The sequence below is a fragment of the Hydractinia symbiolongicarpus genome, chromosome 1 (assembly GCF_029227915.1).
Source record: "Hydractinia symbiolongicarpus strain clone_291-10 chromosome 1, HSymV2.1, whole genome shotgun sequence".
Lineage (NCBI taxonomy): Eukaryota > Metazoa > Cnidaria > Hydrozoa > Anthoathecata > Hydractiniidae > Hydractinia > Hydractinia symbiolongicarpus.
This window is the reverse complement of record NC_079875.1, coordinates 27130850-27275028: the sequence shown is the minus strand read 5'-3', so window position 1 is coordinate 27275028 and position 144179 is coordinate 27130850. Positions and strand designations below refer to the sequence as shown.

At 35.5% G+C, this 144179-nt stretch overlaps 10 protein-coding genes and 3 long non-coding RNA genes across 18 annotated transcripts; 7 read left to right on the top strand and 6 right to left on the bottom strand.

Annotated features, from left to right (window-relative positions):
• The first annotated feature begins 40615 nt into the window (after positions 1 to 40615).
• Positions 40616 to 41503, top strand: LOC130625792 (uncharacterized). The gene is made up of 2 exons (XM_057440938.1): positions 40616 to 40760; positions 40995 to 41503. Exons 1-2 carry the CDS (start codon positions 40616 to 40618, stop codon positions 41501 to 41503), a joined length of 654 nt encoding a protein of 217 aa, XP_057296921.1.
• A 562-nt stretch (positions 41504 to 42065) lies between these two features.
• On the bottom strand, positions 42066 to 43186 carry LOC130625697 (uncharacterized). Its single transcript, XM_057440832.1, has one exon. The coding sequence runs from the start codon at positions 43146 to 43148 to the stop codon at positions 42066 to 42068; it is 1083 nt and encodes a 360-aa protein (XP_057296815.1). The 5' UTR covers positions 43149 to 43186.
• A 13775-nt stretch (positions 43187 to 56961) lies between these two features.
• LOC130625598 (uncharacterized) lies at positions 56962 to 63481 on the top strand. Its single transcript, XM_057440728.1, has 9 exons — positions 56962 to 57248; positions 57353 to 57405; positions 57567 to 57707; positions 57852 to 58004; positions 58159 to 58269; positions 58724 to 58813; positions 59284 to 59355; positions 60177 to 60989; positions 63090 to 63481. The coding sequence occupies exons 1-9, from the start codon at positions 56962 to 56964 to the stop codon at positions 63215 to 63217; spliced, it is 1848 nt and encodes a 615-aa protein (XP_057296711.1). The 3' UTR covers positions 63218 to 63481.
• An 11024-nt stretch (positions 63482 to 74505) lies between these two features.
• LOC130648736 (uncharacterized) lies at positions 74506 to 75420 on the bottom strand. Of its 2 annotated transcripts, none has more exons than XM_057454819.1 (2): positions 75186 to 75420; positions 74506 to 74953 (listed from the first exon to the last, which is right to left on the bottom strand). In XM_057454819.1, exons 1-2 carry the CDS (start codon positions 75316 to 75318, stop codon positions 74688 to 74690), a joined length of 399 nt encoding a protein of 132 aa, XP_057310802.1. In that variant the 5' UTR covers positions 75319 to 75420; the 3' UTR covers positions 74506 to 74687. The 2 variants fall into 2 exon arrangements, with proteins under 2 accessions (XP_057310802.1, XP_057310809.1); XM_057454826.1 differs by having other exon boundaries at positions 74506 to 74950.
• A 1224-nt stretch (positions 75421 to 76644) lies between these two features.
• LOC130648759 (uncharacterized) lies at positions 76645 to 80070 on the bottom strand. 2 transcript variants are annotated; one of them, XM_057454850.1, is made up of 5 exons: positions 79674 to 80070; positions 77912 to 78026; positions 77650 to 77684; positions 77402 to 77494; positions 76645 to 77075 (listed from the first exon to the last, which is right to left on the bottom strand). In XM_057454850.1, exons 2-5 carry the CDS (start codon positions 77969 to 77971, stop codon positions 76928 to 76930), a joined length of 336 nt encoding a protein of 111 aa, XP_057310833.1. In that variant the 5' UTR covers positions 77972 to 78026; positions 79674 to 80070; the 3' UTR covers positions 76645 to 76927. The 2 variants fall into 2 exon arrangements, with proteins under 2 accessions (XP_057310833.1, XP_057310841.1); XM_057454858.1 differs by lacking the exon at positions 79674 to 80070 and having other exon boundaries at positions 77912 to 78581.
• A 7921-nt stretch (positions 80071 to 87991) lies between these two features.
• Positions 87992 to 90257, top strand: LOC130648721 (uncharacterized). 2 transcript variants are annotated; one of them, XM_057454807.1, is made up of 6 exons: positions 87992 to 88498; positions 88681 to 88830; positions 89029 to 89212; positions 89288 to 89485; positions 89661 to 89687; positions 89873 to 90257. In XM_057454807.1, exons 3-6 carry the CDS (start codon positions 89185 to 89187, stop codon positions 90175 to 90177), a joined length of 558 nt encoding a protein of 185 aa, XP_057310790.1. In that variant the 5' UTR covers positions 87992 to 88498; positions 88681 to 88830; positions 89029 to 89184; the 3' UTR covers positions 90178 to 90257. The 2 variants fall into 2 exon arrangements, with proteins under 2 accessions (XP_057310790.1, XP_057310782.1); XM_057454799.1 differs by having other exon boundaries at positions 87992 to 88830.
• Positions 90258 to 90400: 143 nt separating this feature from the next.
• On the top strand, positions 90401 to 91653 carry LOC130648708 (uncharacterized). 2 transcript variants are annotated; one of them, XM_057454787.1, is made up of 4 exons: positions 90401 to 90752; positions 90930 to 90981; positions 91078 to 91395; positions 91495 to 91653. In XM_057454787.1, the coding sequence occupies exons 1-4, from the start codon at positions 90677 to 90679 to the stop codon at positions 91634 to 91636; spliced, it is 588 nt and encodes a 195-aa protein (XP_057310770.1). In that variant the 5' UTR covers positions 90401 to 90676; the 3' UTR covers positions 91637 to 91653. The 2 variants fall into 2 exon arrangements, with proteins under 2 accessions (XP_057310770.1, XP_057310762.1); XM_057454779.1 differs by having other exon boundaries at positions 90413 to 90981.
• Positions 91654 to 93021: 1368 nt separating this feature from the next.
• On the bottom strand, positions 93022 to 96621 carry LOC130648685 (uncharacterized). Of its 2 annotated transcripts, XM_057454753.1 has the most exons (10): positions 96377 to 96621; positions 96182 to 96284; positions 95748 to 96078; positions 95513 to 95630; positions 95340 to 95431; positions 94813 to 95152; positions 94499 to 94678; positions 94254 to 94400; positions 94046 to 94107; positions 93022 to 93967 (listed from the first exon to the last, which is right to left on the bottom strand). In XM_057454753.1, the coding sequence occupies exons 2-10, from the start codon at positions 96205 to 96207 to the stop codon at positions 93053 to 93055; spliced, it is 2211 nt and encodes a 736-aa protein (XP_057310736.1). In that variant the 5' UTR covers positions 96208 to 96284; positions 96377 to 96621; the 3' UTR covers positions 93022 to 93052. The 2 variants fall into 2 exon arrangements, with proteins under 2 accessions (XP_057310736.1, XP_057310731.1); XM_057454748.1 differs by having other exon boundaries at positions 96182 to 96621.
• A 253-nt stretch (positions 96622 to 96874) lies between these two features.
• LOC130648699 (uncharacterized) lies at positions 96875 to 99675 on the bottom strand. Its single transcript, XM_057454766.1, has 5 exons — positions 99507 to 99675; positions 98103 to 98279; positions 97881 to 97988; positions 97431 to 97799; positions 96875 to 97222 (listed from the first exon to the last, which is right to left on the bottom strand). Exons 1-5 carry the CDS (start codon positions 99556 to 99558, stop codon positions 97101 to 97103), a joined length of 828 nt encoding a protein of 275 aa, XP_057310749.1. The 5' UTR covers positions 99559 to 99675; the 3' UTR covers positions 96875 to 97100.
• A 12034-nt stretch (positions 99676 to 111709) lies between these two features.
• Positions 111710 to 114177, top strand: LOC130648752 (uncharacterized). The gene is made up of 2 exons (XM_057454837.1): positions 111710 to 111876; positions 111947 to 114177. Exons 1-2 carry the CDS (start codon positions 111762 to 111764, stop codon positions 112198 to 112200), a joined length of 369 nt encoding a protein of 122 aa, XP_057310820.1. The 5' UTR covers positions 111710 to 111761; the 3' UTR covers positions 112201 to 114177.
• Positions 114178 to 129646: 15469 nt separating this feature from the next.
• Positions 129647 to 132351, bottom strand: LOC130639095 (uncharacterized). The gene is made up of 5 exons (XR_008982368.1): positions 132133 to 132351; positions 131993 to 132046; positions 131837 to 131919; positions 130016 to 130062; positions 129647 to 129876 (listed from the first exon to the last, which is right to left on the bottom strand). It is a non-coding gene; the product is annotated as an uncharacterized LOC130639095 (long non-coding RNA).
• A 4821-nt stretch (positions 132352 to 137172) lies between these two features.
• LOC130638988 (uncharacterized) lies at positions 137173 to 138861 on the top strand. Its single transcript, XR_008982365.1, has 4 exons — positions 137173 to 138047; positions 138129 to 138193; positions 138360 to 138453; positions 138635 to 138861. It is a non-coding gene; the product is annotated as an uncharacterized LOC130638988 (long non-coding RNA).
• A 1954-nt stretch (positions 138862 to 140815) lies between these two features.
• On the top strand, positions 140816 to 143000 carry LOC130648678 (uncharacterized). The gene is made up of 2 exons (XR_008982956.1): positions 140816 to 142425; positions 142666 to 143000. It is a non-coding gene; the product is annotated as an uncharacterized LOC130648678 (long non-coding RNA).
• The last annotated feature ends 1179 nt before the right edge of the window (positions 143001 to 144179 follow it).

The window sequence follows — 144179 nt, the reverse complement described above, 5'->3', positions numbered from 1 at the left end:
GCAACATATTTTTATCCACTTTGTTGCGACAGGTCAATTTAAGAAGGGGCGATCCGTGGATTTTTCCACGGGCTAACAACAGAATAATGCACATGTCAAAACAGTTCTCATTATTCTGTATATCCTCTTTCATGAGTTCTTTTCTGTTTTTTTACAAAATAATCTTTCTGCCATTGATTAACGAAGGATGCAGCGCCTCTTTGAACGTTTCTTTGACTCTTTTTTGCAGTTTCAGCAAAAGATTTTGACAACGTTTGCCAGCCATTTCAAAGCGATTAACGTATATTTATAAAGAAATTTTAAAGAAATAGCAAGATAACTAAAAAAATATTTTTGGGAATGATAAGCTACAAAGTATGTAATAATTAATTTGTGTGCGAATGTGCAATTAACCAATTTTTGAATACATGCGTAAAAATTTCAATTCTAGTTTAGTTCCCAAAAGGTATAGCTAACTGGTGATTTAAATGCTTTAAACTGCTCTAAGCCAAGAATTATACTGAAACGCTTTGCCAACGAAGCTACTCTTGTGTAAGCAAGAGACAGGACTCGAACCTGCAGTCTATCCAGATAACCTTTTTAGCTAGGTAGCAGTTTACTATTCGATTTTTTTTTCTTACTATTCTCATATTGCAATATTTAATCCCTTATCATAAAAATCAATTTGTTAGCTATTCCTTTACTATTGAGTAGTAACATAGTATATTATAGCTTAGTCGTTACCCAGCCGTCGTTGAGGTCGGACGTGTGCTCCGAGTTAACCTGTCATGGGGTGATTCAAAATCCGAAATACGTGGTATCTTTTCAACTTGTTTCATATTATCCACACAAACATTATGGCTAATAAACAAATTATCGCTTCAAAAAATGAATAAAGATGAAGTAATAGCTTTCGGTCTAAAAGATTCAAAAAAATTTGTTAATAAAATATCTGGAATTTTCGATGACTTACACACCTTGATGACTTCCACTAAGCTTGAATTTGAATTAGCTATTTCACACAGTGTTAATGACAGATTTGCTGAAAAAATCGTAGATTTGGAAAGACAGTGTTGGTTAAACGAACAGTACAGTCACAGAGAGTGCCTATATATTACATGTATAAATGATTTTGTACAAGATCGCAACATTGAGTCCAAGGTATGCGAAATTCTCCAAAATTCCTCCTAAATTCCTATAATGATTGGCACTGTATTGAATGTCGCAAAGAATCACTGAGACCGTTTTTCTCGCAATTAAATTCCTTTTCACCAGAAATTTGTGATCAGTCCTATGACGTGGGAGGAGCCAACTGTATCATGAAATTAAAGAATTTGACCATCAACCTTTTAAACTGTGACACAGATAAGCCTGTCAAGAATTTTTTAGATATAACTTCCTCTTTCTCCTTGCTTCCTCACATCACCTTTTCTTCTAGGATAACTAACTCCTCCAGTACTCTTATAGATAATATATTCTCTGACACCATGACTGGTATTATCTATACTACTACGACCACTTGCCTCAATTCGTTATAAAACAGTATATTCTCCTTCTAATGTTAAGACTAGTGTCAGAGATTGAAAAAAATTTTGATCAGCAAAATTTTATTCTTGATATTTTTGATACAAACTGGGAACAAACTCTTGAAAAAAATTCTGGCAATGTAGACCTCCCCTTCGACAAATTCTTTAACAGGGTTGAGGGCCTTCTGGATCAGTATGCACCTATAAAAGCACTAAGCGTCAACATAAACGTGATTGAAATCCTTGGATCACTTAGTCTATTCAACAACGCGATCGTCTTTATAAATCCTCTATAAAGGCTAAAAATCCTTTCAATAAACGTTATAAGCAGCATAAAAACTTAATTGTAACTTTGTGCAAGCAGAGCAAGAAAATACTTTATGCAAGCTATTTCAGTGATAACCTTGGCAATAAATTACAAGGTGTGGCAAGGCATCAATTCTATCATATCTACTAAAAAGTCTAAATCTTTTTTTCCTACCTGTCTCAATCTTCATAATACTAATGTCACTGATCCTTCTGTAATCTCCAATTCCTTCGATGATTATTTTTCTTTTATTGCTGATACCATACAATCTAAAATTTCTTTTTCTTCAAAAGCCCTTCTCTCATTTTCTTCAAAACATAAATTTTAATTCGTTTTTCTCTCACCAACTGGACACTGATGAATTAGCCTCATGTATTGCCTCGTTAAATTGCCATAAAGAATCTGGTCCTTTTGGTATTCCTAGTCAATTATTGGCTCTTCTCAAATTTAAATTTGCCAAGTCACTCTCAATTCTGATCAATCTTTCTTTCTCTTCTGGTGTATTTCCATCCCAATTAAAAATTGCCAATGTTTTTTCTGTATTTAAAAACGGATTCAAACTTGACTGTACAAATTACACACCGATCTCTTTGCTATCTAATTTGATAAAGTTTTTCAAAAACTGATCTACAAACGATCTACAACATGATATTTTGTACTCTCAACAGTTTGGATTTAGGCAAAAACACTCCACAGCATACGTTCTTAAGAACATATGCCAAAATAAGAATTTGCACGGATCTTTTAAACCAATATTTTCATTTAATATCAAAATCAGGTAAATATGTAATGCAATACAATTCGGGTAACTACTTTTGTAATTAGTAATTTTGGTGGTGGTGGTGGTGTTGCTTAACATTGTTTTATGTATATGATTAAAATCATGGCAGTTTATACAATGCAAAACACATTTTTTTTTATACTCCTACGATACATTCGAAAACGCACATCTAATTGGGTAAATGTCGGAACTATGTTCTCGCCTATTTCACCCAATCAGACTTATTAGTAAAAAAATAATTTTTTACAGCACCCTTGCAGGCTAATGTTATGAAAACACTTTCGGAACATACCAAGGTGATTTTTCTTACTTGACATAAGCATCTTCAAACGCGGTTCAAATTCTCTTTTTCTATGTTCCAGGATGTGTCTGTATATCAGAATGACACATACTTCGGTATTGTCATGGAGAAGCATGGTGACATCAGCCTCAGCTATAATTCCTTTATGTTGGAAGCTACTCGCCCGGATGAACCCAATTAACCTTTTCTTTCTAGGTGAGTACATAGCAACGACTTTACTAATATTTGGAAGAAAGCAGTCGAAATTATCTACTTCATTTGTTTGATCAGCAGATAAATTGGAAGCTAATGGCGCACGGAAAAGAGAAAAGTATTTAAAGTTATCGCATTTTTTTGGTCCTAAATGTTGTACTTGTGACTTTTATTTATATTTATACAAGAAAACCTGCCAATATGCCGGCAGATAATCTAGTCGACGAATTAATGGAACACATTAAGAAGGTTAGTCAAAGTGACAATATTGTTTTTAAATTCCCTTCCAATATTTTTTGTGACGTTAGGGATGCTGCTTGTGGTCGCTTGACAATATTTAATGGGAGCAGGGGTGGTGAACCCGCTAGATAGTTTATATATCAGTGGAAGGAAGCGCAGGACAGGGAATGGCTTAGGCCACATGTCCGAGAAGAATACAAGAAGGAAATTGACAGTGGAAATCGACTAACGTATCAAGAGGGAAAAAGAGATAAGTTGGTGCCAGTATTCATACCGCCGGACCAGATATCAGCGCAGGCTGGCACAGTCTTATGTCGACGTGCAAAAAAGTGACATTATTCCCAAAATAAATAGGACAATAAATCGGCATAGGGTTTCGTCCCTAATCGGAGCCCTCGGTCTTCCTCAACATGAACAAGAGCTGACCTTCGAACATCTAGGTCATAGTGGTGACATCAATCGCATTATTTACCAGGCACCGCCAGCAGAGAAGCAGTTAGTTAGTACTGGAAGATACTTAGCGATGATTGACAAACAAAAAATTGCAAATCAACAATCGGACTTGCATGGTTCTAAAATTAATACTGGAGACACGAAGAAGCCAAATGTCGAAGTGCGAGTTAAAACCTTGAGAGTAAGCACTGATAAAAATTGTACTAAACATGTAAAAGTACCAGATGCTCTAATTTAAAACTCAGAATGACGAAAAGGTTTAGGTGCATGAATAACTATACATTGCAAAGAAAAGGTAATTTGATTTCAAAGTACACAGTCGTCATGGTCATTTGTTTTTATTGATAATAAGCCATATAACTATTTCGGAATCTTGAGTGGACGTGTTACCATCACAGTGTCCAGAGAGTTGTAGCCTAAAATTTTGGAGGCATATAATATGAGTAATTCAGACCAATACTTATACAACACCTAAATATTATCTTTATAGATCGCAGTATTTCGTTAAAAGATGATGTTAATGGTTCAGATGACGAGGATGAAGATTTCGACATTATTGGCGATCATAGTGTTAAGGAAAGCACTGATGAAAGTTTTGAAGAAGAAAAAGAAAAAACGGTGAAAACGCCAGAGAGGCAACACATTCCACAAAAACCCTGCGTTAAACGTCAAAAGTTTGGAAGTACATTAAATTACCCAAAATATTGCTAGGAATGTTTCTCGAGTATTATGGGTTGTGGCGGTTTTAACATTGGTCTTTATGCCGGTCGATTTAATCCTTTACCCACCGCAAAAAACGGTTATTAAGGGTCTGTAATGGAGACTTAGGGCGTAATTGAAAGAAATTGCCCTCATTGTGTGGTTAGAGTTTGTTAAATTTATTACTAGAACGAACATTTAACGTAAAAGGAGTGAAGGTATACTTTTATGTTTAGTATTCTTAAGGCGTAACTCTACCTTTCCTATTTTGTACTTTAGGTAGGTGTGTGACTAAGCCGTACTCTCCGCTTGTTTGCGCACTTTAAGCGTGTATATCGTTATATCTTTGTTTAGTGTCTGGACAATGGCTTACAGTTACGCATTGCATCGGAGAGGTACTTCTGAAGTCATTTGTGTATTAATTTATTTACTTTTGCATATCTTCGGCCTATTAAATTAGGTTCCTATGGTGAGTAACTCTTGTTCCGCTAACTTAGATTCTTATAGCAATAAAAGGTTTTTTATTGTCCTTCTCTTATCCAAATGTATCAAAACGAAAACGAAAAAAACTACCCGCACCCGAAATAAATGTGATTACAGAAATTGAACAACCGGTTCCTGCTGAAGTTAACGTTTGTCGAAAAAGAAATACCAACGATGTAGAAAGAAAAAATGACTCTGGAATAGAGGAAAATGAAAGTAATAAAGAGGTGGAAAGTGTGGTAAGACATAATTCGAGTGATGGACGTATTACAGGAAATTTCTGTCTACTAATGTTTTTAACCTATCTAAAAGAGTATTTTCGGAGGCCGAAATTTCAGTTTTATTAAGAGGGCTTAAATTTTCATCCACTCCAAAGGAACTTGATAGAGCTCAATTAAAACAATGCATTCGGTATTTTCGGGAGAAAGAGGGTGAAGAAATTTCTAAATGCTTTAGGGTACCTTCTAAGTTTCATCCCAAAAACGTTGATAGTGCTATTGAGATCTATCTAAGTGTTCTTGAGGAGAAGTTAATGTCTATAAAAGCTGAGAAATCAAATTATAGTAATATTTCAATAGCAGAACAAGAAGCGCTTAGAAATCTGCGTTCTGACATGTCTATCGTTATCAAACCAGCTCATAAAGGATCTGGGGTAGTCGTGTGGGATAGGGAAGATTATCTTAAGGAGGCGGTGAGTCAATTATCCAATGAGAACGTGTACGAAAAGTTTAGCCAAGATCCTTTTTATTTTGTTCTTCGCTTTTATTTTGACTGGGGTAATAAGTGGAGTCGTCACTCTCCAAAGACAAGACTACAAAAAAAAGTAAGAATAGTCAAACACCCCCTTGCTGATATAAACCTAAGTTGTGGTCCTAACTGCAATTTACCTAACCTCTTCAAGGAAAAGGATGTAAGGGACCACTGCTCTGTCGTTGAAATGAAACCACTTACCATGCACTTGGTTGTAAGCAACAGTAGTGTAATGGCGATTGTTCAAATTTCCAGAGTGGTTAATTGCAGCCCTTAAGTTGTAGTGCTTGCGACAAGAGACTTTACTGTCTACAGTGATAGGTATAGAAACGGTGCCCGGGTAAGATGTGACATGAGAACAAACCTTCGACACAAGACCTATAGGCAAATCACTTTAATTGCAGAAACAAATTTGAACTGCACTCTGCGAGCTCTTTTTCAACTATTGCATTTTGGTAACTATTGCAGTAGTGACAGAAGAACGAGTTAACACCTGACAATTCTTCGCTCTCCAAAAAGTTATCTACTGAAGATTGTAAAGTTAATGTCAAAGGCAGTTGAAGAAATGGACTTACTTGCTCAGAGGTGCTAATATTATTGCAAGCGCTGCAAGTAGTACAGACTTTCACACGAGTGTTAAATAATCTATAAAAAAGGAAAGGCTAAAGACAACTCTGGTACGAGATACTCAAGAATCTCTAGGATGAAGAAGGGTTCACTGGAATCTTGGAGGAGGAAAATTTGCGTAGAATACTTACAAAACTTTTACCTATCGCCATATTGGAGTCATTTGCAGAGATAACGTAAAAACATTGCAAGATGGAATTGATGTAACATGTGTTAAGCTTTCGCGGGATCACAAAAAACCCTGATAGAATTGCTTGGAACTTTTTGTTAAACAAGGTTCAAAATAAAACAAATACACAGAAAATATGAAATAGAAAGAAAAACACAACGCCTAAATTTGAAATGAATAATAACTAAATAAATAACAAACATATACCAACTATTCTTTACAGGGCTTGACGGGATGAACATTGTGAGTGTATAACTTTCTTGAACTTCTTTAACTGACGCAAATTTATTTGAAATTTGATAAAACAAAACTTTGTAACTTTTGTATTTGAAATTTGATTTAAACTTGTTACTGTCTTTTTGAGCGGGAATAAATAAGGAAACGTGAAAAAACTACATATATAAATTCTATCAATGAAAATAGCACACTTGAGACACGAACATAAAACACAAGTTAATTACGCTATACACCATAAAAGAACAATAAAACATGCACATAACAAACATATTGAACACGAAACGAACGTATAGTATCATATAACACGAAATCAACACAAATCCATTGTTAACTGTACATTGCCCCCAGACAAATGAAAATTTTTGATTGATAATTGATATCGATAATCAATATTTTGAGATTTGTCTTAATGAATATAATTTAACATCGGCTTTTGCTTTCAACGCAGCTTCATGCAATTCAGTTTGCACTTGATTAGTCGATTCGCTTGAGTTTCGATATCTAACAACAGCAGTTTTTATACGACCATCGTTCCCAAATTCAACATCAACTACTAAACCATACATATATTGTCCTGACAAATTTTCTGCTTTTAGGAATAGGACAATGTCGCCAATTTTGATATTAAGATCATTTCGAAACCATTTTGGTTGTTTCATTAGTTTAGGTACATAGGTTATTAACCAATATTCGAACCATGCATTGAATATCCTACGGTTTTGATCAATAAATTTCCAAGGCTTAACAGTTGAGGCAATAGGACCAACTGGTGACCTGTCATTGTTGCGGCCGAGGCGTAAACGATTAGGTGTTATTAGATCAGCATTTTCAAAATCAGCTGTGACATCTACAATAGCTAATGGGAGATCATTAATACAATTTGCTATTTCTGTACCCAGAGTCTCCCACTGTAGTATAAAAAGTCTCTCATTTGAATTTGATTTTAATATAGATTCTTTAACTTGTTTAATTTTTCTTTCTACTTTACCATGCATAGTGTCCCCCAACAGGGCATGTCTCGAATTTAATTCCCATTTTTTTTTAATTCCACCCTTTAAATCCATAAACGTGATTTTCATGTTTTTCCATCCACTCACTAATTGGCTTCCTTCGTCTGGTAAAAGGATTTTTAGATATCCAACCTTACATGAAAACCGAATAAACGCTTGGATTAAACCTGAGGTGCTGTAATCTTCCATGACTTTTATGTTTATGGCTGATGTTGTGGTACAACAAAACACTAAGTACAAAATTTTTACATTGTTCTCTTGTTGTGTGGGGAATATGACAAGAATGGGCCAGCTAGATCGACTTGACACACGTAAAATGCGGGAGCGATATTGAGATTGTGATTGGAGATCGGTCCCATAGCAACTTCGATAGTACGTTTAAATAGATATCGACATCTTTGACAATTTTTTCTGATAACTTTTACTTGTCCTCTACCTTCGATTATATGCACTTGCTTTATGACTTATCGATGAACGGTTTCGATACCGGAATGCTTAGCAACAGGGTGGTACCAATGAACCTCATTGATTACCGTATTTCCTCTAAAGAACGCCGCCCTCCAAAGAACGCCGCACTTCTATATGAAAATTTGTAATAAACGCCGCCCTCTAAAGAACGCCGCCCTCCAAAGAACGCCGCACCTTAGATGCGGCGTTTATTAGAAAAAAAACCATTTTAATAGGGAAAGTAAAAAAAGTTGGTATTTATTTGAATTTGATCTGTTTTCTTTCACAAAATTCTTCTACATCTAATGACAAATACGAATATTTAGTTTTACGCTTTAACAGTTCACCGTGAATAATTTTAGCATAACTTTTGCTAGATGTAAAACAAATGAACTTTGCAGGTACACTCAAACCAATCTCTCGTTTTCGTTTCCCAGTAACTGTCGCATTTACATGATTATCTCCAATTTCAATAAAAAACGATATCAGCTTTGACAACTCTATTGGCAAATGTCCCACTAAGGTTCCGTTGCCGTCCATGAGTTTGTACGTTCCAATTGCATTCTTGTCCAGTTCTTGAGCCTCTACTCTCTTGTCTTCTTTGCAAACCAAAGATTCTCCTATAATGGGTGTCCATATATTTTTATAAACATGATGTCCGCGAATATTTGTAGAGAATTTAATGATGAAATACATTTCAAATGTTTTAGGAATCACTCGAGCCATGTTCTTCTCAAATCTCTGACTTCCACGTGTAGCTATCATATATTTCGTATGAGCGTGCAATCAACGATTGATAAAAATAGAACTTTTTCTTATAGAGAAAAAATTCTATTCAAAATCATTTTCCGCACTTTTGATCTCGTCGAAAATAACACTCCCTTGGATTGTTAATAGTGTTTAAAGAAAAAGTTGACACCAGTAAACAATACTACAAGATAATTGCTCCCAATCTGTATATATCAACCTTACACACTTTTATGTTTGTAAGTGAAAGTTCATTAGAAAAATGTCGCACAACGAGGAGAAGCAGTTAATATCCCATAAAGGGGAAAAAAGAAGAAGCTTTACCTTTGAATTTAAGACAACAGTTGTTGATCATGCAATTAGTACATCAAATCGCGAAGCAGGAAGAAAGTACGGTGTCGATGAAAAAAGAGTAAGAGAATGGAGAGCTAATGTGGAGAAGTTGAAACAAGGAGCAGCGAAAAGATTCAAACTAGAAGGAGGAGGTTGCAAAATCAAGAATCTTGATTTAGAAGAAGATCTGCTCGAATGGATACATGATAGGAGAGCTAATTCTTTGCGTGTTTCGAGAAAACTGATAATGAGAAAAGCAAAAGCAATGCACGATGAAAAAGCTGGAGAGGACACTGTTGCAAAAAATAGTTTCCAGGCTAGTCGAGGTTGGTTGGAAAATTTCATGAAACGAAATTGTCTTTCATTACGTCGTAGAACGACAACAGTTCAAAAGGATCCAGCGTATCTTGTGGACAGGTTGGTGCAGTATGTAGTACATGTCCGCCGAATGTCAAAGAAATACCAATTCAACGCCGGTTCGATTCTTGCAATGGACGAGACTGCTGTTTGGGCGGATATGACAGCACCTACAACGGTGTCACAGCGTGGCGAACGAGAAATTATGCTTAAATCGACTGGTCATGAAAATGTCAGAATTTCTGTATGCTTGACAGCAAAGGCAGACGGAAGTAAATTTAAACCATTTATTGTTTTTGGTGGTGCAAAACGCGAATGCAAAGAACTAAATACTGAATTCAAAAATAAATGCGTAGTTGTGTCCTCAAAAAATGCATTGATGAACGAGGAACTCAACTTACACTATGTGCAAACAGTTTTAGGAAAGTTTTCCTTTAATCGACGCTTGTTAGCTTGGGATTCATTTGAATGCCACATGATGGATTCCGTGAAACAAGAATTGTCAAAAGGCAGAATTGAGAATGTCATAATTCCCGGTGACTGCACTAAATATATACAGGCACCAGATGTCTCATGGAATAAACCATTTAAGAGTCGGATGATCGATCTTTATAACGAATGGATGGTTGAAGGTGTTCAACAGTTCACAAAAGGAGGAAACCAGAAACCTCCATCGCGACGAAAGCTAGTGCAATGGGTTTTAGACGCATGGAATGGCTTGAGCACGGAAATGATTATCAAATCTTTCAAGTCGTGTGGTTTAAATTTAGCTCTTGATGGATCAGAGGATGGACAAATCCATTGTTTTAAAGAAGGATCGTCCTGTTCATCTGGTGCTACCTTAATGAAAAAAGCAACTGAGGCATTGGAAGAAGACCAATCTTCTGACAACCCATTTGAAATTTACGATTGTGATGTAAATGAAAGCTATGAGTCCTTTCATGTTATCGACGAAGACTCGGACGGAGATAGCGACATTGACATTGACATTGTTTAATAGACTTTTCATAGTTTAATTCTTTTGTTATCTATATTTAATCTTAAAGAAAATACTTAACGTCAACTTCTGCTTTTTGTCTCACTCATGGTTTTGTAATAAACGCCGCCCTCCAAAGAACGCCGCACCTAAAAATTGCATTTTGTAAAGAACGCCGCGGCGTTCTTTAGAGGAAATACGGTATATATAAGCAATAGGTGAATACTTATCAACAATTGGTGCAAAAAATGTGGAACTTGTCAAATGTAACATAACATCTGTCATAGTGGACTTCTGATCTGGTAGAATACGTTTTATATAATACAGTATATTGTTGTTTTCTTTTGATATTTTAGCATAAGCATCTTTTTTTGTGAATTTCTTAACTTCAGCAGTTGCTTTTTTCCAAAAGTACTCTCTGGCAGTCTTCAAGTCATCACTAGGCAAGATAATTGCTTCCACTTCAGAGATGCACTTATTTGATTTTGTAATAAAACATTTATTTTTACAGTTACTGATAAATCTGTAAACAAGTCCAAGTAATCGGATAACTTGACTGAATCTATGTTTCAATGGATCGATAACGTAATTTGACAATTCGTACCTGGATATTACCTCGTCAGATATTTTTCTTAACCTGTGAAAACAAGTATATCTGGCGATTCTTCATGGTGTGCAATTTCTTTTATTGTTTCGGATAAATTTGTATGCAGGAAATTTTGATACGTCTGACTTCATCCACTCGAATCCTTCTATCCATGTAGATCCTGGACTGACATCTAAGATAGTAGCGCCTCGTCTAGTTCCAACATCGGCTATCATATCTTCACTTTTGACATACATCCAATCCTCACGTTTGCTAAATCTGTTGAATCTGTTGAATATCAATTATTCGACTTCTCATCCATGTTTTGAGAGGTTTTTTCTCAATTGTTATCCAAAACAAAGCAATTTGACTGTCGGTTAGTTTGACTGATCCAATATGGAATTTTCCAAGAGATCTTTTCACAACAAAGACTGTGTGTGCATTTAAGTTAGCAGAATTTATTCGGCTGACGATTGAGTTGTTCCTTCTGAAATTATTTTCAAGCGTGCAAAAATAAGTTGACATGAAAACGAACCATCCTTTTTTAGGTAACGAGCATAAATAGCAGAACACGCAATTGACTGGCTAGCATCTGCAGTATCGATTGTATTCACGTCTAAATTTACGGCATCATACGGTACTATTGCTCTGTCGAACCGAATTGTATTTATTCCTTTCATCATTTCAAAATGTAAAGTCCAGAGCGGTCTTAACTCATCAGGTTTGGCGTCATCCCAATCCAGTTTTCGTTGTTATAATGTGTGCAGATCCAGTTTTAAGGAAGCAGTTAGTGGTATCAATTTTCCTGTTAAATCAAAAATTTCTGCCACCTTACCGACACAGATTCTCCGCGTTAACTTTTCTGGAATGGCTGTCGCATATTCTGGTTTTCTTCCTCGAGATTTTTTGGTGAAATTGAGTTGTATATCCAACCTGATTTGATCATTTTCAGGGTACCACTTCATTCCGATATACTCTCTCCATCTTCGCTCAATTTATCTGCTGGTTTTTGGTTTGAGAACCTAAAACCTTTTAACATAAAACCTCCACGACTAAGTACTGTTGTCAATTCATCTGCTCAGAGACAATCGTCAACATAGAAATTGTTATGAATCATTTCACATATTTCAGGGTATTCACATTCAGAGAGCTTGGCTGATCTCTTAATCCCTTTTCCACCTGATTTCCGCTGGACTTGACACCGTATATAAGGGTTTTAATTACTTTTTCAACTGGTAGCTTCGTGATATCCAATTCAGATTGCCAAATGTAACGTTGCAGACACCACTCTTGCTCTATTAACTTGACGGTGTTGTACATTTTCTGTACATCTGTATAGAAAGCGATTGGATGACTAAACCAACGAATGACAATTTCCAGCAATTTATTCATGTTATTAGTACCTATAGCAAGTATGTCATTTAAACTTGTTCCACTGTCAGTGGGTTGTGACGCGTCAAACACAAGTCGACATGGTGTTGTAAACAATTTTCCCCATACCGCACGCCAGGGAATGAAGTTTTAGAGTTGATGGTGTTTTAATGACTGTTGTTGTGTCGGTGTAAGGTTGTGCACAAACTCCACAAATCCAAGTGATTGCATTTTCTTTTCTGAATTGATAACATCTTCCTTATCTTTAACAGATTTGTTAAGCTTTCTGAGTTGAGTGTAGTAATCTTTCAATGCTTTTTTCTTGTTTGGAGCAAGTTTCACTGCAGGATTATGAATGAATGGTAGTCTGGCTATTGTGAGGTTACTTGACTCATCTCCTGAAACCGACCGATCTATTAATTCCTGTTCCACTTCTTCCTTTAAGCTTAGAATTTCAATTTTCTCCCCATTTTTGCATTTCTGACATGATCTACAATCAATCAACACGTCTATATTTGATTTCTGAACCAACTTCTTCTACCTGATCGAATATTTTCTTTTTTCCGGACGATGTAGGTGTCGGGACTTTCATGATTTTCTACTGAGAGCTGGTGTACAAATTGATGACTGTCTTTCAGAATTCCTATATCTGGGTTGACTTGATAGCCCATTTTATATTGACTATACTGCTGGCTAGGGTACGATTGTTGGATCGATTATGATTATGAAATTTGTCTATTTCTGTAAACACAGAATGTGGTCCTCCTACTACTCCTCTGCCACCGAATGCATTCAAAAAGGAGATCGATAAACTGTCAAACCTGAAGGCAACTGAAATACTATTTCGGGATAATATCGCAGGTACTTGATTCCAATCATAAAGTCGGTTTGACCTCCTACGGACTCTGGTAACTGTGGTAGATTTTCTATCTGCCTCCATGATTGCGATAATGGTTTTGAATGCCGTCTGACACTTTCCCTCTCAGAGGATACAAGGGAAAGTCACTTGTGATACGGTCTATGCAAACTCCTGTCATGACTGCTTGTCTTCCATCATGTAGTGGTAACGTTACGCTGTAGATGGCATGTGGTGATTCAGTTTTTAAATTGCCCACTCCTCCAAGTGTAACTGGACCAGCTCTTTCTTGAGTGTCATTTATTCTTTTAGTTGCTTCATGTCTGCATACGAAATCTCCACATCCATTATCAAAGAATATGGTGTACGTCTCATTTTGTATCTTGATTGTTTGGAGTATGTAGACGCATGTTCAGTGATATCTTCAGAGTTGGATTTCGCATTACCTTTCAGTGATACGTAAGCTGATTGGGTATGAAATGACAGCTTGATGTTCTTTGCGAATTCAGGCAAAGGTACTTTTTGTTTAAGGATGCATCTGTCTTTGTACTTCTGAAGAGCATCTTGATTCGTTTCACAGTGGTCTTGACATACCAAAACGTGTTTCTTTACCGTGTGTTTGTCGTGGTGAGAATGAGGACATACGAAATTGCGTTGACACTTTCCTTGTGAATGTTTACCTGTTGACTGTAATGCTTCTGGAAAAAGACATTGAATACATAAACCTTTAGCCTTAATAGTGTTGAATATCTCTGAGGGAGTCATTTCAGCAAACCTTTGACATGAAAAGTACTGAATAATTTTAGTACCATTTGGACCATTGGTTGCAATATGAGTACTAGAAGATTCATTACAGATGTGACATATGGGGGCTTTATCGCTTTGCCTATCATTTATATGGTAACTTTTGTACTTATCTCTCGAATCATTGCGATAATTTTTTTTTATCTTTTTTGTACTCAGGAGCCTGATGCCTAGTAACCAAAGCCTTCTCTTGTTGTATCCTTAATTTCTTCTCAAGAAATAAAATCAATCTCTCCCACTTTTCAGGTTTTTGTAAACTTTCCTCATAGATAGAAGAAAACCACCTAGTAACTCTCGCATCTCCCATAATATGGTAAATCATATTCAAACCATCACCAAAATAAAGCCTATTTTGAATATTATGAACTTTGGACAGAGAAAGAATATCCTGGAGTAATGTAATAAGTTTTGATAAACCGTATTGCAACGTATTGTGATTTTTAATTTCCATAGCGGACCAAATTTCTTAACATCTTCGAGTTTCTTTTGAAGAATTGTTTTGGAATCACCATATGCTCCTTTTAATCCAATCCAAATTTCCTCAATATTTTCAAGACCTTTCACTAAAGACAGCGCAGGTTCGTCAAGATGATTATTTTTAAGTAAGTCTGGTAACAATTTTGAAGGTGTTGTTTTTTAATAAAGCTCCTTAAACATGGATTGAAATGAATAAATATCAAGCTTCGATTCATAACCTCTGAATTTCTCCAATTTTATAATAAGATTTGACGAACTAAACAATTTCTCTTTGGATAACTTCCTGGTTTGAATTTCAGTTTTAAGATTTTCGACATATTCCTTCTTTTGAAAATTTAATTTTTCATTAGCTTCCATTATCGTTTGCAAAACACTTTCCTTATCTGGATATTTAGACGGGAGAGTGTCCAACAAATACTGGATTTTCTTTGCTAATTTTTCACATTGACAAAGTTTAAGTTGTAAATTTGATTCCTATTTAACTATTTCATCGTTTGTGTCTTTGTTGACTTGAAAATCTTTTGAAAGTTCATTTATTATGCGAAAAAATTTCATTGATGACAAAACCAGTAGTTTCAATTTTTTGTTTCGTAATTTCAAAATGATGTTTTTCGTTTGAAATTTTTTTATTGGTAAAATCCGCTTTCTCTTTTGCTCTAATTGATTTTCTCACATCTTTGGCAAACTTTATATAAGTTTTGATGTTAGCAAAAGACATTTCGACGTTTTTGGCAAATTCTGCTTTGAATTTAGTTTTACCAATATTTAATTTGATTTGATTAGAAAGCGAACGCAAATTTGACCTTTTAATCTCGATTTTTTTAACACAAACATCAATATCTGAAATAACAGCGGCAAATGAGTCGATTTCATTCTCATCAACAAAATCGTTTATGTCGGCAAGTAAAGCATTAATTTTGACAATTTTATCGTTTGCCAAATCTAAATCATCAACACTGATGTTTTGGAGTAAATTTGAAAGTTCGTTTATTGATTCGTCACGCACTTATGCGATTTCCTTTTGGGTTTTTTTGCCCGTATTGTGCAAAAGTTTATAATCAATTCTGGATTGGACTCTTTTACTCATGAATTTTTTGAAGTAAGGTTCCAAGTTTTGTAGGTTTGGGTTATAGTTGTTTGAATGTTAAGTTTTCGGGGGATCACAAAAAACCCTGATAGAATTGTTTGGAACTTTTTGTTAAACAAGGTTCAAACTAAAACAAATACACAGAAAATATGAAATACAAAGAAAAACACAACGCCTAAATTTGAAATGAATAATAACTTAAATAAATAACAAACATATACCAACTATTCTTTACAGGGCTTGACAGGATGAACATTGTGGGTGTATAACTTTCTTGAACTTCTTTAACTGACGCAAATTTATTTGAAATTTGATAAAACAAAACTTTGTAACTTTTGTATTTGAAATTTGATTTTAACTTGTTACTTTGTCCTTTTGAGCGGGAATGAATAAAAAAACGTGAAAAAAGTACATATATAAATTCTATCAATGAAAATAGCACACTTGAGAGACGAACATAAAACACAAGTTAATTACGCAATACATTATAAAAGAACAATAAAACATGCACATAACAAACATATTGGACACGAAACGAACGTATAGTATCATTTAACACGAAATCAACACAACTCCAGTGTTAACTGTACAACATGTGATGCCCAAATTTAGCAAGCTGCTGTTGCTGACTAGTGATTCTTGTGCAGGCAAGGTTGTGGAGCTCTTTGTTACGCCCTGGTGCTTCTTGTCCTTAAAGCTCGTGGTTGAAGTTGCTTGTGACTTGGATGATTTCTTTGAAAGAGTTGCTATCAATTGAGCGGTATGCTGTGGATCCCTACCAGGATGAATCCAAGACATAGAATCTCGAGATAGCAAGAGATTTCAGAGTGGTACGAAGCCGAGGCGATGGAGGCAGATTCTAACTGTTTCGGAACAAAAACCCCTAGTTCCTACTTCAACAGCAAAGAAATGCACAGACCAATTGTTTAATCTCAAGACGGAACATATTGATGAGTATTTATCAACTTTAACTCCATGCCTCCATGTTCTCTTCGCATGGGCAAGTTAATTCAAGGATAATTAGAGTTTTGGTCATGGCAGAAGTTACAAGTACGTCCGGACGAAGTTAAGTTACAGCAAGATTAGGTGGTACTAATAAAGTTGAGTCTAAGTCTGAAAATAATCTCCAACCAGAGGCCAGGTGAAGGATTCCTTGAATCTTTTAACGCTTTTAGGTGGGAAGACGTTTACCAGCTGGAACAAAGGATATTTTATGACATCTAGATGGCTGTAACTAACACACGTAGAACAGTAACTACATTGTGAAAGGGCTAATTTACAATCGCCTAAAATGTGGGAAACATTACTAGAGGGTTTTTTTACAAGGAGTGCAACATTTGTCCTTTTGAATTCCCCACTTGACAAGATTTGTAGGAGAAGGTAGCGTGTCATAGGTTGCGCCGATGAAAAACGAAGATAAACTTTGCGGCAGACAGTAGGAAGAAAGATCGTATTTAATAAACGATCACCACTTAGTCCTGTTACTTTGGACATGAAGCTGAACGGCTCGAGCATAATAGGTGTCTTCCTCATTGTCCTGCACAACATCTGATACAGGTTTGGGTAAGAATGGGTACCAATTAGTGGGACACTTTTATGGCTTACCAGTCCCAAGCCTGCTCTTCCAAACTGGTGGAAACCATGCATTTTCTTGAACTCGAGTTGACTCTGAGACTCACAGGAGAAGATGACCACTGATCTTAGCAGACTTTAGTACAGAGGATAGGCTTTTTAAAGGTAGAGGGCATGGCGATGAAGCGGAATATAAACTATGTTAGAAATAGAGTGATGGAGTGTCAGGCACTTTCTTATGAAGAAAGAAAACTTTTGTTCTAGTGAAACAACATGAGATATCGGAACTTCGTAAACTAAAAAAGCCCATCGTATTCGGGGAATTAGAAGATAATGCAAAAGCCACACTTTGCGAATGCCCCTATAGAAAGAGTTATCTATGAGTTTAACTTGCTCTACAGATGTGATGAGAATGATTTGCTCTAGAGATTGCCAGAGTAGGTGTTAATAAGCCTTATCCAAGACTCTGAAACACCATAGTGGCGTAGGGCCATGCAAATGAGTTTATGTGGTAGAGTGGGATACGCATTCGCCACATCAAGCCATATTGCAGATAGTGGATGTTTCTAGACTTGGCGTTTCTCAGAGCAGCCCAGGCCAGAGACATATCCTCCCAGCAACCAGGGACTTTTTCCATACATCCTTTTTGAATGGATTTGTTGATAAAGTGGTTTTTCTTAATGATGTGGTTTTCTAGGCGCTTTGACATAAGACTGAAAAAAAGTTTTCCTTCCACACTGAGGAGAGCTATTGGCCGAAAGTCCTTAATGGATGATGGAGACGGAGGCTTGTTTTTAGGGATATAAACTTCTGAAACGACCCTCCACTGAACAGGAATGAAGGAATTGGAAAACTTTGAAAAGAAAGGAATCAATTTGAGGACAATTCTTGTAAACAGTTTAATGTATTTGATTCAATCCGAGTGACGATGCATTCCAACGAGTTTGAAGGATGGTTTGAAAGTCCTTGAAATTAAACTTTGAGGAATCAAATGCAGACGTGACGTTGGGAGCATTAGGCAAACCAGGAAGAGCCGAAAACGGTATCTGATATAAGGGATCAATCAACACAGCTTTGTCTAGGGATCTAGGGATTCTTAAGGAACATTAAGCTTAATAGAGCACTTGGGATCCAGCAGATCTTTACCAGTTTGATAAGGATTCTTACCAAATGCACGGTTTGCATTGCGGATCTTCCATCGCTTTTTTTGTTCCGTTCTCCTCCACGTAATGTTGTTAACTTTAATTCAACATTGCCTAGCGAGGTTTATAAATGTTCCCTCTGCAAAAGTCCGACACGTTTTTGAAGAAAAGAACTTTTCTCTTTTACCAACGAGATGCACTGTAATGCACGTCTGTTTAAACCAGATGGGACATGTGTGGGTTGAGCCTTAAATCCAAAGAGAAGGGAAGTATGATGGTAAATTGTGGATTCTAGAATTTCCATTCTCTCTGACAGAAGGTCAGAACCTAAAAGGTTGTGGAAAACAGCATTGTTGAGAGCGCTCCAAGCTTTAGTTGTGGAAAACAGCATTGTTGAGAGCGCTCCAAGCTTTAGTGTAAGCGGATTTTGGCCATGAAATTTGTGGTTTTCTCTCTATTTTTTTAAGCTTATCAATATCTGCTGGTTGTTGAGAAAGAGCACTGTTGATTTTATTCAGGTTAGCTTTCAGCAGCTTAGACTTTTCAGTGGAACCGGCAGCAAGAACATCTTGCAAAACCATTTATTTGGCAGCTGAGGTAGGTTACAATCGCTAGGAAAATGAATTCCCTACTTCAATTTAGGCGGTTCAACAAAAAGATGCTAACATGTTTTAAAGAAAAGTATATAAGCTGAGCGATTGTTTATTTGTACTGCTTTTATCTAAGCGACAGCTTGATTGTCACACCTGAGCCAGGTGTTACTTTTACCCTAATAAGAGACCAGTAACGACTCGCCTTTAGAGTGACGGAATGTTGTTGAAACACACATATGGTAGGATAAGACGGCACTTTAAGATGTGGTGCGTCTTGGGAAGGCACATAACCAACTTGTTTTAAACAACAAATAGTTTAATGATTAATATCAGAGCGATTGGATGATAAGGATGCTACCACAATTGGAAATTTTTGTTTTAACTATTGCATCTTGGAGTGATGAATACTGGGGAGAAAACAGTGTGTTGTCAACTAAAAGTTGCATAATTAATTGTGATATTGATGCAAACGTTAAGAATATAACAAGAGTTACATATGTTGCTGTGGTTAATGGTATAGACAGAAGACTATCCACGAAGGATAAAGATCTGATAAGCTCATCAATAACAAGAGGGTGCCGATAAGCCGCAAACGCCCGCATATATAAGGGCAAGCTCGGGCGACTTTTCGAATTAAATTGGCCGTTTTCGTCCGAAACCGCCCGCACATTCCTGAACCCGCCCGCATTCGCCCGAACTCGCCCGAAGCATTCCTAAAATGCACTTCCTTGTAAAAGACCATGCAGGCAACAGTTGGAAGAAGGTGCCTGAAGAAAAAGAAGTTAGCTAATAAAGTTTAAGTTATTTATCAAGAGATCTTATCACAAACAGTTCTTTTAAGAACTTCGCCACCGCATAGTAAGTTTATTTTAATTTCATAGTCTTTTTGAGTCATTTGTGGTGATTCTTTGAGTGTTTTTGTGGTGAATCTTTGAGTGTTTTTTTGGGTCATCCGTATTTTGTTGTTTTTGTAACTAGCATCTAAAGCTAGCAAACTTTTAAGTTAACACACCTTTATCCACACACACAACTTTAGCTAGTTATGTATAGGTAGCTAGCTATAGTTATAGTTTCTTAAACATTTTTGTGTTTTTTAGCTCATAGGCGAATGTGTCAGGATTAAATCGTTCAAGAGTTAATAAATCCTTCATTGAAGGATTTATTAATGCGAGAACAGGAAGATGCTGTGAAAAATAAACGACCCAAGATAGGTCTTTTGGAAGATATGCCGTTGTGTAGTGGTGAATTAACAGTGAGGAACGACACAGAAGTTATGGATGTAAAATTAAAGAAACGCATTAGTGAATTGGAGACTTACAATAATTTACTTTTAAAAAGAATGGAAAATTAGGAATTAGAAATAACAGAATTAAAACATATAATCATGTTGAAGGAGAAGGAAATTTCTGAAATTTCTAACCATCTGCTTAAAGTAAAAAAAAACAATTTCTGCATTCCAGGTTTCCTCTATCATAAGATCTTTGTTGGATAATGCAGATAATATATCTCCATTACACATGGGATTCATAAGCAGTTTTGTGAAGAACATGGATCAAAAGAAAAAACGATTTTCCAAAGCTGAACACGACTTTTGGATTGACTGTTATAACAACTTGTCACACAGCCAGTTTAACCATTTGTCAGAAATTTTGAATGGCTTATGGAAATCTACTGTACAAAATGGTTGTTGTGGCAGAGGCGTTTCTTCAATATCACGAAAGAAATGCAATTAGTGTTGCCTTCCAACGTAATCCACATGTTGCACCGAAATCGTTTAAAAGATATGTTGACGACAGCCATGCCAGGTTTGAAAATCTTGAAGAAGCCAAATCGTTTCAAAACATTTTGAACGAACAAAATGACAAAATAAAATACACGATGGAAATTCAAGACCTGACAAAATCACTACAGTTCTTAGACCTAAACATTCAAAATTGTGATGGATGCTACAAATTCAGATCCACAGAAAAAACGCATTACCAATGTACAGGTGAAACCGCACTCTGGGCACGACCCTAAAATCTTGAAGGGTATCTTTATAGGCTTTCTTAACAGAGCCTATACCATCTGCAAAGGACAACATCTGGAAGAGGAAATTCAATTTCTAATTAAGTGTTTTACGGAAAATGGGTATAATGAAGTAGAACTAACAAAAATCGAAAGTTCTTATTGACAAAAACGAAACGAAAAGCAAGACAACAGAGACGGACAGCAGCAACAAGATTTAAGGATAGTATTATTGCCCTGGGTACCAGGATTGAGTCCAAAATTACGTAAGTCATTTCGCAAAGCTGGCTATAAAACTGCTAATCTTCTGACAATATTGACATCAAAAAACAAATGCTAACTACCACCACTAAGTCAACCAGGTGTACACATTATCCCATGCAAATGCGGCAAAAAATATGTCGGGGAGACGAAGTTGAGAATCGCTACCCGCTTCAAACAACACAAAGACACCATCATTAAAGAAAAGTGGAGCGCATCAGGGGTTTCATTTCACTCTAGTCCTTGTAATGCTGGTTATGATTGGGACAATGCAAAAATGCTTAAACAAGAATTTAATAAATTTGATTGTAAGTTACGCGAAGCATTGGAAATACAGTTCCAGGACACCTCACCGTGTAGTAACATGGCCTTAATCTAGACGATGGTCAGTATGTGACGACGAAATTCTGAAAGCCAATGTTCGCGTACCTTAAACGGAAGTCGTTACAGTGACGTCGATTTGATGTCAATGTAATGACAACCGTTAAAAAATTTTGTATAGTCTGATGAAGACCTCCAATACGGAGGTCGAAATATTACCATAAAAATATATATGCTGAACGACCATGTATAATTGCTCTTTTATTTTTAATAAATTGGACTCCACGTTTTGCACATATTGCTCAGTAGTTGCAAACTCTTTTTGTATCTGTGTGTGTTCTCTGTTGTTTATTTGTCCGCTCTTTCAAAGTCCAGTCTTCCGCACATCACTTTGCACATATGAATCCTGGTACTTTGTGAGTAAATCGCGGTTGAACGTCGTGTGTAGGTTGCAAAATCGGTGATGCGCCCATATACTTCAAACGCTTTTTTCCTAAAAAAAAAATGTGTTTATGTTGGTATTAACGGGTTGTGCCGGGGTTTAAAATGGTAATAAGGCAACCTACTTGGACAAAGACGGGCTCTAAAATGACTTGGCAAATCTACAGTTTCTTCGAGAAGCATCCCCTTTCTTCTTAATTTGGGGGTTGCTGGAAAATCAATGTCCCAGAAACCGTCCAGTGTTGCGGAATTTTTAATTTTAACGACCTTGTCTGGTGAAGGTGTACATATCAATATCGATCCTTGGCTCGTCTGAGAACAATTTTCGATTTTATTATAAACAAAAACTGCTAAGTCTAATTGACGGGTATGAACAATAGCAACACACAAGCATTTTAACAAAGATAAAATTATTTACAAAATATGCTACAAATCAAAGTTATTCTCCCTCTTCTTTTCCTGTGCAGTTAGCTTGGTGTTTTTTTAACAGCCCTGGTCGATGGCATTTTTTGCCACACCGGCACACGTGCTTTCTCTCTTTCAGGTGGGTGTACCTAACGTGCTCATCCCTTCGGTATTTCGCCACAAATCGCTTATCACAAATTGTGCAAGCAAATTTGTGGCGATTTTTTGTGGGTGAGGGATGTACTGCAGACATATGTAGTTTTAACTTGTTTTTTTCGAAGAATACTCGGCTGCATATTTTGCAAGTTCGATCTTGTACTTTTTTAAATTTCCTTTTTTTACATATAAGCTTCTTGCCTCTTTCGCAATATCCCGCCACTTCGCTTTTCCGCTCCCAGCTTTCTTCTCCATCGCTTTTTCATCCTCGTCCTCATCGTCTTTGATCACCATTGTTTCCTGCAGAAAAAAAATATCACGTCAGAAACACCTCGTTGCCAATTTAATTTCCTAATCTACCCTAGTATAGCAACCTCGATTCCAGGAATTTTTACAAAATAATTATCGCTTACCGGAACCACATCCTCGCTGCTTTCGCTCCACGTCTCCTCGTCACTTCTATTTCCTTCACAGTTACTACTTGTTGCTACCTCAGCCATATTTCTAAGTATAGATTCGATATCATATTTCTTAAAGGATTGATAAAAACACAAAATTCCTAGCTATCGTGGAGAAAATGTAAAAAAATATACACAAAATAGGAGTTTTTAACTTACTTCCGTCTTCTGTTTTCCTTTTCCTCTTTCTTACTCAACGTCAACCACCAACTAATAGTTTTCCTTCACCCACATGTTCTTCTTGTCCATGTTTTCCCAAATGTATTAAAGGATTAAAAGCGAACTGAGGCGAGGTGTAAAAGTCAGTATTCCTTTACTGTAGTGGAATAGAGAGTTGGAGTTTAATGTAGGAGAGCACCATCACCTGTTTAATATATATATATATTTTTATCAAACATCATTAGTGTGTAAACTGCTTTTCTTTTTACATTTGCATATACGATATTTATAGAGGCGACTGGGTACGAGTTTAAATACCATGATGAAACATGAAAAGATAGAACACGTGTCTCGGATGTGGATTTTTGCGGATTTTTAAGTTAAGTTAAGAAAATCTCTCGTTTGAAAATGGGCTTTGCGCTAGCAACTTGTTGAAAAATAATTTCTTTTGAAAGGAAAAGTTCGGCCTACTACAATTTTATGTGTCCGGTAGCTTTTTTTTAGTGTCTGTTTTTTTTTGTTTTTTTTCGGGCATTCTTTGGGTCTATGCGGGTTTTTTCGGGCGAACATTTTAAATTTTTTTAAAACGCCGAACTCGCCCGAAAACGCCCGCACTTTTTACGGCGTATGCGGCTTATCGGCACCCTCGTTCAATAACAACCTAAATACTCCTTGTTTTAACGTCATGTACTTTCTGGATAGTATCGTTTGAAGTTTTAGCTAGCGCGTGAGCTTTTTGGGGCGCTTCAGAATCTTACACACTGGTGAATAGTTGACCCTTGAAGTTTTTTCATAATGGCTGCCGCGGAAGACGGACGTGAAAATGGCGCGTGGTTCAAATACTGTTACTTATTTTTGTTAAATAATCAATGTAGTTGTTTTTGAAATTGATATTAAAAGTTAAAATGGGTGATATTAAAGATATCAAAGATATCACAATTTTGATGGAAAGAACGAAAGATATTCAAGACGTTAAGAGTACAGTACTCGAAATAAACAAAAGCCTGAAACAAGTTGAGTTGAACTTTAACTCTGAAAAAGAAAGAATAGACGACAAACTTATTGAATTAGAAACAAGTCAAAGTTTTCTCAGCAAAGAATATGAGAAAAATAAAGTAATCACGAACACGATAACTACAAAAAATGTCAGCCTTGAAAAAGAAAACAAACTCTTGAAATCGCAATTCAGCGAGCTTAAAAATGAGTTGGAGCAAGTGAAAGCTACATCAAATAAATCAGCTCAATACCATAGAAGTAGTGTAAACGTCAAAATATCGGGGATACCTTATCAAGTTGGAGAAGATGATACCTCTGAACCAAGAAGATAATTTACAAAGAGGTGGCAAGCCACCGCAATGATGAACTGAACCTGTTAGGTCTTTGGAAATAAGCTAGAGGTTGTAGTCCTCTAGAGAAAATGCCTCTAAAAGTACAATTCTCCCATGTTACAAGGAATTAATTAAAAAAAAATCTAAAAAAACAAAAAGGACAAAACACATTTGAAAAGATGAACAGAACTTTAACAAAGGGCAGGTAGGTTTCGACCCATATTTCTGAACCTAAGTACCCTACCCTGGATGTCTAGCCGGGTCACCTCGAAGAGGTCCGCGGACGGTCATCAGCAGAAACTAGACATCGCGATCTTCCTAAAGTAAACTTTGACCATTTTCTGTTCAACTGTGCTATTCTTTGTTTTTAACTCAGGTAATGAGTGGAGTCGTTACTCTCCAAAGACAAGATCATGTGTGATCAAACCCTCCTGCTAATGCTTTTTTTTTAGCTGGGGTAATAAGTGGAGTCGTCACTCTCCAAAGACAAGACCTAGTATGATCAAACCCCCTTCCTAACTTAATTTTTATTTGATTTTGTTTTATTTTTGACTGGGGTAATAAGTGGAGTATTCACTCTCCAAAGACAAGACTGAGTGTAGTCAAGCCCCCTTTGCTGACTCATTCTGGTTAAAATATCTTAATAATACCTCAGTTCTTCTAAAAAGAAAACATATGACTCGTGACTGTTAATAAGGCGGTCATCACAGAAAATTACTGCTCTATCGTTGCAATGTATCCACCTGTGAACCATTTGATCGAAGGCTATGGTTGTGTAGTGCCCATTATTTAAGTTGCCGCAATGGTTGATAATAGCCCTTAATTGAAAATTTTTACGAAATTTCACTTCTCCATCTACGGTAAAAGGTATGGATACCAGGGTAAGCATTAATACGAGAGGCAATTTTTGACAAAAGGTCGTTGGCACTGGCAAAATGTTTTAGTTGTAAAATGAGATGGGAACCGCACGACACTACCTCTTTTTCAACTAGAGCAGTTTGATGAGCGTTGCAAACATGGCAGAAGTAGGCATTGGTGTCTGACAACTCCTCGCTTTCGAAGAAATTATCTAAGGAAGATTGTAACGCAGGGTGCAGAGAAAGTTGGATGCATGGTGCTATAACTTCTGAGGAGCTGGTAATATGACATGAATTGCAAGTAGTCGATGTCTTGATGCCAATACTAAAAAGACTTCCAAGAAATGGAAAGTCTAATGACAGACCAGGTAGGAGATATTCAACAACCTCGAGGACGTCGTGCTGAGAAAAGACTTTAAATGCACTTCCCTTTGCAGCTGAGATATGATGTTTCATAGTACGCAAAAAATGGGAGGGATCAACTAGACTTCTAGAAACAGCCAAACGTTGAAGAACACCTACAAATGCTTCGCCTAACTTTGATGTTGTTTTGCTGACAGAAATGGCTTCTTTAACTTTTGGAAGGTTATAAAAACATTGTAAGATTGAGTTTGCATAACATGTGTTTCCCAAGTTTTTTAGACCGCTATTCCTAAAATCAGGGTAAGATTGGCAATGCGACTGTTGTTTTGGAAGACCTTGTAGCAAGTTTTTCGGGTTTTTTGATTTTGCAAGATTTTGTGTGACTTGTGGAAGATTTCTCAGGGGTTTTTGAATTCTTACATTCCATATTTGTAACAGAAGAAACTTCAGGCATGATTGGGGCCTTTTCAGGCTCAACCCAAGTGGTAGAATTTCGAGACATCCAGATGTAAAAAGAAGCACTCATGAATGTTAAAGTTAGGGATTTTAATAGGGAACGTAAAGGCTTGTTAGGGAAGCCAAGGCGACGAAAACAGGTCCTTACTGATTCTGAACAGAAACCCCTTGCACCCACAAGACGTTGTTGTTAAACTCGCCAAAGCCGCGAATTTTAGCCTCTTCGACAAATCACAAATTGATGTTTGCCACCGCGTCGGGTTTTTGAAGTACTCGCCTATTATTGTTCGGTTTAAAAACAAAGTCGACCGCATGAGATTTTTTGGACAAACAAGAAATCTCCTGAAATTAAACGGAGACAACAGTGAGCCATTACGATTTAGAAATGATAATCAGGAAGTTGCAGACACCAGAAAAGTTCAAACCTACACTCCCTACATCCAATTGCAAGATTACTTGACAAAAAACAATGCAGACTTTAAGTACATATATCCAGGCTACGTCGTAAATGGTCAAATGCGCGCCAAAAAAGATGAAAAGGGTAAATTTATTATGATCCGATCAAAATCTGACATTGAAAAGATTGAGTAAGTCTCGCTATTATGTTTGTTTTATAGTCTGTTTTTTATTTTATTTTTACATGAATTGGTATATATATGTTCTAAACTAGTCTAATGGCTGACAAACAAGTTCTAAATTTGAAATGTCCTAAATGTCGGAAAATAGTCCCTAAGAACTCATCTTACTTAAACTGCATATGAAAATAATTTACAAAGAGGTGGCAAGCCACCGCAATGATGAACTGAACATGTTAGGTCTTTGGAAATAAGCTAGAGGTTGTACTCCTCTAGAGAAAATGCCTCTAAAAGCACAATTCTCCCTTTTTACAAGGAATTAATTAAAAAAAAATCTAAAAAAATAAAAAGGACAAAACACATTTGAAAAGATGAACAGAACTTTAACAAAGGGCAGGTAGGTTTCGACCATATTTCTGAACCTAAGTACCCTGGATGTCTAGCCGGGTCACCTCGAAGAGGTCCGCGGACGGTCATCAGCAGAAACTAGACATCGCGATCTTCCTAAAGTAAACTTTGACCATTTTCTGTTCAACTGTGCTATTCTTTGTTTTTAACTCAGGTAATGAGTGGAGTCGTTACTCTCCAAAGACAAGATCATGTGTGATCAAACCCTCCTGCTAATGCTTTTTTTTTAGCTGGGGTAATAAGTGGAGTCGTCACTCTCCAAAGACAAGACCTAGTATGATCAAACCCCCTTCCTAACTTAATTTTTATTTGATTTTGTTTTATTTTTGACTGGGGTAATAAGTGGAGTATTCACTCTCCAAAGACAAGACTGAGTGTAGTCAAGCCCCCTTTGCTGACTCATTCTGGTTAAAATATCTTAATAATACCTCAGTTCTTCTAAAAAGAAAACATATGACTCGTGACTGTTAATAAGGCGGTCATCACAGAAAATTACTGCTCTATCGTTGCAATGTATCCACCTGTGAACCATTTGATCGAAGGCTATGGTTGTGTAGTGCCCATTATTTAAGTTGCCGCAATGGTTGATAATAGCCCTTAATTGAAAATTTTTACGAAATTTCACTTCTCCATCTACGGTAAAAGGTATGGATACCAGGGTAAGCATTAATACGAGAGGCAATTTTTGACAAAAGGTCGTTGGCACTGGCAAAATGTTTTAGTTGTAAAATGAGATGGGAACCGCACGACACTACCTCTTTTTCAACTAGAGCAGTTTGATGAGCGTTGCAAACATGGCAGAAGTAGGCATTGGTGTCTGACAACTCCTCGCTTTCGAAGAAATTATCTAAGGAAGATTGTAACGCAGGGTGCAGAGAAAGTTGGATGCATGGTGCTATAACTTCTGAGGAGCTGGTAATATGACATGAATTGCAAGTAGTCGATGTCTTGATGCCAATACTAAAAAGACTTCCAAGAAATGGAAAGTCTAATGACAGACCAGGTAGGAGATATTCAACAACCTCGAGGACGTCGTGCTGAGAAAAGACTTTAAATGCACTTCCCTTTGCAGCTGAGATATGATGTTTCATAGTACGCAAAAAATGGGAGGGATCAACTAGACTTCTAGAAACAGCCAAACGTTGAAGAACACCTACAAATGCTTCGCCTAACTTTGATGTTGTTTTGCTGACAGAAATGGCTTCTTTAACTTTTGGAAGGTTATAAAAACATTGTAAGATTGAGTTTGCATAACATGTGTTTCCCAAGTTTTTTAGACCGCTATTCCTAAAATCAGGGTAAGATTGGCAATGCGACTGTTGTTTTGGAAGACCTTGTAGCAAGTTTTTCGGGTTTTTTGATTTTGCAAGATTTTGTGTGACTTGTGGAAGATTTCTCAGGGGTTTTTGAATTCTTACATTCCATATTTGTAACAGAAGAAACTTCAGGCATGATTGGGGCCTTTTCAGGCTCAACCCAAGTGGTAGAATTTCGAGACATCCAGATGTAAAAAGAAGCACTCATGAATGTTAAAGTTAGGGATTTTAATAGGGAACGTAAAGGCTTGTTAGGGAAGCCAAGGCGACGAAAACAGGTCCTTACTGATTCTGAACAGAAACCCCTTGCACCCACAAGACGTTGTTGTTAAACTCGCCAAAGCCGCGAATTTTAGCCTCTTCGACAAATCACAAATTGATGTTTGCCACCGCGTCGGGTTTTTGAAGTACTCGCCTATTATTGTTCGGTTTAAAAACAAAGTCGACCGCATGAGATTTTTTGGACAAACAAGAAATCTCCTGAAATTAAACGGAGACAACAGTGAGCCATTACGATTTAGAAATGATAATCAGGAAGTTGCAGACACCAGAAAAGTTCAAACCTACACTCCCTACATCCAATTGCAAGATTACTTGACAAAAAACAATGCAGACTTTAAGTACATATATCCAGGCTACGTCGTAAATGGTCAAATGCGCGCCAAAAAAGATGAAAAGGGTAAATTTATTATGATCCGATCAAAATCTGACATTGAAAAGATTGAGTAAGTCTCGCTATTATGTTTGTTTTATAGTCTGTTTTTTATTTTATTTTTACATGAATTGGTATATATATGTTCTAAACTAGTCTAATGGCTGACAAACAAGTTCTAAATTTGAAATGTCCTAAATGTCGGAAAATAGTCCCTAAGAACTCATCTTACTTAAACTGCATATGAAAATAATTTACAAAGAGGTGGCAAGCCACCGCAATGATGAACTGAACATGTTAGGTCTTTGGAAATAAGCTAGAGGTTGTACTCCTCTAGAGAAAATGCCTCTAAAAGCACAATTCTCCCTTTTTACAAGGAATTAATTAAAAAAAAATCTAAAAAAATAAAAAGGACAAAACACATTTGAAAAGATGAACAGAACTTTAACAAAGGGCAGGTAGGTTTCGACCATATTTCTGAACCTAAGTACCCTGGATGTCTAGCCGGGTCACCTCGAAGAGGTCCGCGGACGGTCATCAGCAGAAACTAGACATCGCGATCTTCCTAAAGTAAACTTTGACCATTTTCTGTTCAACTGTGCTATTCTTTGTTTTTAACTCAGGTAATGAGTGGAGTCGTTACTCTCCAAAGACAAGATCATGTGTGATCAAACCCTCCTGCTAATGCTTTTTTTTTAGCTGGGGTAATAAGTGGAGTCGTCACTCTCCAAAGACAAGACCTAGTATGATCAAACCCCCTTCCTAACTTAATTTTTATTTGATTTTGTTTTATTTTTGACTGGGGTAATAAGTGGAGTATTCACTCTCCAAAGACAAGACTGAGTGTAGTCAAGCCCCCTTTGCTGACTCATTCTGGTTAAAATATCTTAATAATACCTCAGTTCTTCTAAAAAGAAAACATATGACTCGTGACTGTTAATAAGGCGGTCATCACAGAAAATTACTGCTCTATCGTTGCAATGTATCCACCTGTGAACCATTTGATCGAAGGCTATGGTTGTGTAGTGCCCATTATTTAAGTTGCCGCAATGGTTGATAATAGCCCTTAATTGAAAATTTTTACGAAATTTCACTTCTCCATCTACGGTAAAAGGTATGGATACCAGGGTAAGCATTAATACGAGAGGCAATTTTTGACAAAAGGTCGTTGGCACTGGCAAAATGTTTTAGTTGTAAAATGAGATGGGAACCGCACGACACTACCTCTTTTTCAACTAGAGCAGTTTGATGAGCGTTGCAAACATGGCAGAAGTAGGCATTGGTGTCTGACAACTCCTCGCTTTCGAAGAAATTATCTAAGGAAGATTGTAACGCAGGGTGCAGAGAAAGTTGGATGCATGGTGCTATAACTTCTGAGGAGCTGGTAATATGACATGAATTGCAAGTAGTCGATGTCTTGATGCCAATACTAAAAAGACTTCCAAGAAATGGAAAGTCTAATGACAGACCAGGTAGGAGATATTCAACAACCTCGAGGACGTCGTGCTGAGAAAAGACTTTAAATGCACTTCCCTTTGCAGCTGAGATATGATGTTTCATAGTACGCAAAAAATGGGAGGGATCAACTAGACTTCTAGAAACAGCCAAACGTTGAAGAACACCTACAAATGCTTCGCCTAACTTTGATGTTGTTTTGCTGACAGAAATGGCTTCTTTAACTTTTGGAAGGTTATAAAAACATTGTAAGATTGAGTTTGCATAACATGTGTTTCCCAAGTTTTTTAGACCGCTATTCCTAAAATCAGGGTAAGATTGGCAATGCGACTGTTGTTTTGGAAGACCTTGTAGCAAGTTTTTCGGGTTTTTTGATTTTGCAAGATTTTGTGTGACTTGTGGAAGATTTCTCAGGGGTTTTTGAATTCTTACATTCCATATTTGTAACAGAAGAAACTTCAGGCATGATTGGGGCCTTTTCAGGCTCAACCCAAGTGGTAGAATTTCGAGACATCCAGATGTAAAAAGAAGCACTCATGAATGTTAAAGTTAGGGATTTTAATAGGGAACGTAAAGGCTTGTTAGGGAAGCCAAGGCGACGAAAACAGGTCCTTACTGATTCTGAACAGAAACCCCTTGCACCCACAAGACGTTGTTGTTAAACTCGCCAAAGCCGCGAATTTTAGCCTCTTCGACAAATCACAAATTGATGTTTGCCACCGCGTCGGGTTTTTGAAGTACTCGCCTATTATTGTTCGGTTTAAAAACAAAGTCGACCGCATGAGATTTTTTGGACAAACAAGAAATCTCCTGAAATTAAACGGAGACAACAGTGAGCCATTACGATTTAGAAATGATAATCAGGAAGTTGCAGACACCAGAAAAGTTCAAACCTACACTCCCTACATCCAATTGCAAGATTACTTGACAAAAAACAATGCAGACTTTAAGTACATATATCCAGGCTACGTCGTAAATGGTCAAATGCGCGCCAAAAAAGATGAAAAGGGTAAATTTATTATGATCCGATCAAAATCTGACATTGAAAAGATTGAGTAAGTCTCGCTATTATGTTTGTTTTATAGTCTGTTTTTTATTTTATTTTTACATGAATTGGTATATATATGTTCTAAACTAGTCTAATGGCTGACAAACAAGTTCTAAATTTGAAATGTCCTAAATGTCGGAAAATAGTCCCTAAGAACTCATCTTACTTAAACTGCATATGAAAATAATTTACAAAGAGGTGGCAAGCCACCGCAATGATGAACTGAACATGTTAGGTCTTTGGAAATAAGCTAGAGGTTGTACTCCTCTAGAGAAAATGCCTCTAAAAGCACAATTCTCCCTTTTTACAAGGAATTAATTAAAAAAAAATCTAAAAAAATAAAAAGGACAAAACACATTTGAAAAGATGAACAGAACTTTAACAAAGGGCAGGTAGGTTTCGACCATATTTCTGAACCTAAGTACCCTGGATGTCTAGCCGGGTCACCTCGAAGAGGTCCGCGGACGGTCATCAGCAGAAACTAGACATCGCGATCTTCCTAAAGTAAACTTTGACCATTTTCTGTTCAACTGTGCTATTCTTTGTTTTTAACTCAGGTAATGAGTGGAGTCGTTACTCTCCAAAGACAAGATCATGTGTGATCAAACCCTCCTGCTAATGCTTTTTTTTTAGCTGGGGTAATAAGTGGAGTCGTCACTCTCCAAAGACAAGACCTAGTATGATCAAACCCCCTTCCTAACTTAATTTTTATTTGATTTTGTTTTATTTTTGACTGGGGTAATAAGTGGAGTATTCACTCTCCAAAGACAAGACTGAGTGTAGTCAAGCCCCCTTTGCTGACTCATTCTGGTTAAAATATCTTAATAATACCTCAGTTCTTCTAAAAAGAAAACATATGACTCGTGACTGTTAATAAGGCGGTCATCACAGAAAATTACTGCTCTATCGTTGCAATGTATCCACCTGTGAACCATTTGATCGAAGGCTATGGTTGTGTAGTGCCCATTATTTAAGTTGCCGCAATGGTTGATAATAGCCCTTAATTGAAAATTTTTACGAAATTTCACTTCTCCATCTACGGTAAAAGGTATGGATACCAGGGTAAGCATTAATACGAGAGGCAATTTTTGACAAAAGGTCGTTGGCACTGGCAAAATGTTTTAGTTGTAAAATGAGATGGGAACCGCACGACACTACCTCTTTTTCAACTAGAGCAGTTTGATGAGCGTTGCAAACATGGCAGAAGTAGGCATTGGTGTCTGACAACTCCTCGCTTTCGAAGAAATTATCTAAGGAAGATTGTAACGCAGGGTGCAGAGAAAGTTGGATGCATGGTGCTATAACTTCTGAGGAGCTGGTAATATGACATGAATTGCAAGTAGTCGATGTCTTGATGCCAATACTAAAAAGACTTCCAAGAAATGGAAAGTCTAATGACAGACCAGGTAGGAGATATTCAACAACCTCGAGGACGTCGTGCTGAGAAAAGACTTTAAATGCACTTCCCTTTGCAGCTGAGATATGATGTTTCATAGTACGCAAAAAATGGGAGGGATCAACTAGACTTCTAGAAACAGCCAAACGTTGAAGAACACCTACAAATGCTTCGCCTAACTTTGATGTTGTTTTGCTGACAGAAATGGCTTCTTTAACTTTTGGAAGGTTATAAAAACATTGTAAGATTGAGTTTGCATAACATGTGTTTCCCAAGTTTTTTAGACCGCTATTCCTAAAATCAGGGTAAGATTGGCAATGCGACTGTTGTTTTGGAAGACCTTGTAGCAAGTTTTTCGGGTTTTTTGATTTTGCAAGATTTTGTGTGACTTGTGGAAGATTTCTCAGGGGTTTTTGAATTCTTACATTCCATATTTGTAACAGAAGAAACTTCAGGCATGATTGGGGCCTTTTCAGGCTCAACCCAAGTGGTAGAATTTCGAGACATCCAGATGTAAAAAGAAGCACTCATGAATGTTAAAGTTAGGGATTTTAATAGGGAACGTAAAGGCTTGTTAGGGAAGCCAAGGCGACGAAAACAGGTCCTTACTGATTCTGAACAGAAACCCCTTGCACCCACAAGACGTTGTTGTTAAACTCGCCAAAGCCGCGAATTTTAGCCTCTTCGACAAATCACAAATTGATGTTTGCCACCGCGTCGGGTTTTTGAAGTACTCGCCTATTATTGTTCGGTTTAAAAACAAAGTCGACCGCATGAGATTTTTTGGACAAACAAGAAATCTCCTGAAATTAAACGGAGACAACAGTGAGCCATTACGATTTAGAAATGATAATCAGGAAGTTGCAGACACCAGAAAAGTTCAAACCTACACTCCCTACATCCAATTGCAAGATTACTTGACAAAAAACAATGCAGACTTTAAGTACATATATCCAGGCTACGTCGTAAATGGTCAAATGCGCGCCAAAAAAGATGAAAAGGGTAAATTTATTATGATCCGATCAAAATCTGACATTGAAAAGATTGAGTAAGTCTCGCTATTATGTTTGTTTTATAGTCTGTTTTTTATTTTATTTTTACATGAATTGGTATATATATGTTCTAAACTAGTCTAATGGCTGACAAACAAGTTCTAAATTTGAAATGTCCTAAATGTCGGAAAATAGTCCCTAAGAACTCATCTTACTTAAACTGCATATGAAAATAATTTACAAAGAGGTGGCAAGCCACCGCAATGATGAACTGAACATGTTAGGTCTTTGGAAATAAGCTAGAGGTTGTACTCCTCTAGAGAAAATGCCTCTAAAAGCACAATTCTCCCTTTTTACAAGGAATTAATTAAAAAAAAATCTAAAAAAATAAAAAGGACAAAACACATTTGAAAAGATGAACAGAACTTTAACAAAGGGCAGGTAGGTTTCGACCATATTTCTGAACCTAAGTACCCTGGATGTCTAGCCGGGTCACCTCGAAGAGGTCCGCGGACGGTCATCAGCAGAAACTAGACATCGCTATCTTCCTAAAGTAAACTTTGACCATTTTCTGTTCAACTGTGCTATTCTTTGTTTTTAACTCAGGTAATAAGTGGAGTCGTTACTCTCCGAAGACAAGATCATGTGTGATCAAACCCTCTGCTAATGCTTTTTTTTTAGCTGGGGTAATAAGTGGAGTCGTCACTCTCCAAAGACAAGACCTAGTATGATCAAACCCCCTTGCTAACTTAATTTTTATTTGATTTTGTTTTATTTTTGACTGGGGTAATAAGTGGAGTATTCACTCTCCAAAGACAAGACTGAGTGTAGTCAAGCCCCCTTGCTGACTCATTCCGGTTAAAATATTCTTATCTCAGCTCTTCTAAAAAGAAAACATATGACTCGTGACTGTTAATAAGGCCGTCATCACAGAAAATTACTGCTCTATCGTTGCAATGTATCCACCTGTGTACCATTTGGTCGAAGGCTATGGTTGTGTTGTAGTAACCAATTTCATTTGCGTTGCTCTAATATTTTTCTTAAATCTTTTAAAACTGACTGCTGATGTTATAAATCAATTTACCTGCGAATTTTGTAAGCACTATAAATGTGGAAAGTGTGATAATCCAGTATTTGATTACCAAAATGCGTTGTGTTGCTATGGCGAAAACTGTGACATTTGGTTCTATTTAAAATGCACAAACATAACACTCCATACCTACAAAGAACTCCAATCTGGCAAAAATTCTGATTTATGGTTTTGTACGAATTGTAATATTCTCCTTTTTTCAAATTTTTCTGATCAAGACTTCCTAAAAACTACCATCACCTCCTTTTCAGAACACATAGAGAAACGATCATTGAAATTGAATAAAATTTCAAATTCATGCTCTGTAGCAGAAAAATAGCTCTTAATAAAACCCAAAAGGCTCTAACATGCAATCGGTGCAATTGTTATATTCATCGTAAATGTTCGGGTATTCGATAAAATGACCTAAATATTTTACTGAAAAACTCTTTTTCTAACTGGCGATGCCCATCTTGTTATAGCGATACTTTTCTATTTCAAAATGTACTAACTGATGATTTACTTAAAAATACAACTTTTAATTCAGAGTATAAATGCTTATGCCAAACTAGGGATATCCCATTAAATAGAAATAATGTATTTAAGTATGGTGGTGCCGTATATGAAAATTAAAAGTACGGCCCAGATTTTGATAATCCTATACAAAATTCACTAAATCATAATGATAATTTTGACTATTTCTCCACACATGATTTCTACAAATTAAATCATAATAAAACTGAAAATTCAAAAAAAACTTCTTATTTCACACAAACATTGAATCTATCAATCTTCTAACTGACCTAGACTTCTCTTTTGATATTATTGCACTTTCTGAAAGTACACAATTTTAGACCAGGCGTAATTGAAGGCTACCATGATTATATTGGACAAACCGGACATTCAATAAAAGGAGGTGTTGGTATATATATCACAAACACATATAAGTTCGTAGAGCGTAAAAAATTAGACACCTCCGCGTTTCAATCCAAAATAACACCTCTGAATTAATTACAATATAAATTGGAGTACCACAAGGCAGTGTGCTAGGGCCAGTGCTCTTCTTAATTTATCTAAATGACATTGTGAAAGTCTCTGACATCGTCACTATGTTCTTGCTGGCAGATGACAGATGATGGTATTTTTTACTCAAATAAGAAAAGAATAGAATTAGAACGAATTTGGAATATAGAATTGAACAAGCTATCAGATTGACTTACAGCTAATAAACTTAGCCTAAATGTAGGAAAATCTAATGTCATAATATTTAGACCAAGGAATGCAAAGAAGAACCTGGACTCTAACCTGAAAACAAACGATATGCAAATGAAAGAAAGTGACTGCGTTAAACATCTTGGTATCTTAATAGACAACAAAATTATATTAACCCAACAGATATGCATAATAAATCAGAAGTTGAATAGAGGCAACTCTCTGCTTGCAAAACTCAGACACTTTGTTCAACACCAGTTACTTAAAAGCTTATACTATGCTCATTTCCATTCATTTTTAAATTATGGTATCCTAGTATGGAGCACTACTGCACAAGGTAACCTTCAGGATTTAAGCAAAACACAAGATAAGCAGTCAGAATAATGAACTTCTGCAATAAAACTACTATAACAGCTCCTTTATACAAGAAAAGCATCAGGGAAATTGATCTGGAGAATCTCTAACAGTTGCATAGCTGATGTCACAAAAAAAATGTTTTTCAAACATGGTGTCCTAATTAACGAAAGAGATAAGGAAAAAATTATCAATCCCCATAGAAACACAGAGGTAGTCAAAAGCTTTATAACATATAAAGGAGTAATCAATTGGAATCGTGGCATTCCAAGTACAATAAAAAAGGGAAATTCTCTTGAAACTTTTAAGAAATCTTACAACATCTTCTTACAACGATTTAAAATCAATTAAAACCAGAAACCAAATATCACTGTAATCACTCATTTTAACTACTCTGTATTCCTAACATGTTTCTACATTCTAAAACACTACTACAGACTTTTACTAGAATCAGTTTTTGACCCGTGTCATTACACGACCGTTTTCGCTGCGCCATGCATGAAAAAAACAAAGAACAAATTGGTATGGAGCTTGTTTAATCTTTCAAGATTTACTCAGTATCAACAGCCTAAATATGTTGTCTTCTTGGAACTATATATTTCTACTTTATTATATCCTATAGAATTGGTCATACGTTTTTATAGTGAAAGTTAGATTTCTATAGTTGTTAAATATACAAAAGATAGTTTATTACATAAATTTAATATATATATTATATAGTATTTGTACCATGGTTAACGGCTGAAAAATCAAGTACTTTCTAACAAGCGAAAATATTTAATCTAAGGAGAATTTGACCGTATTTGCTTGATTACGCAAATACAAACAATCGTGTAGCAAAACTGTATACTAACCTAAGTGTTCCTCTTGAAAATTTGTAGTGAGTCTGGTTCGCATAAGATGCTTCGAAATATGTAAAGACGAACAAGTTTAACAGGGCTACGAATAATCTATTATTTCCCTTTTTCTAAATAAAGCTGTGAAAAGTTATTGACCCTGGCTGGCAGATAAATGGTATCGCTCAACTAAAGTTACGTAAATTGTTGACTAAGTATAAATTCGTATATATACAGTGTAGTGTACTTGGTTTGTTGTAGAAAACAGAAAAAAATTTGTGACTGAACCTGTTCAACGTATCTCTATGGGCAGTGTATTTTTACACCCATTATAGAGAAGAAGCCAGATTATTTTGCGAGCTTAAGTTTCACTTTAGGAATAGATAACATTGTAGAGTTTTGACATGTATTGATGGACTGTCTGTTATTGACAAGTCCCTGTACACCAGTCCCCAAAAACTTTGCATCCTGCAACACCTAATTCCAAGAATTCAATGGCCACTTTCCATCTCAACTGCTGCCCGCCTTGAACAAAAAGTCTCACGTTTTAGACAATGGTTAAATTTGCAACACTTCATTACCAACATAAGCTTATATGCCGAATCATCCCCATGTCCTTTACCCATAAAGAGTCTCACTTCCATATTAAAATCTGCAAAAATCAGCGGTTACCTACTATTGCGCCATTCGAAAGATCCCATTCTGTCTGCACTTAATCCCACTGTAAAGGCTGGTACCTGGTGAGCGAACGAGGCAGTGGACACGGTTGTAAGTGAATTAAATTACAAAGCGATGATGGAAAGGCCGGAATTGGAAATACAAAGAGAGACGTTATACCACCTAAAGACACCTATGGGTATAGGAAATTGGTTTCTAAAACATCAAAGGAAATTGAAGAAGAAAGTTACCTTTCCAGAGCATTGCAGCTTCAAGTCCAAGGCCAGTGGGGGAGAACTGTGTTAAATTCGATCTTTCCTGGGAAGAAATACTAGCTACCACACCAAACCTTTTATCTTTCTATCTCCAGTCAACATATGATGTGTTACCATCCCCAAACAATCTAAAACGTTGGATAATAATTACTGAATCATCTTGTTTTTTGTGCCACCAAGAAATCTGCACCTCTGCTCACATTATGGGTGCATGTAAAATAGCTCTAGTTCAGGGAAGATACACGTTTAGGCACGATTCGGTGCACACTTTAAACAATTTCTGTCAGCACTTCCACTTACCATCTCTAGGAAATGTAATTCTACGACTTTTGTTAAAGCAGGTGCTTATGTTAGTCCCAAATCAAAGACAAAGGTTACAGGTATATTGCATCTCACCAACGATTGGATAGTTGTTGCCAACACTAGTCCAAACTTTGTTTTTCCAGGCCACCTTGCTGTGTCACAACTGATATATTTATATTTTTAAATAAGCTTAAACGAGTTATAATTATCGAAATCACTTGCCCTTGCGAGGAAAATGCAAACTATTGGCACTCCACCAAAGCCACTAAATATTCCTGCTTGGTTAACGTAATTCTGTCCAGTGGTTGGCAAGTTGATATCTTTACTGTAGAAGTAGGGGCAAGAGGTTATAGCTCGAAAAAAACCACGGCGTGTCTGAAAAGGCTGGGTTTTTCCAACAAAATGGCATATTCCACCGCAAAAAACCTTGGTAAAATCAGTATGACAGCTTCTTTCTGTGCATGGATTGCTCGGGGGTCAAGAGACTGGTCTTAAGACTCCTTAATTAAGGCACCCAGAACGAGAAAGACTTTTCCACCCAAGTCTGTTGCATCTCGTGAAAGTAATCCAGCTCCAGTAAAAGGAATGCCCAAGGGTCGTTTATCAGGTCCACGCACTCCGGTCTCTCTAAAAATTAACCATAATAAAACTAGTGCCAAAACAAAGACAATTTTTATAAATGCAGGTTTTGTCAACAATCAACAAAGGCAATACGTGCTATGCCAATGTTATTTTGCAAGCACTAAGTACTATTCCATCCCTATGGTCCCAGAGTGCTTCGGAGTCATCCCGTTTGTCACCAATTATGAGGGCGATTGCTCTTTACATGACCATGTGAAATCGTTCTTTGACCCCCGTTGATCCTTCAAACTTTCTCAAGGCCCTAGAACGTAAGATACACTCTTCTGTAAATACAACTTTCCAATACAATTCTCAGCAAGACATGGCAGAGATGTTACTTCTGTCTTTGATGAATTGAAAGGGTTCTTGGTAATTGCGTTTCAGAACATCTCGACAGAAGTATCGGTGTCAATTAGCTGTAACACTGTCTCTGTTCTTCAGTTACTGTTGAAAATCAGGACATCGCAACACTTTCACTTTCTTCCAGCGTACAATTGTCAGTTGGTATATTTTTAGCTTCTGAAAATCTGGAGAATGAAAAGATATGGTTTTGCCCACAATGTTCCCTGCACCAAGAGAGCACTAGGGAAACAAGGATTACGAGGAATAGCGAAATTTTAACCTTGCACCTGAAAAGGTTTGCAAGAGATGGAGAACATCTGGTTAAGGACAATAAATTTGTTGAAAGTTTTTCCTCTTCTAATCCTTATCTCAAAAACGCTTCAGGAATTTGTTTGATGCATTATGAGCAATGGAGTTTACCTGTGTTAGACCTTGGAGGAAAGAATACGGAAGGAGAAACAACTTCATTTCTCTGTATGCTTTAAATGTATTGTTGTTAAAAACTTCAACAATATCTTTGAAAAAAAAACGTTTGACCAAGTCCGGTTCAGACTTACTTGCGGCTGCGCTGCGCTGTGTTGCGGCTGCGTCACTCTTGCGCACCGTGTGAACACTAGTGGATTAAGTGACGCAAGAGCGCCGCAAGAGTGCCACAAGCGCAAGAATATCAAAAATTTTTGATATTTTTTGCGGTTGCGTCGCGCTTGCGGCACTATTGCCAAGAAAACTTAAAACTTTTTCAAACAAATTAAGTGAAGGAAGAAGTGAACAGAGAGTGGTGGAATCAAAAATGTCGACTGAAAGTGAAGAAAGACTCGCAGAAGCAGTAAGAAAATATCCTGCTTTGTATGACAAGCAAGATAAAAATTTCAGAGATAAAAACAAAAAAAGATTAGCTTGGGCAGATGTGGCAAAAGAACTTAACATACAGAATGGTAAGATCCAAATATATGTTGAGATCATTGAACAAAAACAAGTTGTATTTTACAACGTTTTCGTTAATTATCCTAAGTTCTTTTTAAGTTTAAAACGATGGCTATGATACAAAATTTTTAAAAGTCTTGAGGGACATAAATGGTTGACAGAGGACTTTGATCTATCTTTTCGCCCATTTTATATCAAGAATATAACCAAACCATAGACAAATATTTTTTATGATTTTATTTTAGTTACCGAAGTCGAAAAAGCTTTTCGAAACTTCAGAAGCAAGTATGGGAAAGCGAAAAAGAAGTGGAACTCTTTAAACAAAAGTGGAGCCGGTGCAAAAGAAGCGAGACGTCCTCCTCTTCTCGAAGTGCTAGGGTGGTTGGAACCATATATCGTGGAAAGAGGCACATCATCCAATTGGAGCACCAGTGAATCTGTGGCACAAGAAGAAGATGACGACAGGGAATTATTCGAAGGAGAACAGTTTGACCAGGAAGAAGAAGATGGAGATATAGAGGAAGATGGAGGAAATGACGGTGACAACGAGTCAGTGATATCGGAACCAGTAACAAACCCACCACCTCTTCTGTCCAACAAAAGTAAACAAAACGTTTCGGATGTCACGGGAAGACAAAAATTCCAAAAGGGCGCAACTAAAAGGAAGGCAGAGTTGGAGACAAACTTAGTTCAAGTAACACCGACGCCAAAGATGACGATCAGCTTTATGGTGATTTACTCGCCACAAAACTGAGAAAACTAAAGAAAATAAGTAAGATCAAGGCTAAACATGAGATAGACAACATTATGTTTAGATTCGAGCTTGAAGACGAGGAGGATCGAAAGGCCCAAGCACAAGAAAATTCTTTACAAAGGATGCAACAACAGCAATTATTAAACCATCAAGAGGTTTTGAGAAGCCCCCCACCAACTCCCTTTACCCCCATTGAGGCGTCAAGCCCTGTCTACCAGCCTCTTAATAATCAAAGAAATTTACCCAGTATCGATTCATTTCGAAAAAACTTTCAACTACAAAACGGTACCTATGTCAACATGCTAGAAAATGATTCACAAGATCCGATGGCAAATGGTCATATGTTCAGGCGAATGAGAGGAGATATGGGTAACTGAGAAGAACTATATATTTTTATATTTCTTATTAGGCATAAAATTTTGTATAAAGTTAGGTTGTATCATTATAAGCTACGTATATTATGTAAATGTATCTTCGACTCCTTGGAACATGCTTTTTTTTAAACTTGACTTAAGCTCAGCAAAAATGTTTACTCTTTGTTTTGTGTTACTTTCCCTCTGCTTCATACATGCTCCCATTGCCAAGGTAGTGAGCCTTCCATAGAGTTAACATATGACTTTAAATTATCTCTAACATTAACAGCAGTATTCGATGGCCGAGATCCTCTAATGGGTGGGATATCAATTAATAAGCTACTATTCCCATCAGCGACCAACCTTCTCCATTCCCCTTCCTTGATCTCTCCCTTATCGTCCCAACTGTCAACAAAACCAGATGGACAATAAGCGGCACTGTTAGTTCGACGGAGGAAATTGTGCAAACATATTGTGACTTTAACTATCGTTTCTGCATTGTTGACATTTGTTTGCAGGGGATTCATAAAAACTCTCCATCTGGCAGCAAGAATACCGAATGCATTCTCGATTACTCGTCGTGCTCTAGACAATCTGTAGTTAAAATTTAACTGGTTCTCTCTTATACCCTGTCCAGGATAAGGCTTTATAAGCCACTGTTGAAGCGGGAAAGCATCATCGCCAACTAAATAATAAGGCATTAGACCAAAAGTAGGGGAATTCTCGATATTTTCTGGTTCAGGAAGGTTCTTTTCTTTTTTGAAAAACGATTTCCCAATTGCTGATCTACGGAAAACACCGCTATCATTGTTTGAACCATAATCTCCGATATCAACAAATGAAAATACGTAGCGAGCATCACATATTGCCATCAAGATGATACTAAAAAACCCTTTATAATTGTAATATAGGGATCCGCTATTTATTGGTGCTTTCATTCTGATATGTTTTCCATCTATGGCACCAATGCAATGTGGTAGATCCCACATGTCATTAAAGTCCTGAGCAATTTTCTTCCATTCATCCAAAGCTTTTGGAGGGCGCAAATATTGTTCTTTAAGACAATTCCAAATAGCTGAACATGTTTCGTTTACAATACTGCTTATAGTTGATTTTGCTATACGGAATGAAAAGCTTAATGACTGCTGACTTCCTCCATAGGCAAGATAATGTAATATAAGACAAAGTCTTTCTGATGCTGAGATAGCTTTACGAAATTTCGTGTCTTTTTTGGAGATTTCTGATCCGATAACATTCAACAGGTACTGGAAAGATTCCGGGGACATTCTCATAAACCTACAAGAGAGAAAGAGAAAGAGAGGAAAGTAGATTTTAGATTACTTACTTAGTTTCTTTTTTCAAAATTAAAGATACTGAAACTGGTTTTACTATCACTGCTAGTAATGGCAGTAATAATTGGTAAGTTATACGAGATATAAACTTTTTCCTTTTGTTTTTGTTTACGAAAGTGTCGAGCATGTGCTTCTTCGCTAATTACGTTAACATAAGAACAAAAGAAATTTTACCGATTTCAATATGGCTTATCAAGAGAGCGCTCTACAGCTTCGCCAGATGGGCGAATTACTCGAAATCAAAGATTTATATAGTTTAGTAAATCGTTTAGTTGTGAGCGCATGTAACATAGAACTGACGACATATTTTATAAAGTACCTAGTTTTACTTATAATTCTTAATAAAAACGGCTGTTTCCATAGCCAATACCATACACTATTATGGAAGATCATAAAGTTTATGTACAAAAATTGTGTCGTGTTTGTGGTATTAAAATAAAGACAGATAAGAAATATGGGTATCCAAAGTTATGCTCAGACTTTGTTGAAACTTTGAAGGAGTGTTATAAAATCAACGTAAGAGAAGAGGATAGTGATATATACCCCAAAAAATTATGTAGCAGTTGCGGTCGAAGAATTCGAAGGTTAATGGTAAAACCTGAGGTAAAACCGAAAGTTGAAAATGCTGCAGTTTTTTGCCACATAACGAAGATTCACTATGTGTTTGTGCTAAAAAGGAGTCCACTGAAAAAAACGATTTTCATATTACAAAATTGGACAAATTGATGATGGCAAAAGGATTCACAGTCCTGAATGTTGAAAATAAAAAACGAGTTTTTATATTTCCAGAACAATTAGAATCAGGAACAGTCTAGGAACGTGTAATAGAAAATTCAGTGCTGAGAAAGTTTGGATACCCTATAACATTATGCAATGACAATTTAGAAACCTTTGTGTCCTTATGGCAAAATACCACCAATTGCTACGGAATTGGAGACTTTTCAGATGTTCTGGATAGACGCCTTGAGTTTTGGGAGCTGTTTAACAACTATTCAGATGGCTTACCATTTCCTAAGGTTGAAACCCATACAATGGTCAGGTCATCTAATACATACAAAAGAAATACAGATTTGTGAAAATTGCTCTCTTGTCAGAAAGAAGCTGCACACAATTCGTAGCAGACAACCAATTAATGATAAAAATCAAACATTGAAAAGTAACATAAGGTATCTATCTCGTGATGATTTAGAAGATAGGTACAGTTTGATCGTAACTGTTTTTCGAAATTGCAACTTGAAACTGAAATACGATGATTCTACGGAATTCTTTACAACCATTGCAAGTGCTACCTTCGCCTTTAAACTATAGTTGACAGCAGTGAAGAAAAAAGTTTTTTATTGTTTTTCAATTTTCAACAGTAGACAAAGTTCTTACAAACAACGCCACAATATATCCACTGAAGGATCCTATACGTAAATTACTTAACACTATGACTACAACAATAGTACAGGAAATTTGGAATGCCAGAAATAAATTTAAGTACGAGCATCATAATCCATCCCCAGTAGATATAATAACTAACATAAATGCCAATCTTAAAAACATCATTAAAATAATATATCGCAACCGTAAAAATAATAATAAAATAACTGATTTTATAAACAACTTCACTATAAAAAACGTCATATGTGCTGTAGATACCAATAACACCTTAACTTTCAATATCTAATTACTATATCCTAGGACATCTGTCCTATAAAATAATTTCATAAACGATCCTTAAATATTAAGAACACAACATAAGTTATAGAATAAATCCTCAACATCTCTTATAAATAAACATTCCCTTATTACATGAATACTTAATTTCTTTAACACTTCATCTATTAGGACACCCGTCCCCGACACTTACCAAACCCACCCATCATAATTGGATATCCCTGAGAATGTCCAAAATGAAAGCAGCATGTACGCGCACTGTTGTATAGGCGGCTCTGCACTAGAGAAACGCTTGTAGGGACAAATTTTTAGCTTGTTTATGTTGCACTCGATTACCCCTATTGGTTTCCCGGTCATTTGCTCATAAAGTTTATACCGTATGGGCGCAGTTGAGGCATAAATTGCTAATTTTAGTATATATTCTTTCCTTATATTTATACTTTTCTACAACATTTAACTTATCTAAAACATGGTGAAATGGTTCTGCTCGTCATCCCTTTGCTATAATAACTTTCGAACACAAAATTCAAATGGAGAAAAGCTTATATTTTACAGATTGCCAAGGACCAAGGATTTACATATGGAGTACCAAAAAATTATTAAAACTGCTGGAGTTAATTGGAAAAACGGACACATATGTTGTGAACATTGGAGTGCTGGTTATAAAATTAATGAAACTCTTCCTGATGTTACAGTACCCCAGTCACAAATTCCTATAGCAAAAGAAAGACTTGAAAAAACCCAAAGTGTAGCAAATAAAATGAAAGTTAAGGAGCTAAAAAAAAATTTGAATTCATCCAAACACTTCGTACACCATCTAGCGTAAAGAGAAAACCTCCTGCTAAAAGAATATATTCTACGCCAGTACATAAACAACGAGAACCCTCAAAGGGACAGTTATCTGCTAAATCAATATCTAAATAAAATAAAGAATCTTACCCATGAAAATAAATTACTAAAAATTAAAAACCACTACCTGCAATCATTTGTTAATAAACGAAATAAAATAATTCTTGAAAAAACAAAAGTATACCTTCAAAAGTATATATTTTCCTATGACAACTTACAACAGAAATCTAGCAATATAGAATATTTATCTGGTTTGCCCGTTGAAAAATTTGACTTGCTATTTCAAATTGTTTCACCATACTTACACATTATAATATACCCTGACTGTAAAGGAACTGGGGAAAGATCATTAAACAAAGCAACCGAACTTTTATGTGTTTTAACAATTTGTCGTCATTCTCTTCATCTTGGCGTTATGGCTTATATGGCAGGTGTTGGTAAAAGCACAATGTATAGGATATTTGTTGGATGGCTTGTTTTTTTTAGAAACAATTTTCAGTCAGTTGGACTTAAAACCAGATGATGGATTTTTATTAAAGAAAATGCCAGATATTTTTGTTCGAACAGGACATGGGCTGACCGACTTAGTTATTGATTGTAGTGGCCTTTTTTTCAGTGACATATATCCTGGTTCAATTAGTGACAGCGCTATAACTAAAGAAACTGCTGTTCTTGAATGGGTGCGACCTGAACATGAACTTATGTCAGATAGAGGTTTTTCCGTACAAGATCATTGTTCCATAAAAGGTTTTTTTAAATCGACCTGCCCAAAAAGATACAGATCAATTTTCACCTGCTGATGTTGCTGCAAATTTTGATATTGCATCTACTAGAATTCATGTGGAGAGTTTACAAAGAATGGACTTACGTTCATCAACTTGGCAAGTTCTATGTCACATTGTGAATTTGACAATGCTACCTATTGGTCCAAAGAAATCAAATGTTTAAACCTAATTAATTTAACTTATGGTTCAGTGTTTACAAACCTATATACAAAACCTCATAGCAATGTCGTTCGAACGGTTTTTTAACCTTTTTTATTTCCAAAACCATATCCGATTTCATTTGTAGCACATCTCCTTTAAACCTGGAGTTTTCTGGATCAGCTGGAGTGATTTTAGCATCAGTTACATTGTTTGAGGTTCCAACTACATTGTTTGAGGTTCCAACTCTGGCTGAGGTTAACTTTATTTTTCGTAACGGCATCATAGGTATAGAGCCATTTCTGCAGTTGCTCAGTGCAAGATAGAGCAAAATTTTTTTCCTTTGTTTCGTGAAAGTTTTTTAAATAGAGAAGCAAGGCCAATGTATGGCAACATAAGCCACTTACACCAACAGGACATTCAAAGTAGGCTTTAACTGGAATATTACTACTAAATAGAATAACTGTAGGTCTTGTTAATTCACCATATGATTTTTTAACAAGAGCTCTAACAAATACATTATTATCACCTGCAACATGTGTTTTTACTAAAACTATTTTCCTGCTAGTCAACATAGCATAAGCTTTCTGTTGCTGACCTAAACTACCTTCTCTTTTTCTAGAACTATATTCTTTAAATATCGATGCTGTAACTATTGGATACAATTCCTCTTTAGGACACCAGGGAGCTGAAATGGGAGGGATAAGATTGGGATCTAATGTTGTACCAAAACTAAAATTTCTTTCTCGTTTGACTCTGAATTTTTCCGCAAGTGATGGGTATAATTTGAATCGATTAACACGCATATTAAGCTCTTGTATTGTTCCTCCTGTGGACAGGCCACGTTCCATAAGCCATTGTACACAATCTTTCTTTTCCATTATTGCAAAAACAATACGTAAAAGTGTTAAACAGCAAATAACTATAATATAATAACTTGGAAGTGTGTACAAACGCTAGCTAAATGTTTACACTTTGCGGGAGTTCTGAAAATTTGTCCCTACAAGCCACTTCGCTCGGGCCCAGACCTGCGCGGTATGAAACTCCGTAATGTGAATTTTTATTGCTGGGATTACTTGTGGGACTGTACAAAAACTGGTAAGAGGTTAACAAGCGAGTGAAAATAAGTATGAACTACGAACTGTGAAAGTGTTAAAATGTTGATGAAATTTGACGGAAAAGCAGTATGTACTAAAGTACATATGTGGTGGCCACCCACCGTCAGAGTACATACCGCTTACCGCTAGGGCGTACACTACTCTGCACCCAGAGCGAGGGTGTACACCGCCTAGCGTAAATCACCCGGTTGAGACACATAACAACATGCGGGAAATCGGAATGGTCTTTGCTGTATGTCTTTGAAAGACTGGTTAAGTGTTTTTAATGCGATACGTGTATACGAGTTTCATTTTTATGACTGCACTGAGGTGTCATAAATGATGGTAGAGGTGGCGCATAAGTTTCAAATTTTATTTCATATAAAATTTCCATACGATTTAATATCGGATACTGCCTCAAAATGTCACCCCGAGTGCCGCTCTGCCTCTTTCGACTTATTCTCGCAAGTGAAGCAGGCGAAAGTTATTTTTAAAATTTTATCTAAAGTTATCTCAGCAATCATTCTGACTACCACAATGGAAGATAATGGAAACGTTTTATTGGAAATTTCTTCGGAGAATAGTGGTGATTTAGACCACAAAGTCGGGGAGAAACGTTCGAACCTTGCTTTAAACAACAACGGTTTGAAGCTTTATCTGATGAGAGGATGAATGAATACGAACTGCCTATTAAACTATCAGAGTATGCTAACAAATACATTTCGTTCCAGACCGGAACTAAAAGACAGTGTGCTGGATTAAAATCAAGTTCCCACATATATCAACCGAAAAAATTGGATATATTCTGCAAAGAATTGTTAGAAGAAAGCAGAAAACGTATTGAGTTAAATTTGGATGAGGGATTACTGCGAATCCAACAAAAAATATGCCTTTGAGCCGTATTTGGTATGCAATTGAATTATCACTTGGTGCCTCCAGGGAAAACCATAAGGAGATTTCCTGGAAGGATCTATCTCAATCAGTTGAGCAAACTGTACTGTTATAGGGACAAGCTTTTAATACTGTTTCATATCACCACAGATTAAATGTGTTGTCGGCTATCATGTCAGACAAAAAGAAAGCGAAAGTCACGTTAAAAGACGAGTCGCAAATTTTGGAAATTCCAACAGAAGACAAAAGAAGTTTATGGTTTGGCAAGAAAGTCCTCACCATCGACTTCCACAACAAACTGTTTTAAACGGCCCTTTTGAGGGGAGCCCTCATTGGACAAAAAACAATGGGTGCGTTTCAAGCCAGCCCCACGCCACAACCAACAACAAACCAGTGACTTCAAGCAGACAAGTTTTCCGAGACTTAGGAGGTAAGAAATCAAAATTTGAGGAAACCTTCACCAGATTGACTCCATTGAGAGCAGTAAACCTGAAATTTCTAGAAATAATTCCTTTAAGGAATCTGCAACTCGTTCATCCCTCAGTGAGGCATTTGTTTCCCAAAAACAAAAGGCTGAACCTCGAAAATATCGACACAATGGTTCCAGGAGCCTTCAGAGAGTAGTTTCTCTTCACCCCCAACACAAAATAATCACTCCCGTATTGCAAATTCTTCAAATTCAAGACCACGTGAAAATGTCCAACCTCCAGCTAGAAACAAAGGCAACCCTTGCTATGCAAACTCCATTCTCCAAGCATTTACTCTCCTCCCAAAACTCAGTTGCCATCAGAGTTTTTTTTTGTCGCCACTGGAGAAATCTTTTATCATGAATATGTCCCTTTTAGGTCGCTCGCGTTCGGCAATTGGCCAATCTAACTTTTTGCGGTCCTTGTAAAATAAAATACACGCTCTAGGTAGGACAGAATTTTACTAGAATAACCAACAAGATGTCCCTGAAATTTTACAAGTCAAAAATGAACTTTTTCAAAAGTGGGTAAGTACAGAATCGTGTCTGAAGGTATATCTTCCCCGGGAAAAAGCAGTTTTACAAGCACCAAGAATGTGAGCAGAAGTGCAACATAGGAAACAAGATTGTGGATTAATGAAAGGAATTGATGAATCAAGCTTTTAAAATTGCAAATGATAAAATCGTCAGAAATAACAAATAAAAACAGTAAAGTAAATACAAAAGTAAATATATGACAAAAAGGTTAGAGTTCACAACATAAATAGTGGTGTTAAGTTCTTCTACGTAACCTGCACAATCAGGCAGCAAGAAGCTCAAATATTGATGCTATTGTGTCGGTATTCACTATGCGAAATGGATCAAAAGTAAAAAGACTGCACTGTAAACTGCTAAAGAAATGCAACGACTTTTGTCCAACGCCGATGAAAAACACTATCAAACCAAAACGACAAACCACCGCCGAACCAAAAGATTTAGAAGATCAAATCAAGTGATGAAGAAGTCATTGCAATTGCCTGTTACGACCTTATTGCAGGCACCTCAAAACTTGATAATCACGAAGTCAAGAAATATCCAAAAAAAATTTGTAATTGATGAAGAGTTTAGCCATTTATCCTGCTGGGGGAAGTGAAAAGTTCCTGAGTAATAATTTTTTTGTATCTAACAGGTTAAAATTATCCCTTGAAATGAGAGAGTCTATTGTCAAAAAAATGCAGAGTTGATCATAGAAAATTTTTGTACTAGTAATCACATGAATATGAGTGCAGTTACATTTTAATTCACGAGTTATCAGTTAAAAAAAGAAAATTTAATTGAGTCCTAGGACAATAATTCAAGCACGTTGCTAACTTTTACTTGGTTTCTTCTATTCTGACCTTGATGGGAAGTTACTGTCTGAATGGGAATTTCCAATTAGAGCTTGAAATGTTTTGCATTTTCGAATTATGAATTAATAATAATCCATTAAAAATTTAGCTGCAAACTTGATTTTTAATTTACACTTTTTATCATTTTTGCTCTCGGCTCCATGCAATTCATATGGTTATTCATCTTATATTAGTACATTAGTTATTGTACTTGGGACTCCTCGTCAATACTAATCTTCATAAATACTGCTTAATATAGAAGTAAAGTCCACCTCCAGAGCATAAATTCCTGAATTTTTGTCTTCAACTATATGGATCATCAAAAATCCTTATTTAATTTGTTTGCGGGTGGGTTCGATTGCACGCATAATCAATAGGTGTAAAAATTTTAATAAGAGTCATCAGTCAAGGATGAGAATGTCTAAGAGGAGAGAATAAACCACCCTTACTGAGATGAGGTGGACCCATAATTGAGCATGAAAGTCATGCATTTTATCGGTAAAGAGCAAGGTGACAGATAAATCAAGGTATGCGGAGATACATAGAAGATAAGATTTCAGTTATAATTGCAAAAAGGAGCCAAGAGAACCACTTTTTTGGAAGTCTTTGATGGTCATGGTGGGAAAAAAGCCGCAGTATATGCTGGAGACAATCTTTTTACAAACATCAGAAGCCAAGATGGGTTGTACGATACAGATCCCCAAAAGGTCAAGATGGCTATCAAGGATTTCTTCATGAACATGTCCAAAAGGTCAAGACGGCTATCAAGGATTTCTTTATGAACATGTCCAAAAGGTCAAGATAGCTATCAAGGATTTCTTCATGAACATGTCATAAACACAATATTCATGCATGGAATTTTGAAAGTGTAAGAGATTTATTGCAAATCCAGAAAACTAACATCGACATCATTGTTAGGCGCAATTCAAAATATTTAAAATGATAAATTTTCTTCAGCGGCCATCTTAAAATGTTTCTATGTAGTTTGTAACAAGGGTGATAAAGTAAACTGAGCTTTTACAGTACTCAGAGTTTCATGTATTCACTATACAATCCTCAGCTGTAAAATAAATTCAACTGATCTAAATTCCTATAAGTATAACAAAATAAATTGAGGTTGTAAAACGTGCAATAAAATCAGTAATTTACAATTCAGTCTTTTGACTTATAATTGGCCAATAGATATTTGTTCATATGGCGGCATTTTGAAACGATCTCCGACCTTTTGTGCAAAAGCTCTCTTCAATCGTGAGAAAAGACGACATCGGTTTATACCGTGATGACGGATTATTAGTATTAAGAAACTCAAGAGGTAGATCAACAGACACCAAACGTAAAAAAATAATCGAAACCTTCAAAACGATCGGATTCGACATCGAGATTCAAACTAACCTAAAAAGAGTAGACTTCCTCGACGTTACACTTGATTTAGATTCAGAAACTTTCAAACCCTACAAAAAGCCAAACGATCAGCTCCAATACGTCCACATTTTATCTAACCATCCAAAAAATATTTTGAAACAACTACCAATATCAATCAACGATAGGCTTGTCAAAAATTCGTCAAACGAACAAGTTTTTGACCAAGCCAAACCGGAATACGAAGAAGCCCTCCGAAAAAGCGGATACAAAAACCTGAACTTGTCCTTCAATAAAAAGGAACCCAATCGGATTGGCAGAAATAGGAAACGAAACGTGATATGGTTTAACCCACTCTTTAATAAAAATGTTGTTAACGACGTCGGGAGATCCTTTCTGAAACTAATTAAGAAGCACTTTACAAAAGAAAACAACCTTCAAAAAGTTTTCAATAAGAATAACGTTAAAGTCAGCTACAGTTGTACAGAAAACGTGAAGTCCATCATTAATTCACATAATAAAAAAGTTTCTTCAAAACAAATAATCGATACACCAATATGCAATTGCAGAGTTAAAAGAACGTGCCCTCTACAAGGAAATTGCAGAGTTCAGTCTGTCATCTACAAATGCGAAGTCACCGCTCAAAACCAACCAAAAAAGGCCTACATCGGGTTAACTGAGAAAGAGTTCAAAGAACGCTACGGTGGGCACAAATTATCTTTCAACAACGAAAATACATGAACAGTACCACGCTGTCCACTTACATCTGGCAGTTAAAGGACCAAAATATCACGCCGGAGTTAAACTGGTCGATCGTAAAACGTGTGAGAAGTTACTCGAACAAAACCAAATCGTGTCCACTTTGTCTGCAAGAGAAATTGGAAATCCTTAGTTACGAAAATAAAGACGAACTTTTAAACAAAAGGTCGGAGATCGTTTCAAAATGCCGCCATATGAACAAATATCTATTGGCCAATTATAAGTCAAAAGACTGATAATGACATTTTTTTTTTTTTTTATTGTAAATTACTGATTTTATTGCACGTTTTACAACCTCAATTAATTTTGTTATACTTATAGGAATTTAGATCAGTTGAATTTATTTTACAGCTGAGGATTGTATAGTGAATACATGAAACTCTGAGTACTGTAAAAGCTCAGTTTACTTTATCACCCTTGTTATATGGCTCCTGTGATTTAATGTTATAGTCGAGCACTGTTTTGAGGATAGCATTACGCATCTGTATTGAATATGTAGTTTGTATAACTTCGTATAAATTTATTAAAAATTACGCTTATTATTATTATTATTATTATTATTCTTAAAATACCATTGCAAAACATTTTGCTTTAGACAAACCGTGCACTGATCCATTCGTGGGAGAGCGACCTCTCTTGGGAAAGATGCTCCTAGTAATTGTGGACGCATATTTGAAACGGTTAGATGTTGTTCCAATGCCTTCTATTCGATCTGCACTGACCATCGCAACGTTGCGCCATGTGTTTCCTACCCATGGTCCGGCATTTATTAGTAAAGGATTCAAGGAATTTCTTTGAATGAATGGAACCAGACAGATTTTGTCAGCACCATATCATCCCGCAACAAATGGATTGTTAGAACGAGTTGTTTAAACCTTTAAGTCTCACATGCTAAAGCCAATATCCAGAACGCCAGAAAACGTCACCTCAATCTATCAATGGTGGGCATCGATCTGACTAAGGCCTTTGACACGGTCTCCGTGCCTCCATACGAAGAGCTCTCCTAAAACATAGCGTAGACGACCAGACCATCCAGTACGTTATCCACTCGTACTCTGGCGCCACAACCACCATCTCGTGCAGTCCCAACTCGGTTGAGAATATTACCATCTCCTGAGGAGTGAAACAGGGCGATCCATTATCTCCAATTATATTCAACTGGTATTAGAAGAGCTCTTGGATTCATTTCCTAATTACATTGGCGCCTTTTTAACAACGGAAACTAAGATCAACAACCTGGCCTTCGACGACGACCTCATCCTCCTATCTGAGCCCAAGATTGGCATGGACGTTCTGCTCGACGTAACGACCCAATTTTTTTAGCTAAGAAGTATGCATATCAATACACGGAAACGTTTTTCACTCAGTACGACAACGTCGAAGAAAGACAGAAATACCGCCGTGATTCGAGAACTATCCTTCTTCATCAATGGCGAAGCGGTCGTTTCAACTCATTATGATACCACGTTTAAGTACCTCGGCGTTCATTTTAACCCGAATGGCAAGATAAAGCCGAACACCCAGCATCTTGTTGCTCTGCCTTAAAGGCTCAAGAAATCACCTCTCAAACCTTATCAAAAGTTGGAACTTCTTCGAAGCAATCTAGTACCCAAATTCCAACACCAGCTGATTCTTGGTCGAGTTACCAAAGGTTTACTAACCTCCTTTGTCTTCACATTCGAACTGGGGTGAAGGACCTTTTGGGACTCCCTATGGATACACCTACCTCATACTTCTATGCTAAAACGAAAGAAGGTGGCCTAGGACTAACTTCATGCGAACTGCAGATACCAACGACCTTGCTGAGACATGTAACGAAGTTAGCAAACTCAAACGCCCACGCAATCCAGGATCTCCTGACACTGGAATCGACAGATGCCTTGAAGCGTAAATTACTATATTAGGTGAACGTACCATCGAAAGCGCTTTAAAGAAAAATCTTTCGTTTAAAGATAGGCTGTACGCCTCTATAGATGGCAAGCCATTATGTGAAATGCAAAACAACCATGAAGGCCAACTGTGGCAAAGAGGTATCACATCAATCATCTCAGGGAAATCGTATCGCGAATTTATTCAGCTTCGCATTGGGAGATTGCCGACGCTCGAAAACTGCAATAGGGGACGCGATGTCGATAAGAAATGCAGACATTGCCAGAGAGTGGGGGAAACGCTATCCCACGTCATCCAACACTGTGGGTTCACTCACTTTTCCCGAATACAAAGACACGATAGTATCGTACACCTATATCGCCTTAAAGCAAAAACATAACGTCCTCGTGGAACATGTGTTCGATTAAAATGTTACACGGCTTAAGCCTGACCTGGTTGTTATCAAAACAGACCAGATAGTAGTCATCGATGTGTCCATAGTGACAGAGAACATGCGCTTTCAGCACGCTTCTGGATCTTCGCTGAACGATGCATATGCGCAAAAGGTACAATAATACGATAGACCTAACCTTAGAAGAGCGCTGTCTGATCGTTTCGGGATCGAAAATATATTGTTTGGAGCCACCATCATCTCGTTACGAGGACTCTGGTGTTCACGAAACAATGCGTGCCTGTTGTCGATTGGCGGATCAAAGAAGGACATAAACACGATGGTGGTGAGATCGATGGAGCGCTCAATTAAGATATGAAAATTTTTCATGCGTTCAACACTATGAACATGGGCAATAAGGGGCATAATATAAGGTAGACCTCAGTGGTCACTTGTCCCACCAAGCGAGGCGAAGAATGCGGTGCCGTTTTATACGTCTATGCACCAGCGTGCAAGGCGAGGCCTTTAGACTTGGTCTCCAACACGCATGTATAAAATCCGATGGAGAAGGTTCGCGATAGATATACTGTAAATAAAAATGGTTACATAACATAAACAAATGACGCGCATGAATGGATTAACGAGATTCCCACTGTCCGTATCTACTATCTAGCGAAACCACAGCCAAGGGAACGGGCTTGGCAAAATCAGCGGGGAAAGAAGACCCTGTTCCAAATAAAACAAATACAGAGACTACTGGAATTGGCTGGTTCCTCAAATGCAGCGATCCAGGCTCTACTAGCGCTCGAATCTACCAACACCTTAAAACTCAAGTGAGTGAAAATTCTTGACGAGTCTACACCCGAAGATGCGCTGAGGAAGAACCCCCGCTTCAGCGACCAGCTATATGCAACAATTGATGGCAAGCCGTTATGTGAGTTGAAACATAATCCCAACGGTCAATTATGGCAAAAAGGCATTCGTCGATTATTTCTGGTCGTTCCTACATCGAACTTATCAAGCTACGCATTGGACGGCTTCCTACACTCGAGAATTGTAATCGTGGGCGTGAGGTGAACAAGAAGTGCACACTATCGAAGGGTGGGGGAAACCCTTTCCCACGTGGTACAACATTGCAGCTTTACGCACTTTCCAGGAATACAAAGACACGACTCCATTGTCGACTTCGTAAAGGATATTGCCATCAAGAAACAAGCACCAAGTACTCGTTGAACCAGTTTTCACCATTGCTGGAATCAGATTAAAACCTGACCTCGTGGTTGTGCGTCTGGATAGCGTCATCGTCACAGAAGTGTCCATTGTGACTGAGCTAATGCGCTTTTAGCACGCTAAGGGTAGCACTCTAAGAGATGCTTATAATCAAAAAGTCGCATACTACGATCGACCTGGCTTACGAACTGCGTTGAGAGAGAAATACGGAACACGAACCGTCACGTTTGTTGCGATTATTGTGTCAGTGAGAGGCATCTGGTGCTCTGAAAATAACAACACTCTGTTCTCCGCGATATCGATACAATTGTGGCAAGAAGCATGGAGAAGACCGTAAAGATCTGGAAGTTCTTCATGCGAACAACGAAATGAAGGGGTATAATTTATGGTAGACCCCTAGAGGGTCACTAATGGCTCGAAATGGCCATTTGCCCTGCTATAAAGCGAAGATTCGACCTATTGTTTTATATGTCTATGCCCTTGGCAGGGGCGTAGCCAGCGTCAGTCAGGCTCTGCGATCGACTGACCTACTTTTTTCATCCCAACACGTCGTTTTTTTCACCGCCCCCGCCAACACATGGATGGGCGCACCGATTATGCATCGGCACAAATCTTTTCCCGGGCGGCGCACACAAGCTTCGCGCCTTCGCACGTCGTTTTTGCAGGATTTAGCAGTATCCACTTTGTTTTGCAGGCTGAGGTGTTGAATCTCTACTTTGTTTCGCAGATAGTTTTTTCGCAGAATTACATGCGAAATTTATGCCTATGTAAAGTTATGTGTCTTCCATTTATGGTCATTTTGGACGCATCCTATTGGCTAATAACTTTCGCAGATAGGGTAAAAATTCGCTCCTTATCAAGGTCAGTGAAGTTGCGAAGGTGAAGAAATCATGATGGTGTTATCAAACGTGAAGTCGTATTTAGCTTCAGGAAATTTGAACGACCTTCAAAAAGTTTCAAGTTCTTTGAGAACTACGCTGGATAATAAACTGAGAGATCCCGATTTCTCAGTTTTATTAGATGAAGGCGCTGTGAAACGAAACGAAGAAGCTGAAAGTTTCATCCCAAAGGATCATCTGCTAGCCATCAGCTGCAAGGATAATTCTATTCGGGCTCTCAGGATAGTTTATAATTGCTATAATCCTTTGACAATACATTGTTTAAACAATGCAGTGATTAAGTTCGTGTCATTCGACACACGGAATCACTTAACAATAAAGGTGTAATTGTAAAGTAAATTTATTTTGTATGTTGTGGTTTATGAGAGCTTTATTTTAACTTCAGGGCAGTGACAGACAGTGATTGTTTATACAGCAGTGCTTCTCTGGCTGTTTCAGGTACGAATGATTTAATAGATGAGCTTAGAGCTTTAACTTGCATAGAGCTTTTCGAAAATTCTCTATTCTACTCACACCATCCAATTTTTGTATCTTCATGTCAATCTTCAGATTTGTTTTCCTGTGTAGAAAGTACATTAAAGTTAGCCATTCCTCTGTAGACACAGGTCTTTCGGCAGCAGATCTTGTACAGAAGGAAGCTATTCTTATGTGCAGTAAAAATATATGGTCATCTTTTATCTGTATACTTGCCCTTACCAGTGTATTAAAAAGAAATATTTCAACTTTATATCCTGATTGTGGTCAGCTACGATTCAAGACGCTTTTCAATCAGAATATTTTTCCTTGTCTGCCTTCAAATAAAAATTTACAGCCTGTTTCAATTTTATTTTGCAATAATGGCAAACATTCTGGGCAATTTAAACCCAATCATTTTGTCCCTTTAGTTTCCATTAAATTGAGTAAAGCTACGTTAAAGCGTCCTGCTCAATATTTTCAAGCTAGGTTGCCATACTTTATGAAAACAACTGAAAACGTATGTGTCTCATCACCAAATTTTTCCTCTTCATTAGGCCAAACAACATTAGTTAATCAATGTGGTACTTCTGGCACTAATGAGGAGACTTCTTCCATTTCAAAAAAGCCAACCTTTAACTTTAAAAACTTTTTTGTCAAAGGAAATGCTAAGTTAAAACCTATTACACCTGAAAAAGTTTTTTTCTGCAAAACCTTTATTAAATTCTTTCCCCCCAGGTTATATTGATGGTATTGGAAAATATGATGTAGGCACTTATTACAAGCAAGCTCCACACCTTAGTGATCATGATATAGTCACATATGTTGATAACTACGATGGCCCTGAAGGTTCATTGTGCGCACTCACAAATTTGTGCACACGCACATTTTTTACTCAACGCACACCATTCTAATATATTTTTGTATGCATGCATGACTTTAAAATATACGCACGCGAAATTTTCCACGCGCGCCTCGAATTTGAACTTCCACGCACCTGAATAGACCCGCATTCAATAACCCGGAAAAAGTCACTGGGTCTGGATTTTATACATTTTCTCGACTACGAAAACAGAGCAGCCACTTTCACTTTCATGCATGATACTGAACAACATTGTCGAGGTAAAGTGTGAAGCTTTTATGTTATCTTTTTGCTGGCTATTCATCACTCTTTTTCCATCTAAATCCTTATCAAATCAGAGGTTTATGCTTTAATGTGCTCGAACTTTGATATAAGGATGGTGGCTTTAATTTTATGCTTGTCAGCCAGGGTGTATTTATTGACATTTTTTTCTCTTTATAGAAATGGAATCACTGTTGAAAAGAATAGTCAGGGAAGAAGTAGAGCGAGCTCTCTCCTCAAATCCTTCCAGTAGTACTTTTGCACCACCAAGTACAACCACTGTCCGCGTAATTTTTTTATTTCGTGGACATAAACTTTCGCGGATGGCTGGGTTTGATATTTTTCGCGGACATAAACTTTCGCGGAAGGCCGATTTCAAACTATTTCGCGTGCATTAACTTTCGCGGATCAACAATAAATTGAAAAAAATTTTCCAAATTTTCGCCAGTTTACTTATTTTGTAAAAAAAAAATATTTGAAAGGGCAAGTTGTGAAATAATTTTTTCCTCCAATGACAAAAAATTTCGCGGATGACAAATTTTGAAAACTTTCCCGGACAGAAACTTTCGCGGATGACCGGATTTGATATTTTTCGCGGACATAAACTTTCGCGGAAGAGCCTTTCTGATTTTTTTTTGCGGAAGAAACTTTCGCGGATTTAGGCTAAATCCGCGAAATCCGCAAAAGTTTCTACGTCTAAAGTAGTCTTGATGTTTATTCTACCTTTTTACCTTTTTAAGATCAATCAAAGTTCATAAATTCTTTGTCTTCCTTTTTTGGTACAAATTTTATCACAAGATTTTCCTTTTCATGTACAAAAATTATTATACAGTAAATATGCACAAAAATTATTTCTTGCTGCACAAAAATTATTATGTACTTTTTTGGCCAAAATATTTTTTCTTCCAAAATCGATGACTATGATGAATATACACTAATTTGTGAAAAAAAAAACATTTCAAAAATGTTACCTGGAAGTAGGGTAAATTTGGAATTAAATTATTGCTATCAGATAACTTCAAAGATAATGCTTTTACTGAATAAACAAAGAAACAAATGTGAGCATCTCACCTTGAACATTCTTATACAGAAAAATTTGCCATGTAATTATTGTTTTTAAAACTTTATGAATGTTCAATTTCTTACACAAGCTATACAGTACTCAAAAAATTTACACTTATTGAATAGATGTTGATGAAAACTCTCTAGCATTGATTTTTTGGATGTTCATTTTTATGACGTACACATGTCTCAAAATGCCCGAAACTCCCCTCCACGATGGAGAATTTTTACCAATCTTTGCACACGCCTTCATGAATAAAAGAAGCAAAATGCTTTAAAAAATATCAAAGGAAAAGTTAACCTATCAAAAACAAGATTGAAACAACGAAATTGAGCTATAGAATCAAAAAATTGTGACAAAGCATTGTTGCCATAATAACATTCAGTCAACAGGAAAAAAAAATCAAATTGACGGGAAGTTTCGGGTGTTTTAATGCAAAATAAAAAAGTAAATCTATGACTTATTGGTTTTATGTTATTAGATAGGCAATTTATGTGTTCATTATTTAGTATACTTCATATTAATATAGATTTTCAAAGTTTGGAGAAATATTGAAAATTCTGATGTGAGTCGATACGGCACTTAGAAGATCGATTCACAAAATTTTGTCCACTAGGTTTATTCTTATTTTTACTTTTGTAGGCGTTCAACATTGTTACTGTGAAGTTGAAGATATCCCTGATGTAGATGTACGCGAGAGATTATTAGTGATTCGTAACTGTACTGAATCAGAGACATTTCGCCAACACCTGAATGATTTTATAGAGCGATTCGATTTTGGATACACAAAAGTGAATCCTGCTATTAGTGAAAAAGAAGAGTTGTTGAAAACCATTTCACATCACTGGATTATTTCCTCGAAGTTGGAAGAGTTACAAAAATTTCTGAATGGGCTTTCGTGTGAGGGGGTACTCGAAATCCTTCGCAAGCATCCTGAGGAAACTATGAAGAAGTTCATGTATGCAAGTGTTTCATCTGAAGATGTGAAGTCAATTTTCAACGTGGTTTACACCGGAAAAATCGAAATCGAAGAGGACATTATTTATAACCTTAAAAACTTTGTGGATGAAGTAGGGTTTGGAAGAGTGAAAGAAAAGAGTGCTGTCAATGTTCTTGCCCTCGAAGAATCTCCTTTGAATTCAAATCCAAATATGTCGTCGAAAGTCATCACATTGGAGGACTTCCTATTCTTTCTAACAGGGTCAAAATTTTTGCCCAATAGGAAGGTTGATGTCAGTTTTAATCATCACAGTTTTGGAAACGAAAGAGTAAGAGTGAGCACATGCGAATTGTGGATTCGATTTCCTGTTACAAAACGGTACATGGATGGAGAAGTCTTCACTCAAAATATCCTTGATGACATTTTAGATTCACCAGGCTTTGGTAATGTTTAGTTGTGACATATTTCGACTATTTTATGATCATTTTTACATCCATACCAATATTTCTGTTAAATTCTAGAAGCTTGTTTCAGCTTGATTCTAGACCTCAGATAAAGGTGTCCATTTCTGTTGTATTCTTTTGAAGCATTGATGCGTGTGTTACATATGGTACTGTCATGAACTTTATAGAAAATGAGAATTTTTAGCATGCACACTTTTTTACCAAAAAATCATTTGGAACTTCAACCTTGAATTTTCTTTACTTCCTTATATTAAATTAAAAACTGTTTATCTGCCTCGAGAGCATATGTTTGTAATTAAAAAATTCTGATTAGTGCTTTGGTACCTTAATGGTATTTATTTTCGCGAATTGCGAAATTCCGTTGAAGAAACGTGTTTCACCTGTATCAGAATTGGGAATTTAAGTGTGTATCAAATTTCGCGGTTCACTGAAAAAATCTTCCATAATTACCATTAATGGTCGAATTGCTTGAGTCCTTATTTTTAACTTGGATAATGTGGGCACTTATTTGAGAGGTACTGTACCTGTGTAAAAACTTGGTTCCATTATACTTAGTAATTTTATTTTTCATTTTGATAATATTTTTATCAGCTTTATTTCTTCTTGGTTTGTTCGATTTTTTTGTTGATTTGAATTTTCCAAAGCTTTCCCAAGTTGGAAATTTCAAACAAGTCTGGCATATTTTTTATATGAGATCATTGAAATATTGACCCAAGCCTTCGGATATTCTTAACCTCTCTGCTTTTAAGAATGAAATGTAATTAACACTGTTTTGTCAAGAAATCAACTTTTTTCATCGCTAAATATCTTATTGGTACTACCATAATCAATTCTCGCTCAATGACGAATTCAGTTTTCGCGCATTTGATCTAAAGTTGGTGGAAATTTAATTTGGAACTGGGAGAATAAGTTATGGAGATTTATCACATTGTATGAGAAATGTAGTTATAACCACTAGCTTGAAAGTGTGTATTAACTTTATGTTAAGCATGTATTCTACATGTATTTGTTCACAGCTTCTAATAAACTAATATAAACTTCAAACGCCTCAGTTATTTTTTCTGGCCGTCTGTTACTTCTTCCATTATTCATTTCAAAAACAATTTTTGCGAATTCTAAAAATTCTGCGCTGTTATCTTGCAAGGAAACGCAAAATTGTGGGTCGTCAAATTCGTCCACTTCTGCTAAGTCTACTTCTTTTCTAAAGGATTGAGAGTTGAAAATTTCTGGTACAAAGTATAAGGTATCCGGCCGACCACGAGGCAGTATTTTGTTAGAACTTGGCGCCAGTATATGTTTGTTCCATCTCTCCGCGAATTCCTTCAAATCTTTCCTTATCAAATGAATGAAAGAGTATCTGACACACTCAGTTATAACTGGATTACCTGAGTCAAGTAATCCAAAATCTACTAACTCCTTAAAAAAATTTCGCCACCATATAATCCTGTCGTATCGGAATTGCGACCATAAGGATTCAATGCGTTGATTTGCCGTTGATGCCCCGATTAAATAGCTGGCCAACCCTTGAAATTCATCATCATGAGCAGAGCGCAGTGCAATTTGTATAGCTTCTACGATACTATTCTCCGTCCCGTCGTCGGAGCGAATACGTAGGGGAACTGCATTCATCTGTTTCACAGCTTGAATGTAATAATGTGCGATTACTTCTGGTTGCTTATTGGTTACACCTACTTCTAACCAAATAATTCTCCGCGAAAACCCGTCGATACAATGGTTTGAGCTTGTCATATCCATCGATGTGCCATAGGTGATCAGGTCCAGGGACTGTATAGACCCTTCTCCTCAGCCGCCTTTTCCTCCGCGTGGACACACCTTCGGGATCTAATTCTCGCATGATTTCCATGATAGTAGCTCGCTTAGCAGGAATCCCCAAATTCTTTATTACATTCCAAACCTTTCTGTACCCTATAAAAAGAATATAATAAATTAATCACCAACATAGATTGTTTAGAAACATACATGATTATATGTACTTAAAGTGGCACACCCATTGAGTTTCCACTGCCGAGTAGTTCCATTGAAACCATTTTTTAATTTCTTCTCTGTCTTCGATCTTAGCCGGATGTCGTCTATACAGTCCCAACTTGGAAAGCGTTCTCTTCAAGGTAGACAAACTCACAAACACATCATGCTGTGCTGCTAAGAATCCCAGGATTTCTAGATTACTAAAGCCTTGTCCAAAGTAAGAAGTTATTAAAGCATCTCTATCAAAACATTTTGAACTTAAACAAGGCAGATACGATGTCGCCATGTTGTTTCCTGCCCCGCAAACAAAGCAATGAAAATTTAACAAAATCAGGACCAGATGGAAAATATCGATTAAATTTGTGCCAAAATGCTCTCGCGGGCGTGAATGAATTTTTCCTTGCGCGTATTAATACAATGGTGCGTGCATCAAAGCTGTGCGTGCAAGACTATAACTTGAGCGCGCGTAAATTAAAGCACTTATGTTCCCTGGAATGGTGCGCGTTGAGGAAATTTGTGCGTGCGCACAATGAACCTTCAGGGCCATCGTAGATAACGTAACAAAACCTGATCAAGGATTCACTTTTCCTAGGGACTTAATAGGCGATTTCGATATGTTTAGTTTGCTCAATTTCCGTGGCTAGCATATTCTAATCACATGGATGCTGCGTTTTGTCTGCCTTGCACATTATTGCATCAAAAAATAAATTCAAAATCTGCATTAGCTACTAATCTTATTTTAAAGGGGCAGAACTACTGGAATGACAGTGTTTCGGTCTATAAAAAACATGAAAAAAGTGCTCTTCATAAGGACACCTCTTCTATTTTGACTTCTTTAAGGACTAACCAGTCAGGTACAACCAAAAAAATTAATGAACTGGTATCTACTATGTATTCCAAAAAGGTAGAAGCCAACAGAATTTTTTTAGCAGCTATTATTGATACAGTTATTCTTTGCCGCCTATGCATTTCCCTGAGAGGACACAGAGACAACTTAAAAGATTTTCCTGAAGTTGGTGGCTATGCTCCTTATTCTGTTGGCAATTTTCTTGACCTTTTAAATTATAGAGTATGAGGGGGTGATATAGCTTTAGGTAATCATTTAAAAGCCTGTTCAAAAAATGCAACTTACTTATCACCACAAACACAGAATGAAATTATTTCATGTTGTGGTGATTATATAACAGACAAAATAATATCTGCAGTTAAACAAGCTATTTTTTTTTCAATAATTTGTGACGAAGCTTGCGACACATCTACCAAGGAACAAATGTCAGTAGTACTTCGTTTTGTAGACCAACATTGTAACTTGCGAGAGGAATTCATAAGGTTTGTTCATTGTAGTGAAGGGCTCTCAGGTTTGTCTCTTTCAAAGGTCATTTTAAAAACCTTGAATGAACTTTCTCTTGACATACAGAATTGTCGAGGTCAATGTTATGATGGTGGTGGGAATGTAGCTGGTAAAATTAATGGTTGTCAGGCTCATATTTTAAAGCAAAACAGATTAGCTTTATACACACACTGTTCTTCTCATCGCCTAAATTTAGTTGTCTGTAATTCGTGCTCTGTACATTATGTCCGCAACATGATGGATCAAATCAAACAGATAACATATTTTTTCAAATTTTCTAACAATCCTAATTATGCCCATATTATTGATGTTTGTAACACTAGGTGGGTGGAATGTATTATTGGCATGAGTGTTTTTAATGATTTATTTGAAGGCATTTTAGCTACTTTTGATGAGATGGCCCTTAACCCTAATAGGGTAATTAATGCTGATACTGTATCCAAAGCAGTCAGTCATAAAAATGCATTGGAAAAATTTGACTTTGTTATTGCCATGGTCATTACTAGACAGGTATTTGACATGACAATGGAAGTAACAAAACTATTACAGAGTAAGACTAATGACATGTTTAAAACTGTAATGTTAATTAATTCTTTAAAAGATAGGTTTTCTTGCATTAGAGACAATAGCTCAAAAAGTAAACATAACAGTTAGTGTTCCTCGAACTGCTAAAAGACAAGTACACAGGCCAAATTATACTTATTCTGATGTTTCAGATTACTTTAAAAATGCCATAACTATCTCTCTTATTGACCATGTGATTTCTGAGCTAAACGATCGATTTGATCATTCTGTGACTGCATGTCATGGTCTAGTGATAATACCATCCAAACTTTTACATCTCCTTGCATATGAAAAAGAACACTCTTCTAAATTGCCATGGAAAAATCAATTTGACACATTTGTAAATTTCTATTTGAACGACTTTCCCCTACCCTTTAACTATTTCAAATGAGCTAGAGGTGTGGGTAACCTTTTTGGCAAAATATGGAAAAAGAAAATCCTGAATCCATTCCAAACTCCATTGAAGCTACTCTTAAAGCTTTCCCTCGTGCAGATGGAGTCTTTAGCAACATAGAGGTGGCCCTTAGAATTTTAGCCACTATTCCCATGACTTCATGCGAGTGTGAAAGATCCTTTTCCGCAATGAGGAGACTAAAAAACTATTGCAGATCAACAATGACAGAAGAAAGGTTTAATGGTCTTGCTCTACTCCATGTTCATTTGGGTGTTCAAATAAATAAAGAAGATATAATTAATAGGTTTTCCGCCAAGGGACCACGCAGGTTAGATTTTGTCTAATCATTTTCTTTTTTCAACTTTTTCGATTAACTTCCATCTGAATCTTTATTAAGATGTATTATAAGTGAGGTATGTATATAAAAAAATTTAAATAAATAAGCAACTTACCCACACTTCTAGCCTATATTAAGTAACTACCCCATTTCTAGCCTAATATTAAGTAAACACCCTTTTTCCATTTTACTGTCATTTTGACCGGTAGATATACATGTATATTTATGTATCTGATTTGATTGATTCACTCATTCATGGTTTGGGTATGAAACTCTGATCCTTGCCATGTTTTTATTTATTCATTCATGTTAGATTCAATTTGTCCATGGTTCTATTTCATTATATTTTTGAAATTTTTATTAATAGTTATGAAGATTTTGATTTGGTTATATTTTTAATAATCTCCAATCTGCAAAAAACATTATTTTGGTGCTGAATATGAAGAAAGAAGAATGAAGATTTTAGTTATTGCATTAATAACTTTCAATCTATAAAAAACATTATGATGGTGTTATGCTGTCTTATTGCTGGTTTGATTACAACCTTGCTAATAAATATTGTAATGTATTTTATGTTGTCATTTATTCCCCCGTTTTGATCAATTGTTCAGAATACTTAACGTGTATCGTGTATCTCAGAGAGTCGGTTTTATGGTGTTTTAGTGCTTAAAGGGCGTAAAAAGGCGTTGACTTCCAAGGCTCCGCCCCAGACCCGTTGGGGGGCTCGCAACGCCCCCAAACCCCCAGTTGATTAATATCGGACCTTAAGTGGGATGTTGACCCTGCGGGTCAATGCGTCGACTAAGGTTAATTTTTTTCTGGCTACGCCCCTGCTTGGTGTGCACGACGAGGTGAATAGAACTTTCCCTCCAATGTTGAAAACATCAAAACTTGGAGAAGGTTTGCAATATAACATCTTTCTGTACGTAATATGGTTACATAAATTTTACATATCTGTATACGGGGCACCGCCACCATTAAAAACGGAAATTTACAATTAATAGCCAAATGCCTCGTCATCTAATTAGTGACGCGCATGAATGGATTAACGAGATTCCCACTGTCCCTATCTAGCAACAAAAGCAAAGAACGATTAACTACAGTGACAAAAAATTTTTTGACTTAACACATGAGACAGCGCATTGTAACTAAAAAAAGAAAAGAAAACCTCATGGAAAAAATTAGAAGGACATTACCCAATCCAATGCAGTAATTAATACTTGTTTTTTGCTGCCCATTGATATGGATGTTCCGTTTCCCCTGGATGTAATTAGCACAGCAGGTCCTTTTCAGGTTGCCTGCAGACAGTAATACTAAATTATTGGAAGAATTTAACTCATCTTTATCATTCAATGATAGCCAGCTAACAAAGTTAGAGAAAAGTAGCAGGAACAAGTCCTCGTCTAATTCTTGGTAAGCACAACAAAAAGGTTGTATTACTGCTTCAAAATTTCACAATGTCTACCAAAAAGTGCAAAATTCTTTATAAATGAAGAGAGAAAGAAGAAAATGTTGTGTTACCCCATTAATTTTGGGATTTGTTTAGGCCAAAGAAAGAACTAATGTTTCAGTACTCACATTGGGTAGAAATAACGAAGCTAAAGCTACAGAGGCATTTATGAGAGCTAAATCAAATATGATAAGAATCGTGTCAAGCTTAAAAACTTGATAGCATTTGGAACAGACGATAAGAAAAATTTATACTATATATTCATTGCAACGTTACGTTCAATTCCGCAACGCACTTGTTATCTAACATCCAAATGAGGGACAACGTGCTGAAAAAGTTTTCCGGCCTGGGTATTGACAGTACGCCTTATATTGATAAAATATTTGGAAAGAAAGTGGGCTGGACAAAGATAAAGGGTTTGATGGATTGCTTAAACAAACAGGAATTTGACGAAACATTTAAAAAACTATGCAGTAAATCGTCGGATAGACGTGCAGTTTATTGAATACATGAATCAGTATAAAAAAACATAAATGGACATCTATGCTGGCTTACACCAGGACAGCGTGTGGTTTAGGTAATCAACCAGCACATTACACATAAAATAACATCAAATCAATTAATTCTATGGTCAAGAGAAGCAAAGGAATTGGCAAGTAACTTTGAAAGAGATCATCAAATTGATCGAAGACGAGGTGAATAAATAAGATGAACAGTTAAACTTGATCTCTATAGGAAAGGTGTGTGAATTCTGTATAATTAGGTGGTTTGGAATTAAATTGAATCTAAAAACTTAAAGCTAGGATGAAACGTAAAAATTTCATGGATGATATAGGACACAACGTTCAATTATTGTAACGTTCCTTGTCAGTTGTAGGACCTGGAGACGGTTTTGGTGCATAATTATATTGGGGTTTTTTACAGGTGATTGGAGGATTGTCGAAAACTAGAGAGATATGTTAACTGCACACTGAATCGCAGCAGTCCACAAATTTAACAAATTTGTCATGAGTGATGAAACTTTCTTTTTTAACTCATGTATTTCCATCCATTTCTATTAATTAAAAGCAGCCACTGTCACAACACCAGATCATCCACAAATAATGTTAGTTTTTCATCGAAGTGGTGCAGCGATTTTTATTAGAACATTTTTATATTCATCTCTAAAGCTTTGGAATAGTTTGCCAGATGATATCAGAAAATTAGATAGTCTCCTTCAATTTAAGGTTGCAGTTGGCAGGCGTCATAACTTTAAATAATAATTTCTATAAGTTTTACATACCTAATAAAACATTTTAATCTTTCTTTTTTAACACAATTAAATCATCCTGATGTATAATAATAAAAGTGTCCCCCACCCCCTTCGTTCACAAGTTGCTCATCAATATCTGAACCTTATGGATACTCATTTACTCCTCCCTAGTATCTCTCTTTCCACCAGAGTGACCGTAACATTTGAAACATTAATAGATAACATCTTCATATATCCTACTGTGAAGCCTCTTCAGGATATCTAACTATAGGTATTTGTGATCAACTGCTACAATTCTTAATTTTGAATTCCTTTCTCCATAAAAAAGAATGAAACTAAAGAATTGATTGTGATTTAACAAAACAGCAAGCTGTAATGATGGAACTAGTCTACTGACTCTTTTGTTTTTGAATTGTAGAGGTTACACCCTCTAGAGATCTATATTTAATCGAGACTGGAACTCCTTTGACTTTGAACATTTTATATTAGATATTTTATCCTATGATTGGGATAAGGAATTTAAACTAGAAGAAAAAAGACCCAAATGTATCTTTTAACATTTTTATGAAAAACTAAACCTTCTTGTAGATCAAGATGCTCTCATGAGAAAACTGTCAAATTTATAAGATCCCTAAGCCAGTCCGACCAGTCTGATGCAATAGTGAAAGGGGCAACGAAGGACAGACGATTTAATAATATTGGCCTCTTTAATTCTATATCGAAAAGAAATAAGAATTGGCGCAATATTTTAGCAACCGTTTTGCTACACGATTATGTCTATTGTCAACAATTTTACGAAGCTAACAGAAGCGCTACTATTAGTCTCAAAGCGGGATTACATTCATTGCAATTGCATGAACTGCTTCTCTTTTCATGATTGAGTATTTAGCCCATTCATAGAATATGTTACGGCGTCCTTATGGTTTAGAGACATCTGCGACAGCCAGTTGCTGTGTTTCATATTTTTTATTAATATCACTGATAAGGAACATAATTATTAGTGGTCCCCAAGACACCTGGACAAAAGTCGTTCTGTTATTACTTTTTAGTTAACTTTTCTCGTAATTTTTAGAATGATTGGATCTAAAAGATACAAAGGAAAAATCTATAAATTATCAATAGAACATAATCAAACAATGATGCCATGAGACATGGCAATAAATAGTTAGGGTGAACACTTAATTAGGCGATGGTAGGCCAATTAGGGCATACCATTGTATCTTAGACCATATGTAACCTAGTTAAGACATTACAATATTTAATGGCTTTTCACACATTCCTAAGAAAAAATCGCAAAAAATCTTTGTTCAGAATTCGATTCCAAAATTGTCACTCGTGCCTCGATATGTTCGCGCAACTAAGAATTATGTTATAATGAAATATATAACCTAATTAGGTTAAGTGTCGCCTATTCAGGTGCCGATAGTAAAATACGCAATAATTTAATGAAGATACTCTTTCACAAAATGCAATCAATATAGAAAGTGTTGCAAGGCAAAGGCATTAAGCACGGCAAGGAAAGGGCAAAGGCAGGCTAGGAAAAACATAATTATCTTGCACCTACAACAACCAGGTTTTCATATAATAGGTAATCTTTAAGTAAGACTTCTCTGATTATTTCTATATCTTGACTTTTTAATGTTGTTGTCATTGGAACCAAGTTAATCTCAGATTTATCAAAAAATGATATGTCGTTATGACCGATTGTTTAAATACTTGTAATGGCTATGATTCACTGTATATTGACCTGAGATAAATTTGATAATATTGAGTATACGCAATCTTTGAGTTGTAAGGTGGAGATTTTCTATTAAAGTCATGCACCCCTGCCTTGCCGTTCCATTGCCTTGCCAGCACTGACCGTGCCTTTCTTTGCCTACCCTTCCTATGCCTTTTCTGGTGCCTGCCTACTATGTCCTTGCCTGTGGCTCCCATGCCTTGCCTACCCCTGCCTTCCTGATTCCTCTTCCTATTTCCTTGTCTGCCTTTGCCCTTTCCTTGCCGTGCTTAATGCCTTTGCCTTGGCAACCTCTCCGCAACACTTTCTATATTGATTGAGATTAACTTGGTTCCAATGACAACAACATTAAAAAGTCAAGATATAGAAATAATCAGAGAAGTCTTACTTAAAGATTACCTATTATATGAAAACCTGGTTGTTGTAGGTGCAAGATAATTATGTTTTTCCTAGCCCTGTCCAGGATTTGAACCTGGATCTCTCATTTGCATGAGTGTCATAGCCATTAGACCAGCAGGACATAAACATAAATATATATACAAAACTTTACAGGTGAGTATTATATACACTTAGGAATTTACGCTGGTTAAGCCACAAGTAGCTGTGTTACCTGGCGTTAAACGCTTGATGGAACAATTAATACAAATTTTAAACTGTACCACACAATCATAAATCGAGTGAAACACACAACATTTAAGGTGTGTCAGGTGTGTAATTATATTTTTCAGATTCACAAAATATATATTTCCTTCAACTTTAGCTTGAATAGAAACACAATTTACATATTGTGCCATGTCATAGCGAAAACTGTTTCACAAAATGTTCCCGGTAAAACTTAAAATATATATGTACTTTAATCTGTGGTGTGCCATTAGTATAGGTAAACAAACCCTTTTAAAAAAACTTTAGCACAACTTCTGTTAAATAGAAACACAGGTAATAGCTTGTCGTTAACACTAGGCTGAGTGATTAGTACAAATATACTGTGGCGCACATCCGAAAAACTTTGGTTCAAATAAACAGACAGTAAACACCCTGTTGTTATCCTACACAGCTAAAACAATCATGCAGCACTTTTATTTTGCGGAAAAGTTTTTGTAACATTTAAAAATAAAAACACTGCTCAAAACCTGTTTTTATGCTCCTAAAGAATCCTGCAATATTTTATGGGAAAAGTTTGTGCTAGATCAAAAATTAATCATAAAATCAGACAGCCGTAATACATTTTTAAAAAAACCTTTACTGCAACTTCGGTTTAAAAAAACACAGCGAAAAAAAGCCTGTTGTTAGCCTGTGCAGCTAAAAATCAAATAGCAGTATGTGTTTTGTTTGCAAACAAGTTTTCATGACAGTAGGATAAAAATCTCTTATTCCAGACTGAACAAAAACATCATTAGAGCCACATGTGTAAGGATCGGGTCAAGTTACAAAAACAGAAATTATTGGGACATTATTTGTATACATATCGTGAAATTAGGTAAGAAATAATGAATACACTTGGAGATTTCAATACATGTTGACGATTGAACGAGATATCTATCTATCTATCTATCTATCTATCTATCTATCTATCTATCTATCTGTATAGGTAAATAGGTTACGTTTTCTACCTCAAAGACAAGTCATATTATAAAACCGCGCGTGATGTTTGAAGGGCTGCCAAAGGTTATTTTATATTTTTTAATAAATTTGCAACAAGAAAACCTAAAATTTTTGTAAAAGTGTTGTGATTAAAAAAAAAATGAGTAAGCTAAAGTTAAGATAGTAGGAATCGTAACCTACGTCGTGGTAAGTAGAACTAGGGCGTGGTATGGGAAAATATTGATTATATGGGTAAAGATCATCCTACCACGCACCAAAATAGCCCCCTAATTAATTACCACCATTCTCCATTATCCAGTTTTTAACGATTTTTTAAAAAAAAAATTCGAGTGCAATCACATACATAACATACCCCTTATCTTTTTAAAAGTAGGTCTTTTTTGCGATTTTGGGGGCTTCATGTTTGCACTGTCACTGTGTAAACGTACTGTGTCAAAAAATCTTGAAATTACACATGAACATTCTGCTAACATACACTGGCATTCGTAGCAAAGGATTTGACGTGTAGTCACTTCAATTAGGATTTCTGGACCTGTCTGTTAGAGGTACCCTCGAAAATTTAACACGTAGTTAACGTAACCTTTTCAAGATATGCACAACAACAACAAAACTTTCTTAAATGTTGATTATTCTTCATCAAATCATGTGGTTAAATACTTTTTAAGTTTGAAATTGTGTTTATATAATTGCTTTTTTATATTGCTACTCTGTTTCTAGTCGGATGTATTCTTAATATTCTATCGATGAGTTACGTTATCGACCTGAGTATAAAAATTGCGCATATTAACCCTTTTTGTGTCTATGAAGGTATATGAAAGAGAATCTCTTTATTAGCCCATGTAAAATAAATATATGTGCTAAGAATTAACGTAGTATTATCTCTTTCATCTTGGTGTTGCTGTCTTACGATCTATCACAGCATGGAAGTGGAAAGGTCGCAGACTTTTCCTACGGCGCGGAATCGGAAAAACGATCTTAGTGCACTCTAGTTTTCGTATTGTCTTTGTAAGAAACAAAACGGTGATAGACATAACAAGAGGTTATTATGTGAAAGGTGTTTCTATTAATTTTTTAATTATGTGTCTTTAACCAAAGTTGAGGCTAGTATATTGAGGGAAGGGGGATGCGGTAGTGCATTACCGCTAGGAGGTGGGTGTTGTTGGGCAAAACATTTTCCTAAACAAAATTTATCGTGTGTTGGCTTATATTTCATAACGTTTGTAGGAATAATTTCTAGATAACACAAGACAAACAAAATTTATGCATTAGACGATGACTGTCAGCAATATTTTATGCTGACGTCAGCTTTTTTAATCAATATTCCAGTTTTCAAAGAATTTTTTACATATAATTTCGTTGTCATTTATAACTTTTAGCACTTCTTTTCACATCTTCCTGACAAACACAAAAAACAACTACTTTTTGGTAAACGTTGGTATTTTGCGCTGGCTGAAATCGTTAAAATCCATCGTGAATAATGTACAAGTACGAGTAATACAAGTAAAGTTTATAACAACAGCGTCAGTGTGAGATCATTGCACGAAGACGATCACTTTTATTGTAATCGCCTCCTACTCCAGGATAAAAACCACCGTACTCTGTAATAGCCAAACTAGAGGTTCTTATCGCTTTTTTTGGTTGGGAAAACCTTTGAGATTGCTACGCAATGACGACGTATACAATTTCCAACATAATTTCCTATTTAACAATGTTTAGACAGAATAATAAATATTGAACTATTGTTGATTGTTGCGTCATCCTTTATCTCCAAGATTTGTTTTGGGAGAAGAAGAAGAATCTTAATAACGCTAGTTAAATTTGTGCTTTGATGTCTGCTTTGTCTTGCTGTCTATATATAAAAGCCAAATCATAATATCGCAAGTATAATTGTTAGTGGTCAAAACTGCTATTGTATTACCCACAGTTTTTATAATAACGTGCTGTTCAAGTTATAATACGGATGCGTTATTTACAGACTCGAACATGTTAAAAATATAGTAGCGTGACCTAACAATAGTGCTGCGCCATTAACCGGGACATTATTTTACCTTCTTGGCACACGCTGCAATAAATGACCATTGTTATTATTCTCGACTTTCCCTCACTTTTATGACAGTATGTTGCGTATTTATTTGAAAGGATATTTTTGTTTTTATTCCAATTTGTTTTAAACAGATGAGGACACTCCCGCTCTTTACTGCAGGGTACTTTACAGAATACTGTTGCAAAATTAAATAGACCGTTCCTGGAGTTTAGCTGATACTTTTCGTTATAATTTCGTGATTTCTAACCGACTTATTAAGTACTAAATTTAGCTAGATGTGGCACCTTTTCCGGTTAGGAACCCCATTTAATATTTGTCCCCTACGGTAGTATAACATTTATACTTCTTTTTTCAAAACGCCTATTTCCCCTTAACGAGCATCAAGGGCGCTTAATCGTGCATTTATTGACTGTTTTTAGTTACTTATTTAAAAAATTCACGAGTTACGTGGCATCACCTAGGCACATGGCAGTTCTCCCTAACGGCGACTCATAACACTCATAACGATAAAGGCAATGTAATAAGGATTCACAAGGTACACATTTTTTGTTATAAGCAAACGATGTTAGGGTGAATGATGAATAATGTAGCAAATTACGGAAATTTTGTTCATTGTTTTTGCATAACTAAATATATATATATAGAAAAATAACATACATAAAAATGTCAAGTGATGCACATAAAACATAACTTGTATACTGCAAAACGATATAACTATTTTTAACAAATGGTACTTATTTTAATCCATACTCTTGTCTCAGCACCGTTAAGAATTAAAACGTGCCATAAGAATTCAAAGAAAATGAAAACATTCTCGATACATACAATGAGGAGCGTTTAATAGTGGGAAAAATAATTAAAAGTGTGCGAAACTACACCAAATTATAGTTAAATGTTTCGTACAGTAAAGGTAGAAATAAAACAGTTTAGAGACACTTTCTTCTGGAACTTTTTCTGTACTACAAGCGCTCATATGTAAGCCTTGTTTGTATTTGCGACATGTCAAAGTTTTGTAGTACACGTTTTCCAACAGAGCTTGATTCGAGTGCACGTTCTACTCTATTGATGGATATTGGTCCAGAACGAATGATCTCGGCACACTTTTCGACAATGATGTTAGCTTCAACATTCGAGAAAATTTTTTCCTTCCCAGAAACTGTATTTTCATAATCATCATCTTCACTTTCTTCGTCAACATCTTCGTTTTCACCATGATGCTTATCTACTATATCAAAAACAAAATTGTGTTTTCGCAACAAGAGCACACCACACACTATTAAGCCTTAACTAAAGAAATATTGGATCGGGCTGCTTTAAGTGCATAAACTTTCGCAACAGAAATATTCGCGAATTGTAAATTTCACAAAAAAATTGCATTTCGCGAGTTTCTGCCTGTGAAAGCTTCAGCGCTTTTTTCAAAATCAATTAAGCTAGCAAGTAGCAAAACACAAACATACCTCCTTTTGACACAGATTGTTTGTATTCAGTTGCAATAGAGGAGCATGAGTTGTCAACAGCATCATTACCATCTATTAAAAGATAGGAAATGAATTCTTTTAAATTTAATAAAAAAACAGGCACAATTTTCATGAAAATCTTTATATTTATACTAACGTAAAACAAATAAAAGTCACCAATACAACATATAAGAAGAAAAATGCGATAGTTTTAACCTACCTTTCTCCTCTTCCGTGACTCTATAGCGCCAGTAGCTTCTCAATTTATCTAAAATCTGCCTATCAGACAAATGAATAAGATGGATAAACTTTTCACGTAGATTACGTACATCGCCAATTCTGACAGATTTCGCAGTCAAAAACTGCTTAAATAGAGTCTCCAACTCCCCGACTTCGGCATCAGTCCACGTTTTCTTTTTTCGTAAATATTTGTTTTGCCACGTTTGTTGAAAGTTTCCTCCAAGGCAGCTGTACCCTTAAGGGCATACTTTTCCTTTTCTATCAAACGGTAGTATTTTTTGAGGTGCTCTCAGAGTGCGTCAACAGGCTAGCAACATATAAAGCTTCACTTGGATTTTTATCTTCAATGATGGTGGATCCAGACTTTTGAAATATATTTGAAGTGATGTTTTTCCTCACTGGCGGATCGTTTTCACCATAAACACCGGACCTTTTCCAAGTGCTATTAATTTGTTTCGATATTGCTCCAGATTCTAAAATCTTGCCATTATATGAAACAAAAACATTTTCAAAGTCACTGTGTACTGCGAATTGAATCGAAAAAAATTAAGAGCTGTTGGTACAAGGTTTCTCTCGTACACAGATTAACAGGACCGTGTTTCCTAAATGTCTTGTGACGTTTTACTTTAATAATATATTTACCATCACGAAATACAGCAGCCTTCACCTCATCGATGTTCATGTTGCTAGGTACGCCAGACCTCTGACAATTAATTATAGTTATTTCCGTTATGAGAAAATCCCGTATACACGCATATTCTTGACGAGACAAGGTGTTTTCTCGGTAAGGGCTACGAAAATTTTTAATTATCGAGATAGCCTCCTTTGCACTGGCAGACTCCTCATACCGTTGGATCTGCTCAGGCGTGATAAGCACTTGTTGCTCCTCCATCTGTCTCTCAAGCTGCTGTATCTCTACCGTTCCATTATTAGATTTGCTCCATCGAGATACACTAACTTTCATCCTTAAAATCATATCTGGTGCTATTCCAGGTAGATGGATCTCCTCAGTAAGGAGAAAGTCATAGAAGTGTGGCAGTGACAAAATATACCGTTTAATGGTTAAAGCTTTGTATTCCTTTATCTTTTCGGCATACGTTGTCAAAAAGGTGTCGCGAATTTTATATTTTCTGACTAAATCACTGGGATATGAGGAATCCAAAGCTGCCCAAATATCTCTCAATTGCTGCTTTGACTGAATAGCACTCTTTTGTTAACTCTTCCCTCCATCAACTGAAATTTTATATGTCACAAACCTCTCTAAAATTTCAGCAGAGTCAACCACTTCGTCATCTTCCATGTCACTATCCGAATCTGTTACTTCGGATCAGTGGCGATCATCAGTGGCGACATGCTTGGCAGGGATGGATGTCATATGTGTACTTCGTTGTTTGATGCAACGTCACACACCCTGGCTAATTTCAACATACTATAATAGTAAGGTCCTTTTGATAGTTTGTGGACGTCTTGGAGGTGCAAACTCATTCTTTTGTTTCGACAACCTAAAACCTAACACCTGGTTTCCTCAATCCGTATATGCCAACGCAATATTTTGCCTTACTCTGGGGCCAATAGTGTACTTCTATCATGTGCCGAGATAAATTTGTAACACAACTATCACATGACTGTAATGGACATTTTTTGCGGTTTCTATGAAACAATTCAAACAATTAAATTAACATAGTTTGAGACTGCAAGAAAACGGTGGGAAACAGAAATTTCTTCTTAGTATTTTAATTGCAATATGTCTTGCACGAGTTGAATTTCGCAGGAAAATATTACATTTAAACTAAGATTTTCGGCAGAATGAAGCTTTTGCAGAATATTTTTGTTGGCATTTCTGGTTTAGTCAATTTTTTTTTCTCTTTTACTTTCAAATAATAATTTGAATACATTTAAAATATAATTCGAATAAAGGAGATAGGAGAAACAAAAATCTACATGTTGTAAATAGTATATGGCAGTAAAAATCATACTTTTCTATAGGTAAGCTTGTAGAGTCTGTTGAAAGTTGGTTCTCGAGCTCTGAAATTTTCTTCTTCAACCTGATATTTTCTCTCATCAACATACTAAGGCAAGGATAAAAGAATTTAAGGAATCTAAAATTAGTAACAGTTAAGGCTGCAGACTCTTTCTTATATGCGCAACTTCAATTCATAATTTAATCTTAAATTAGATGGTTATGCAGCAATTTCAGTACATATTAAAAAAGAAATGAACATACCTTTCTAAACTATTTGACGTAGACGATGTTTGAACCTGAAACAAACAATATCAAAACCTGATTATAGACCTGACAATAAAAGAAAGACTTTCATCGTTTTTTCCAATGACTTTTAATTTGCAATGAAGCGCCTCAACATTTTTACTTCGTACCCTGATGTCACTATCAACATCACTATAAAATTTGACAAAAAACCTAGCTGAAAATTTCCTTATTTTTGTTATAAAAAATTATAATAAGTAACAATGTGTGCCATACTTACTTTCCAATTGTTACCATTTTTTTCCCAAGATAATAGGATAGGCCATGCCATCAGTCCCATTCCTTGTAATAACTGTTATGGTACCAACCAATACAAATGATTCTTGAAGATTTCGCTATATAAAAATGTATACACATATATTTACCATTGTCAAAAAAAAATTCACACACTTTGTGCCAACTGTATTAAAAAGACATCCACACAGCTACATATAGTTTTAAAATATGTTAAAAAGGTGAGTTGATACAAAGGAAGTTGAGTTTAGATCTAACACAGTCTAGATCAGATTGGAAGAGGGTCATTAATATACCCCGTCCAACCCATGCTAGCATGGAAAACGGACGTTAAGCCGAGAATGATGATGATGATGTGAGTATGGATTGTGTGATTCCATAATATGTGGAATATGATATTTCTGTATATAATTCAGTTTATATTAAATATATTAATAATATTAATTATATTAGCCAGTTTATATTAATTATATTAAAAATTACCTTCCGTAAAGAATAATTTTCACAAATTAGTCATTTTAAAAAATTTCAAAAATTTATTTTTGAAATAAATGTTTGAAACGAATAATTTCAACTTGCTTTGCAGTGAATTAGTTTGCAATTTTAGTTTAGGTCCTTATAAATTATTTGGGATTTATATAGCTTTTAATTAAAGCTGCCTACAAGAATCAGAAATCTTTTTGTTTTGCTAAAAATTCATGTTGATTAATTTTAACAAATAAACCTTTTTGCAGGAAAGACTTATTTTCACAAATTGACTTTTGCAGAAATTTTACACGTATATATTTTCACTAATTGTCGATACAAAACTTCCTAGAAATAAAAATATACTGTTAAGAACAAGAAGAAGGAATATAATAGTATATATATAATAGGTGTATACACACAAAAGACTGTTGTTTACCTTACTATTACCCAAACTCATGATAAAATATGCTTCCTACTTTTCTTGTGACCTGCTTTGACAATTCCAACTTGAAAAATGATTTTTTTTATTCTGACAATGTAAAATATATATGAAATACTTGAGCAAAGCACAACTGCAGTGTGATATAAAAGAAAGCTTAATTGTGTACTTAACTAAATTATCATAATAAAAACCGGTGATATAAGTTCTTTGAAAGCATGGGTACAACAGACAACACACTTTTTTAACAATAATTTATAACAGCTTTTGTTATGATTTGATATCATTTTGATTAGGAATAATATATCTATAAACAACACTGGTTGTTTAAAACAAGTGTGTGGGGTCTCCAGGAAAACAACTTCAAGCATGGTCATTATTTTTAAAAAACAAGAGAAAAATAAACAAAATGTTTTAAAAACAAATAGGTGTGAGTCTCTCGAAAAACAACTTCAAGCATGGCTATTGTCTTTAAAGAAACAAGAAAAACATAAGTAAGAATAAATTTAGTGAAAATAAAATGAGCTTTTAAACAAACGCTCAGAGGTCATATCAAAATACCAACATGAGAATAAGGACTATATAAAAACACACTACAGCAATATACTTAACTACACAAAAAGACTACCAAGAAACATAATGCTATTGAATGACCATAGCTATAGCTCTTTAATTCTACTAATGTTATTTCATTGAACAAACCTAAAAAGTTCAGATTGCTATTTGGGGTGTTACTAGCTACAAAACGTTAGCTAGCTATGCATTTTGGTTGCCCACAAAAAATATATTTACATAAGCATTTACAACATTTAAAACTGTTAAATGACAAAATAAAACTTACCAAAGAAAAAAAGCTTTTCTGTTTCTTATATCTGATTGATATGATTAAAAAACAACAACAACAATCCTTAACTGAGAGTATCTTTCACGCCGCAAGCCGCCCTTATGATTTATTTTTAATATTTGCACATGCGCGTTGACGTAGAAAACGTAACCGCCATGTCGTGGGTAACCGACGTAACCTAAGCGTAACCTACTGCTGGGTAGGAAACGTAACCGTCGTACGTAGGAAAGGTAACCGACGTAGAAAACGTAACCTAAAACAGTAGGATTCGGTACTGTTTTCGGTCAGGAGAGTAACTGTGAATATATCTATCTATCTATCTATCTATCTATCTATCTATCTATCTATCTATCTATCTATCTATCTATCTATCTATCTATCTATCTATCTATCTATCTATCTATCTATCTATCTATCTATCTAATCTATCTAATCTATCTAATCTATCTAATCTATCTAATCTATCTAATCTATCTATCTATCTATCTATCTATCTATCTATCTATCTATCTATCTATCTATCTAATCTATCTAATCTATCTAATCTATCTAATCTATCTAATCTAATCTATCTAATCTATCTAATCTATCTAATCTATCTAATCTATCTATCTTTAGATTCACCAAATTGCTGGATTGCTCCCGAAATGCAAATTTCGTAATCAGTCTTTAAATCGATCTAGCATCTTCTGTAGTAGGAAATACGTGGCTGTTAAGTGCCAAAAAGAAAGTTCCATGCCTCTTTGATGGAATTGAAGTTAAAAATTTCTATAATTTACATTTACAAAAAAAATTGAGCAGAAGTGCGCAAAGCGTTTGCATTTCGGGAGCACGCATATTTTCTCGGGCTACATTGACCCCCATAAGTTGTCCTTTGGTCCCATATTAGCTTGCTTTATTCCCTCTTAAATGATAGAATCCCACTCCATTCCACCTTTATTTTATCATATCTATCTAGGAAAAATACAAAAATTTTGATAAATTTGGTTGAGTCAAGTTCATAGTGTAATATCGGGTATGTGTTACGTACGCTGATGTAAAATGCGACTTCGATAGCGTTTGATTTTTTCAGTGTAACTCTCATATCATCTTTAAACACTACAAAACCAGTTTAAATCCTTTTGCTTCTTAACAAAGTGGGTCTGGGGTATGTTTAAAGGATGGAATGGAATAGTAAATATTTTTTGAAAAAAAATTATAAGCATTTTCTCGAGTTTTTGCCTTCAAAAAATTTGATTTGAATTTCGGGAGCAAAAATTTAAGGCGTTTTTGTGTAATTATTCTTAAAAAATGTAATTACACAATGCGGTTCAGTTGTTTAAAGAGAAGTAACAATTCACACAACTCAATTCAAGAAAAAAATTGTTACAATTTATATCAATGTGCTCGATTTGACGCATGCGCAAAAAGACCCAATTTTGAAATTTGGATTTCAGGAGCAATTCCCTGGATGAATTGTTACCTTAAAAAGCGCAAGTTTATTCTTGTTTCAATAGGTTTCCAGTTGTTCATTAACGTGCAGTACTACAATAAATGAATTAAGTTAATTTTCTGTCAGTTCTTAACAAGTAGTTGAAATATTCTTGCCCCCTATTTTGTGGATAAGTCGTATGTAACTTGTTTTTATGTATTTTTTATCTTACCAACTCCCGTATTCCTCATAGATAGGACACGTAGGTAGAAAGTTGGTATAGGTGATTATTATGATGACACAACGACAGGAAAATTGCTGACGTCAGCATTTTTGTGAAGGTTCCTCATTTCTGCTGACATCATCAAGTTCATTGTTGTTTTAAAACCATTGAAGAAGCTTCTTTCTTCCTCAATTATTTGAGGGGTAGTCATTAGTATGTGCCATTTGCAGGTTCGAGTTTTTAGTTAACAAATTGTGGTTGTTCCACCGGACTTTTACATTTTTTTGGGTATTTTCTATGTATGTTTTCCACATGTTAGTCTGTCTTAATGTTTAGCGGAGGTGCCCGCAAGAAGTTTGTACGTGGCGTATTAGTAATTATAGCGTTTCGTTGTTTCATTGATGCACAAGACAGATGTGTTGCACATAACATTATTGCGCGCAAGAAGATCGGTGCTACGGAAACATAAAAAACGTCCGGTCTGGGCAAATTCGTGGGTTTATCCATGGGCTGTGGACTTATATGAATTTGTTTTGTTTACATACGGAAAATCTGCACCATTTTTACTAATTACCATCCCTACGTAAGCGGTGCTTGCCAGAACAGCAGTTAATGTATTAGTTTTAGAACATTGTATGTAGCTATATCGACTCCTACAGTTTATTTTGCTAACATTATGACAATTACTTCAGAGTAACATCTTTGGTACTACCTACGAATGTCCTGTGGGAGAACATCTTTCTCTATACTGTATCTAAGAATAGTTTGATATGTTGGTTAATACACGCCATAATAGACACTGTAATGTTAAATGTGTTTTATTTAGTCAGAGACGCCGTGAATAGTAGTTTCTAAGGCAGAACAATATGTTAATGCTGGAAAAAGGTAAGTTCCTTACAGAAATGTTTATATAAACACAAACGTTTACTTGAATTATTATTTCTAACCGAATAATTATCGGGAACATTTGTTAATACAATGTTGAAAATTAATAACAATATATCGTGTTGCAACATACAGTTAGATATTCATTAGTTAAAAATAGCTCTGAAAGCGTATTACACGAAAGAGGTGTATGAGAGGATGGTAAATTAAGAAAATGATCAGAAACATTTTGTTGGTGGGAATTGATTTGGTGGGAAAATAAATTTCACTTTTTGATTATATTTTTTTATTGCTACTTTCTATATGCATGCTGGGAAATATACTAATGTTCTAACTAGCATTGTCCTTTGCAAATTTCTTTTTCTCAGTGCGAACTTTCATCACTATTGTGGTTACACCGTATTTTTCGATCAAATCTTTCACAACTCTGTCAGCTTTGCTTGCACTGCGAATATCTGCCTCCTTAATTAATTTACTTCCTGTTATCAGGTCTCCAAATTTTCCCCAAATTGATTGGTTATCTTCGCTGGAAAACTTCACCCTATCTCTTCTAGTTCCAAGGATGAAGTCGTTTCACACGTCGAAATCGATGTATTGTCGCTGATCAGAGCTTCATTACAAGCTCGTGAGCTTGTATTAAAACGCAAATGTGTCCTACAAGAATGGAAATTTTTGCCTCTCTGAGCACCGACACGGGAGTCGTCGTGTGTTCGAATCTCATCTTGGTAACTATTTTTACTTTTTTTTTCTTTTTTCTTTTTTAAAAAGATAAGACAAGTGTTCAAAACACTTGTTTAACTAACTAGTAAAGAAAAGTGTTTCCACCAAACTTTTTAAAAGTGAATGTAGGCAGAATTAACTGAATTAATGAATTTCGCAAATTTTGGGGTTTGTGGGTTTGTGGTCTTTCTTCTTCCTGTCAGTCGGTTCACCCAAGACGGACCCATCTCACAAATCAATTTTGAAAAATAAGTGTGTAACAAATATTATTGCGTATCTGAATAGTAAAATATGTCGTGTCTAACTTCGTAACAAAAATCCCAATTTGATAGACAGCTTTTTGTAAACTTTATTCGCGAGGTTGTTTGCGTATATCATACGTCTTGTTATCGTTAAAAGGGGCTTCTGGTTCGTGCACTGTTAATTCTAAATGTTTAATTTTCTATTTTAATTATGTACATTTTTAAAGTTATCCGTTTTAATTTTCCTTTTAAAAGCTATTTAGAACAGGGTTGTATGTAAATGTGTATTATTTAAGTATAACTGAGTTATTGACGCAACATCTTTTCATTTTATTTTAACCATATATGAAAAGCAACTTCAACGCCTCACTTACAAAATATTAAAGGTATATTGACGGAGAACAACATGATTAGCAATGTGAAGTTAATACACCCCAAGAGTCCTACGCCTGTTACCCCAGTACGGCAGTTTGTCATTATTATTTTGGAAAAGCAAAATCTAGTGACTACAGTGACTGGACACTTTTTCTAAAAGCAGAATATATTTTTTACAAGATTAAGTCTCCAAGTGCCACGCGAGACAACGCAGCGAAACTTGTAAATTACATTTGTTTTGAAAATATGATTTTTTGGGAAAGAAATGGTTAATAGTAGTCACTTTCTTTTTTAAAAGTCTAAGTTTTTTAGAAAACGTAAAGCTTACAGGGGAATTATAACGTAATGTGCAGAAAGAATGGGATAATAATAAATTGCGTAATCAGGTTAAAATTTTAATAAGAAAACTAAAAATCAATTTGTGAAAACGTATTAAAATGCTATGTCTCAAATTATTACCTTTTTCTCTAACTTCATCGTTATTCTGTCTCTTCGTCTTCGACATGATGAAATAACGAATTTTATCTCGTAGCTGTAGTGAGGTAAGATTAAAAAAGCTCGGATGCAATGTTGACTTTTCTTTCACGACAGTCAGAGTGATTTTACCATCACTTATCTCCTTTGCAAAATGCACTTTAATGGCATCCTCTAGAGACACATCAACGTTATTCCCAGTTTGGCGTAGGACAGATCTCAGCTCCCTACTTGTTTCTGCGGCATTTTTTGACTTTTCTTGCAGAAAGTACGACCGTCTGGCTGTTGCCTTGGAGTGGCACATTAAATTTGCCAACTGTTGCTCCAACTCTGGCCTCAAAGAATGAGTTTTAGTGAGACACGTCTTGCGGACTAGTGTTGCATTAAGACGTGGTCGCAGCAAACTCCTTCCCACTGCTTTATTCCAAAATGAGTTCAACTGGCCTGTGGCCATTGAAGAAGACATTTTATTTCCGCTCCAGCTGGTAAAAAACGGGTTGTTGGCAGAACCTTTTTCGTCGTCTAGGCCTTCTAGCCTATTTCGGAAATGTTGAAAGAATATCGATGATTCTTTATATAGATTTGCAGTGAAGCAAATTGTCGCTGGTCCCGACGTCGCTATTGTTTTGTGGTTAAAAACACTTACAATATATACTCCATTTTCCATTTTCCCCGTCATGAACTCTTTGGTTGTCATGTTAGCCAAAGCACCGGTCTTTGACGCGTTATCCAAGCAGAGATAAGTTAAGATATAATCTCGAACAGAGGTAAATTGCTTGAATGTTGGAACTTTACCAGTGGCCAACACTTCCTTGATATTCCTGCGACAATTGGATACGTGTGTTGAATTATCGAAGGTGTTGACCTCTTCAGCTGTTATGAGCTGATCTAACTGCTCCAAATCTTTCATCCATTTGTCACTTTTGGCCTTCTTTCTATACTCCACAATCCAGTTTTCCATGATAACTATCATGCTTGGCCAGTCCTTAACGAAATCTTTGAAAAGCACAGGTGTGTCACACAAAATATACTTGTAAAAATGACATAGAGAATGGAGATAACTTTTTATAGTTCCAGCTTTTCTCCGTTTTTCAAAATTCAGTAACCATTGATTCCTGATCTTCATGCGGTCAAAAAGAACGGATAATTCGTATGAATCTTGGCTGGTGTCCTTTAAAATCAGTTGCACTTGTCTGGAATGTTGTTTCGCAGCACGTTTATTTTTTCGCTTACCATCAGGGCTAACCAACCACAATTCAAATTTGTCAAAATGTGACTCATTCCTCCATGGTGTAATTATAATATCCATATTCTCATCCTCCTTATCTTCATCCTCACTTCCATCCAAATCTTCAATTCTACATTCTAGAAGGAAAAAAACTTTTAAATGATGATTTTCCTCAGGGAGATAAATTAAATTCTTTACACTAAGCTATTGAAAGGCTAAAATAATATAATACTATGCATTTTTTACTAAGAAAATCCTTATGGCTCAACAGATTCAAGTATTATCAAGTTACTTACGCGACATGTCTTTGCGGAAAACTTATAGGTAAAAAATTCCTTTAAAATACTTAATATTTTCTTGTAAATAAAAATTAACAAAATAATTTTTTTTAGAATATCCTGCTACTTACAAACAATTAGAAAATGTTCTTATTACGGACTGTTTTTTGTTTGAATCCTTTTAGGTTAAAAATTCTGCTCACTGTTTAAGTTCAAATTTCTTAAGCATAAATTTTAAGTTAAACAAAAGTGGCAAATTTCTTTAAAAAATTAAATCCTGTTTAATGCTAGATAGAAACAAGTTTAATGAGAAAAGTTACGCAAAAATCATGTACAGAGAATAAAGTCGATATTTTCTTCATAACTTGCACGCTTCAATATATGTTCATATCAAACGCTCATATCTTAGGAGCAAAATTTTTACGCAGCGTTGTTACAAATGAGGAGGGATTGCATACTTTTTCGGTAAACAAGTCAAACCTTACATACCTAGTGAATCGTTTTTGCTTGTTATTGGCAATTTACTACAGACAGGTTCTATAAATAAACAAATTAAAAGTAGAGTACGTCACAAGAAATACATTAAAGGTCTTCTGTTATCAAAAGAAAACTGTAGTTTTTAATGGTTGTTTATAAGACAGGTCATAGAATGAAAAATTATACCTTGTTCTTGTTTTTCTTCGAAACGGACAGATAAAGGCTCAATCGTCGTTATGGAAGGAGCTGAGATGAGATAAAGACGATTTATTGACAATTATTGTGATATCATAACAGAAAGGATGAATTAAACAATCAAGAGTGCCATGACGACTTCTTATCAAATATGCACTTAAAGCTAAACATACCAACCCATCCGCGCCAAAAGATTTAATGATATTCATAAAACGCAAATTTGCCGTTTCTTTTATGATTATCATTAAAAAGTTATAATAACGTTCATCAACAACCGTGTGCGCTATTACATCCATCACTAACCGTGTTGAATATTGCCGTACAAGTGAAAGCATGTCCAAAGGAACAGGAACTTTCAAAATGGCTTCACGTGTGTCTACCGCATCTGAAAATGAATCCTTATCCACAATGACAACGTCAACGTCTTCTAATAAAACGACTGCTAATAAAACTAAAGGTAAAAAAATTTTCATGATTGAAGCAACAAGTAAAGGCTGAGCTTTATTGTGAATTGAAGTGAGGGGCTTTCTCATTCTTCAGCTTTTCACCTTAATTTTTTACTGTCTGATTCACCAAATGCTCATACCTATTTGCTATTATTTTACTACCTAATTAAGTTACCGTATTAAACCCACTCTAGCAAAAGAATTAGATATTTTTTGTTGAAGTTAGCTGCTGTAGCTAACTAGCTAGTAGAGAGAAGCCCTTTAATTATCCTTTACAGAAAGCTCTGTTTTACTGGGGATAGTTAGCTAGCTAGACTTCCAATAACTTCTAATAAATTTTCAGTATGAAACTGTTGTTGATGCTAGTGCAATGCAGGACTTATTTTGCTTGTTTCATTCTTTTCAATTCTCTCTCGTAGCAGCCTTTTTGAAAATACACCTTTTACGATAATTCGGGAAAACTAACACTCCATCACAGTTTACTTTGCCATCGGAGGAGGTAAACATCACACTTTTATAAGAGTTTATTAAGGAGAAAACACGTTCTTTCGTGATAACTTTTCTTGCCACCTTTTGTTTTTAATGAAAAGTACACATAAGTTGTATCTTATTATTATTAACGTTTCCTGAAAATTTGAAAGAAATTGATACGAAGAAGTTAAAAAACTTGAGAAAACACGCTTTCGTCTCTAACAAACTCTTATAGAAAAACGTTTTTTACCTCCATTTCCAATATTGTAAAACGATGAAGAGCCGTAGGAATTCATGTACAATTGAATTATTGTAAAGGTGTATTGCGACTTTATAGATGAATTCCGTTGCTTACATTTCCAGAAGCAGCCTCTTTTGGCTCTGGCATTGGTGTGGCAGGAAAATTTTTTGCGGCACTAGGTGAAGCAAAGTTATTTTCAGTCCATTTCGTTACACAAAGGCATTGTTTTGTTGGGACTTGAATTCGAATAAATTAGAAATCCACACTCGATAATAGTTTAAAACCTCAAACGATGTTCCCATAACAAAAAAATGACAGGAAAAGACCTTTCTTCTCCAAATTCTAGCATCTTTTTTCCTACCACGCAAATTCCAGAGCCAAAGAGCTTACCGCTACAAAGTAAACAAATAACGTCACAATGAAATTAATCTATGTTTTTGCGTACCTACTTTGCTATTAAGGTTGCCGACTCACCATAAAAAGGCATAAAAACTTGGGAATCTTTTGGGTAAGTTTGGTGTTTTTAAAAAACCTCCAAATTTCACTTAAAAAAGCCTGCATCCATTTGAAAAGTTAAAAAAAAACATTGTGTGATGTGGAATTGTGTGTGCTAGACTTTCCTAGTTACAGGAATGTTACTTACATAACACTTTATTAAGAGCAGGACACTGAGCTTTGTATCTTAAGAGTCCTTCATCTAATCTTGATAAAAAACATAATGGTAGATCCATAGCGATGGTGTATATAATGAACCTAGTTTGTTGGCGTATATACAGTTCTCAAAAAACTGCGGTATGAGGATGTTGAAAGCTAATACAGTGTTCCTTTAAAAAAAATTCTGTATGTTCTTGGTTTCACAGCTTAATAATGTCATGTCTAACAATGTAGCTAATATGTTCTGTAAATTATAAAAAACAAGTAAACGAAGTTGTGCCACGGGTGGAGTTTTTTTAGTAAAAAAGTAAAAGGATTATGTTTAAGTTTAGTAGAGAGGGGCTGCCAATATTTCTCAAGACAAACACCAAAATGGTTTGTTGATAAGATAAACAATTTTTAACCATTTTTAACCATTTTTTATCCTTTTCGTCTTTTAGATGGAGAAACAACACAAAATCATCGAAAAAAAGTTTCTGTTCACTATGCCATTAGATTTAAGGTCAGTATTTTTATCTTTCCTTTGTTCATATTTTTATGGACGAGCTCTGTGATGATTTGATACATACTGCCTAATTCAGTAAATACCGAGTTCAGCAAAAAATGTTGAATAAGAATGCTTGATATAGAATTTGAGAAACTGTTGTTGTAGCAAGTCTGTCTTTTCTAATCCTATTTATTTAGAAATGTTTTGAATGCGATGAAAAAAATGAAGTTGGCCGCAAGAACTGTAAATCTTGTGGCAAGGTGTTTGATAAAAAGAAAACATTAAGCCAGACTATTCCAGTTGGAAAAACAAATGTGACTGCACAAAAAAACATTATCCAGAAAAGGGTGTGTAGCATATGTTCTGGCTTTCTGACATTGTAACTTTGTTTTCGTATATGGCTTTTGTTTGGATTACCAGTAAATATGCCAGTTATGCACCACATTTTTTGTGTCTGCACAGTTATGAAAAGTGATTCATTGATTTAAACATATTTGAATCATGATTATTATTATTGATTATAGAGCATAATTAATATCATTTAGCTTCTCGGACTCAATCAGCAACACAACTATAACTCTTTTGTTGTGTACATTCGCAAGGGTAAAAGGAACACAGTAGTTGATTCTTATGCTACACCTGGATTTTCAGAGAGTTTTCTTGGAACTACAGACAACCAGACGGAGTACGGAGATTTTTTAATGAGAGCTGTGCGTGGCCATTTTAAAAGTAAGTCTTTTTGCTATTATTAGTGTCTCACTTTTATTGTTACTTATTAAATATATATATATTTTTGGGATACAGATTACAATTCTTCCAACAATAATGATAACAGCAATGTTGAAATTGGTAGTCAGTCACCTGAACACCTTTTGGATGTGGAAGGTGATGGTAATTTAGAACTTGAAAGTGGACAGCAATCCAGTAACCACGAACAGCAAGTGGATGAAGTACCACAACAATCAGAGAGTACAGAACAACAAGCAAATAATGCTCCTCAAGGTATAGCTAGAATTAATCCTATCTTCTATTATTTTAATAAATATATATTTGAAGAAGAAATGATAAATACTTTAACTAGAAATTTTTGTAACTCGTTATTAATCATTGATAATTGGTTCTTCATTGTGAACTTAAAAATTGCATTTGTGCAATGATTTATTTTAATTTTTTATAGCTTCATCTTTTGTGCAAGGACTATCTGGTATGTTTATATTTTATGTATTTTACTTAAGAAGTTGATTGTTATGCAAAAAAAAAACTAATTAATTAAAATGTTATAATTGTAGTCTGTCCCTTGTTTTAAATCCGAAATACACTAATGCAAGTTCACTGAAGTGTGACTGCGATTCATATAACGATCTTGTTCAACTGATTTCATATTTTTAGTGATTTCCAAAGAAGAAATCCAGGTAGGGGATGTTTTTCCAGTGTATTCCCAACCGGATGATCCAGAAGAATTTTGGCTTTTTCGAGTTGCAAAATGGTCAGCAAGGAAAGTAGAAGGTGCTTGGTTAAATAAAGTGAATGAAAGAGAATATGCGAACAGCTATAATGCCAAAATATTATGGAAAAATTTAGTTCGACCAGGATCATCCATTACCATACTTTACAAGCTTGAAGTTATTTCAGCAAATGGAATGTTCACAATATCTGAACAATGCAATGATGCATTAAAAGCACTTTGTAGATAAAGTATTTTTTAAAGTATTTGTGTATTGAAAATGATATGAAGGATAAAAAGACCATTTTTAGCGCGCATGTATTTTTTTATTTTTTTATAAAAAACTAGTTTTGTAAGGCGTGCTCAATATTTCTTAAAAAATCATTTATTTGCGACTGAAATATTTTTCAAAGTTTTTTAATCATTTTGAGCCTCGTGTTTCTCTAATTCATGTATAAGCTGCATGTACGTACGATTTAGAAGGTCTTGTTATATTTCCCAACTATAAAGCTGGCAATGTTTCTTTAAGTTTTTTCCCATTTAGGTCTCGTGTTTCTGAAAAATAGTATTTTTAAACAAGGTGAAACTAAGCATGAGTTTAGACTGCAATATGAAAGTGTAGCTTTGTCTGTTGTTGTTCAGCATTTACTCATTATACGCAAGCCTATTCTGAAATTTTGAGCAACTGATCAAAACATATTAATGATTTTTCATTATCGTTTAGTGAAAATATAACAAGCAATTCAGTAATGAGTGGCAGTGCACGTGACCAACAAGTTGAGTGCTTAAAATTTGAATACACAGGGGATAAAAATTTTTACCCAGGTAAAATTCTTAACTGTTTCTTTTGTACTATATTTCAGTGTGTTAATTGATGCTTTGCTTGTGGATTTCATATGGACAAAATCACTAGTGAAGGCATAGGTCACAGTGTTATTAACCTCGTTAATTTCTTTGTGTTTAACAACAACACTGAACTAATTAAATATTTAATTTTTTTAGGGCAACCTTTTCAACACAGAATTGAAATACCTGTTGGTTGTGACACGATAAGGTTAGTTTACACTAATGAAGACAAGGATGTGCGAAAGTGGAAAAGGCAACTTACAAATTATCACATTAAATTAATTCAAATTTTTGCTCTTTAAAGGTACGCAGATTATCTGAAGGCACTGCAATTTATCAACACTAGAAAAAACGAGATTCCAAGAGACTTATTGTCACATCTTGGTCACGAAAACCCTGTTTCATTATATGTTGCAAATGGACGAAAGGTATACAAAGTGCGATGCCCTTTCCTTGTCTGCAACTACATGGGTGACAGAATTGACAGACATTTGGAAGCTGTCCACCGTGTGAAACGGAGACCTGGTTTCTTTTTCAAATCACGACAAGTCCGAATGTATACCCACCTGACTACAATATATCGAACCACGTCAAAGCCGCTACCATGCAAGTTATGTGCAAAGTAAGTTTTTGCACACTTACTTAGTTTTGTAGTGTTTGTATATCGTATATCGAATTTTATATCGAATCTTCTTGATATATTTTTCTTTCTTCGCCTTAGGTATTACGACAGGGTTGATACACACTTCCGTCGAGTGCATGGTGTTACTGATGCGCAAATAAAAGAAGGTTTGAGAGTTGCGCAAAAGATTTCAAGAAACTTTAACAAATATTGTAAAAAAAGTTTAAAACAATCAAAATAAAAAATATGAACAAGTAATTTATTTAGTCGTATTTGTCTAACATATCTTTATCCTAATATGCCTACTATCATGTTCTATCTTCTCGGAAAATGGCGGTTTTTTGCACATTTTTCCAAGTGGCAAAACAGCACCGCCCAAAGAAATTTCCTTAGCACAGGGTGCAAGGTTTATTTATTAGGAGATGTGGAGGGCGGGTGACGATGTTTTAAAAATCCGCATAGTGGAATAAATAACGCCATGACCAGCGACGTCGGGAGCATAATCCATGCTGACGTCAGCAGGAATTAAGATTGAGGTTGTGAAACGAACAAAATTACCTAAGACCCAATTTCGTTGCGAACATTGATGTACACGCTGGCGTCAAACAAAATAAGAGCCTTTTTTATATGTACCGCACGACATTCTCCGTGTGTATGGATTGGTTAATTGAAACCGTGACGGCGTGATACAAACTTAACTAATACTTGCGTAATTTCGCCCAAATCAACAGTAGTACGAGCCTTTCGTTTGTATTCCGTTCGACATTCTCCGTGTGTATGGATTAAATTAAAACCGTGACGGCGTGATACAAACTTAACTAATTCTTGCATAATTTCGCTCAAATCAAACGAAGTACGAGCCTTTTGTTTGTATTCCGCTCGACATTCTCCGTGTGTATGGATTAAATTGAAACCGTGACGGCGTGATACAAAGTTAACTAACACTTGCATAATTTCGCCCAAATCAACAGTAGTACGAGCCTTTTGTTTGTATTCCGTTCGACATTCTCCGTGTGTATGGATAAAATTGAAACCGTGACGGCGTGATACAAACTTAACTAATACTTGCATAATTTCGCTCAAATCAACAGTAGTACGAGCCTTTTGTTTGTATTCCGTTCGACATTCTCCGTGTGTATGGATTAAATTGAAACGGTGACGGCGTGATACAAACTTAACTAATACTTGCATAATTTCGCTCAAATCAACAGTAGTACGAGCCTTTTGTTTGTATTCCGTTCGACATTCTCCGTGTGTATGGATTAAATTAAAACCGTGACGGCGTGATACAAACTTAACTAATTCTTGCATAATTTCGCTCAAATCAAACGAAGTACGAGCCTTTTGTTTGTATTCCGTTCGACATTCTCCGTGTGTATGGATTAAATTAAAACCGTGACGGCGTGATACAAACTTAACTAATTCTTGCATAATTTCGCGCAAATCAAACGCAGTACGAGCCTTTTGTTTGTATTCTGTACGACATTCTCCGTGTGTATGGATTAAATTAAAACCGTGACGGCGTGATACAAACTTAACTAATTCTTGCATAATTTCGCGCAAATCAAACAAAGTACGAGCCTTTTGATACAACTTTATTATATATGTATTGTAAAATAAATCAAGGAAAACAAGAATTTTGATTGGATAATTGTATTTATGACACCTCAATGCTACAGTAGTAAAAAAAAGGATCAGAAATAATATCTAAAATTACAGTATTGATTTGATCATCTATGTACTTTAACCTCACAACCTTTCCGCCGTAACAGCCATTGCGATGGGAGTCAATGCAAAAAATACCGTCCTTCGTTATTGTCCAACACATGGATTTACCGCGCGCAACGGTTATTACAAAATTATTAGTGTCAGTAACTTGTATCTCTCGTAGGTATTTCAGGAACGAATTATCATTTTCGTCCATGTTACAATTAAATTCCTCCTGAATTGTTAAATTGAAATATTCAGGCAGAATATCCAATCCTTCAACAACAGTGAGAAATCCTTCCATTGAGTTTTTTGTGTACAAGTAATTCCCAACTTCGATTGCTCCACAAAAAATAGACAAAAAACAAGACGAATCATGATTTACTTGAAGATTCGAAAACACTGTCGGGTTTTTAGTAAGCATGTAGCCCATAATTAAAGAAATTACTACACAAGCGTTACTCCCGTTTGCGTTATTTAAAAGACTTTGGCACAAAGATAACGGACACATGCATGTTTTTGTGTGACTATCTTCCTTTACAACCAAGGGGTCTTTCTTGTAGCCTTGCGCAAGTTCTATTCCAACGGCCAGTACAAATTCGCTGTTGACCTCGTTATTCGGAAAATAAACTTCTTCTACGTCGGAAGTACTTTCTTTATCCAACATGTCAAAATCGTTGTCGCGTGCGTTGTCGTCCTCAGAATCATATTCGTCTCCATCGCCTTCTGTTTCTGAATTTTGTAATATTTCGACATTACCAAGATTAATGCACTTTTGAAAGACGGACACAGCCTTTTCAAGACAATTTTGATAGAAAAGTAGACCCTTTCTCATTAAAATTAATTCGCCAAATAAGGCTTGACTCTAAGTAAAAAAAAAAAATTGTGATTACTCGACGTTACACTTTCCCGAAATGAATAGTGGGAGGAGTAAAAACTTTACATTTTCCAAATCGTGCGGATCCTCTTTATCATTCATGCTTCCTGATTGTGAGATTTGTTTTTCTGAATAAAGAAATTGATAAAATAATTAAATTTACTTCTCATACGAGTGAAAGATTTTTAAAAATTGTCCATGGACGGAGGACGTTCGAAATCCTTTGTTTTTTGCAAGTAAAGCAAAATTGGCAGCATCGCTGAGGAAAACTTACCAAAGTCTTTAATACGGCTGTTTAAAGTCTCGACTTTTAAACAATAATACTTCATGCAACTCTTCATATCTGTTGAAAGTAATTCACGTTCTTCCACAAGACGACGTTTTTTTTGTGTCAGTTCAGCACACAGTTGGCGATCAGTAGCTGAATAAATAAAGTGAAAATGTACGATTAGGCCAGCTATAATAGCATTGTTACCCAAAAGTCAATTGACTTAAACTTTTGAGTTTAATAAATAATACCTGAAGGTTCGCCTCTGGATGAGATACCAATCCAAGGAAATTCTCCGGTCTCACAACATCTAAATACCTCTTCAACGTTCTCTATTGAATAAACACGGCAGTAATCAACGATTAATTCCTTCAATGCCTTATCAGCAACACCAAACTTCGCTCTAACAACATGACGTCTTTTACTTGTGTCTAAATATTAATTAGCATGTGACTTTAAATAGAGAGCCCCCTGGGTTCTTATTATAAACAAGAGCTTCCCCATTTCATAGAAAAATCCACTAACTTTTGTGTACATAATACTAACAATAAATTTTTCAATTAACCTGCAATTTTTTTGATCTGCATTCCCCAAGACACTTTTACCATGAAAGCTTTATCAATTTCTCTTTGATATATCGGCTTCCATATATCATTTTTAAGCAGTGAATACGATTCCAGAATGGATTCTATACAAGCTGGTATATTCAGAAGCCTTTGAAGTTCATGTTGCTTTTCTTCCAGCCCAAACTCAAGGAATCGATAATAATATAAAAGTACGTTACCAGAAGCTGATACTTTCATGTCATTGATCCATTTATCCACTTCTTTTTCCATTTCATGTAATCCAGTGTCTTGTTTTACTTTTGTAAGAGCATCGTCGGCCTTGACTATGTCATGTTTGCACTAAATATAATAAATACTAATAAAATATTACTTGTACAATATGATTAATAGTGAAAACGGCTGTAAAAAATATAATATTTTTAAAAGTAACATTTTTTTTATCTTGGCTAAGTTGCTGAGGAAAAAATTCGGATTTAGTCTGGCCGAGAAGATTTTAGGTTTACAATTGCTATTTTTTGTCTTTTACCTTTAAAAACCTCCTACTAAGTTCTTTGATAATATTTAATATCTTTCGTTTATTCCAGAACATTGCCATTTCAGTTATTGTTTCTTCACGATCTTAAAAATACATAAAAATGAATGTATAAGCAACATAAGTTATTCAAACACAGAGTTATACTTATAAGTATGTACTCTTACTCTCAGGAGTCTGGTGCTTAGTCGTATTTCTACATCTTGACAGATAACCAAACACTTGTTCAGTTTCTTCTCCAGTCGACTTTCCGGTGCCTTCTAACCATTCACCACTCCACAATATCTATTTACAGATTATTTTTAATTTAACTTCACAACTAATCATTATAGCATTGTTACTGCCAACAATATTTTAACATAACAGTAGTAAATTGAAAGCATAATTTTTATTTAAAATTACCTGGCAGTTTAGGGCATGACCCTTCGCATGCATAACTGATAAGGCTGGTCTTAACAAAGACCGAAGAGATGGCTCATGTTGTTTCACAAATTTCCATAACTTGCACATTACATCAGCAAAACAGAACTTTACATTTTTTTCAGCCATAAATGTTTTCATTAAATACAGCGGGTAACCAAAAAGTTCTCCTTGAAACATGCGCACATGAAACATGCGCAATTCTGTAACGACACGAAGCCAGTTCAATACCTGTTTCGTCAAGAGAGTTTGTTTTCTTTTTCGCATTTTTTGCTGCATTCCAAACACCACCACAATGATAATCAGTTTCAATCTATCACAATATAAGAACCAAGAAGATTAAAAAAAAAATATGCTGAAATCAATTTTTATGCCCATGAAATAATCTTAATACTGAAAATGTGAACCAAAATTACCTTTTTTGTGCCTCTTTTTTCGCCATATATTTTTCTTATGTACTTCTCAACTTTGTCATTAGATGAGAACAATCCATTCACATAGAACGTTGGCCTTTTTCTTCTGTAAATACAGAATGTTGCAAATCAATTAAGAATAGTTAGTTACGTCACAAACTTAAGACCTATTTACATCCAATATTTTCCACATATTACCTGCCAGAAGACTTGTATCTATATAATTTTGCATTGCCATCAACATGGCAGCTATGTTGATTCACTTCACAAGATGGACACTCAAGCCAGTTTTTGCCTTGTATATTATCTCTCTCATAAACCCAAAAGTTTCACTTTTTGAAACACATTGAAAAAGTGATTTGGCTAATGACACCACTCTCTCTATATATATACTAAGGAAATTTAACACACTCTTAACTAAAACAAAAGGAAGGAGTTCAAATACGTAAATAAATGTTGTAATCAATACTGCTATAATTTTCTCACCCGACCATTTTCTTCTGATAGATCAGATAAGCACATGAGGAAAGATTTTTCAGAACTGCTTGGCATGCGTTTTCGAAAAGCATCCCAGACAATGAATACATTCTCATCAATGATATAGTTTGGTGATGACAGAGGTGTTCCAGGCCAGTAACCACATTTGAGAAGGTACTCAATATCAAATGGATCCATGATATTTCGGCAACCTTCACAGAATTGTGAAAACTTGAATAAATCAAACCTTCCTAAAATTGAATAAGGAATCTCTTTAATTATTCATAAAAATTGCTGATTCCAGTCGCAACTTTTTAGTCACACAATTTTTCTTAAATTGCAGGTAATAACTGGAAGTTTTGCTCTAAACATTTTCTTATGACTCAAATGTCTTAGAGTGTGTAATCTGTCATGTTAAGCGAGAAATATATATATATATATTGAATTAGAAAGACTGATATGCACCATGCATAATGATCACTGCACACATATCTTTACTGCATCTTTTTACCAGGTTTTTACTGCCACAACTGGAACAACTGAAGCACTTTATTTTTGGGAATCTTTCTAGAATTATAAACATGTTATAAAAAAGATAGAGCAGAAATATGAATTTTAATATGCCAAAATTCAGGAATTATAGACATTTTGGTGTATTCTTAAATAGTGTATATCTAATAACTTATTTCATTTCATTCTTTGCTATAAATAAAAATGTGAATTCCACCACATAACCAATTATGTGCATAGAAAAATTTTAAAAATATTAATTAACCTGTTTGCACGATTTCGAAGTTGTCATCTACAATTTCTAATGGTGATAAAGTAGTTGTAATTCCCTTGCTTATGAATGATCTGTCATGCACAGGATTTGATGTGTGAATAATATCATCACATACGTAACAAAGGAAACTTTCTAAACACATGTTGCATTTGATAACTACTTCTCGCTCCTGACATATGTTGCAAACACCTTTTGGGACTTCCCTTGATAGCATTACATCCTTAATCACTGGACGAATCCTTGCCCATTGATTTTGTGTTGTGATTACACGATGAAACCATGACTTTCTATGACGCTTTTTTGGGGCAGGAAGAAGTCTTTTTAACGTCTGTAAACATTCATGCACAGAATTAAGTTCAGCTAAAGGAAGAAAATATACATAGATACATGCATATATTATAATGGAAAGAAGTCGGTGTATAGTTCAATTCTGATACATACCATTATCTTTCACCAAATTTTTATTATTATCCATTGAAACAAAATAATCTATATTTCCATCAGTTTCTGCTTCATATATTAAAGCATCTTCATCATCAAACGGAATGTCTAGAAAAAGACAAAAAAAAACCTTAGTACAGTCATTTTTACAACTTTTCATGAAATGAATTTTCATTTTATGCATTAGCTTTAAATTATATACATAAAAATATATATATATACCTTTTGTTGATGAAATTTGCAAGTTTCCAGTCGTTTTTTTATATTTCTTTCTTGGTTGAACTTTCGGTTTGTATATCCTTTTGCCTGTATTCGAAGATCGTTTATATTCAAACGTTCTTGGAGTTTTGTGTTTATTGACTTTGGGAGGTAACAATTTTTGCAAAAGAGCAAGTGTATCTAAAAAATAACACACCTTATAACTCACAATTCACAGTGTCCATCTATGCATGGGCATAAAAAAGCACAATATAAAAGCATGTGAAATATATATAGAATTAGTCTGAATTTATCAGTCCAATTTTAAGTCCCACATGAATTTCACACCACAACCAAAAAATGGCTATTCAAATTAAAAAAGTTTTATAATATATACACAATGTGTGCCCCTGCAGACGTAACAAATAACACTTTACAAATATATAGCTATAATGACTTATGCTTACTGCTAAAAGCATCACACGAAAACACAAAATTGCACCAAAAACCTTGCACTTCTTATTATTGTTTCTGAATAAATTTTGCCCTAATCTACAAAGTCAAAGCATCAACTCACAAGTGTTAAAACAGTCAATGTTTCATGATATAGATAGATAGATAAATGTGCATATTTATATTCATATGGCTAGCCTCACAAATATCGAGGGATATACCCTGTCTATTATTTCCAGGAGGGGCCATGGCGTAGATGGAGAGTCCTAGAGTATTTAATGCTCATTTTGAGCTACGCAGACCCAATTAGAGCCCGCGCTCTACTAGACAACTCCCGGCAACATCCAACGGCCCACACAGTGTGCCATCTTCCCAATTTCCCTCACATGGCTTGGGTTAACCCGGGGCTATGGTAACATTCACTCGCCCATGTTGAATCGCCGTCAAGAGGAATCGAACCCCGGTCTCCCGCACAGAGTACGAGAGCTATAACCACTAATCTACGGCGCTTGAGTGGGAGGAATATATACATGTAAAAGCTACGCTTTGGACTTAGCAAGGGTAGTCTACTGTTTCTACATTAGCCAGCTAAGTATATAACTATTCACTATTGGCTAAAAATGTTGGTTCTGTAAGCTATCTATAGCCTTTTGTTGTTAACCCTCTATGCACTAAAGAAAACTATGTAGCTAGGGTGAAGGGTAAGGTGAACTGGTAGGCTGGCTAGCTCTAGCTAGCTATGTGTATTATAAGCTATTATATATATATATATATATATATAGTTTACGTTAATTATAACGTAAACTATAGCAACATTTAGCTACACATCCTGCTGGAACACATTGTTACTCTATATGTATATATATATATTAGCTAATAATACGAAGTTAGCCAACACTTATTTGTACCATAAACCAACTTTTAACCTATTTTTAACAAAAAATTAAAGTAACGAGGACGGGGGAAATTACTAACCTTCTTTCTTTTTCCGTCTGGATGAACTGTTGTTGGTACTACAATCCTCCATTTTGAATATAGAAGCAGCTCAAAGCATAATGGTATGCGACGCCGCGGGTTGCCGTTTATTTAATGATAATCATAAAAGAAACGGCAATTTTACGTTTTATGAATATCATTAAATCTTTGGCGCGAACATGTTGGTTTCTTGTGTGGTTTGTTTTCGTGAAGTAATTTTTCAAATTTTCACACACATCGTTGTCCAAGTAACAGGGAATGACATTACAAGCTCGCATTTGTATCATATTGACAGTATCAGGTGGCGTCAAGAATTAATTTCCAATAATTGAAGTTGCTCGTCTATGTAAAGATTGTAGTTTAAGTAGTTGTGTCTGAGAATTCTTAAGGTGAACAAATCTGCAATATGTTACTACTGGTTGAATCACTGTTTGAAAAATTGCCAATGCAGCTTTTTCTGTAATCAGCGGTCGAATGCGATATAGTAAACGTAATCTACCAGAAGCTTTTTGATACGTTAAATCAAAGTTGCTGCTTAAAATCAATGAAGGTTTGATAAGTGCACTAAGATATTTATACGTGGATGTTACCCTCACAGTTTGGTAGCCGTAATTTACGTTTAATGAGCGGTTTTGTTTAGAGAGGCTATTTTTCGAACCGAATAACATTGCTTCAGTTTTTCCTGCTCCAAGATTTAAAATTAGTTCATTTTCCAAACACCATGTAAGTACACAATTCCTGTCGGATGAAAAACGGGTTTTTATGATCTCAAAGTCCTTACAAGCAACAAATAAAACAGTATCGTCTGCATATTTGACTAATTCAGAGTGTTTCACTACGGTACAAAGATCATTGACAAACATAATAAATAGTAGTGGGCCCGAAATTGACCCTTGTGGTACTCCAATATTGACTGGATGTTCATCAGACAAAGAATTTTTGTGTTGAACTTGCTGAAATCTACCAAACGAATAATCTGTAAATAACTCGTGTTCGTCTCCAATAATTTCAAAACTGGTTAATTTTGACAGTAGTTCTCAATGACTTAACATGTTGAATGCTTTTGTGAGGTCTACAAATACGGCACCGATCCTTTTGCCATCGTTAACCTTCAATTTGACAGTGTCGATAAAGATTGTTGCAGCCAGTTCAGCTGAACGACGAGGCCTGAAACCGAACTGGTTGTTGTTTATTATATTGCTACAAGCAACAGAAAGTCGACAAGATGTATTAAATTCGAATTTACTCGTAAAACACAAAATAGAAGGAGAAAATGCTGAAAACAATCAACAAACATCGCACATAGATGATCCGTCACCACATTTAGGGATCTTTAGAACTCAAGGGAGAAGAAGCGCACCTGGGTAAATTTATTATCCTATAAAAAAAACTGTAATACTTCTTCTACTATGACAACTTCGACAATAAGAAAATGAAGTAGCACTTTAATGGAACACAAAGACAAAAAATCAGTTTAATGCAAACAGTAGTATAAAAATATGTTGCTTTAAGATGAGAATGATCATGTGAGAATGGTGTGTGCTCTAAGCAACAAAGACAACGCCAATGTCTAAAGCATAACTTGCGCCGCAAATAACATGTGACAATCAAATCTAATGTATGAAGATTCACCCGTCACAAGAGGTATAATATTTTGTTTATTGATTTGTGTTGCTTCTTATTTTAACGAATATATCGTTTTGGACTCTTTCGCAGCGGCTCAAAAAATAATTTCGAAAATCCAACGCCAAATTAAGGCAAAAGGTTATGAGGAACACCTTTGGGACTTTTATTACCTCTGACGTATTGGAATTATAATGTTGTGTTGTAAGGTTCTTATCGAAGCAAGTCATATCTTTTATCTCCGTAGTGTTAACAAGGATTACCTCCAGTACTTTTACTTTTGCTTTTTTGACTGAGAAAACATATAAAAGCAAGGTGGTTTTGTTAAAAAAAACAATACAGAACTTATTACAGAAACTGCTTTTATAGAGCAGAAAGAAGATCTTTGATCAACAGAAAGTATGCAGATTACTGCAACACTTTGTGAGTTTAGAAAACGTTTTGCACGGAAACACAAACATTGATGTTATCAACGCACAACGATATTATTCAATTTCTGGTTTTATTGGGTCTTCAAACATACTTGCAAGACCGTGTCTTCATTCTCGTATTTATCACGTCAATCTATAAAAAATCTTCATCATCAAGTCTTATAAGAATTGTTTGAGATACCTAAATAAATAATTACGTTTTAATTATTTTTTCTCAAATCATAGTTACGAATAAGAACAGTAACACACAACCTTGTCATCATTAAAACTTACCCTCGGCCATCGTTCTTCGACATCGCCTTGTCATTCGAAAGCAACATCTTTAAACACGATGAGTGCATACACAGAGCGGTTGATTTCTCTCCTAGTCGAGTTAAACGACTTAGTTGAGATGATGCCATGGGCGCTTTTCACCGAACTCCTTGGCAGTTGGCGGCAGTTCATTCTCTCCATGCTGAACAAATTATTTTCAGTAACATACGACCGTGCCAGGGCCTGTCCAATGTACTATAAAAACGCCCTATTTCATCTGGTTTCGACCAGAAAATATGTGCTCTTTGTCGGGAAAAATGGACGAATGTGTGTTTTGTTTATTACATTTTGTTTTGTTCTGTTTTTGCAGTTCCTACGTTCTAGTAGGAGCACATTCAATCGGCTATCATCTTGAGTACAAAAACGAGGTCAACAACCAATCTCGTTTCCAGAGATTTTTTTGCTTTAACAGCAAAAGAGGCGCAGGGAACAAGATTAAACCAGTCAAATTTTTCAAATTTCGCAACACGAACAGTTACAAGATGCAAATAAAGTAAGTTGGTCTGGAGTTATTAAATAACCGCAAGAAGAAAATAAAAAAATCACATTGGCAACTGTTCACACATGTAGTCAATTCTATGAACGTCTTGTTCGTTCCGTAAAAACATCTCTTAAGAAAATACTAAAAAAGTAGTTTCTAACGTTTAAAGAGTTACAAACTGTTTTATGTGAAGTCGAGAGTGTAATCAATTCAAGACCACTCTGTTATGCGAGTGATGAAGACATTGGACATCACCTCTTATCATCTTATCTTTGGGAGATCATTGAACCATGCCACAACTACTAACTAACCGATTACTGTATTAGATGCGACTGAATGCACTCGAAGAGTCCTTCGTTTAATTACAGTCTTAGAACATATTTGGAAACACTTTAGTATAACTTATTTGAACGAACTCAGGCTACGACACCCATACGAAAGGAAGAAGACAGCAGACGAAGAGTTGAGGCTGAATGATATTGTACTCATCAAGGACGACACACCTACATCATGCTCGCAATGGAAAATCGGAAAGATAAAAAAATTAATTGTTGGAAAGGACGGTCGATCTCGAAGTCCAGAATTGAAATGTTGTAACTTCAGGGTCAACAATCTCGTTTCAGGTTCTTATATTTTAGGCGTAAAATTGATAAACGAGGCATTTAAAAGAAACAAGTCTCTCATATATTTGCGGTTGTTTGTATTAATGCAGGATAATTGTACTTTACGGTAAACAACGTCTCAGGTTCTATATATTTTAGCCGTAAAATTGATAAACGAGGCATTTAAAAGAGACAAATGTCTCATACATTTGCGATTTGTCGTATTGATACACGATAATTGTCATTTAGGGTCAATAACCTCGTCTCAAGTTCTATATATTCTAACCGCAAAATTGATAAACAAGGCATTTAAAAGAGACAAATGTCTCATATATTTGCGATCTTTCGTATTGATACACGATAATTGCCATTTAGGGTCGACAACCTCTTCTCAGGTTCTATACACTTTAGCCGTAAATTGAAAAACTGGGCATTTAAAAGAGACAAATGTCACATCTATTTACGACTTTTCGTATTGATACAGGATAATTGTCATTTAGGGTCAACAACCTCGTCTCAAGTTCTATATATTTTAACCGTAAAGTTGATACACGAGGCATTTCAAAGAAACAAGTCTTATACATTTGCGATTTGTCGTATTGATACAGGATAATTGTCATTTAGGGTCAATAACCTCGTCTCAAGTTCTATATATTCTAACCGCAAAATTGATAAACGAGGCGTTTAAAAGAGACAAATGTCTCATATATTTGCGATCTTTCGTATTGATACACGATAATTGCCATTTAGGGTCGACAACCTCTTCTCAGGTTCTATACACTTTAGCCGTAAATTGAAAAACTGGGCATTTAAAAGAGACAAATGTCACATCTATTTGCGACTTTTCGTATTGATACAGGATAATTGTCATTTAGGGTCAACAACCTCGTCTCAAGTTCTATATATTTTAACCGTAAAATTGATACACGAGGCATTTCAAAGAGACGAGTGTTATATATTTGCGATTCTTCGTATTTATACAAGATAATTGTCATTTAGGGTGGACAACCTCGTCTCAGGTTCTATATATTTTAGCCGTAAAATTGAAAAAAGAGGCATTTGAAAGAAACTAGTGTTATATATTTGCGATTTTTTGTATTAATGGAGGAGAATTGTACTTTAGGGTCAACAACTTCGTCTCAGGTTCTATAAATTTTAGCCGTAAAATTGATAAAAGAGGCATTTGAAAGAGACGAGTGTCATGCATTTGCGATTTTACGTATTGATACAGGACAATTGTACTTGAGGTTCAACAACCTCCTCTGAGGTTCCTATATTTCAGCCGTAAAATTGATAAACGAGGCATTTAAAAGAGACGAGTGTTATATATTTGTTATTTTTCGTATTGATACAAGATAATTGTCATTTAGGCCCAACAAGCTTGTCTCTGTTTCTATATATTTTAGCTGAACAATTGATAAACGAGGCATTTCAAAGTGACGAGTGTCATGTATTTGTGATTTTTCATATTGATACAAGATCTTTAATAAAGAGTCCCATTTCAAATTTTGCGTTTGATAGAGTGGCGGCTATCAATAACGCAATTGAACCTCTTAACAAAAAGTTGGGCAGTGAAAAAGCCAATAGTATCCAGTATAAAAAGGCTGCTATTGCTATTACAGGTGTAGAAGAAGACGAGAAAAAAGAAGAACAATTTGAACAATATATAAATGATATGATGTGCGTAGGTGCTAGTATGTACCTAGCAGCTTTACATTTGAAAGTCGCGAAATATGTCCATTTCCACCTAGAGAATATTGCAAAGGCTGGCGGAGCGGATAAGGCGGAATGGAAAGACTTTAAATGTACACCATCTTTAAACAATTATATAAAGCTTGCTACTGGAATAACAGAATCCAACCAAAATACTACAAATGATAAAAGTAGAAGACAGGCATTTTTGTCTATGCTTGATGTAAGTTACATGTTACATGTTCTATCCTAAAATGCCAATAATCTATGTAAATAAATATGAAAAGTGTATTTTATATTAGTGTTCTTATTATTTACTTTATAAAGAAATGCTAAATAATTTTTATATTCATTCATGTAGGATAGTGGAGTTGTCGATCCATCCGACACGGAAGAGATTGTAAGTATATTACTACTTTTAATCGCTAAAAATTAGGTGCCGCTGTTCTATATTTTTTCTACCTAGATGGGACAATCAGCAAGAAGTCTTCGTAGGACAATAAACTTTGTAGGTTTTTATACCATTGTTATTAAATAGTATGATTTTACATAATTTATTAGTGTGAAATTTAAATGTTACATGTAATTGTACTGCTTCATATGTTCATATTGTAGGAACTATCTGGAAGTGCATCGGATAACGATGAACGATCAAGTTGTGAACAAAATTTTCCCCCAAAAATGGTACGTCTATCTATCATATTATTTTTTATATGAACTCAAGTTCACTTTTATGTGTTTACACAAAAAGCAGCAAAACACTGAAAATTCATAACATTTGAACTTCATAATCCGCGAATAAATATTTTCATTTAGATTACTCCAGAGCTTATCACAAGAAGACCTTTGAAATTCGTAAGTTCTTACTGTTCAACTTTCTCTTATTGTAAATACTTTCGTTAAGACACATTCATATATAATATTCTGACAACATTTTAGCTATTATCGGACAGTGAATCGGAAGAAGAAGTCCGACCAACTAATTTAGGAAGAAATGTGGATAAAAAGCAGGTACGTCTTCAAACCATTTTGTGATAAGATTTTTACATTATTGCTGTGTATTTTGAAAACTGCTTAATGCATTCATAACCTTATAACATTTTAAACTTCAAATAGACTATCGAAGAAGAAGTGTTACTGGAAAAGAATGAAAAGAAAAAAAAGAAAAAAAAGAAAGAAAAAAAAGAAAAAAAAAAGTCACATACAGGTGGGAGACGATATGAAGTTAGACGAAAGGGTGAAAAAGAATAAAAATAAGAAGAGCAAAATAAAAGAGGGTCAGGTACGTTCTACTTTGTATAATATAGGTAAGTAACTTAAGCCTCTAATAAATATGAAGCATTGCTTATTTAGAATGATGATGATGATGGCTCAAATTTGCCACGGATGAAGAAGAAAAAAAAAAGGAAAGCAACAAAAGTACGTAGTAATTTTATGCAGTTTTATCCAACACTTACATGTAAGATAGAAAGAACTAATAAAGACTGATTTACTCATGAAACGTACTTTGAAAAAAAGGATTTATTTGGACAAAAGAAATGTGCTTACATTACTTAGAATTCTTTCATTTATTGTAGGACACAATTACAACCACCAAAAGGAAGAAAAAGGAGAAATAATTTAAGATATTGTAAATATATGAACAATGAACTGTTATGTAAGCGAAAAACAATGAGTTTTTCCTATTAACGTGTACTTAGTATTACATGAAATGTTTCACTTGCATAAATATTTTAAGAAAACGTTCTTTTACATTCATTTTTTTTCAACTAAAGAAGTACTCGAATTCTTTAAAATTTTAAATGATGTTTTTATTATAGTGTATTAACATATAAATATATATAAAGTAATACAACTATATATTCTTCATTATACATAATTACGTTACCAGGCAAGTTGAGACATTTTTATTAGTATTTCATTTTTTTTTAGTACTACCTTTGTTCCTTTTTCTACTTTTGGTATCATTTCTTTTAGAAAAAATGCAAGACTGCAGTTCTTTCTGGAAAAATCGGAAAACATATGTTCTTGTGCCCCATAAAAATGTAAGTACTTTATTAAAATTTTAAATTTATTTCCAATGTAGTGAAATTGTAGTTGTATAACTTCTTATGTTTAGTATGAACAGAAAGATCAGGAAAATGTAAAAATGGTAGAGGAGAGAAAATTATGGTACAATAGAAAAAAAGAAGAATTTCAACGTACATTTAATATCAATGCCACTTCCAAATCCTTTGATGCTTCACAAACTGTAGCTGGTTTAACCAACTGGATAAAATTCAAATCAGAAACATACTGTAGCAAGTGTTCATTGTTGATTAAGAATAAACTTCTTCCAAGTTACAGCAAATGCAAATTAAAAACGTCTACCACATGTATTTGCAGTAAAAATGTTTATAAAATTCCTCAAATTAGTGATGTTCCGAAGGAATTACTTGGAATGACATATGAACAGCAGAATATTTTACGCATTTTTGATATTGACTTTGGAAAATATGAAAAAAGCAGCATGGATACAGAGTAAAAACATGCGGCTTTTCATTAAAAAAGACAGACTTAACCGTTGAAGAAAAAATTTCTTCCTTGCAAGATGAAAAAGAAAAAAAACAATTGCAAGAAGCTTTTACATTTCTTATGAACAATAGCGACTCTTACTACAGGTGAATACATTTATATTCAAAATGATGTAAAATATATATTTTTAAAATATATTATTTTTTTATTTATTATCACGACATGATATTAAATGGAAGAAAGATACCGTTTTGGGAAGTATTTTCTTTAAGGGGAATAGAATGTGCACTATGGCTGGCCAATCATGTACTATACAAAGTCACTGTGTGAAAGCTTAATTGATGGTGGTTCATCACACTTGTCAGCAAACAAATTATTTATGATAAAATGTAAAAGCGCAATATTGGATTTTTCTATTAATTTTGAGTTACTACAGTACCAATTTGATAGGTATATGTACAAGACAATATCAGGTTAGTAATTTGTCTTTCTTTTCATAGAACAAAAATATGTTCTCTAAAGTGAGTATACTCATAAAAATTTTTCTTTAGGTGCAATAGCCAGTGGCAGAAAAATGGGTACAACGCCAAAAAATTCTCTGGGTACTAAATGGTTCTCACCACAATACTGGCAATGGCAACATGCATTTCTTATTGATGCTGTCAGTCAATTTGGGTATCCTGATATGTTCATTACAATATCTCCATCAGAATGGTACTTTCCCCAGGTAAGTATGATAACATATTATACACAGCATCATTTGCTTATGTTATAGTGTACAAAAAATCCAAATGTAATATAGAATACAACATTGCGCAGTGGTTTTGAAATGGCACATGAAGTACCAACAAAATTGCCTTGTCAAGAAACATTTCACTTTGCACACATATTAGAGCAAATCGTCCGAGGCTATTTATGTGGTAGTAATACTAATAGAAAAAACACTTCTGTTCGCACTGCAGGTAACGAAAAATTTTCATATTGCTTACTGTTTAAGCAAGGCCATAAAAGGTTCATACTCTATACGCTTGTTATTTTAGAAACGGACGAAACAATGTTAAGACATATTTTTACAGATTTCAGTTTCAAGATCGAGGGACTTTGCATATGCACTTGTTAATTTGGTTACAAGATCTCAAAGGCATAGATCTTAAACGGATAACTGCAGAAATTCCCAAAGATGATCTTCATACGGCTTTCCATGTATGTAGTAATTTCTCATACTTTATTTAATGACAATGATATATTGTAAGTTCAACAAAATTTTCTTCAGATCTTTTTAACACAAAAGAGCAAAACACCTCAGCATGATTTATTAATTAACGAAAAAGATACCAGTATTGATAACGAAGTACTACACATAAAGCATCCAGCCGACGCTAAAGCTGTTAATTTGAGGGCGTATATAGACACACTTGCTCTGTCATTACGATGTAGCATGGATTTCCAAACTTGTGATGTTCGTGCCATGATTCTCCGATATGTTGCTGCATATGTGTCAAAGATGAAAGATTCAATAATGTGCAAAGGTATAGGTTTTAAGAGAAGATGTGTAAAAAAAGATATATATGCTTTTATTCAATAATGTGCAAAGGTATAGGTTTTAAGGAAAACATGTGTAAAAAAAGATATATATGCTTTTATTCAATAATGTGCAAAGGTATAGGTTTTAAGGAAAACATGTGTAAAAAAAGATATATATGCTTTTATTCAATAATGTGCAAAGGTATAAGTTTTAAAGAAAACATGTGTAAAAAAGATTAATCTTTTAATTAACATCCATTTTAGGCGTGTTATCTGCGGATGTGACAGGTCATCAAGCTGCATTCCGTTACTTGATTCAATATCATCCATGTGAACCTGAAATGTGGATGGTTTTTTCAGATACGAAAATGGCTTGGACTAGTTCTCGAACAAAACGGTACTTAGTGCCAGGATATGATTATACGCATAACAATAAAATCATCCAACAATATATGCAACGAAAAATATCAGAAAACGATTTTACATTGTTGCAGTACTTGAGACAATTTGATCTAAATAAAAAGAAAAAATATAAAGGTACATATAATAAAAAATACTAATTTTGCCTAAGTAATTGAAAAAATAATAAGCAGCGTATATATATTTTATAGAAAATAATACATTGGTTGGAATTCAGTGTTATTCATTATTGAACAGATAATATTTCTGGCAGCACACGTTATTACACGTAACTTTTCGCCAAATTGACAATTTGACTTCATCAAATCCTTCAACGTAACCCGACACTTTAAGAAACTTTGTGACTGCTATAACTTGTAATCCAACTTTCTGGAACGACAAAAGAAAAGTGAAAAACTTCTTGGAAAGATTGGGACATCGTGATTACTATATAGATACTTTTATGTATTATCTTGATTCTTTATTTGATACGTATCGTTTATGGCAGATAGAAGATTTAAAGTTAGTAATTTCTTTTGCAGATGTGCTAACAATTCTGCAAATGTCATAACATATCTTTATTTACTTAGATCAAACGAACTGTGTGATATTCAAAACGAAGAAGAGGATACTGTAAAATTTACTGGCATGCAATTGGCTTCATTAAACTGCTTTCGCAAATATTTGATTGACCGTGCTACAGAAGTGGGAAAACACTCGGCTTCTGATACAGAATCACTGTCATTTCTTCAAGATTTTGATGAAAATATGGAAACCAACGACAGTAGTAGTTATACGTGGCATCCTCGAAAGCAACCATACATTTTAATAACAGGAGGGCCAGGAACAGGTGGCATCTCATTATTTTTATAAAATATGTCAAAAATTACCAATACAATTGACCGCTATTTATCAATTTTAGGGAAAAGTGAGGTGTTAAAAGAAGTAATTATACATTGCCTTAAAGAAGAAGAAAATTGCCTCGTTGTTTGTCCCACAGGATATCTTTCATCTAGTTACAAAGACAATTTTGGCGACAAAATTACTACGGAAACAGTTCATTCCGCATTTTTCATACCTGTGGATGACAGAATAAGTTGTAAGATGAACTGGAACTTATGTCATTACGACGTCATCATATTTGACGAGGTTCACATTTTCTTTTCCATGTATATAACTGATATCTGTTTTAGGATTATTAATTTTCAATGATTTAGATTTTATTTAGGTGAGTCAAATATCTCAAAAAGTTGGACAGCATATCGTACAAAGTATTGATCAATTGCCTATGCATCCTGTTGTTGTGTTTTGTGGTGATAAGCAACAACAACAACCAATTTCGGATGGACAAGAGCAGTGCAATTTATTAACGGATGCAGTATTTCTTAAACTTTGCTCAATTTTCAATTTGCATCAACAATTTCGATGTATAGACAAAAAATTGCAAGAATTCCTAAATCTAATTAGATACAACAAACCAACATTTTCGGATTTACACAGGTTAGAACTTTTAATTTAGTGTAAAATTTAACATTTTGGTAGGCTACTTGTGAAAATGGTTTTTATACATTCCAGGTACTGTTCATCGCAAATTATTTACAGTAATCCTGACTGCAGCGATACAAATATTGCTGATGTATTTATAAGTTATCCCAGGACAACGTTCTTAACAGTAACAAATTATTCATCCAATCAAATAAATAAAATTTTTACTGAACATTTGTTCTCAAAGGAAAAGGAATTAGTTTCCGTGTTACTATATGAAAATTATGAAAAAGTTAATTTATATAAAGGTACATTGCTTTTATTTTTTAAATTTAAATTCCTTTGACCAAAACTATTGTAATATTAGTAACTATGAAATCTTTTGTATTACAGGTATGCGCGTTGTTATCACTAGAAATATTTGTAAATCAAGTGGTGTAGTTAACGGTAAAGTATGCACTGTCGTAAGAACGGAAAATGTTACAGTCTTTGTGCGGTTTAACAATGGTAAAATAGTAGGTATCTATCCAATAGTAGATGAACAAAAATATGTAAGATACCCTTTGCGAATTGGCTATGCCATGACTATTTATAAAGCACAAGGAAAAACGTTACGTAATTGTACTGTATTCTTTGATAGAAAAACTCTTTCGCCAGGTTGTGGATATGTAGCTGTATTTCGTGTCGAAAGATTTTGTGACATTACATTTCTAACAGCACCAACACCCGATCATTTTATTCCAGTTACATGCAATAAGTAAAAGCAAAAATAGTAATAGAAATAGCATTGTTGGTACCTGGATATCATTAGTTGTGTTATTGTTCAGTTGTGTTATTTTTACATTTAAAACCAATTCACTATAAAGCAATGTGTGTTAACTGGATATTCTTTTTACAGTTATGTTTTATAATTTTATAAAAAATATTTACAACTGGGTAAAAATGTTTACAGTTGTGTTATTTGCACATTTAATATCAATTCACTATAAAGTGTTAACTGGATATTCTTTTTACAGTTATGTTTTATTATCATATAAAATTATTTACAACTGGGTAAAATGTTTACAGTTGTGTTATTTCTACATTTAATATCAATTCACTATAAAGCAATGTGTGTTAACTCGATATTCTTTAGGAATCGTATCATTACGAAAAGTAACAAATTCTTACAAATGTACATTAGAAAAAAATTATGTCTGAACAACAACAACTGGAAATTCATGCTGAAGAAACTATGGATCAAGAAGAGACTAGAGATTGGATTACCGAAAGTAACGAAACGAGCAAAGGGAATTTACAAGAGGATGGTAATTGGTAATTATTGTTGTAAGTTATTTAAGTAATTCAATAATGTTACTTATATTACTTTAAATTTAGATTGCGTATATCGATTTAAAGCGTATAAAGAATATAGAAAAAACCACCCTGGGCCATTATCAAAACGCAGTTTTCGTGTCTGGTGCCAAAATGGCGGGAAAGATAAAGAAGATTTTAAGTGGTCGACAAAATGTAAAAGAAAACCATCTGAAATAAAGATTTTACGACCTAAAGCTGTTCAAAGATATGTATTTCCGAATTGTAGAAATGTGCAAATGATTCAGCATGTAGAAAATTTAAATTTTAAAAATTAAATTAAAATCAATCATTTTTTCTTTTCTTAAGGTATAAAAAAACACATGTTCGTACTTACCCCGCTCATGTTTTCAAAACACGGCCACGGCACATGAAGTCCCCACTTCGGCGTTGAAAACTGGAAAATTATGCTAATTATTGAAGGAACCATGTAGAACAACAGGATCGGTAAGTCAATGTAATCACGTTCGCGATGATATGCAATAACTGTTAACAGTTTCAAGGTAGTAAAAATTGCTAAGTACTATCAACCCCGCTCGTGTGTCAGAAACTGGAATAATGCGCTATGTATTAAAAGAGTGTTGGATCTTTGTCAGGTTTAGAGTCAGTGTAGGAAGGTTGCTGGGCTAACTTGTGAGACTGCGAAACTTGCTTGTTGGAAGAGTTAAATCGAGAAAGTTTCCCAACGTTGCAGATAGACTATTAACAGAGTAGGTGCAACACCAAAGTCCATGTTAGGTTGCCAGGCTGGTGTACAGGGAGAGAGTGTGTACAAATTTAAAAAGTACCAAGTTTACTACTGTTAACGTGTCATTTTGACCTGTTCGTATAGCGTTAATGTGTTATGTTTCAAAAGTAGTATTAAGTAATGCACCCAATTCTCCTTTTTTAACGCTAACAAAAGTGCGCAGCGTACCACACAACATGACATTTCTATATTACTTGCGATGGCATAGCATACAAAGAAACATAACAACATGTTCTTTGGTACGCTAGCCAACATACGTAAATGCCAAATATGATTGCTACTGTTAACTTTGACCTACTAGTTTACCGTAGATGTGTCATCATTCAAAGCTAGTATTAAATAATGCATCGAATTCTCTTTTTTTAATAGTAAGAAAGTGCGTAGCGTACCAAACAACATCATACTAAGTACTATCGACCCCGCTCACGTGTCAGAAAGTGGAATAATGCGCTATATAATAAGAAAGTGTTGGTTCTTTATCAGCTTTAGAGTCAGTGGGGGAAGGTTGCTGGGAAAACTTTTGAGACTATGCAAAACCTGCTTAAAGGTCGGGAGAGTTAAGTCGAGAAAGTTTTCCAAGGTTGCAGAAAAACTATTGACGGAGTGGGTGTACAGCGAAAGAGCGTGTACAAATTTGAAATGTACCAAGTTTACTAATGTTAACATTTCATTTTGACCTGTTCGGTTAGACCGCGTACAAATTTAAAATTGTTCGTAGATTATTACCACTAATATCTCATTTTCACCTGCTTGTTTAGCGCAAGTATGTCATCATTCAAAGTTAGTATTAAGTAATGCATCGAACTCCCTTATTTTTTTAATGGTAAGGAAAGTGCGTAGCGTACCAGACAACATCATATTAAGTACTATCGACCCCGCTTGTGTGTGAGAAACTGGAATAATGCGCTATATATTAAGAGAGTGTTGGTCCTTTGTCAGGTTTAGAGTCAGTGCGGGAAGGTTGCTTGGATAACTTGTGAAATTATGCGAAACTTGCTTGTTCGGAGAGTTAAATCGTATTCTGCACATTGGCAGTATGATGATGTTCTTGAATGAGTGGTCTAGTCACACTTGCAGTCACTGACTTAAACGTATCGCCGTAATGTAAGGGTGCGCCATCTATGTATGTCATGTAAAATCATCTTCTCCTTTTGGTACGATGGCTAAGAAGTTCACGCGGTTAAGGACGTATTTTAAAAACTACCGTAGTAGCGCAGTGTACAAATTGACTTTAGCTAAATTGTTACTCCACGGCACATGCAAAGTTCAAGTCCCCACTTCGGCGTTGAAAGCTGGAAAATTATGCTATTTATTGAAGGATCGATGTAGAACAGCAGGATCGGTAAGTCAATGTAATCACGTACTGGCTGGGCAAAGTCAATGTAATCACGTACTGGCTGGGCACATTGACTTTCTTGTCGTTCCTTATGCTTATTATTCTCATTAGCGGCTCTTGTGATGTTGGCAGATGCTGTTCAACTGATCCTGAGTTGCTGAGAATAAAGATTTAACGTTGTAATTTTACGCCGTACGCTGATAGCTATTTGTTATGCAATGAAGGGACAATGAAGACAAGCGGAATCGGTAGTCAATGTGATCACATCATTGACGTCGTGTATACACGTGGGAAACAGACGGAATATGACTGTGACTTAGGACAAATGTTCGCACACTGCTGTTGCAGTGCACGTCAGCTTCCGACATAGCTGACTTTCATGCCTTTTGTCGGTTTTATTTCTGTTGCAAGACGGTTAACATTATTAGTAAACAGTTACGGTGCAGTCCCACCCATAGTTCTTATGCATTTTTACATGGTATATATTATTTTAATTTTATGTTTTATATCTGCCATTGTGTACTTTAAGGCTATGCAGTTGTTATGATTGTCTTAATAATTTAATATTTAGCAACGATTTTTAAATCATTATTTATACTTCTTAGTTTTATATTTAACAACGATTTTCCAATTACTTTATATTTTTTAATGAAATGCAGTGAGGTAGCGTACCATATGTTTTAAATAAAGCCAACAGCTTGACAAAGTCAACGGTGAGATTTCGGGCAGGAATTCAGGCTGTTTGAAGAGGTGAATTTTCTGACAGCGGTATGATCTGCGGCGATATGCAATAACTGTTAACTATCAACGCCGCTTTTTTAATCGTAAGGAAAGTGCGTAGCGTACCAGACAACATCATACTAAGTAGTAACGACCCCGCTTGTGTGTCAGAAACTGGAATAATGCGCTTTATATTAAGAGAGTGTTGGTTCTTTGTCAGGTTTGAAGTTATTGCTGAAAGTTTGCTGGGATAACTTCTGAGATTATGTGAAACCTGCTAAAATATTGTGAGAGTTAAATCGAGAAGTTTTTCTAAGGCTGCAAACAGACTATTGCCTGAGTAGGTGCTAGAACCAAGCCCATGTTTGGTTACCAGCCACCACCTACGGCCAGGGCATATGATGGTTACCAATTGTTCAATATCGAAAACCTATTTGTTGTAAGTCTTAAAGGGTGGTTTAACTGTTTCTAGCACGTTATGTGTATGTCTATCATGTCAAAGACTGCACTGTGGCTACACTTGCTGGTGTACAGCGAAAGAGTCCGTGCAAATTTAAAATATACCAAGTTTACTACTGTCAACGTCTCATTTTGACCTGTTCGTTTAGCGTCAATATGTTATCTTTCAAAGGTAAAGTATTGCACCAAACACTTTTTTCAACGCTGACGAAAGTGCGCAGCGTACCAGAGAACATAGTATTAAGTAAGGCACCTAACTCTCTTTTTCCAACGCTAACGAAAGTGCGTAGCGTACCAGGAAACATCATATTTCGATATCACATGAGATTGCGTAGCGTACAAAGAAACATAACACATGTTACTTGGTACGCTAGCCTACATGCGCAAATGAAAAAAAAGACAAAGTTGCCCAGTACCATGGACACCTCATACCAATGACATCCAAGTGCACAGACATCCAAATGCACAGACACCCCAAGTCAATGACATCTAAATGCAGAGACATCCAAATGCAGAGACATCCAAATGCTCCGACACCCAATATCAAAGACATCCAAATGCAAAGACACCCAAATGCACAGATAGCCATTATCAAGGACATCCAAATGCAGAGACATCCAAATGCAGAGACATCCAAATGCATAGACACCCAATGTCAACGACATCCCAAACCACAGACATCCATATGCAAAGACATCCAACGTCAGTGACACCCAAACGCAGGGACATCCAATGTCATTGACATCCAAACGCCGAGACAAGCAAATACTCAGACATTTAGTAAAGCGTAAGCACGGCAAATCGTAGCCACCCAGAGGAAAAGACATCCAGTTTCAATGACACCCTGAAGCAGAGACATCCAGTTATTCGGACATCCAAATGCAAAGGCAACCAAACGCGCAGACATCCAAACGCAAAGACATCTAAGAATGATGTGGACAATACAAACACAGGTAGCAACCAACACATAGCCGAGGCCAAGCTCAAACGGCCGGGTGGGTGGGTGGGACCACATCCACTGTAGAGGTGTTACTTCACTTCAAATTTCATATAATTATTACTTAGTAACATTGAGGTTACCTGTAACGATTAGTTACGTGTCACCTAATAGTTACATGTAACATTTCTGTTTCCACTTTTATGTTACAATGTAACTTTTTCGTTTCAGTGTTACTTTATGTTACTATATAGATATATTTACTTTTATGACACATTTTTACCAGGTATATGGACTGCATGAAAATGATAGTCCCTTATGATAGATTGAAAATGGCCTAAGATGTTTGTGCCTGGGCGGCCTCGTTTTAGTGCTATTCGACATCGCTTTCACGGTCAAAGCCTTATAAAATTTCCAATGCTGGCAGGACAAAATATTTTTTATCGAAATTTTGAAATATTTGTGTGCCAAGTTGTTTCTTTTAAAAAAAGGATTTATTTCATATAAAAAACACATCTTCGTTTGGCCTCTCTTTCGTGGAAATTCGAAAATATTGTATTTCGTACTCTACAGCACCCACAGTGTAAAATTTTGTTATAATTTATATTGCATAATAACTACGGCGTTGTATTGGTCTTATAAATTACGTTCTTTTATAATACGAAAGTTGGTATTGGATTAGCCTCGTTTCCGTTTTATTGACTTTTTAAATTTACAGTCAAACTCTCATATTTTGCAAACGCCTGACTGTGTGAAAAAAAAAAAATTCTTATTCATGCAAATAATTACTGAGGTGCATTTATGATTTTATAGGGATGATTTTTTAATAAAAATGTTTGTACTGAGTCGGCCTCGTTCTCATGATATTTCACTTTAAAGTTTTAGCTCACAGTCAAACCTTCATAGAGTACCAAATTTCGGCCACACCGAAAATTATTTTTTTGACGCGTTGCTTTAAACCTCATATAGGGATACCTTTATGGTCGCATACGGATCATTTGCTAATAAAAATGTTGGTATTGAGTCGGCCTCGTTCCCATGATATTTGACTTTGAAGTTTTAGCTCACAGTGAAACCTTCATAGAGTACCAAATTTCGGCCACACCGAAAATTTTTTTTTGACGCGTTGCTTTAAACCTGATATAAGGAAACCTTTATGGTCGCATACGGATCATTTGCTAATAAAAATGTTGGTATTGAGTCGGCCTCGTTTCCATGATATTTGACTTTGAAGTTTTAGCTCACAGTGAAACCTTCATAGAGTACAAAATTCAGCCCACACCGAAAATTTTTTTTGACGCGTTGCTTTAAACCTGATATAAGGAAACCTTCATGGTCGCATACGGATCATTTGCTAATAAAAATGTTGGTATTGAGTCGGCCTCGTTCCCATGATATTTGACTTTGAAGTATTAGATCACAGTTAAACCTTCATAGAGTACCAAATTTTGGCCACACCGAAATTTTTTTTTTGACGCGTTGCTTTAAACCTCATATAGGGATACCTTTATGGTCGCATACGGATCATTTGCAAATAAAAATGTTGGTATTGAGTCGGCCTCGTTCTCATGATATTTCACTTTAAAATTTTCTCTCACGGTCAAACCTTCATAGAACACGCCATTTGGTCCACACTGAAAATTTTTTTTGGGTGCGTTAGACAATCCTTTTTTTAAAAATAAAGAATTGGTACTGGAAAAGCAAAAAGTCATTCCCGTAATTCACAATGGGACAAAGCACTTTATGTCGAAAACTAATCTTTGCAGATTTCCTTGTAGAACCACCTGCCAAAATATAAAAGAAATATGCTGCATGAAATCTTTTCCACCTGTGTTTTTATATCCCTTTCTCAAAAAGAACTATACCTTCAAGGCCACTTTCGCACCAATCTCTTTTCAAATATAGCAGCGGCCAAAGAGCACATTCCAAGTATTTCTCTTGGTACACATACGCAAGCTGTCTCCGTTTTTCCTTATCTCTAGACTCCTCAACGAAGTACCTAACAATAATGCACAGAATTCAAAAAGCATGAACACCCGTAATGTCAGTGCCAATTTCAAGATACTTCGCTTAACACTCAATGAAGAATTTTTGTTTGCATATACAATAGAAAACAGACAACAACAAAATTATTTAACGTACCGGTAACTGGAATCTTCATTTTCGATCAAATAGGTATAGACCAACAGCAATCTCTTCCTACGCGCCTGGTCTTCAATACTATTGATGCGTTGTAATACACTTTCAGGACGATTCTAATACATCAGAAAATATGTATTTACTATATCAATCCATCTAACGCAATATCCGACTTCAACACCCAATTTCAATTTTTAAGACTTAATGGTCCCATGCGCTGACGATATCCGTACTGGTGTCTTTTATAAACGCCAGCGTCAATATGAAAGACACGCAATAGCAACATATCATTGTGTGTACATTTTAAGATACATTCCGGGAAGTCAGCTAAATTTGGGACAACGTATCTTCCATTGCAGGATGTACATTTTTTGATTGATTTCAGTTTACTTTTAGCGTAATTCGGTAACAGCTTTTCTCTGCAGAGTGAGTGACATCTAAACGTCAGTGCTTGCGATTAAATGTTATATAGAAGGTTTTTTAAAAAACAAGAATGACCTTCTTATTCTGCTATAGCTATTCTTTTTAAAATACAAAGGCTAACTCAATACTTCAATGAAAAATATTTAACAACTCAAAAGAACGTATTAAAATGAAAACATACTGTTCACATATATTCCAACTTTTATACTTTATCCAGTTGGTCAAATTTTCCGAGATATTCTTTGCCTTCTTCGAATCTAAATTTAGTACAAATAGTTTTCCGTTACTTTTTAACTGGCGCAATAAAGAATAAAGAAATATCATGAACATACCGTATGTTTCCTCGCATTGCATAGCTTCGTTATATAGCCTCTTCTTCTCTTCTTCATCCTCCCTTCTTTTATTCAATGCCTTTAGATTTACTTCGGAATATTCCTCATCAACAAATATTGAGACTGCCTTGTAATTTGCGACAGCCATTTCACGTACTAACTATATATTTGGATACTACTAAAATAACACAATATTAGTAACCTCGTCGATAACACGTAAACCATATCAGGTCATTTATGCCAACAATTTCTCCGGAAACAAACAATAAATAATTAATATAACACTCATATATAACAATCTAATAACCAATAATTAACCAATGAAATGCAATGTTTAAAAATTATTCCTATAGCGAATTTTTAAAAACTTCACCAAAACATTTATCGCTCACATACGAATATTTCCTTCTTACACAACATAAATTAAAGGTGAGTATGGCTTCTGTATCATTTAAGAATGAGCAGCAAGTACCGTGTTACAATATTTAGTAAATGATGTTATATATATTAAGGTCTAAGATAAAGGGCCTAAGCTAAAAGATGCTTTTAAAAACAGTTCAGAAATTTAGTTGCAACACACCATTTACGTTCTTCTTTTTTTTGAAAATAGAGACTCTCGTGTAGTAAATCATCCTATCAAATTCTTAGGTCTGAACCGAACAAGTCAGTTTTGTTCTTTTCGACTTGTGTATCTCACTTACGTTTATTACATTTCGACTTGTGTGTCTCACGTACGTTTATTACTTTCAATTCTGGCAAATCATTATTTCTTCTTTTATTCTTTATATTGTGTTGCATTTCAAAATGTCATATATGTTATCCTTTAGCCTATCCTTCTCAGCAAGTTTCCGTGAAAAAAGTGAGAGCGGTACTACATCAGTAAAGTAAGTTCCATTTATTTATTATATCCTACATGCATGTAACTTTATTTCAATCGTAACTATTTTATTCTTCCTTTTTTGTAGCTATCACAAACAATATCTCAAGGATTTCCTCAATCCGTACGGGAAAGCGGACGGCCATGAGTTTCTTTCCAATGACCAATTGCAGAATCGACTGAAGCAATATTCCTGCGAGTTTCTGTGCAGGCCAAATGTTGGTTTGTCAGAATGCGCGCAGTCGAGAACTTCCTGTCCATTCAAGAACTTCGGAAAAACATCAAGTCCAAGTACTTCAAAGCACTCGACGCCTCATACAGAGGCTCTAAAAAGTGTTGATGCCTCTTTCAAAGGGCATAAAATGCCAATTGTTGATGCCCTTAAAGAAGTGTCAACATTACTCACCACTGATGACGCTTTTGTTAAGGTTTACATCAACATATTGGGTAAGCTTGGTGCTTCACTGTATAGCTTTGCCACACATTTCAGTGTGGCACATTTCATATTTACCGAGCCAGAGTGGGTAAAAAAGAACATGTTGCAATGCCTTCCGGAGTACGCTGAGTTCTACGCCAAGCCAACGCAGGCATCTTATATGGATGCCTTATGCTTACAATTCGCAAATTGTAAGCTGGTAGAGCCAGCAAAGGCGCGAGAGAATGACCCGGACCTGGAAGAGTTATTTCAGCAATCATTTTACAATGATAAGGATGATGAGGTTTTTCGTTTAGCACAAACTCCTAAACGTAAGCATGAGGATGACGAAAAACCCAAAAAGTCGAAGAAGAAGAAGAAGGTATAAAAAAGGACATGGTTTTTATATATATATATCAACGTCATTAAAATTCGCGTTTTGCTTTACACTTTTCTTAATAAACAGTAGTGAGAAATCGCTACTGTTTATTGAGATCTCTGTCGTGTAGGTAGCAATTACAGGGTGGCTTGTTTCAGGTGACTGCGTCAACATCAGTGGTCACCATAAGTGACATTTTTCATAAAGGTAGCGCTTCGCGCACAGTCACTGCGTCGACACCAGTGGTGTCCCTGTCAAGGGAGGGGCGGGACTGGCGGGGTTCTGTGACAGGGGTACCACTAGGTCACACGTCGCCCTGGGTTTCAGTTTCATCCCTGTGGTAACTTTTCTGACACCTCTAGCTTAAAACTCCTAAAGACTAAAGGATCGAAAGGCCATGCTTTCACAGTTTGTATTCATACTGAAAATCAAAATCAAGTGAGCTTTTACCCTTTTGTTCTACATGAGATTTCCGTTCTCATTGAGCTCACCTTAGGACACCTGCGTTATCATTTGACAGATGTGCCGCCCCAGCCAAACTCCCAACCTGACAGTGTCTTCGACACGGATCGACCCGCCGATGGGGCCTTAATTCTAGAAAATGAGCCGTAAAGCTCGCTTCCGCTTAATCGAATAAGTAAAAAAAACTATAAGAGTAGTGGTATTTCACTGTCGCTTGCGCTCCCACCTATAACTACACCTCCTATGTCTTTTCACAGTGTCAGACTAGAGTCAAGCTCAACAGGGTCTTCTTTCCCCGCTGATTTTGCCAAGCCCGTTCCCTTGGCTGTGGTTTCGCTAGATAGTAGATAGGGACAGTGGGAATCTCGTTAATCCATTCATGCGCGTCACTAATTAGATGACGAGACATTTGGCTATTACTTGTGTATTTCCGTTTTTAATGGGGGCGGTGCCCCGTATACAGATATGTAACATTTATGTAACCATATTTACGTACAAAATGATGTTATAATTGCAAACCTTCTCCAAGTTTTGATGGTATCTTTGATAGCAGGGCAAATGGCCATTTCAAGCCATTGGTGACCCACTAGGGGTCTACCATAAATTATACCCCTTCATTGCGTTGCCTGCATGAAGAACTTCCAGATCTTGACGGTCTTCTCCATGCTTCTTGCCACAATCGTGTCAATATCGCGATGTTTCCCGCCAATGGAGAACAGAATATCATTATTTTTAGAGCACCAGATGCCTCTCAGCGACACAAACGTAACGGTTCGAGCTCCGTATCTCTCCCTCAAGGCAGTTCGTAAGCCAGGTCAATCGTAATACGCGACTTTTTGATTATAGGCATCTCGGAGCGTGCTTCCCTCAGCGTGCTGAAAGCGCATTAGCTCGGTGACGATGGATACGTCTATAACGATGACGCTATCCGGACGCACAACCACGAGGTCAGGTTTTAATCTTATTCCAGCAATGGTAAAAACTGGTTCTACCAATACTTGGTGTTTATTCTTGATCGCAATGTCCTTTACGTAGTCCACAATGGAGTCATGTCTTTTTATTCGTGGAAAGTGCGTAAAGCTGCAATGTTGCACTACGTGGGAAAGGGTTTCCCCCACCCTTTGACAGTGCCTGCACTTTTTGTCCACGTCATGCCCACGATTACAGTTCTCAAGTGTAGGGAGTCGTCCAATACGTAGCTTGACAAATTCGATGTATGAACGACCTGAGATAATCGATGTGGTGCCTTTTTGCCATAATTAGCCGTTGGGATTGTTCTTCAACTCACTTAGCGGCTTGCCGTCAATTGTAGCATACAGCTGGTCGCTGAAGCGGGGGTTCTTCCTCATCGCGTCTTCGGGTGTAGCCTCTTCAAAAATTCTCACGCACCTAAGTTTTAGGGTGTTGGTGGATTCGAGCGCCAGTAGAGCCTGGATCGCTGCATCTGAGGAATCAGCCATGTTCGCTATGCGTCTCAGAAGCATCATTGGTATTGTTAAGGCGCAGGATGGTAGGCCTAGGCCACCGTCTTTAGGTTTCGTATAGAAAAAGGACGTTGGTGTGTCCATGGGAAGGCCAAGGAGATCCTTGACCCACATACGTACGTTAAGGTCGAATGATGTTAAAAGACCTTTAGTGACACGGCCGAGTACCGTTTGATGCTGAAATCGTGGCAGGAGGTTGTTTCTCAGAAGCTCGAGCTTCTAGTAGGGCTTGAGAGGCGCAGACTTCAGTCGATACAGTAGGGTTGACAGGTGGTTTAGATTCGGTCTCATCTTGCCATTCGGGTTGAAGTGTATCCCCAGGTATTTAAATGACATGTCATAATCAGATGTTGAAAGTGCGACGCCATTGATGGAAAAAGAAGGCTCTCTAATGACGACTGTATTGCGATCCTTCTTCGCGGTGGTCATTCGCATGGAGAAGCATTTCTTGGTGTTGATCGTCATGCCTCGATCATCGAAAAAGCGAGATGTTTTACTGAGGAGTACATCCATACCAGTCTTCGTCTCGGACAATAGAATAAGATCATCAGCGAAAGCCAGGTTGTTGAGTCTTCTATCTGGAGATAGTAGTGCGCCAATGTAGGACGGCAAGGAATCTAATAACTCGTCCAAGACCATGTTGAAGATAATAGGTGACAATGGATCGCCTTGCTTAACCCCTCTGGAGATGATGACATTCTCGACTGTACTAGGGCCGCATGAGATGTCGGTTGTAGCACCTGTGTATGAGTCGAGCACATAGCAGATCGTCTGCTGCTTGACACCATGTCGGAGCAGGGCTCTATTGATGGAATTAATGGACACGGTGTCGAAAGCTTTAGATAAATCGATACCGACCAAAGACAGATTTAGATGACGTTTCCTAGCGTTCTGAATGATGGCGTCGAGAAGGAGGACGTTTGCGGCGCATCCATCGACAGGGATGAAGGCCTTTTGTCTTTGATTCAAATTGATGGAGGTACTGATGCGGGAAGCTAAGATTTTGTGTAAAAGACGTACGAACATGACGGAAAGCGTAATCGGTCTCCAGTTGCTCGCATTTTGGAGGTCATCCTGTTTCTTCGGGATTAGAATAGTCTTGTTCCTTTTCCAGGACGCTGGCTGGGACTGTTTCCACAGCACGACGTTTACGATGGTGAGGATGTTTCTATGGTCGACGTTCTTCAGGTGGAATAAGGTCATGTTATCCACGCCAGGTGACTTGTGCTTCATCGATTTCAAACACCCTAATAACTCATTGGCAGAAACCGGGTAGTAAGTGCTACCTGAGCGTTTGGGTGTTGTTATCTCGGCATCGTCACGAGGACTGGTTGAAGAGTACAAGCGACCATACGTGTCGTTGATGGCGTCCTTGGATGGAAAGACAGATGCCTCTTCGGTGTTGTAGAATATCATGTCTGCCATGTGCTTTTTATTTCGTCGGTACATTTGCTGGTATCGTGCAAAGCGTCGAAGTTTGATGCGGCGTCTGTATCGAGTGGTGTTGGATCGATTTAACGGCTTATTTGACCTTTTGTTGTACGTATAGTGGGACACCAAATAATCATCGAGGTCGGTGACATCGTTAGAGCCAGCAATCAAATTGCAGACAAGTTGGTGGAGTTCAGGATCATGTTCAGATGATTCCATAATCGCATTAACGAAGTCAGCGTGTGTTCCCGGAGGGTTCACAGTAGGTGTTACTTCAGTGGTACCCACGTTAGGTTGAGGCTCGTTGTTTATAGCTGGTTCCTCGACAATCAGATGTAGTTCTTGTCTGAGTTCCTCCAGACAAGCTCGATATGCAGCGCTTTTGTTTCGTGCTCCTTTAATACTTTCCAAAGATCGTTCTGGAAATTTCGCCATTAACGCTTGATTCACGAAGCGAGTATCAGCAGTTCGGCTCGTGCCAGGATTTTAAGCTCCTCGGTGGACCAGCGTTGTTTGCTCCTCGCTATTATCTTATCGGATTCGAATTCCTTCGGGTGCTTCCTCCGCTGATGAACACCCAGACCGGATTTGGTCTGGCAACGGAAGTCGCACCACGGACAAGAACAGTCATTCGTTAAAGCAGGTGCTTCAACGGGAACAGCGGGTTTGCAACGACTGGCATGAGTGCTGACGCTTCTGATGGAGATGAAGTCTTCTCGATTACATTTGGAGCAGTTGTAGCGAATCACCTGGTTCTTGTGTCTCGAGGACACATGTCGGAGCCACTGGGAGTGGTTATTGTACGAAGTGCCACAGCAGGTGTTGTCGAGTGACGGTTTCGCATAAAAGTACAATCTGGTTTGTTGTTTTAAAAGCCCCGCTGGACGTTACAGATAGAATAATTTAATTTTACCCCCAGATTAACGTGCACGCTGCATCTAACGGAAACAAGTTGTTTATCAACTGAAAAAAGAAATGCGCAGCGAAGAAGTAATCCTGGAAAAAGTTATTTCAAACAATGTTCACTCATCATGAGGTTGGATTAAAGCTTATATTTGTTTTTCTATATTTCCATTTTTGTGTTCTGGGACGAGGTAAATATTTCTAACGTGCGATGATTTAACATCACAAAGAGAACGGTTTGGAAATGTTTCAGGCAATTGTATACATCTTCAATTCGTTCTCTTTGGGATGAAACAAAGTTTAGTATTCGAAGTAAAAAACTGATTGGAGTTTTATTAGGAGAACGCTAGAAAGCTATCTACTGAGAAGTAAAAGAAAACAGGCGCGTTGTTTAGATTATTTAGTAGATAAATGAACTTGGGTGTATAACGAGTTTCTAGCCGTTTCTTTCAGAGCTAAATCTTCCTTAAATAAGTTTGTTGTTGTGTCTTGAGTCGGAAAATATTTTCTTTAAGCACTCATTTTTCAAGTACATACTCTGAAAAATGGGTCAGAAGTTTGGGATATCCTAAAAACATGTCTAAGCTTAATAGTTTGTTTTAAAGATAATTAACTCCTATATATACGAAGGTGTGGCACCCGAGGGCCAAAATATGCTGTTATCAGCAGAAAATATCTCAACATCATAAGGCAGAACCACATTTTTTTCAAAATTACCCAGAATTCCTCGACGTTGTCCGTCATTTTGGCTAGCGCTGAAACTTATGACCGACACGCGGCTGAGAGATCGTGGCTTGAAACTAAAGACGTGCAAAGAAATGCCATGAGTAGTGCAAGGGAAAGAAGAGGAATTCTTAAGTAATTTTTTTTCATTGGATTTACAAGAATTTGAGGTACCCCACAATAAGAAGAACAGAAACGCCTTTCCGATGTCTGATGATGAGGAGTGGTCACATCTGGATAATATTTATTTTGTGATTTTAAGCTACCTAGCCAGTACCATGCCAGTACTCCAGGGCACATTTGTTATTAAATAATTAAGTGATAAAGTACATGAGCTAAATATATTACTTTAATGTAGCTAGCTGCACAAAAGATTTTTCAAGGCATTCTGAACATTTAAGAGGTATGCAAGACATTGCATGTTGGTAAACATGTTTCCACGACAAGCTGAAACCTATGTTTTATAAATAAGTTTCTGCATATATAAATAATTTTGTAGATTTTCAGTTCTCTTTTATGAAATAACAAAATTTGGGAAAGTATAGCCAGAAGTAATATTCGCATGAAGTGGGAAGACCTAAAGTCTTCAGGTTAAAACTTAATAAAGCGTTAACTGTTTCACATGGAGGACACTTAGTGTCATGTGTTACAAATCCAGTGGAGCGCTTATAGAGTATAATATCTTTTTCATAAACCAACATTCACAGGACTTATGATAAAGATAAAGCCTGTTGCTACTTCTGCAAAGCAAATACAGTTGTTTAGCGTTTTTTATTTTGCATAAAAAGTTTCTGTGGATATTCAAAAATTAATTGTGAGTGGCACCACACTGGGCGATTAGTGCAAAGTAAACGTGTTGCAGATCCAGGTATTTGTATTTATACGGCATGAAATTTAGATTATGTATTTAGCACTGTGCTTTAGAAGCACATTCCAGCTTTCTCTGAGCTGGAAAAGGTATTTGTTCCTAAACCTGGGACACATATCTGTTTGAATTATTTTTAATCCTGAGAATCACTTAGAATGTTTTCTGTACACATGCTTGTCTAAATTGATATGCTGGTCTATAAACATGTAATACTAAGTTTCAAGTCATTATTTCAATTTTTACTGAAGTAATAGGAATTTTACTTAATATAGTTTTAGCATAGTTTTTCATACCACTGACACCAAAATGACTGCAGGGACTAATCGGTTTGAAACTAATCTCTATAAATATACACCAGTTTTGTTTGTCTGTGACTTTTGCAAAGTGGATAAAATTTCTTTGATAAAGTCTACAAAACTTCGTCTATAAATTTGTTCTGTAAATTAGCAAACTTTGACGTTAAAGCAATATTGACGTCAAAAGATAGTATATTAACATTAGTGAAGCCATTGCATTGCACTTTTAAATTTAAGGCTAAATAACTTGGAAACGGGTGGAAATAACTGACGTCATCTCCTACGTAGGTACCTAGGGACCACCTGGGACCAATTTGGGTAAGTTTCCCAAACCTGGCTCACCGATCCGTTTCAGAATAGATGGGTTGATGACGTCACCAAAAAACCTTCAAACCCTAATATCTCTGCATCCATTTGTCAGAAGTACACGATCCTATACATTTTCTTGATCAGCGTTTCAAGATCTATACGATATGTTATACATATTTCTGAAAAATTTTTATGTGTTTTCACAGGTCTCTGCAGATGTCAGCAAAATTTAAATGACGGTTGTTTTTCTCTGTTATCCTGCCTAAGTGAAATTTTTCCACGGGTCTTATCGACTAGTTTATAATATTTTAATAACAAACTTTTTCTCTTGATGTGTTTTTATTTTCCTGCAAAAGTTGTTGCATAGCTTATGTATTAACATTAGGATAAGAACGAAAAAGTTACTGTGAGACATGGGTTTTAAACCTTAAAATTTCTAGCGAGAAATTTGAAAACTAATGAATGACAAAATCGCAAGCAAAAGTTTATCTTTAAATTTTTAATTTTTGTTAATGTAAAGGTAATCCAGATGAAAAAAGTTTGTGATGCTTTTTAGGAAGAAATCTTCCATATTAGCCACATGGGGTAACTTGACGAACAATGCATTTTCCTGCAGGCGTTCTCAATATGGGTAGTATAATCTTAAAAAATGTGATGTAATTTTCCTCTTTAAGTTTGGACTTTTAACCCAGCTAAAAATATTCAAACTTGACCTATTGTACTGAGTATTAAGTAATAAATGCTAGTTTAATCCTAAATGTAACTATAGTAGCTAAGCTACCTGTAAAAACAACATTAAACAACATCGAGGCTGTTCTATTTTGTAAACAAACCTATTGGTATTTTTGTAATAAGAACCAAATTTTATGTGTTCATTTCTTGCGCTTATGAGTGTAACCAAAGTGCCCTGCACGTAAGTCCTAAAAATTTATGTCATTGGCTCACTCTTTATGAATGACACCACGTAACAAAGGAAAACCATGCTTTGATATTTCCCGTAACCTATACCGAGACCTTTCATGCTTAGTCTAGCTAGCTATAGCGAAAAAGTTTAATATTCAAACTTGACCTATTTTACTGAGTTATAAGTAATAAATGCTAGTTTAATCCTAAATGTATTTATAGTAGCTAAGCTACCTGTAAAAACAACATCGAGCCTGTTCTCGTTTGTAAACAAACCCATTGGTATTTTTGTAATAAGTACCAAGTTTTATGTGTTCATTTCTTGCGCTAATGAGTGTAACCAAAGTGCCCTGTACGTAAGTCCTAAAAATTTATGTCATCGGCTCACTCTTTACGAATGACACCACGTAACAAAGGAAAACCATGCTTTGCTATTTCCCGTAACCTATACCGAGAATTGGTTGTGATATATATCAGAATTAATTGTCTTTAAATATGAAAATTTGTATGACGCACAAAATTGATTAGAAGTTTACTTTTTTTATTGTATATCAAGCGAACTGAACTTTTTTTGTCCAAACAATGGGCAGTTACATGTTGCCATTAACAAACCTTGATTATAAGTTTGGGTCTGTTCTTTTAATATTTTGGATTGAAATATTTCGGTAGATATACAATATACCAAATGATTCAAATGTTTAAATTTCTCTTTTATGTGTTTCAGCTACTAATTATAATTTGTTATATTATATAGTTTTAGCGTGTTCCGCTTTTTACGTAACGGTTGTTATACGCCTTTGATTTTTTTGGACATTTTCCATTTATATTTCATAGTTTTTTTATTACTTTTTTTGTTGCACATATTTATATTTTTAGATTTTTTGGTTGAGCGTTCATAAACATAGAATAATGCAGATTGTGAGCAACCAGAGCTTTTTTTTTTTGCTTATTTTTACTTGCTTACTACATTACATGTTTGTGAATTGCAGTGTGCGCGTCAAGCGTTGTTTATTTTATGTTCGCTGCAATTTCTAGTGCAAAAAGACGCTCTTACCAGATTGTCAATTGTTCCAGTTCACGGATGCTGTTCTCGAAAATTAAGCATATCTATGAAATACATTTCCTAATATGTAATAAATTACTAGTTGTATGTCACGTGGACAAATTTGCCTATGACTTATAATGTATAATAATGAGGTAGTTAATGCTCAAACAAGATTTACCAATTTTGTAAACAAAGAAGTCTTTTAAAAATCTTTTTGCAAAAGTTTTGCTGCGTTGCAAAAATTCTGCTGCGTTACTTGCTGATGTTTATTACAAAGCGTGACCAAACCATTTGTCATGGTAAAATGTTTCAGTGTCATCAGAATAACCGAGAACTGTTTATTTAACACCAAAACACTATTTAAATATCGTCATGAAAGATATGGTGCAAGCGAAGCAATAATGACTGGAATCTGAATTATTTGGCACAATTATCATTCGGCAAGCAGGACTTGAAATCGCTTTGGTTTTGATAAACTTGTGCGCATCAAACAACACAGAGCACTTCTATCAAACCAGGTTATAATAGTAACGTAAAGACTATGAAACTGCTTAACAAATTGGTCGCCGTCTAATACGCCAATAATTGATCTTGAATTCAAAAATTCCGTGGTAATGTAACGCTTGCAAAAATTTCCTCACTGGTTGACATCTAGTTTCTTGTACCCACAATTCTTGATATAAAATTTTAATCGTAACATATTATACTTGCAGATACACGTATTGACCATATGATCGGGATATTCCATTTGTTTCATATTTTTATCTAAATAAATACAAGATAAATAAAGTTTACAGATTAAGAATTCCACAAATGCTATACAGAAAAAAATATTTTTTTCGACAATCACCATAAAAAACAACACATTTTCACATTTTAAAAACAAGCAGTAATTTCTTCTCACCTTAAAATGCTTTAAAAAAGTGAAGCATCCATGAACGGAAAACCAATCTGTTTAATATGGAGAAAATTTGGTGTTTAAAACAAACACAAGACGCGCAGACTGCATTTAAAAAACTTTGTTCGTATATGTTGTATACAAGTTTTTTTTTTGTAAAACTACAACTCGGTTACACAAATATCTGTGCCTAATATTTTTCAAAAATTACCCGATTCCATTGTTGAAACGCTGATCAAAAAATGTATAGGATCACACGTTTTAAACGAGCGGTTGCAGAGAAAGTTCAATAGTATCTTTGATAACGGAACACATGTCTTTTTAAAACGGATGTATTAACCCGGTTAACCCAGTTTTAAAATATTAATTTAAGTCGTTGTTATTTTCATTCGTTCCATGATATTTAGTGTGAAATGTAAATGTGCAATGCAATGATTTTATTTTTAGCAATAGGCGTCAACAATTATGTGCTTGCCTAAATTTTTAGACCCTACTAGATTGGGGTCAAACCAAGCTGGAAAATTCTTTTCAACGGGAAAATTACTTTTAGAATTACAAACCAACAACAAATTGCACCCGTCTCTTAGTAGAACATAAAATTATCATTTCTTTCGCGTAGATTAATCAATCGAAATGCGAGAAGAACTCAACCATAAGATGAGTACATGATATTATACGTAGCTAAGATTTTATCTGTATAAATATTTTTTAAATAAATCGTTTTGAACAATTGGGTGCCATAGGATCTGAAAGACCTGACGCTATCTAATATTTCTTTAACGGAGTGACAAAAAAACAAGTGTAAGTGATTATGTTCTTATGTAACGTTTGATATCATGTTATAGCAGTAGAAATGCTTTTTATAGAATTGCCCAGTACGTCAGTGTGTATAAAGTCAAGTCACGTTGTAAGAAAACATTGTCCATGTCCTCTCGCAAGTCGCTAGAGGAATATTGTCAGGGATCAATGATTAAATGACGAAAGAAGGTTCGTGGTCTTTTTCATGCAGGCCAAACAAATGTGAGTTTGATATTTTACTGATTCGAGCTCCAGAAATAGGCGACTTCACACATTCACATGTTGATTTAGGTAAAAGATTTTAAAAATGTTAACATCAATCGTTTTCACGTCAGATTAATTTCGCTTCAAAACGGATGTGCAATTATGCAATGACGGAAATATGTTGTTGCCAATCTCACCAGTTACGTTACAAAAACGAAAGAGCATGTTTTCTCCTTAAAATAATTTTTGCTTCGTTTGTGACTAGCTGCAACAATTCCTATTGCACTTAAGTGAAAAAGGTTTGACAAAGAAGCACTGTACACAAACACAAAAAGTTGTTTAAGCTTCCTTTGATAAAAACAGTTTATCAAACATTGTTTGTCGTAACAAGATCTATCATAGTGGAAACTTTTAAGACACATTTAAGCCCCCGAAAGGTTGAAAATAGTAAATAAAATATTAGAGGAGTTCTACCAGTGTGTCGATATTGTTAAGGAAAGCGGGATACTTTCGTTAATTATAATTTTGGTGCGCGGAATATTAATTTTCAGGAGACGTGTGAAAATATAAATAAGCGAATATACAAAGTGATTTTTCATTTTTGTAGGACCAGCTATATGCACAATTGTTCTGGAGTTGTAATGCAGGTTGGCATTTAATAAAGGGGGTTAAGTATTTGACAGCCATAAAAACGGTACATAATGATTCTATTCTACACAGCCTGCAAGGAGCGCGCATCGCAGTTTGCTGTTTAGCGGGTAGCGGGCGTGCACGGCTTTATAGCACACGATACATAATATATTAAAAAATAAAAAAAAAACATACAGCAAACCAGGTCGTGATTCGAACCACTTCTGGGCTCCCACAATTGCTTTTTCCACCTTTACATAAAATGCTGGTAAACCATACTAAAAAAGTGATATAGCAAGTTATAACTTACATAGATTGTAAGATTGTTCGAATTGTAAAAATTCGACTTACCATCCTTCAGTGTGACATAATTTTTTTCTTGCTTCTGAAGTTTTATTTGTCATTCTATAAATAAATTAAAAACCGATGCACCGTTCTTTGAATTAGGTAAATGAAAAGATATATAGTAAATCAGTAAAAACGCAACTTACCGTCCGCTACTAGAAGCTTTTACCCAGTCATGTTACTTTTTCTCATCGTCAGAAACTTTTTCCTCTCGCTCAACATGGCTTATCTCGACTAGGCGTGGAATAAAATCGTTCTGGTTAATTAATTTCTTTTCTTAAAATGTCATGGGACATCAGTAACTGTGGTATGAATTCCCTACATGAGCAAGATACAATGTCATTATTAATTCCTTAATGGGTAGTTATAATTGAGCGAAAAATCATTAAACTTACGCTTGGGAAATATGTTTTTATAAGATATAGAAACATGAATTTTATAATTAAGGAAGGCATGCTGCGTTAATATTAAGCATGCGGCGTTAATACTGTCCGAAAAAGACGGTTGAGGACAATCCTAAAATATTTAAATGTAAAAAGCCGTCATGAGACTTGTTAAAAAGTAACGAAAAATTCTACGAACATGCCAATCGTGTTAAATATTAATTATCGCTAAATCTTGTCTATGTGCATCTCCTATACATAGCTATAATGTTCCAACGGTAGGATAAAGGCCGGATGTGTTCATTGTTTTAATACATTTTCAGCTTTATATATATTCTCATTTGTGTTCCTCCGAAAAAGTGAATTATACTATCAAACTTACGGCAGAAGAAGCAGAATCGATAAAAAAATTCATGATTATTTTCACTTTCGTGGCGGGAAGCACGTAATTTTTGAACATGCCCGCCCCAAAACAGTTTGATTTTGTAGAAAATCGAGTTTTTTTCAGAGAAACCGATCTATAGTGGCCGATAGTCACGAGATTTTATTTTATTTTCTTGAAATACCATGGGACATCCGAGTAACCGTATAACTGAATTCTATACATAAAAGGATACTATGGAATTATCAAGTCATTACCGGGTTATAACAGAAGCGAAAAGTCATACGCTTGGGATGAAAGCATGTGAGGTTAATATAATGTTTGAAAAGCACGCTTGAGAATAATCTTTTTACTATCATAGCACTTTGTCAAGAAAATAATGTGAAAATTCTACTTACAGTGCAGAGAATTATTCTTGTCTTTCTATGCGTATGATGTTTAACAAAATAATGCGACAAAAACTTGTTGTACGTCTTAGTTTCAATGTCAATTTTTTTTCTCGCAAGAACACATTGAGATGGTAACTCTTTGTTGAGACCGAAAATATAGTTTTTTTACGTAACATTAGTAATGGTAGCCAAAGCATGCAGGAAAAGTCAACACTGTTATAAAGCCAGTGGGTTTAACGTATGCAGCACCGTAACACTCTTTTTTTCCGAGCTTGTTCGCCTATATGTAAACGTGGTTGATAAAGAAAGAAGTAACAGAAAATTCATACTCTGATTGAAGAAAAAATTAAAAAAAACTACACCTATTCAACAATTGACTCACCTTAGATTCTTGAATTTTAAATATTCAGTCCTTAAAAAATAAAATTTGGAATTCATACGTACGGTTTTTTTAATTTGTATGTTGATTTTCAATTTTAGATTTTATCTTTTAATTTTGAATTTTAGAAGACTTTCAATAATAAACTGTCTTTTTTGTATTCTTTCTTGTGTTCTTCAGTTCAAAAACTGAGCATAGTACAGCAAACAAAACTCCCCCAGTGTCACTGTCATTGTTTTTAGAAATCCACATAATTTCCCTATTAAGTCGCATGGCACATTTTAACACAAAAAGTTGTTGTGGAAATCACACAATTAACAAACATTGCACATAGAGGGTCCGCCACCACATTTAGGGATCTTTTAAACGCAAGGTAGAAGAAGCGCACGTAGGTACATTTATTTTACTATAATAAAAACTATAATAAGAAAGAAAATAAACACTTCTTCCACTATAACAACTTCGACAACAAGAAAATGAAGTAGCACTTTAATCAAATCCAAAGACAAAAAATCAGTTTAACGCTAACAGTAGTAAAACAAATATATATTGCTTTAAGCTGAGAATGATCAAGTGAGAATGGTGTGTGTTCTAACCAACAAAAACAACAGAGATTACGTGAGTTATTTCCACTCGTTTCCAATTTTGCAGCCTTAAATTTAAAAGTGCAGTGCAATGGCTTCACTAATCTTTGTGTACTTTCCTTTGACGTCAACTTTGTTTTAACGTCAAAGTTTGGTAAATTACAGAACAACTCTATAGATGATGTTTTATAACCTTGTTGAAGAAAACTGTGAAAAATATAACCCACTCTGCAAAAGTCACAGATAGACGGACGGAAGCTTTGTATTAAATGACATTGTTGTTCTGTCCGGTAAGATCTGTCGATATCATCTGGTTTGTACGATACTGCTGGACATAAAATTAAAATGTTTTGCATTTTGACATGTACATGTATAAAAGTTGCTTTGTGTTTAATAATATAACTAATAATTAGTGTGTAAACTAGCGGGGTGGGGACCCAAAGGCGAAACGCAAATAATTTTGTTACCAGTGAAGGGACTAATATGAACCGTAAACTGTGCCATGCATTCAGGTGAAGCGCTCTAGTATTGGTTTTTATTTGTAGAATAAGTTTTTCGACAGTACTAAAATTATTTTTTTAATTTAAATAATTATTTATCTATCTTTCCTTTTACTTCCCTATAAACAGATAATTCCACGGTGCATTTCTGCAGACAATAAACATGTGCTATTAGTCTAGATGAACAAACCAAGGGCCATGATGAGTACCTCGGTACGCAAGGAATTGCGAGAAAGCTTTAACAGGACACAAATCACCCTTAATTTTACTAAACTTAATTTGAAATATTTTCCTTAAGAGATCTGCCTTACAGTTTCACTGGTACATCACATGACATATTTTATAAAACATATTTCATATTCAGTAAAATCTTTGTAGTTGACATCGACCGAACAATTGGATTAAAAACTTACTCTGTATCCACGGCCAAATATGGATTCCATCTTTTGTGCGTGTTTTCCAAGAAAAAAAAACCGTGAAGCTGGTCACGTTACAGTTGTCGATGTCCGTCTATTCTTCTCCACGCCAACATTTTCTTGTTGTTTGTACCGTAAACCAAAAATTAAAGCAATTAATATTATTGACAGTTAAAGTTTGCGATGCTTTCCACGCGACCAAAGACCGAGAGTTGCGAAGTATACGACACGTCCATTTATACTATTCTGATGCGCATGCACATAACCCGAAACGTCGGGATTACATTACAGTGCAGAATCTGAAAAGAAACTTCGTTCCCGACTTATCGCAGGACGTCGGAAACAGCGCTTTTTTTTACATCTTCCTAACAATAAATTAAAACATAAAAAACAACAGTATTGGAGTAAAGAATGTAGCAAAAGTTTTCCGTTATTTTTTGAACAATTTTTAAATGTTCGAGAAATGTTGTTTTTCTTGCAGTTTGGTAGGATATAGAAAGATGCCCTAAAAATCGTGGCCTGTCTTTGTTTTCGCCGAACGACAAATTAAATAAGAATCCGGCTGAAATTTAAAATTAGTGGTACACAAACATTTTCGCAACCAAGTTAACGGACATGCGGAATAACCAGTGTGAGCTATGTACAGAATATAAACTTCTCTTAGCTGATCCATGAAGGCTAATAATTCGCCGATGCGAAAGTACTCTGCGAATCCTTACACGCATAACAGTATAAATCTCATGCGCATTAAGTTTGCAATGTCTCCGTAATATGCAATTATATCTTTAATTATGTCGACTTTCTTATCGAACGTTTTACTGACTAATCGTTTTGCACAGGCTAACGTAACAATTGAGCGGTCTGTTGGCGACGAAAAACCTCCATTCCATGCGAAATACCCCAAAAGTGCTGAAATTTTTGTACTTCTTGAACTTCCTTAAAATAAATGCATACCCATATTTATGTCGGCAGGACAACGGTTGGTTGACTTCTGTATATTTACAGCTCCAATCTACCCATCTTTGCCATATTTTTTCGTATTTAAATGTTTCCTTCGCATAACCCGCCTGTAAAAGTTGAGGTAAATTTGCTGCTTTCAACTTAAGTGCAGTGTTTTGTATCGCGTCTAGGTTTTCCGAAATACCAACATTGATGTGATATATTCAGAATAAAAAAATGTAAACAAACCAATGTTTTAGAAAAATTAACCCTTAGAGGTTCTTGATGTAGCTTGTATATACGCCCACCTGGTAATTTAACACAAACGCCTGTCCAGCGTTTTACAACACACGCCCATCCGGCAGTTTCTCACATCCCCCTATCCGGCATTTTCTCACATACGCCCGTCCGGCAATTTCATGCATACGCCCGTTCGATTTTACACCCGTGCAGCAATCGCCCCTGTGTCAAATTCTTTGCAGAGTATATAACAGTTAATTTTTAGTGTGTATTAAATTCTACAAACAAAATAAAAGATTTAAACTTGGCGAGGCCTTTGAAACAGATTACAAAGTCGTAAATATGGGTTTTGTTGGGAGTCAAAAATGGGCAGAAATATGATGATTGACACATAGGGTATAATAATATGCCTTAGTTGTTGCAAATTTTCAGGTGATTCAGAACATCATCCACCAAGATGGGGGCAGGGGGTACAACTAATTAAAAAAACACTGAATCAATTGTAAGTAAACGCGTTAACACCAAGCGGATTCGGACAATAATATTTTAAGTTAAAGTTGTCAAGTTTCTTATTTATGTTTTTGGCGAAACGATCGATTGTTATAATGTGAAACTTGTGTTGAATGTAATTAAATGATTCGTAATCTATCGCCCAGTTGCCAGAATCAATATTATTGATAAAAAAGCTGCTCTGTTATTGACCTAGAATTGGTTGAAATGGGGTGTTTGATGACTTATATAAAGGTGTTCCTTCTATATTTATTACAAGCTTGATATTTTCAGCGGAAATGTAACGTCGCAGTTGCAACTTCGACCTAACGTTGCTGCAACGTTGTTTTTTAGTAGCGGTTGCAACGTAATATTACGACCAAAATCTGACGTTGCTGCAACGTTGTTTTTTAGTAGCGGTTGCAACGTAATACCACGACCAAAATCTGACGTTGCTGCAACGTTGTTTTTTAGTAGCGGTTGCAACGTAATACCACGACCAAAATCTGACGTTTCTGCAACGTTGTATAGTGGTTGTGGAAATTACTTACGAAAATTATATTTATGAAGATTTGTTTGAAGACACAGATATCTTATCGCCGTGACTTTAAGTCAAAGAGAGAAACACAGGTCCGTAGCAGGAGACGCTTTTTTTGGCACAGTATGATGCATCCCGTTAGTGTTGCTTAGACGCCAGACAAAATCTTGAGACTTAACTTCCTTGATTTCCTAAAAATGCATTCTCTGCATAAGTTTTGTCCCCATTATCGACAAAAATATTTGGGAGCTGTGTCCCCTAACCCCTACGCTGCTACGGCCCTGAAACATAAGACCTTGGGAACGAGTTTGTCTTTTTATTTTGGTCAGTCTGACTTAGAGTAGTGTTAATAATATGTATATCTAAATGTTGCATGGTAAGTGCGACCACGATATATTCCGGCGCGCTTCTTTCAATGAGGGCTCCCTATGAACTTTATTTGAAACATGAAATATGTTTGATGGGTGTCCTGGATATGTTTATTTGTTTTTATTTTGTATCAAAGTTAGCTTTATGATTGTTAGGATATTAACTTGTTTTTTTTTAATGAACTGGATGAGTTTTTTTGCTAAGAAAATGTAAGATCGTCTGACTGGCAGTCTTAAAACTTCTAAAGGATAGCAAATAAAAACAAACCTAGCACACTAGCCTAGTAATTAAAGAATTTCAAGGTGCTTTATACTCACTAGTTAAAATTAAAAATATCTTGTTGAGGCAGTCTACTGATTGTGTAGCAACAACTCCAGAGTTTGAAAGAAACAGAGAGCATAGAAGAATGTGACAAGTATATAATTGGCGAACAAAGATTACTTCGAATCAATGGTGAGCTTTTTAAAAACCTAGTGTTTGGAGTAATACTGATACATAATATTGAGCTTGTTGATAAAAACTTTCTATACTTAGGTGTCACAGTTATCAAAAGTCGGTGGGGAAAATGTGAAGGAAGCTACAAGAAATATAATGAAATAGTAAGTACCCATTTGTGTGTCCTTTCTTTCAGTGAATGCTCTTTATGTTTTTTGTACGAGTTTAGCTGTTAAAAGAACCTATATTCTCAGCCTCGTGTTTCTTAAAATCTTGTTTCTTATGTAAAAAATGTGTTAAGTATATAGTTTACTTTCTCTTTCATGACAGGTTGATGAGTTATTCAATCATTTCACTTTTCAATATGAACGGGAAAAGAACAAAGAAGGGCTTGATTAAAAAAAGAATTAGAGTGTTGATAGTGGTGGGTGCTCTTTTTTTCCCACTTTGAGTTGTATCCATTGTCGGTCTCCATTTTCTTTTGTGGTTTTCTTATCCTAATTCAGAAACATGAAATTCTGTTCAATTCCGTCTATTCTTTTATTTCTAACTACAAGTACTTTTCTCGAATATATTTTGAATTGACTTCCATTATTACATTTTAGCAGCAGCAAATGCAGCCGAGAAAAAAAAAGGAAATGGCATCCGTATTGAAGTATGCCCCAGACCAGGATAGTGAGATTGGACGAAATGCGAAAAGTGCAGAACAAGTTTAACTTCCATTTCTACATTTATATGTATTCTTCTTTTGTCATAGAGATAGCAATTTATTATATATACATATATAACCTAATTACACCCTAATAATTCAACCAGGCAAAATTTCAGTTTTGCACCAAAACAAATCATACACCTAAAAATATTGATTTGGTTTTCTTCTTTTTTGTTGTTGCTACACGTCCATATTTTTGCATTTATTACTAAAACCTAATTTATGCAGATATCATGTATGTTCATCTAACAAATCGTAATCATGACAAATGTACGCTGTAATTCCTTATACAAACAACTGGAATAAACGAGGCTATATATATTTGTATATATTATATATTTGAATATACATTTGTTGTTTCGCTTGACTCAAACCCTTTACGGGTTTACGCAAGACGTTTTAAAGATTACTTAAATCAACTGTATGTAAAAAAATATTTAAAATCAGATATTTTATATTTATTGCTGAAAACCTTAATAATAACATGTAAAAGAATATATTAATGTGTGTGTTTTTTTAACTAAGAATTATATTTTATTACTAAAAGCTTTCGTCTTCTTGTTATTACGTAATGGTAAACATCGTTATAGCGACGTTGTTCCACCGTTGCTGCAACGTTACTTTATAGTTATTCTAACGTCGTTCGAACGCCATAACGAACGTTGTTATGACGTTGTCGTGCAACGTCTCCGCGATTTTCATTCGCAACGTTCATGCGACGTCAGTGCAACGTCACACGGCGACGTTGTTACAACGTTGTAGCAACGTTGCAGTATATTTTAGCCGTAAAATTGATAAACGAGGCATTTAAAAAAGACGAGTGTCTATATATTTGCGATTTTTCGTATTCAAACAGGATAATTGTCATTTAGGGTCAACAACTTCGTCTCAAGTTCCATATATTTTAGCCGAAAAATTGATAAACGCAGCATTTAAAAGAGACGTCGCTTCAAGTTTTTATATTTGAGCCGTAAAATTGATAAACAAGGCATTTAAAAGAGACGAGCATCATATATTTGCGATTTCTTGTGCTGATACAGGATAATTGTACTTTAGGGTCAACAACTTCGTCTCATGTTCCATATATCTTGGCCGTGTAAGTGATAAACGAGGCATTTAAAGAAGTCCAGTGTCTCATATATTTGCGATTTTTTGTATTGATATAGGATAATTGTACTTTAGGGTCAACAACCTCGTTTTAAGTTTTTATATTTTAGCCGTAGAATTGATAAACGAGGTATTTAAAAGAGACGAGTATCATATATTTGCGATTTCTTGTGCTGATACAGGATAACTGTACTTTAGTGTCAACAACTTCATCTCAGCTTCGATATATTTTAGCCGTAAAATTGATAAACGAGGCTTTTAAAAGAGACGAGTGTCTCATATAATTGCTATTTTTTGTATTGATATAGGATAATTGTACTGTAGGGTGAACAACGTCTTTTCAAGTTTTCGTATTTTAGCCGTGAAATTGATAAACGAGGCATTTAAAAGAGACAAGTGTCTCATATATTTGCAATTTTTGCGGAGAGTAGCGGAGTGCGCACTAGCGCACGGAGCGTAGCGAAGCCCATTTCCTCATTAAATAAGCCAAATATAAGTGAAAAGTAAGCACGTGGAGAGTATATAGGATTTCTATACGATTTCGTCCCTATACATCAAATTTGTAAAAAATTCTGCCATTTTATCAGTGTTGCCCAGTAATTTTATCTGGTCATTTGTTGGTAAATTTTCGTAAATATCTGATTGAGCGAGACAACGTGTTATTAGCACGGCGATGGAGTTTTTGTTGTGTTTTAAAGATGGTGCTGAACGTAGTCAGCCAGCTAGAAGCGAAATGATGAGATTTTTCAAGAAAGAAGTGGAGGTTATGATCACTGTTTTTTAAAGGTTGTGAAAACCCCTTACATACACCTAAAGCTATCTAGCACAACAGTAGCAGCTAAGCTAGCATAAAACTACCAATTTAACTAGCATAAAAATGCCTATTAAGTTTTCTCTTATGCTAGATGATAAGAAGATAGCATCATAAGAAAATTCTCAAAAATCCGTCCTAAGACTTTAGGACGGATTTTTGAGCTAGCTAGCTGCTACTGCACACAGTGAGTGATGTTCATCACATAACTACTTTGTAGTTTTATCCAGCTCCACAAAATGTGTTGGCTCTTGACAAATTTTTTAAATGTATATAAAGAATGACTAAAAAAACTTAGCAAAATCAACAAAAGAACATCGCTAATTTTTCCACATATAATATTTTTCCATGGAAATCAATGTTCTCTTTCTTATTGTTTACAGTAAAAAAGAACTAAAATATATAAAGAAAGATGAAATTAAATAGATAAAAAGAACTTTTTTTAAACTTATTCTATTTATTTAGATTGCTTGCCCAGTTTAAATTATTGTAACCTTGGGGGAGCGATTTGTTGCTCTGGTGTTATTTTCTAATTGATAGGCCTGATGAAATTTTTAATTTAGGATTTTAAAATTTAATAGATCGTGTTGTTTTTGTCTACATGCTGTGTCTACACGCTCTTCAACCAACAGCCAGGGCAATAAAACTCTCTTTGCATGAAATGTTTGCAAACATTCTTGTTTATTTCGGTGCTTTTAACTCCCATTAATAGGTGTTGTATTACCTAATCGTCTAATATTAGTTCTAAATTTCTATTTAGTGAAATATTTAAAAATGGAAAGTGAGCTGGTAAATGTAAGTATTTTCATAGTTCGGTTTTTACCTTTTCAATACTAAAATTGCATTTCTTTAATGCAAAATTTTGCATTCATGTAAGGCTTTTTTTTATTAAAATTTAATACTGAGGATGGTGTTCATGTTTCTGTATTATATCTTTAAAATAATTGCTAAAGTTTTGCCACATAAAGGCGGTCTTACATAGACTAGCTGTTGTTATTGGCTTGGTATTCTGACTGCCATAGATTGTATTATGTATATGAACTCATTGTCATCTCATTATACGAATGAGATAAAGGCTACCTCTACTACTTTTAGCAGCCAAATAAGATAATATAATACTTAGTTGGATTAGCATACAAGAATTAGCATATGAAAGTAATCAATTAATTTGAGAGATATCTTTATGTAGGAGTTAAAGCAGAGAATTGATACCCTGGAGGGGAAAATTGAGGCTTTAGAGGAGAAAGTTAAAGTAAGTTATGCACTAGAAATAATTGCTTTGAAGTGTAGAATGTGATAAAACAGTAACAGTAACTTAGTGAACGATTAGAAGTTTAGAATGTGGCATTTCCACAATTGTCTTATTTTTTAGGAGTTATCAGCAGAGAAATTGGATTTGTCGTGGGACGCCTTCCGGGACTTTTGTTCCCAAAATAAGACTTTGGGAGCTTTTATAAGCTCCCAAAATTACAAATCTTGGAAGGCGTCTGGTGGCTCACGCACCTTTACACAGGAGGATGATATGCGGGATCAGGCGAAGTTGAAGAGGAAGAACGGTGGAAGAGGGAGAGGAGGAGGATATAGGTGGTAGAAAAAAAAATGCAAAAACTTGCTGTTCTTAATTCATTCCTCTCAACCCATCCCCAGACTTTTCTTCTTTTAAAAATTTTCTTCTGCACAACAGTATGCGCTTTTAATATTTTGACGTAGTATATAGTTATATAGACATATATAGTTATATAGACAGTCAGCAAGCATAACTTTAGGTTATAAAATTCTTTATTAAGCTATTATAAAACAATTTGCGTTTTGTCATATTATTTGTGTCTTGCAAGCATAACTTTAGGTTATAAAATTCTTTATTAAGCTATTATAAAACAATTTGCGTTTTGTCATATTATTTGTGCCTTGCAAGCATAACTTTAGGTTATAAAATTCTTTATTAAGCTATTATAAAACAATTTGCGTTTTGTCATATTATTTGTGTCTTGCAAGCATAACTTTAGGTTATAAAATTCTTTATTAAGCTATTATAAAACAATTTGCGTTTTGTCATATTATTTGTGTCGTGCGTTTTTGTTCCAAGATTCTGCATATAATGTGCGTAATTACCTTATTCCATGAAATTACCCAGTTATGATTTTACACGCTTTTTTATAAGAATATAATTATAAGAATATCGAGGCTGAGAAATGGGTTAAAATTAGAAATATCCTAAGAATATACCCAGGCTCAACTTCTTGTTTTAGATATGAAAATTTGTGTGATGCGCAGATTTTGATTAGAGGTTTATTTCTTATACTGTATGTTTATTTTCTTGTCGGATCACCTGTCGTTTTCACTTTGTTTAATGACTTTCCACCATTTTTTAACCATCTTTAAGCATATTAAGGGTAATATGTACTTTCCGGTGAAGAATATTTTTAAGAATATTTGAGGCTGAGATTTGTCAAAAAGCTAAGGATAATGAGGCTGAAACGAAAAAACAATATTCTTATAAAAAAAGCGTGTAAACCGGTTTTTCAAAATTCGTGTTAATTTAAAGACTTTTAATTTCATGACTCGTTGATTAAAATACTGTAAATTGCTGACTTTTTTTACAATAAATAAAATCGCCTGTTACCGTAATTTTCGCTCCGTGTGATGTAGCATATTCTCAAATTCGTGTTAATTAAATGTAATTTGCGTTAATTTCTTAACTCGTTAATTTCATGGAATAATAAAGAATAAAGTGGTAGTTTCTTCTGATAATATTCGTTCCTTTGCATGCTGGAAAATTTTTTCAATAAACTTACTTAGTTTCACCTCAAACTTCGGGATTAAGCCTGAAACACACGATCCTTTAATACGAAAGGTCAAAAACTGATGGATAATGATCAATATTACTTACTTTATTAGACACAAGTGTAAATATTTAAGTATATTTAATTAACAAAATTACATAATTATTACGCCTTGTTTGTCTAATGGCTATGACACTCGTAAACGAGAGATCCAGGTTCGAATCCTGGACAGGGCATGAAAAACATTATCTTGCACCTACAACAACCCCGTTGTATTATATTGATAAAATTCTGTATATTGACCTTATAATACCTTAATTAAATATACGTAATCTTCGAGTTGTAGAAGGGGAAGGAGTGTATATTTAAATGCCTGGCCCTGCCTTGCCGTTCCTTTGCCATTGCCTACCCTTTCTATGTCTTTTCTGTTGCCTGCTTACTATGCCCTTGTCTGTGCCTCCCATGCCTTGCCTAAACCTGCCTTGCTGATTCCTCTTCCTGTTTTCTTGCCTGCCTTTGTCGCTCCCATTCCTTGCCGTTCTTAATAAATCCCTTCCTTTCCTATGCCTTTTCTGGTGCCTGCCTGCTATGCCCTTGCGTGTGCCTCCCATGCCTTGCCTACCCCTGTCTTGCCTACCCCTGTCTTGCCTACCCCTGCCTTGCTGATTCCTCTTCCTGTTTCCTTGCCTGCCTTTGCCGTGCAACGCTAAATATATTGCCGTGCCCTTTCCTTAATG

Excerpts from the sequence above, each read along its gene's own strand:
- LOC130625792 (XM_057440938.1), top strand. The coding sequence starts at position 40,616 with ATGTCGACTGAAAGTGAAGAAAGACTCGCAGAAGCAGTAAGAAAATAT. Across the intron at positions 40,761-40,994 it reads AGAACTTAACATACAGAATG|TTACCGAAGTCGAAAAAGCT; the intron begins GTAAGATCCAAA and ends ATTTTATTTTAG.
- LOC130625697 (XM_057440832.1), bottom strand. The coding sequence starts at position 43,148 with ATGAGAATGTCCCCGGAATCTTTCCAGTACCTGTTGAATGTTATCGGA.
- LOC130625598 (XM_057440728.1), top strand. The coding sequence starts at position 56,962 with ATGGTGTTATCAAACGTGAAGTCGTATTTAGCTTCAGGAAATTTGAAC. Across the intron at positions 57,249-57,352 it reads TTAAACAATGCAGTGATTAA|GGCAGTGACAGACAGTGATT; the intron begins GTTCGTGTCATT and ends TTTTAACTTCAG. Across the intron at positions 58,270-58,723 it reads TAACTACGATGGCCCTGAAG|AAATGGAATCACTGTTGAAA; the intron begins GTTCATTGTGCG and ends TTCTCTTTATAG.
- LOC130648736 (XM_057454819.1), bottom strand. The coding sequence starts at position 75,318 with ATGAAAATTGTGCCTGTTTTTTTATTAAATTTAAAAGAATTCATTTCC. Across the intron at positions 74,954-75,185 it reads ACAATCTGTGTCAAAAGGAG|TAGATAAGCATCATGGTGAA; the intron begins GTATGTTTGTGT and ends TTTTTGATATAG.
- LOC130648759 (XM_057454850.1), bottom strand. The coding sequence starts at position 77,971 with ATGGGACTGATGGCATGGCCTATCCTATTATCTTGGGAAAAAAATGGT. Across the intron at positions 77,685-77,911 it reads AAAATGGTAACAATTGGAAA|GTTCAAACATCGTCTACGTC; the intron begins GTAAGTATGGCA and ends TGTTTGTTTCAG. Across the intron at positions 77,495-77,649 it reads ACGTCAAATAGTTTAGAAAG|TATGTTGATGAGAGAAAATA; the intron begins GTATGTTCATTT and ends TCCTTGCCTTAG.
- LOC130648721 (XM_057454807.1), top strand. The coding sequence starts at position 89,185 with ATGAGAGCTGTGCGTGGCCATTTTAAAA. Across the intron at positions 89,486-89,660 it reads AGCAAATAATGCTCCTCAAG|CTTCATCTTTTGTGCAAGGA; the intron begins GTATAGCTAGAA and ends AATTTTTTATAG. Across the intron at positions 89,688-89,872 it reads TTTTGTGCAAGGACTATCTG|TGATTTCCAAAGAAGAAATC; the intron begins GTATGTTTATAT and ends TCATATTTTTAG.
- LOC130648708 (XM_057454779.1), top strand. The coding sequence starts at position 90,824 with ATGGACAAAATCACTAGTGAAGGCATAGGTCACAGTGTTATTAACCTC. Across the intron at positions 90,982-91,077 it reads GTTGGTTGTGACACGATAAG|GTACGCAGATTATCTGAAGG; the intron begins GTTAGTTTACAC and ends TGCTCTTTAAAG. Across the intron at positions 91,396-91,494 it reads CCATGCAAGTTATGTGCAAA|GTATTACGACAGGGTTGATA; the intron begins GTAAGTTTTTGC and ends TCTTCGCCTTAG.
- LOC130648685 (XM_057454748.1), bottom strand. The coding sequence starts at position 96,207 with ATGGCGAAAAAAGAGGCACAAAAAAG. Across the intron at positions 95,631-95,747 it reads GTCATGCCCTAAACTGCCAG|ATATTGTGGAGTGGTGAATG; the intron begins GTAATTTTAAAT and ends ATCTGTAAATAG. Across the intron at positions 95,153-95,339 it reads TTAGTAGGAGGTTTTTAAAG|TGCAAACATGACATAGTCAA; the intron begins GTAAAAGACAAA and ends TATTATATTTAG.
- LOC130648699 (XM_057454766.1), bottom strand. The coding sequence starts at position 99,558 with ATGGAGGATTGTAGTACCAACAACAGTTCATCCAGACGGAAAAAGAAA. Across the intron at positions 98,280-99,506 it reads CAGACGGAAAAAGAAAGAAG|ATACACTTGCTCTTTTGCAA; the intron begins GTTAGTAATTTC and ends GTTATTTTTTAG. Across the intron at positions 97,223-97,430 it reads CTTCGAAATCGTGCAAACAG|AAAGATTCCCAAAAATAAAG; the intron begins GTTAATTAATAT and ends TTATAATTCTAG.
- LOC130648752 (XM_057454837.1), top strand. The coding sequence starts at position 111,762 with ATGTCTGAACAACAACAACTGGAAATTCATGCTGAAGAAACTATGGAT. Across the intron at positions 111,877-111,946 it reads AGGGAATTTACAAGAGGATG|ATTGCGTATATCGATTTAAA; the intron begins GTAATTGGTAAT and ends CTTTAAATTTAG.